Consider the following 144,179-nt stretch of genomic DNA (forward strand, 5'->3'; position numbering starts at 1 on the left):
CGTCCGCTGAAATACCTGCCCAAACCATCACAGAGCCTCCATTGTAGCTGTACCTTTCACTTACAGTACAATCTGCAAATCGTTCTCCACGACGACGATAAACTCGTTCTCGTCCATCTGGAGAATAGAGACAAAAACGAGATTCATCGCTAAAGAGTGCTTTGCCCCAGTCTGCGTAATTCCAGTCTCTATGCGCAACTGCAAAATTGAGTCGAGCTACGCGATGACGACCTGTAAGAAAAGGTACAGCCGCTGGCCTGCGCGAAAACAGATTTTGTTCCGCTAATCTTCTCCGAACGGTGTCAACGGATACATTGCAATTGTGGACATCCCTTAAATTGTTTCGAATTTGAACAGCTGTTCGATGTCTGTCTCTTAATGAATTTAAAACAATAAATCGGTCATCGTTTTCATTGGTACGTCGAGGGCGCCCAGAACCAGGCCTCCTCTTGAAAGAATTGGTGTCTAAGTACCTGGCATAAGCACGTTGCACAGTTGACACTGACAGATCAAGTGCCTCAGCAACGTATCTTCGACTTCTGCCATCTTCAATTAAAGCAACAACTTGAGCAGCTTTTTCTGGAGTTATCGTTGCCATAATCGAGAAGTAATTTCGAGAAGAAGTAATTAATTATGGTTTCAATAGATGAAGTCGCAAGGAGCAACGCGTCTAGAGAGCTAGCAAATCAATCGCATAACTTGTACTATAGTCTTTCAATGTACCTGGCATAAGCACGTCTCAAACGGAAAAAACATTGGAAATCACATCTTTCAAGAGGAGGCCTGGTTCTGGGCGCCCTCGACGTACCAATGAAAACGATGACCGATTTATTGTTTTAAATTCATTAAGAGACAGACATCGAACAGCTGTTCAAATTCGAAACAATTTAAGGGATGTCCACAATTGCAATGTATCCGTTGACACCGTTCGGAGAAGATTAGCGGAACAAAATCTGTTTTCGCGCAGGCCAGCGGCTGTACCTTTTCTTACAGGTCGTCATCGCGTAGCTCGACTCAATTTTGCAGTTGCGCATAGAGACTGGAATTACGCAGACTGGGGCAAAGCACTCTTTAGCGATGAATCTCGTTTTTGTCTCTATTCTCCAGATGGACGAGAACGAGTTTATCGTCGTCGTGGAGAACGATTTGCAGATTGTACTGTAAGTGAAAGGTACAGCTACAATGGAGGCTCTGTGATGGTTTGGGCAGGTATTTCAACGGACGCTTATACAGATTTGCACTTTTTTGACAGGAACATGAACGCAGATGTATACGTGGAAGACATACTCCTTCCGTATGTTGTTCCGTATGCACCCTTTATCGGAGAGAACTTCTTGTTTATGCAAGACAATGCTCGATCACACACTGCGAGAAGAGTGTTTGATTTCCTCGATGAAGTTGGCATAAATCGACTTGTTTGGCCAGCAAGTAGTCCGGATTTAAATCCCATTGAGCATTTGTGGGACAATCTCGGCAAGAAAGTACGAAATCACGTACCTGCACCTCAGTCACTGCAAGAACTTCAAAGAGTTCTTCAAAATGCATGGGATGCAATTACGCAGGATGAAATAAAAAGACTAATACAGAGTATGCCTGATCGTATGAATGAGGTAATACGCGCACGAGGAGGTCATACCCACTATTAATACACACATGCGTGCGCCCGTACACACACACACACACACACACACACACACACACGCCACAAGGAGGGTTTGGAGTCTTTAAATACTGTAGAGCTGACGAACCACGGGGTCCTTATCCTTGTGGTATACAAACGAGCACACACACACACACACACACACACAAACACACACACACGCCACAAGGAGGGTTTGGAGTCTTTAAATACTGTGGAGCTGACGAACCACGGGGTCCTTATCCTTGTGGTATACAAACGAGCACACACACACACACACACACACGCCACAAGGAGTGTTTGGAGTCTTTAAATACTGTGGAGCTGACGAACCACGGGGTCCTTATCCTTGTGGTATACAAACGAGCACACACACACACACACCTAAATTAAATTGAAATTATGTGCAACCATTTTTTTTCAAAATAGCAGATAAATGAAAGCATACAAAACCGATAAATAAAGGTTCCCGCTTTGCTCCAGTGCGTGGCGTGAATCAGGTATCGCAGCCCAATGGGACGAAATGCATGTGAAAGTGTGGAGTATCACCTTTACAATGCTTTTTTACCGAGCTCGATACGATAATTATTCGCTGAGCTGCAAATTGAAGAAGAAAAAAGAGCGTTTTTAATTAAATTCGGAATAACTCAGCGAAAAATCATCGTATCGAGCTCGGTAAAAAAACATTTTAAAGATAACACTCCACACTTTCACGAGCATTTGGTCTCATTGTGCTGCGTTACCTGATTTACGCCGTGCACCGTCCCAAACTCGATCCTTTAATAATCAATTTTACATCCTTTCACTTCCTTATCCGCCATTTTGAAAACAATGGCTGAGCATAATTGCCACTTAAATATTCTTAAAGTGGACATTACAGCCTTCATTTTGTTTTTTTAAACATATTTTTACCATCATTATTTACCAAGTTATGATCATTTAAAATTTGATGAAATTTTCTCAAATTTTAGGTGTACCGCTTTTTTTGCGGGTGAGTGTATATATTGAAAGTGTCTATGGCTGCGTTCCGATATTCACCGCTAATACTGAAAATCTATAGTGTACGTGACGTAAACCATAGATTTTCAGTACTGGCAGTGAATATCGGAACGCAGCCATAGACACTTTCAATATATATATAAATATATATATATATATATTGAAAGTGTATATAATTTGTAGTAACCCTGTATATATGTATATGTATACAGGGTGATTCTAAATAACTTTATGCTTTTGCAAAAACATAATCTTGACCGAATTCTAAGACGATTTTTCCTTTGGCAAAATTTCGTCCGAAGCTTAGTTTTTGAATTATTAAAGGAAGTAGTTAACGTATGACGGGTCGAATACAAGAAGCAGGCAAGGGTGACGCGATTCACCGTCAGACGCGGGTGCTTACGCGGGGCGCCTGCTGCGATCAGCTGGTCGCTATACACATACATACACACATGCGAACACATACATTCTCTCTCTGTCTGTCTGTCTGTCTCTCTCTTTCTCTCTCTCTCTCCCCCCCTCTCTCGCTCATTCGCTCACTCACCTGTTTTTTTTTTTTTTTTTTTTTTTACAAGAGAGGAGAAAATGCATTTTATGCATACCCACCGGTCGATCCAGTGAGTTATGTGGGACTCGAGTACCAAGTCGAATTACCAACTCGGTACTCCCTACCCACTAAAAACCCCTCTCTTTTCACGAATTTCCTTTGACACACTGTCCCTCTGACTTCCCGAGATCTGTTTTCACATAACGTCAAAAAGTAGTTATTATTACCTTGTTCGATGACTTTTGATGTATTGCTGTAATTGCTTGAAGGAGAAATGAATTTTCCGATAGATCGTACGTTCTCAAATTTAACGTAGATATCACGTTGCAAAAGACAAGAAATCCACACTAAATTATCAACTGAAAGTTTTTCTCCTTTCATGAACTGTATTCTTGTATAAACTTTAACGTAATCACATTTATTTACTCACTCGATGAGACGAGAAATTTACTAATGACTCTCACTAATCACTATTAATCACTGTCGAATAATAACTGTTGGCGATTAAAAATCACTCGATGAAAGAAACACGCGCGGACACGTTACTACACGACGCGACGACGCGACAATGCGACGATAATTACTCGGCGACTGCAAGCAGTTTTTTGTCATGGTAGGTTGCGGTAGGTTAAGGTACTACTGGCGCAATCAAACGCAATCATGTGTTCGATTGAAGAATGCGGTAAACATAATAAACATTTAACATATTAATATTATTATTATCATGAATGTGTGTGATATCCATACATCGTATATCTATTTAAAAATTAATTAGAATAAATAAGTGTTTTTAAAATATTTATTACTTTATATAAAATATTAATATTAAATATTTATTTAAGATAATAGTAAAAGTAATAAATATTTTAAAAACACTTATTTAATCTAATTAATTTTTAAATAGATATCATACGATGTATGGATATCACACACATTCATGATAATAATAATATTAATATGTTAAATGTTTATTATGTTTACCGTATTCTTCAATCGAACACATGATCGCGTTCGATAGCGCCAGTAGTACATTAACCTACCGCAACCTACCATGACAAAAAACTGCTTGCAGTCGCCGAATAATTACCGTCGCATTGTCGCGTCGTCGCGTCGTGTAGTAACGTGTCCGCGCGTGTTTCTTTCGTCGAGTGATTTTTAATCGCCAACAGTTATTATTCGACAGTGATTAATAGTGATTAGTGATAGAGTCATTAGTAAATTTCTCGTCTCATCGAGTGAGTAAATAAATGTGATTACGTTAAAGTTTATAAAAGAATACAGTTCATGAAAGAAGAAAAACTTTCAGTTAATAATTTAGTGTGGATTTCTTGTCTTTTGCAACGTGATATCTACGTTAAATTTGAGAACGTACGATCTATCGGAAAATTCATTTCTCCTTCAAGCAATTACAGCAATACATCAAAAGTCATCGAACAAGGTAATAATAACTATTTTTTGACGTTATGTGAAAACAGATCTCGGGAAGTCAGAGGGACAGTGTGTCAAAGGAAATTCGTGAAAAGAGAGGGGTTTTTAGTGGGTAGGGAGTACCGAGTTGGTAATTCGACTTGGTACTCGAGTCCCACATAACTCACCGGACCGACCGGTGAGTATGCATAAAATGCATTTTCCCCTCGTAAAAAAAAAAAAAAAAAAAACCACGGGTAAGTGAGCGAATGAGAGAGAGAGAGAGAGAGAGTGAGAGAGAATGTATGTATTCACATGTATGTCCGTGCATAGTATAGCGACCAGCTGATCGCCGAAGGCGCCCCGCGTGAGCGCCCGCGTCTGACGGTGAATCACGCCACCCTTGCCTGCCTCTTGTATTCGACCCGTCATACGTTAACTATTTCCTTTAATAATTCAAAAACTATGCTTTGCACGAAATTTTGCCAAAGGAAAAATCGTCTTAGAATTCGGTCAAGATTATGTTTTTGCAAAAACATAAAGTTATTCAGAATCACCCTGTATACATATTTCACATGTTACGTATTTAACGCGGCACGTTTTTCATTTATTATAATGTTCTACGAAGTCTTCCGAGTCTTAATCTCCACTGTTCTCTATCGTTCCATTGATCTTCTTTTAGCCTTCTCTCTTATTTATATTTAGAAGGAATATTTTCTACTATGATATTTTGTACTCCCATAATTTCTCGAATTTTCCCATTGCTTACTTTCTCTATTCTAGATATTCCTGCTGCTCTTCTCCAAAGTCCATTTCCGCTATCTTGAGGATTTTCCAATTTTTGCTTTAATAGCCAAACTTCACTGCTTCAGTGTGTAATTATATTGAACAATAATTATATAATTCGTGTTTTTATTGAAAATACATTAAAATATGGATGTCTTTGAAATAAGTCAAGAACAGTTATGTGTTTGGCTATGGAGCGATCCGTATAAACAGAAATGCAAGATAAATATTCTTATGGATAAAATCGAACACGAATTTAATTTCACTGAAATCCAGTTGGCACAAATAAAACAAAAATTAAATACTTCCTTTTTACCAGTATTTACTAGATACTGGAATAATTCGAATAGATTGCAGCGTGCGTTTAAAAAAAGATATACTTATTTTACGGAACAAATGTTCAAAGTTCAATTCAAAACTGTGACTCCTACCCGTTCTTCCATTCAATTACCTCCTACCCAAAGTTCTACGCGTCGAGGCCGGCCAAGGTCAACTTATGAAAATCGTTCTGTTAGAACAAAATGAAGACGCGTACAGGAGCTTAGATGCAATTATGATCAAGAAGCATTAGCCAAGGCGGTTTTGTTTAAAATCGACGAATCCAGAGAGAAACATACAATTGACGAAGAACGTAACTTTTTAAATACAGTCTTAGCGATGTACATGGATTTGGGAATGTCAAAGGCAAAATATGAAAATCTCCGTTCATACAATTTCCTCCTATTCAAAGACAAAAACTATCCTCCGTATGAAAAATTGAGATGTCTAAAGAAAGATTGTTATCCTGACAATGTTACAATAACGGAACATGGTGCAAGTGTGCATTTACAATCTCTACTTAACCATTCATAGAATTATATCTTCATTAGAACCTTCCCGATTAAATAATATTAATGGAAAAAAATTTATTTTAAATGGCAAGTGGGACATGGATGGAGCCTCTGGGCAACAAACGATTAAGCAAAGATGGAGTGTGGATGTAAATAATCAATCTCGCATTAATGAAAATAATACTATAAATTCATTAGAAGAATTATCCAAAACAGAAGTCGAGCTCATGGAAGATGATGAAAAAGAGTCGGATAGAACAGTCTTCATAATTTCATTTATGCCACTGAAAATTATTTCGGAAGATAATGATATTTTATGGATAAACGAGCGGCCTTCATCCATACGATATTGCCGGCCAATAAAATTCGAATTTACTAAAGAAACGCCTTCAAAAACCTTACAGGAATATAATTTTTATACAGAGGAAATTCGCAAATTGGTTCCAACTATAATAACAAAAGATGAGATATCGTTCACAGTTTCGCATGATATTAAATGTACAATGATTGATGGAAAAGTTTGCAATGTACTTACAGATCAAAAATCATCTGCATCTTGTAATATTTATGGTGCTAAACCAAATCAAATAAATGATTTGAATCTTGTAATGTCTCTAAAGGAAAATAAAGAAAATTATAAATTCGGCTTATCCACATTGCATTGCTGGATAAGATTTATGGAGTGCATTCTACACAATGCATATAATATGGATTTTAAAAAGAGTTATACTTCGGGACAGAACAAAGTACTGAAACAAAACAAAAAGAAGAAAATTCAACGTGAATTAAAATTACACTTATCTATTAGTGTAGATTTCGTAAGACAAGGGTATGGAACCATTAACGATGGCAACACAGCTACGACGATTCTTCGAAGAACCAGAAAAAGTAGCCAAAATACTCCAAATTGATGCTAATTTAATTCGAAAATTCGGTATTATACTGCAAATCCTTTCATGTGGCTTGAAAGTTGATCTAGATAAATTTGAAAAATATGCCATCGAAACTGCAAAATTATTTATACAGCATTATAGCTGGTACAAAATGCCTCCTGCAATACACAAAGTACTGATACATGGCAGAAAAATAATGGAAGAACTTTCTATTCCCATTGGTCACTTATCCGAAGAAGCTCAAGAAGCTAGCAACAAAATTTTTAAAAATGCACGAGCACATAATAGCCGATTTTGTTCTCGTGTAGCTAATAATGAAGATACACTGCATTTTCTGCTGTTTTTTTCGGATCCACTTATTAGCGCAATAAGATTAAAGAAGGATAAAAAAGTGAAAGAATTAACGCAAGAAGCAAAACAATTATTAAAGAATAGTATTTATGGTGAGGAAATTTTATTTCATTTAAATTTTTAAATTCATGGACAAATTGTAGAGCAAAAAAAACACATGTTTAAAATGATAAATTATATCAGGAAAATAAAAGAAATATTAAAACATTAAGAAAAAATATTTAAAAAATAATTCAAAAATAATACTTACATTTTTTTGTAGAGTTGATTTGTAATATTATATTAACATATAAAATTCAATATTTTCTGTTCACATTTACACATCTTTAATTTTTTTGTTACCACACATTTGCCCCCCCTCCCCCAAATTGAATGCTCCTGAAATGATACATTATTTATTAATCCATAATTCAAATATTCTATTTTTACTTATATATCCTATAATCTTCAAATTTTAAAGAGATCCGTTGATTTTTAAAGATTTGGCAGATTTTTGACCGCAATTTCCCGATTTCTCCCACTGTGTGCCGGAGACAAGCGAGAAAGTTTTGCTCGCAATGTGGTCGGGACGGAGTCCTGACGAAGGACTGCCATTCGCAGACGGGAAAAGCCTCCGGGGCCGGGGAAAACGCGGCCGCGAACACAACCCCGAGCCCCACATAACTTTTACACCGCATAACTTTTACACCGCGACCACACATAGAAATATACATTCAGGGACGGAAATACAATGCTAGATGGTGGATCAGAGATTTCACTGATCAACCGTCATACGTCGGAAATCTTGACCTCGAAGGAGTTCGAGGCCAGAGAGGAAAGGGGAGCAGTTTGTCTAGCCAACGGATCCACGGGCGAAACACACGGGTACATAGAACTCCCAATACGTAGACAATCGGACGATAAAACACAACTTTGTAATCCTCCCACATATGGAGGACAAAATAATTATCGGGATCGACCTACAATATCGATTACGCTTAGGGATTCCTCCCCCGCCAAGATACATTAAAAATGGCTACCGAAATGCAATGCGACCGAGGGGTTGGCCGTGCAAACCCCGAACGAGAAAGATCGATTGCAACAATTTTTAGAAAAAGAACTCCGAAAATTCGAGAATATCCGCGGGCCGATCAGCAAAGTCGAACACAACATCCGACTAAAAGACGGAACGCCGATTAAACAAAGATACCGGCCACGCAATCGGCCATGCAGGCCATAATTAACGAAGAGGTGGACGAAATGCTGAAGCAAGGCGTAATTGAGCCATCGCATAGCCCGTGGAGTTCTCCCATCGTAATAGTAAAAAAGAAAGACGGCAAGCATTGGTTTTGCATTGACTTTCGACGAGTAAACGACGTAACGCACAAAGACGCATACCCACTACCGCAAATTACCGCAACATTAGACAAATTGAGAGAAGCGCGCTATCTATCCACACTCGATTTAAAGAGCGGATACTGGCAAGTTCCGCTCGCGCCAGAAAGCCGACCAATAACCGCATTCACAATCCCGGATAAAGGACTGTACCAATTCATGGTAATGCCGTTCGGACTGCATTCGGCACCGGCCACATTTCAGAGGTTATTAGATGCAGTCCTCGGGCCGGATTTAGAGCCTCACGTCTTTGTCTATTTAGATGACATTATCGTAATTAGTAAAACGTTTCACGAACACCTCGAGCTGCTCACCGAGACCTTCCGTCGCCTCCGAAATGCACAACTACGGCTGAACCCTGAAAAGTGCAAATTTTGCGTTGATAAATTGAAGTATCTGGGGCATATCATCGACAGGGAGGGGATTAGAACAGACCCCGAAAAGGTTAGCGCCATGGCCAACTGGCCTGAACCACGAACAGTCAAACAGATTCGGCAATTTATTGGGATGGCCTCTTGGTACCGGCGATTCATTGCGAGTTTCTCCGAAATCGCCGCGCCGCTTACACGGCTAACAAAAAAGAACGCGCGCTGGACATGGGAGACGGAACAGGCCGAGGCATTCCGTACATTAAAGGCTAAACTGATCTCCGCCCCAGGTTTAGCCTGTCCACACTTTTCAAGGCGTTTCATGCTGCAAACCGATGCAAGCATCTCCGGCCTTGATGCAGTGCTTACGTAGCAATATGAGGACGGCGAACGAGTCATAGCATACGCGAGTCGAACATTAAACGCTGCGGAACGAAACTACACCGCAACCGAACTCGAATGCCTGGCGATCGTCTGGGGAATCCGGCGGATGAAAAGTTATTTGGAGGGCTATGCCTTCACAGTAATAACCGATCATCAGGCCCTTAAATGGCTGCAAAAATTAGAATCGCCGACCGGACGACTCGGACGCTGGGTGTTCGAGTTACAACAATACGAGTTCGACATTAAGTACCGTCGCGGAGTACAGAATCGTGTGGCAGACGCGTTATCACGATACCCCGAAGTCTGCGCAGTCAATCCACGACGCTGCCAGTGGTATGACCGAATTCTGGAAGAGGTACGCCAAGATCCAGCCGCCAGACCGGAGTACAGAATACAGGAAGGGAGACTGTACAGACACATCCTACACATGCTGGACTTCAAGGAGACGAGCAGCGACGCCCAATGGAAACTGTGCGACCCGACACCGGTACGGCAACAAGTCCTGCAAAAATACCACGACGAGCCCACAGACCCGGACATCTCGGCATTGTGAAGACGATAACCAGAATCGCCGAGGGGCACTATTGGCCGGGGATGTTCCAAGACATCACCAAACACGTCCGGAATTGTAAAAACTGCCAGAGCTACAAGGCATCCCAGGAAAGACCGGCGGGAAAACTGCATGCGACCGAAGTGAAACGCCCCTGGCAGCAGATCTGCATCGACCTAATCGGACCAATGCCGAGATCCAAGAAGGGGCACACTTGGCTGCTAGTAATGCAGGATCGATTTTCAAAATGGACAGAGCTGATGCCCTTGCGCCGAGCCACAGCCGACGCCGTCACACAAGCCGTAACAAACAACATAATTTTACGACACGGGAAACTAGAGAGCATTCTCTCAGATAACGGCACCCAGTTACGATCATGACAGCTGGAGCAACGACTAGAGGAGTGCAACATAAAGCACGTGACCACACCAGCATACGCGCCACATTGCAACCCAGTGGAAAGGATCAACCGCTCAATAAAAACAATGGTCAGTCAATACGTCGGGAAAGATCAAAGGACTTGGGATGAAAAATTGAACGCACTCCAGTTCGCGTACAATACGGTTGTACACGACGCCACGGGATTTACGCCAGCTTTCCTGAATTGCGGCCGCGAACTAATTTCGCCAGTGGCCGACAATCCGCCGAACGAGCAACCACCAGCTCTCGAAACGATCCACAGACAGCTGCAAGACGCAAACGAACTGGTTAAGATCCACCTCGCCAGGGCTTTCGAGAAGCAAAAACACTTCTACGACTTGAGGAGGAGAGCCTGGAAACCAAAAATCGACGAGTGGGTGTGGAGAAGAAGTCACCACCTGTCAAAGAAAGCCGATAATTTCAACGCGAAACTCGCGCCAAAATACAGCGAGCCGTACGAGGTTCGTCGGCTAATATCGCCTGTGATCGTGGATCTCCGGAGCAAGCGAGGGAAGTGGCTCCGACACATACACATCCAGGATTTAAAAGCGGCTAAAAACGACACAGAGGACAAAGAAAACATAAATAACAACACCGACGAAAGCGAGGATGAGGGCCGTTGACTCGAACACCGCAGATCACTTCAAATCGACATGTCGAGTAACGAAGACATCCTAAGAGCAATCAGCGAATACCTCGGCGAGACCACCGATCAAGGAGCGCAAGCCGCTCCTCTGGCTCTGCCACCAGGACCGCAGCAGCCACCGCAGCCGCGGCCGCCACGGGTCGGCACGATAGTGCAGCGATCCGACCGGGTCAATGAGCAGAAACGACGAATGCTCATGTCCCAACCGCCGCCACCACCTGTGCGAAGACTGATTAGACCGTACGAGAAACAGCCACCGCAGAAGACCACAGCCGAACCTCCGAAGGAGGAGATCCTGCGACCGATGCGGCCCATGACCGCGCCGCCTATCAAGGTCGAGGTGGAGCCCGGCCTAATTGTAGAGGTGCCGCATTTCGCGGTACATGTTAGTCGACGCTACAAACCGAGAACGCCCTAGGGACGATGGGATCCTGCAGTTCTCAGGGGACGGAAAACTCCGTTACAAACGAAAATTCGAATAGAGCGTCCGTCCGTCCGTCCATCCAGCCGTCCGACCGGTCATCCGTCCGACCGCCGCTCCGAACATCGACCTTCGAGTACAAGGTGCCTCAAGTTCAGGCAATCTAAAAGGGGGGTGATATAACGATGCACCCCTTGCACCCCCTTAAAAAGCAATCGTTTTCCCGGCAATGCGATCCGCCGGAAGCTGCCGCCCGGCAGAACACCCGCCGGACATAGGCGGGGGCACGGTGCGCCCACATTTTTTAAACAACCGCACATACGGCTTTAAGCCGTTAGGCTAAAATCAGCCGAACACCGCCGACCGTAGCCGATGTGGCCCGAACCACCGACCGGCGAAAGCCCGCGTTCGGCACATCACCCGAGCCCTTCCGAACGGGTTCGACCGCACCGTTTCCGAAAACCCGTTCGGAAGGGGTGATACCGTTGCGCGCCGACGCGGGCAATTAGCCGGTATAAAAAGGCCACATTTCGGCACCTAATCACCCACTTTCCGATTCCGCTCACGCAAGTGAACAGTCCCCGAAAACCTAGACCGCTCCTAGCAAACAGCCAATATTCAAGACAGGAGGTGGAGAGAACTCCTCCTCTACCGAGCGCTCTCGATTCTTGACACGGCTCATTCCATTTAATCACTCTCCGACCGAAAGGAAGAACCAGAGCGAACTCCGGTTCAATCGAGTGATTTCGAATATCGGTCAGAATATCCGACCGCCTAACGCCGGTGCATAAAACCTCGAAGTAAAGAGGAAAGCTACCTCGGACGAGCCGTTCTCGTCGGCACGGCATTTCCGGAAACATCCTGTCTAGAACCGGGAATTAGAAGTACGTTTCTGAGAATAATACGCTCACGATCCGCATAAAAACGGGGCTAGACCGATAGCCCAGACGCGCGACAAAAACGCGACACGCGCTACGTCAAACGGTCATCGACCGCGCACGACTGTAAACACACGCGCTATACGCGCATTCCAACGTGCGAATCCACTTCGAGATATATCGAAGCGCGGTCTAATGGTGCAACTCGCTGCGCTTACACACATATACACACGCCTGCGACCCATTGCGCTCACTCGACACACACACACACACACACACGCACGCACACACTGTAACACGCAATAAACTTGTATTTTCTTTCTATCGATACACGCTCTCGTTATTTCCGCCCGCCTACCGAACTCTAATCCCGACTCCGACTATCCGACGGCAAAACGCGTGGAAGTCGTCCGTGACAAATGTATCAGACGCCATACTGGACAATATTGTAATCAAATATTTAAATATGAGAACAATGTTTATAGATATCAAGGTGTCGATTACAGTTGGGTAGATAAGTGTATCAATGACTGCGAATACACCCCGTGTATAAATATACGTATCCCAACGGGTATAAACCCAACGTACATAGACTTGATACTCTGGGATGATTTTGATCATAATATTAAATACGATGATTTTAGAAAATTGATTGTGGGTAATCATCATAAGTTATTATTACACGTAACACGATATTGTACGCAATGTGTATCTCGTAAATGTAAATGTCCACCCGAAATTACATATAAAATGTATGTAAATAAAGAGAAGCAGCAGGGAGAGAACGCACAGGTAATTTTTGCTAATATAATTGTAAAATCAATTAAAAATATTTAAGTAATTATTTTTGGTGATTTTTGCAGAAGAATGTTTCAGGAGAGATGAGAAATCTGAATAAAGATCAGAATGGAGATCAATATGAAGATTAAAACAGAGGACAAAATGGAAATCAGAATGTAGATCAGCGTGTAAATCAAGATGTAGATTTTGATGAGCTATTCGCATCCCTATAACGGAGTAAAACTTTTAATTTTGTTTTCAATTTTTATATTTTTATATTATCATATTTTATATAATTTATATAATTTTATATAATTTTTTAATATTAAGCACACACACAAACACAATACGTAAAACTCACACGTTTTTAAATAAACTTATATTTTGTATTGGAAGAGGAAAAAATGTATAATTATTTACGCTCCTCTCCCTTGCGCTATCTCTCTCACTTACGCCTAAGTCTCGCGCTATCTTTCTCTCTTACGCCATACGGTCTAATCGCGCTATCCTTCTCACACACCTATGCGCCGTCCTTTTTCAACGCTACACTTACTTCGTCATCCCTCTCTTACCTTTGCGTCGTCCTATGCATCGTCTTGCGTCTCGCACATTCGCACTGTCCTTGTTCCACGCATCGCGCCATCCTTCTCGCACCTTCGCACTGTCTTTCTCACACGCATCGCACCGTCCTTTTCCCACGCGGCCGCATCGTGGGCCCTTGCGGACCCCCTCCACCTCGCGGACCCCTCGTCTATCGGTTCCCCCTCTCCGCGCGTGACGTCACTCACCGCGCGCGCCGGATCCCCTCGCGCTTCACTCCCCCCCTGAGAGGACCTGAGTTAGAACTCTCCCTATATCACTACTTACATATGTTTTAAAACATGCAAATTCTGCGTATCACCTAAATAATAATAAAAAAAATGTAAATAATATTAAAAAAAATACTTTATCTTTATTAAATAATGATAATAGAAATTCACATAAATACACAGTCTGTCCCAGATCCGATGAGACTGGTCTAAAAAAAAATACAAAGCGTTTATTATTTTGATTTTTTATTCTTGTTTATTCAAAATAGTCTCCTTCTGAGTCAATACAGCGCTGGAAACGTTCAACAAATTTTTCGAAACATTTTTTATACTCATCGGCTGGAATGGCCTTTAGTATGGCGGTCGAAGTCTTTTGGATGACCGGGATGGTATCGAAACGATTTCCTTTCATCGCCAATTTCAGTTTGGTGAATAGCCAGAAGTCGCACGCAGCCAAATCAGGTGAATACGGTGGATGATCGATAACAATGATGCCGTTTTTGGTCAAGAATTCACGTACCATGATGGCTTTGTGCGATGGTGCATTATCGTGCAACAAAAACCAACTGCCTGGCTCTCGATATTTCGGTCGAACTCGTCGAATTCTGGTCAGACGGTGAACGCAGAATATTATCTGGGAGTTCTACAACGATTGTGGGCCAGAATTCGACGAGTTCGACCGGAATATCGAAAGCCAGGCAGTTGGTTTTTGTTGCACGATAATGCACCATCGCACAAAGCCATCATGGTACGTGAATTCTTGACCAAAAACGGCATCATTGTTATCGATCATCCACCGTATTCACCTGATTTGGCTGCGTGCGACTTCTGGCTATTCACCAAACTGAAATTGGCGATGAAAGGAAATCGTTTCGATACCATCCCGGTCATCCAAAAGACTTCGACCGCCATACTAAAGGCCATTCCAGCCGAGTGTAAAAAATGTTTCGAAAAATTTGTTGAACGTTTCCAGCGCTGTATTGACTCAGAAGGAGACTGTTTTGAATAAACAAGAATAAAAAATCAAAATAATAAACACTTTGTATTTTTTTTTAGACCAGTCTCATCGGATCTGGGACAGACTGTGTATATACCCCAAAAATATAAATTTCAACAACAATGGCTAGAAATCGAATTATTTAAACCATGGTTATGTAATACTTTATCAGATCATCATGATCATTTTTCAGATCATATATTCATTTTTTTGCTCATTTTGTAATAAATCTATGTCTGGTGGTTTAACCCACATTTATCGTCACGCAGAATTCGAAATACATATAGAAATATCTAAAAAAAAAATAAAACAGAAACAAAGAACATGGACAAAGATATAAACGTAATGGACGACTCACTTTTGTCATTTGAAGAGCGACAAAAATCAGCAGAAATTCGATATGCCGTATTAATTGCTGATAAGAATATTTCGCATCAAACGGCAAAAGATGTTCTTAATTTTTTCAACAAAAGGAAAAGATCCTGAAGTGTTGAAAAATATGAGTATGGGTCGAACAAAATGTAAAAATAAAATTTCAAATGTATTATGTCCAGTTGAGACAGATCGCGTGGTCAACAGCATTCAAAATACTAAATTTTCCATTTTTATTGATGAAACGTCTGATATTTCTAATGAAAAATGGATGACGTTTCTTGTACGGTTTGTTGATCCTGAAACATTAGACATTCGCACGCAATTAATAAAATTAATTAATATTGATGCGAAAAATAGCAGCGCGGAAAAATTATTTAATGCATTAAAATGCGAAATGTGGAAATTAAGTATTCCATTTGGGAATATTGTTGCTTTGTCATGTGACAATGCGTCTGTCATGACAGGTAAACATCTTTCATTCAAAACAAAGTTAGAAGAATTTTGTACAAACCCAATGAACAAAAAGTTCTCTTAAAGCGCTCTTTATGATAACTTTTGAAAGATAAAAGCTGTCTTTCAAGATATCCAAAACGAAGTCTTTTAGCGCAACTAAAAGATGTTGAATGTCCATCCAAAAAGTAGTCTTTCAGAAATCCTAAAGAGCACTTTTGATTTTTATAAGCTCTTTCGGAAGTTGTCTGAAAGTTAACGTTAAGAGAACTAAAAAGAGACCTCTAGGTTGTCTTTTATAGGTTATGATAAGTTTTTTAAATTTTTTTTTTTAAAATCGAATAAAACCGAAAAAATGAAACAGAATTAGAAAAAATTGTATAAAACAATAAAAATGTATTTATTCTGTTCTAAACAATTTGTAAATCCAATTCTGTTCCATCTCTTCCGGTTTTATTTAACTTTTTCATTAATAAATAAACAATATAATACATTAATTTTATAGAATCGTAAATTATTTATTTAATGAAACTTGTAAAATTTATTTATAAAACTTTTTGGCATTTCAAACTTTATAAATATAAAAATAAAACGTTTTATTTTTACTATAATTATATAGAATGTCTTTGTATTAGTTTCATATAGGTTATAAAAAAATTTAAACGAAGTAATTCTAAATCACATTAATACAATCATATTTAGTATAAAATTAAATATGATTAACTAGTAATTAGAGCGTAATAACATACTTTGAAATCAACTTAATAATAATACAGTGAACTAACATATATATATATATATATATATATATATATATATATATATATATATTGACACAAATACAAAATTGCAAATATCTTAAAATTACGTATTACTTAATAAACTAGATTTTTGTACTTTGTAGTTAATAAAGTTAATAAACTAGTTATTTGGTTATCCTTTTTTTAACTTGATTATCCTTGATGATTTAATAATTGTTCTTGTTCATACTCCTTTTGGCGCTGTTCTTCATCCCGTCGAGCTTGTTCCTGTTTAAGCTTTATGCGGTCACCATATTTTTGCAACCAGAGTTGTATCCGCTTTTTCACTACTGCATCAGTAGTAGCATATTTTTTGGTGATGTAAACTAAAAACAAATAAAATTTATATAAATATATTATATATGTATATACAGAATTGAGAAATTACTTTTTAAAAATAAAAAATGTAACCCACCACTTATTATATTAGGGAAATTGTAATTTGAAACCTTGATCTTGCCAGGTTTTCGAATGATCCAAGTACATTTGCCTGCCAATTCATCAGTCATGATTGTCGACAAAATTCTTTTGATAGCTTTGTCGAAAGTATCTCCTCCAACAGCACTCATTTTTGCTTCCTAAAACATAACACATTATTAAAATTTATAAATAAAATTATAATATAAATACTTAAATTATTTTAAATAAATAATTTATTACAAATTGTGATCTCTCATCTTTTGGTGGAGAGGATTTAATAACTTCTGATCGAAGAAAAGCAATTGATCAACTTCATTTATCGGTAACATTTGAAGTTGATCAAATGTTCTTGTTGCTATTTGTTCATTATTTTGTGGATTATTGTTTTCATTATTTTGTTGTGGCCCACTTTTCATTATCAACAATAGTTTATCCACTTTTTTAAGTAGCATTAAGAGTATTTTTCGATAAGGAACTGTAATAAAATAATAAATTAGTTATATTTCTTTAATTGATTTTCATGTTCAATGAGATAAATTATAAATAACAGCTTTATAGTCTTCTTAAACAATCTGTTTGTTAATTTGTCAATAGCAAGTTAATAAGTAGATTGTTCGAAAAGATTATAATAGTTCTTATTTATAAATATTATAATTATAATTTAAGAAATAAGTAATAATTTTTAAATAGTAATAATTTTTAAATTTAATTTTATATATATTATAAACGTATTGTAAAAATTTTATGTTATATAGATTCATATAAAATAAAAAAATTGTAAATTAATATTTCTATTAATAAATATATAAAATTAAATTTACGTAGAATAAAAAATTGATAGAGTTAATAAAATTTACTGACAACAACATTTATTTATATCGTGAGTCAGTTGCTCGACATTCAGCAAGTTCTGAGTTATATTTTGGTGATTATGAGGAGCACGAAACTCTTCATTCTCATTATCTGTAAAATTATCATATTCATTGTTGTTGTTGTCATCTTGCTCATTTTCATCATCAACGTTTTCATCTTCACGTTCACCACATCTATCATTTTCTTCAATGTCCTGTGTACTGTGTTCGTCATCGCTTTGTGAGAAAACATTCTCAGCAGTAGGAAGCTCCTCTATTGGTTCTTAAAGTACAATATCGGCATCAATAGAAAAAATCTTTGAGAATAAATTTCTTAAAAATAAATTCTATCGTTTCGATATTGAGATATGTTTTTACCTGTTTCATTAATCGATACTATATTATTCAGCACTTGCTGTTGATCATCAATAATCGGTAATTGTTGCAAATTCAATCGTTGACCACCAAGAACTAAAGTGGAATAATTTTCTTTTTGGGAATTTTTAACCAAAAAGCCGGATGGTAATTTTTGTACACTGAAAGCTATTTTTAAAAATACAATTAGATGGGACATACACATAGACATATACCTAGCAATAGACCTTACATTAGATGTACACTATACACATTTAATTTGATGTACGCCCTACAATTTTCGGGTTTCATAGATATTTAACATTTATCAACCTTTTGCAGTACTAGAGAGTGATTGTTATCTAAATATTACTTTAAAATGAATAAATGTAAATCATAATTTATTAATTCAATACTCGATTATTATCTAATATCATTTTGACACAGATTTTTTAATACAATAGGAAATATATAAATAAATAACATTTTACAAATTTGTGAATGGTAAGGTAACGGGTCCAGTTTGTAATTGTATACATTTCACATATCAGATTTTAAAAAAACATTGAATTATTGTACAGTCATTCGTATGTGTCCAACCACTAGGCCTGTTACCTTATATAAAAACATTCATATCAATATGACATATCAACAGATTATTTTACGTAGAAATCAAAGATAAAACAAAATTGATTTTTTTTAATTTTAAGGTGTATACAATAAATCCTTATTATTGAAAATTGTTTGCGTCGTCTGACAACAAGAACTTTTAAAAACATTTATTTTACATACCTGTTCCTAGAATTTGTTGATTCGCATGTAGATCTGGTGTATTTGTTTTGTCACTCAATAATCCTCTCCCTTTGTTAAAAGAAGTACTTTCGAGGAATAGTTTTGAACCACACTGCTATCTGGATCATTCATCAATAAATAATTTGATAACACTTTGCTTTTGTCAGCAGGTAGAATTTTTGATGTACCAATTTTTAATTGAGCCTGAGGTAAATGAAGACCTGTTTCTGCAGATGCTACTTTTCCACTATTACCAAGTTCTGCAAGTAAATGTTAAATATTAACTTCTAATAATACATTTTTTAGGTTAGATTGCAATGTTACACTACAATTACATTAGAATAAATATCGATAATCACTTTTATTAAATTTATCAAAACTTACTATTTTTTTTTAAATGTTCTCTTGCACATTCTCTCACATCTTCTACACTTTTTCTTTTTGACATTATTGATAGTTAATTATATGCTCGTACTTTGATTAGTGCAAGATCGCTGTGGTCACAGTTGTCAGTCTTACTAGGTTATATAAAAAAGTGTGGGTAGATAATTTATATTATTTTTGTTTGTTAATTTATATATATCATTATAAATTTTACGAAATTATTAAGATTTAAAATATAAAAAGAATAATTTTTTCTTAAGAAAATTTGTCTACCAACAAAATATTTATATTTATATTATTTATATTTCTCTTTATAAATATATTTTTTAATAATTTATAACGTTTAATGATTTTCTTTAAAATTGAAAAAGATCTCATTAAATAATCAATTAATTTGTAATTGGCGCGTGTGAGTATTGTATCTATTGTATACAGGGTGTCCCATTTTAATGTCCCACCCCAAATAACTTTCTTATTTTTAATTTTAGAAAAAGATGTTTCAGACAAAAGTTGTATGGTTTCAAGGGGGACATAAGGTGGTGTCATTAGTTTGACCTTGAATAGTTACTTGAAGGTCACGTGAAGGCCACTTTCAATTTTTTAAATGAAATCGCCTACTTTTTATTACATATTCTTGCAGTTCATCTCGAGAGCTTTCCAAAACACTATAATTAAGTTAATTTTCATTAAGTACTTTCCAAGTTATGAGGCTTGAAATAATTTCTTAATTTTACATAAACCGTAAAATATCTTGTAAAATATTCTTGTTTCGATTATCTTACCATAATACTTTTATGTACAAAATAATGAGAGAAATCAATTGGTGTAAAGAAAACACATAATTGTTTCGAAAAAAAAATGTAATTGTTAATTGCAAATTACATTTTTTCTTTCGAAACAATTATGTGTTTTCTTTACACCAATTGATTCCTCTCATTATTTTGTACATAAAAGTATTATGGTAAGATAATCGAAAAAAGAATATTTTACAAGATATTTTATGGTTTATGTAAAATTAAGAAATGATTTCAAGTCTCATAACTCGGAAAGTACTTAATGAAAACTAACTTAATTATAGTGTTTTGGAAAGCTCTCGAAATAAGCTACAAGAATATGCAATAGAAAGTAAGGAGTTTCATTTAAAAAATTGAAGGTGACCTTTACGTGACCTTGAAGCAACTATTCAAGGTCAAACTAATGACACCACCTTATGTCCCCCTTGAAACCATACAACTTTTGTCTGAAACATCTTTTTCTAAAATTAAAAATAAGAAAGTTATTTGGGGTGGGACATTAAAATGGGACACCCTGTATAATACATACTTTATTTATGAGACATAATGTGGAATATGTTAATTATTAATAACAAAATTTAAGATTTGCAATGAAGAAGAGGAAAAATATAGAAGTATCCACGCGAGAAGATTCGAAATCCTTTTTTAGAAATAGTTTCAACAGGCCATACTTGAAGTTCATTAGAAAGAGACTTTGCTTTGCATATATTTAATAAACGAGAATCTATTGGATAGTTTTCGATACTAATACAATCAATATACTTATGCCCAAAAATGACTGGTTTTTCATTAGAAAGACAGATATTTCTAATTACAATGACGCTTCCATCTGTGAGATAACAACAATTATTTGGTTTTGCGATTGTCAAAACAAAATTAGAAAATTCAATAGCCCTATGAGGTCTTGTATAGCCTTCAGGGAGTTGTTGGACGATACTTTGTTTTAAAATTGAACGACCTTCAGAAATAGAATGATGTTTGACATTAGTTTTAAGTTGTGATTTCTCATTTATCCTATTCATAATCTGGGTTAAAACATATGATCCTTTCCTGACTAATTTTTTTATAACTTGTAAATGATTTTCAAAATCTATCACACTAAAACCATCTAATGATCCAACTCGCAAAACATCATCAGGAAGATGGATTAAATTATGCACATTATAAACTATATGCTGCTCTCCGTAAAAATTTTTCATATAATCTACATAATAAATCAATAAATCTTTTGCATATTGATTGTTTTTTATGCACTCATTTGCATCATATAGTATACGTAATGCACAATTTAATACATTGAAGTGAAGCATTAATTCATTGGATATGGTACTTTGAAATACAACTGGTGCTATATACAAAATAGCCATTCGCAATTCAGTTGCTTTGAATCTATCTAACTCATTTAAAGTACGTGTTTTTCGTACGAATTCGCATGGTACCCATTCTTTAAAAGAAACGTATTGATCATTTATATTTTTAATTCTTTTCAAAGCATCTACATTGCTATTACCATATAGGTTTAACAAAAGTTTAAGATGTTTCTTTCCTACTCCTTCATCAAGCAAATGCATTGGATCGAGAGGAACTTGATTTGTTAAACTCATTCCAATACCTTCAAGAGGAGATAATAAATTTTTATACTGATTCGGAACATCTATCCTAAAATTATTATCAGTTCTTAAAGGTGAATCATTTTCCAAAAAGACTCGTCTATGTTGTACTGTTTTGCCTACTTGTATACATTTACCACATCTGCTATTATGTGGAGGAAAACACAAAATCTGATTCCTTGCAACCGTATCTGCAGCGAACAATTTAATGAAGACTCTATACCGTTGATTATTAAAAATAAAGCCAGTATTACTTAATTCTAAATACTCCATAATTGTAGGCTCTAAAAATAAATTTACATCTTCTGGTTTACGATTGCCATGAAAAATACCTACTGCAAATGGATTACAAGTAGCATAAGGATAATTCACTATTTTTACAAGAATTGGCCATACTTGATTCGGAGAACTTTTCGAAAGGGGCAAATCATCAATATTTAGGTGTAGAGCGATGTCTTTTGGAATTTTCTTTGGATCAAAACATTTCAACTGATCGAGTAATCCTTTTTTCAAGCCGTAATGGGAATACAAACCTGATCCAACAGAAGAAACTGTAGTTTTTTTTGGAGTATGCAAAAGAGTTCTTGCATCGCTAGGCAGATCATCATGTCCATATTTTTTTAAGCCATGAAGCAAACTAGTAAGAGCATTCTGTCTAATTTGGTATGTTATAGCCCAATGATATAAAAAACCTCTTAAATCTGATTCTTTGTTTGCATTATCTACTCTAAAATCTGGCTCTACATTGTCATTACATAAATCAAAATGTTCTAACTCATCATCTGAGATATCAGAATCAATATACGAAAAATTGCTATCTAAATCATCATTAACATAGTTGAAATCATCATTATTAAAAGAATAGTTATCAAGATCCTCACTATCCTCAGGAATTTGCACATCATTTACAAAACTGGTTCCATTCTCTGAAACTAAATTATTGCAATAATTGCTAGATAACTGAAGATTATCAAAACAAGAGACATGAGATGAATCTGTTTGAGGATCACTATTTGAAGCTACTGCTACTACGATTCTAATACGATATTTAATAATCTATTTTTATTTGCATAAAGTAATTCATTTATACTATTTTCAAAAGCTTTATCAAGACGTCTTTTTTTTTTGCTTATCTGAAAGTTCTAGATATGGTTTCCTCTCCGACATTTTGAAAATAAAGTCTATTACTTAATTAAAACTTTAGGTTTATAACTTTATTAATAAAAACATATGGATAGTTAAATAAATGAATAAATATACTACTAGATAGCTAGATTCTTTGCTGCAATTTTAGAAAATTTTAGAAAAAGATTAGAAAAAAAATTTAATCCTATTTTTTAAGCTTTTCAAAATTTCGTTGCCTTTTTTTTCTATGTGGATAATTACAATCGAATTCACCTGACAATCAGTATACATACGCTTGCTGCTTGTTGACTGAGGTTTTTTGTTCTTGCCTTTTGTACTGGCAGTCCTTTACTGATTTGAACTTCAAACGTCAGCTGCAGATTAATTAAAGTAAATAAATTTATAAAAAATTTTATAAATTATAAAAGAAATTGGTAATATTATAAAAATTAATTAAGTGTACAGGTTATAATGCATCAATATGATTGATACACTATATAATGATGCGTTAATGAATAATTTAGTTAAAAATTAATTATACACTTACCAAAATATTCATAAATTTCATGCACATATAGAGCAATGTTCATAATTTCACAATCGTTATAATGACTCTGAAGCTAATACGCATCCGCACGACGCACACAATAAAAAAGCGCGGGAACTACGTTTATTAACTAACAAAAGTTCTCTAATTGATGTCTTATAAAATTTCTTGAAGATAATTTACAAAAGATGTCTTAGAGAGCACTTTTTAACATATTTAAAAAAGTCATCTTTCAAAGATGCTCTGAAAGTTATCTTTTGCATGCAAAACATAAGAAAGATGTCAATTTGACAGCTTTAAGAAAATCTTAAAGAGCTCTTAAAAAAGATGAGTTCTAAGTCCTCCAAAAAGTCATCTGGCGTTTATTGGGAATTTATTAACATTTCCATGTCCATGCCTCTGTGGCATTGGCTGCACATGCTGCATGTGCTAAAATACCAAAATATTGCGAGGAATTTTTAAAAAAGTTCGCAAATTATGTTAACGGTAGTCCTAAGCGTGCAGCTATTTACCAAGAATTTAGCGAATGTTTTCAGGAAATAAACCGTAAGATTTTAAAATTATCCAATGCACGATGATTATCTTATCATTTATGTGTTGTAAGACTTCTTGAATTTTGGAATACTATGAAGCTTTTTTTAACCGAAATGATCGTAAGTAAAAAATCAAAGGAGAATATTTATTATCAATAATGCAAAATCCTGATCTAAAAGCATATTTGTTATTTTTAAAGTATAGTTTAAATTTTTTTAATTCTTTTAATGCATTTTTTCAAGCTCTGGAAACAAAAATTCATCCGACCTCCTCCCACATACATCCCTATATTTTCTGGAGGCTTGCCCCGGCCCTATTTTAGGGTCCATCCGCCACTGCTGTTTGGTACAGTGGGGATTTTAGTATATACTAGAGGGATCTTGGGGGATGTGGTCACTCTACGGCGTTGTGCTCGTCGGTGCCGTTTCATACAGAAGGCCAGTCGGAAGCCAATATGCACGCGAATACCTCCATCGGCACTTATTTGGTCAACGAGCGACCTTAGGGATCCTCCGGGGCAATCGACATTGCATCCATCGAGTGAGATACCAACATCGCTCTGGAGTCGCATATCACTGTGTTAAAAAGCAGCATTAAATGTGAGGTCTGGATAGTTCAGTGGTCTAGAGCAGTTGCCCGGAAAACGAAAGACTCGGGTTTGATTCCCGATCCAGCCACTTGCGGCTCACATATTTTTCTAGTCTGCGAGTATTGTTTTCTAGCAATTATTCGTTAGGCTGAAAAATGTGTGAATGCTCTCTCCACAGGATATGCGTCGATGCCGTTGCCACGGATGGATTCTGTTGCTCGTTGATCAAATGGGCATATAGACACATCCGACCTCCTCCCACATACATCTCTATCTCTTTTGTTACAACCAAAGTCATTAGAACTTTTAATAATAATTTCTAAAAATTTTTTTAAATCAGAACATACAAAATGTATGTAATAATTTTCAATTTTCTGAAAAAGAAAATAAAAAATCTTTAAATGATATTAATCTAGGAATTGAATGTGAGGAATATTTGGAAGAATTAATGAAAGAAGGACACGCAGACATAATTGGAAATATTCGAGAGAATTGTCTGCAATTCTATGTAACTGCCGCCGAGGAAATTAGTAAAAGATTGCCCATTAAAGATAAATTTTTATCAAAATTAAAGGTTTTTCATTCAACCATAGCATTGTGTAGCATTGATAGAGAAACATCATTTAATGATGTTTCTTTTGTCGCTCAAACCCTCGGTGGTTTTGATGAAAATGCTTTAAAAAAAGAGTAGCATACTTTATATTTAGATTTTACAGTAACAGAAAAAGAACATTTTTCGAAATTAAATTTTGATGAAATGTGGAAAGAAATTTTAAAATGTAAATATCCCAATATGAAGTCTCTTTTGAATGCTGTTAGATCACTTCCAAATTCAAATGCCGATCCAGAAAGAATGTTTTCTTTGCTATCAGATATAAAAACAAAAAAACGAAATAAACTTTCATCCGCATGTATAAATGCTAGTTGCGTATTAAAATCCGCGTTAAAAACAAGAAAAGAAACTGTTCTAGACATGGAGATTAAAACATTTATCTCTCATGTCATCGGATAATTTATATTCTAATATTAAGATTTCAAAGGCTATAAGAGCCAAACGCGGGTGATCGTGCGACAGTTTCACAGAAAAATAATTTTTCTGTGAAACTAATATTTGTGCACTGTTATTTTTTTCGCCTATAACTTCTTTGGGGGGTTAGAGGGGTATTATAAGAATCTCGAATTGAGATTATAAATTTTACTTGGTTTAACCAAGATAAATCCGTGCCCTGTGCACAAATATTAGTTTCACAGAAAAATTATTTTTCTGTGAAACTGTCGCACGATCACCCGCGTTTGGCTCTTATAGTCTTTGATATCTTAATATTTGTACATTTAGAGCCTTACTATCTTCTTAATTAATTTATATTCTACTTGTCCTAAAAAAAAACAGTTTAACATTATATGCTGCTGATGTTCCTAATAGTACTTCATCAACTAATAATATGCTATAATAATGTTCAAAATAAAGTAAATTGTACTTTGTAAGCATTATTATTTTATTTTACAATTTACAAATACATAAAAGTATCATGTCACCAATTGACACCAAACTCGTAAAAAAAGTATATAAAAAGTATCTTGTCACCAGTTGACACCATATTTAAAGAAGATAAATGTATAAAAAGTATTTTGTTACCAGTTGACACCATACTTGCAAAAGATAAGTGTGTAAAAAATATTACTTTTAAAAAACTTTTATAAATGACAAATATTATATAAAATAATATATAATATAAGGTGGTAAGATCCCACACGGAACAAAAACCTCTAATGTATGTCTATTAGACGTCCATCGTGGAGATTCGAAACCTCTATTAGACATCCATGCAACCTCCTATAGACGTCTATTAGAGATCCACAGTTCCGCATTTCTTACTTCCATTCGACATCCATTAGACGTATTCATAGATGCCACATGGACGTCATATAGACATTAATTAGAGGTTATAAAAATGTTTCTGAACGTCATATGGATATCATATAGACATTAATTAGAGCCCCAGATAGCACATAATCGTTTCAAAAACGTTTCACAAATATCTCACAAATTTCTTTGAAATGTTTCATAACCGACTCTTAAAAACGTTTCTGATTGGTTAAAATGTCCATTTCAAAAACGTTAAGAGATACGTTTCTTTTCTGATAAAAAAAGCGTTTAAAAGCCGTTTAAAATAAAATACGTTATCTTCTTTTATTTATTAAACGTTTGCTTTCTCATGAAATTAATAAAATAATGCATTCATACACACTCTGTAATCATATTTCACTAAAAGTATTAGTAATATTGACTGTTTTAATTAATAATATTAGATTATAATTTATTTACTTCGTATGAAATTAAAAATTTTATTTATATTTAGGTGCGTATTGAACATGCATTTCAAATAGATAATGAACGGATCAGTTTCGTTTATTGGCCGGACATTTACTTGTCCGACTTATAAAATCGATTTAATATCTGAAGTTCCTCTATTGAAACTGTATCAGAAATTAGATCGAAGTAATACTTTTAATTTTATCTGTCGCCTTTTGCAAGCTTTATATAATTCTCATGACTAAAACTCAAGTACGAGAAAAAGAGCGCATCATAGCGATAAACGAACGAACTAGCGATTACTGATTTTACAGTGAAATTTTACTTCCACTGACTATAATTATTAGTGAGATATAAGATAAAGTAACAAAAAATAATATTTACCAATACTAGGAAAAATAATTAATAAAAATTATTTATGTTAAGAGAAATGTGTACACATCTATCATACATCCGTAACCGACGTCTAATGGACATCCATGATGAATTTACAAACGACATCTACCGTGGAGATAATATATAATGATTTCTAATAATGATTTCTGATAATGGATTTCTATTAGATATCTATTGAACATCCACCGTGGAGATAGAGATCACATGGAGGTATGGAGGTTTATATCAGGCCCCGGCATATGAAAGCTTCTAGTGTCCACGTCGTGACCGTGTGGCGCTGGCAACATTCATGCCGGTTAATATATATAGCATGTCGAAAAAGATTGCGTTCGCTTTGGACGCTTACGTATTATAAATGACTATAAACGTGTCACTCTATCTTTCTTCCGTATATAACGAACGATAAAGATAGAATTAATGAATTTTTTAAAACTTTTTATGCTATCTGGGCACATAAATAAGAAAAAAATAACAAATATTTTGTTCCATATATGTTCAATGAAATGTAATATAGGATAAAGTAAGAAATAAATTTTTTTATATTAATAATATTGTTTTATTTACGTTTTATAATGTTTAGCCGATTTTTTAACATGAAAATTCATTTTTTTCTGCTCGTGATTAATTTTTTGAGTATATTGACGCATGCGCATACTAACATAATATTCAATTATGTGCGATAGACTAATATCGCCGTGCTCTTTACATGAGAAGGATATATCCTCTACATAAATATTATTTATAATTAAATCGTATATATTGGTACATTTGCAATATTTAGAAAACAAAGTTTCTAAATATTGTATGAAATTATACAATTTCAAATTTGGATGTTTAAAGTGTCCATCTGTTTTTATATTTGCCAATGCAGCTGCAGGAAATAAGAAAAAACTATGTGTTACAGGATTTAACAACGAGTGTTTACATGTAGTACATGTTATCGTGTTTAGAAAGTGATTGCATAAATATCTTGTTGCGCAATAAACAACGCAATCAATAATGTCAGGAGGACAATAATTATAGTCACTAAATACAAAATCGAAATTCCAGTTATTGTTGTTATCAACAACACGGTCCAGTTTTTCCTTAAGTTTTAAAAAGGATGTTTTGTCTATTGAGGAATTTTGATATAACTGTTTTACATCAGGGATAGAAATCAAAGGTTCACATGGTTCATCAGAAAGTGAACAATTTCCATATTGTGGTGGTTTAAGTACAGCAAATGTACTTAGGATTTTATACAATTGAAGGAAGGTGGGAGTTGCGGGATGATCATTTGATCCCGCTGCTTGCCTTATGCTACCAAAGAAACGCTGGAATGCAATTAAGAGACACTAATAAAAAATCTAACTAGAGATCTAACTAGAAATATGGGCCTAAATTCATCGAAAATTAGAATATACATTATAGAACTATGTACATATATACATTTTATACATTATATACTCTATATACACTATATACACTATATACACTATACATTATTTTATTGTAACTATACATTATTATCATACATGAATGAGTATATACATATATATATATATACCCAGTCAGCAAAGTCTGTTCAAACAGATTTTGTCAATTTCTGCTATAAATTTTTGTTGACAGTAAGATTGCAGATTGTATAAAAAATTTGTTATATCAAATAATGATAACAGAATGTCAGCAGAAATGTTACAAAACCTGCTGACATAATTTGATAGCAGAAACTGAACAGGATTTGTTTAAAATTATCATAGCAGATTGATGGCAGAAATCGAGCAAGATCTGCGCAACACAGTTTGATATCAGATTGGTTGCAGAAACCGAGCAGGATCTGCGCAATGAAATTTGATATCAAATTCTCGCAGATATCGAGTAGAGCCTGCTGATATAACTGACGGCAGATTGATGGCAGAAATTGAACAGGATATGTAAGGCGCAATTTGATAGCAAATTGATAACAAAAATCGAGAAGGATCTGCGCACACAATCTCTGATAGCAGATTGACGGCAGAAACGGAACAGAATTTGCATGATTCGATAGTTCCTTCACTTACCGCTACGTGAGCTGTACTTTCTCGTAATCTAATTTCTGTCAGAAATATATAAAGTCGCGAATATGAATAAAAGACTAAAAATATAGTAATTATCATTTTAATTTCTATCACTTTAATTTCTGATATCTGATACAAGCAGATGAGATTCAGAATATTAAATTGATTGGAATCAATATGATAAATGGTAAATTATTCATGTACTGCCTATTTGAGGCATAAAGCAAGAATTTAATTCTAAATAAATTACATCTCCAGTTTTACAAGTTACATTTACTTTTACTTTATTATTAATTTAATTTAATTTAATTTAATTTAATTTAATTTAATTAGTCCTTCGCTATATGAGATATAACTACGATATAACATATATTACATTAACATATATTACGATATAACATATGACATATATGTCATTTTAGAAGAAAATTGTAATTAACTTGCCGATAATATTCTTATTTAGCACTTGTAATAATCAATTTTGTTGCATTTATATAATATATATTAATAAAAGTAAGTGCAAATCTTGTGCAGTTTCTGCTGTCAATTTGCCATCAGGTTGCATGCGCAGATTCTGCTCGGTTTCTGCTGGCAATCTAACATCAAATTGCATCGCGCAGATCCTGCTCGGTTTCTGCCGACAGTTTGTTGATAGGTTATGTTTTACAGACTCTGTCACCAAAACAAAAGCTTAATGCGGACACAGATGGCTATGGTTCTGGTGTGGGATTCTGATCGAATTTGCTGCCAATCTGCTGCCAACCTGCTAACATTTTGCTTACTGGGTATATATATATATATATACAGGGTGATTCAAAATAACCCCTGTGTCCCTGAAATGGCATATTCTTGAATCAATTCTAAGACGATTTTTCCTTCGGCAAAATTTCGTCCGAAACTTAGTTTTTGAATTATTAAAGGAAGTAGTTAACGTATGACGGGTCGAATACAAGAGGCAGGCAAGGGTGGCGCGATTCACCGTCAGACGCGGGTGCTTACGCGGGGCGCCTGCTGCGATCAGCTGATCGCTGTACACATACAGACACACATGCGAACACATACATTCTCTCTCTGTCTGTCTGTCTGTCTCTCTCTCTCTCTCTCTCTCTCTCTCTCTCTCTCTCTCTCTCTCTCTCTCTCTCTCTCTCTCTCTCTCTCTCTCTCTCTCTCTCTCTCTCTCTCTCTCTCTCTCTCTCTCTCTCTCTCACTCACACTCTCTCTCTCTCTCTCTCTCTCTCTCTCTCTCTCATTCGCTCACTCACCTGTATTTTTTTTTTTTTTTTTTTTACGAGAGAGGGGAAAATGCATTTTATGCATACCCACCGGTCGATCCAGTGAGTTATGTGGGACTCGAGTACCAAGTCGAATTACCAACTCGGTACTCCCTACCCACTAAAAACCCCTCTCTTTTCACGAATTTCCTTTAACACACTGTCCCTCTGACTTCCCGAGATCTGTTTTCACATAACGTCAAAAAATAGTTATTATTACCTTGTTCGATGACTTTTGATGTATTGCTGTACTTGCTTGAAGGAGAAATGAATTTTCCGATAGATCGTACGTTCTCAAATTTAACGTAGATATCACGTTGCAAAAGACAAGAAATCCACACTAAATTATTAACTGAAAGTTTTTCTTCTTTCATGAACTGTATTCTTTTATTAAACTTTAACATAATCACATTTATTTACTCACTCGATGAGACGAGAAATTTACTAACGACTCTATCACTAATCACTATTAATCACTGTCGAATAATAATTGATGGCGATTAAAAATCACTCGATGAAAGAAACACGCGCGGACACGTTACTACACGACGCGACGACGCGACAATGTGACGATAATTACGACTCGGCGACTGCAAGCAGTTTTTTGTCATGGTAAGTTGCGGTAGGTTAAGGTACTACTGGCGCTATCGAACGCGATCATGTGTTCGATTGAAGAATGCGGTAAACATAATAAACATTTAACATAATAATAATATTAATATGTTAAATGTTGATTATGTTTACCGCATTCTTCAATCGAACACATGATCGCGTTCGATAGCGCCAGTAATACCTTAACCTACCGCAACCTACCATGACAAAAAACTGCTTGCAGTCGCCGAGTCGTAATTATCGTCGCATTGTCGCGTCGTCGCGTCGTGTAGTAACGTGTCCGCGCGTGTTTCTTTCATCGAGTGATTTTTAATCGCCAACAATTATTATTCGACAGTGATTAATAGTGATTAGTGATAGAGTCGTTAGTAAATTTCTCGTCTCATCGAGTGAGTAAATAAATGTGATTATGTTAAAGTTTAATAAAAGAATACAGTTCATGAAAGAAGAAAAACTTTCAGTTAATAATTTAGTGTGGATTTCTTGTCTTTTGCAACGTGATATCTACGTTAAATTTGAGAACGTACGATCTATCGGAAAATTCATTTCTCCTTCAAGCAATTACAGCAATACATCAAAAGTCATCGAACAAGGTAATAATAACTATTTTTTGACGTTATGTGAAAACAGATCTCGGGGAGTCAGAGGGACAGTGTGTTAAAGGAAATTCCTGAAAAGAGAGGGGTTTTTAGTGGGTAAGGAGTACCGAGTTGGTAATTCGACTTGGTACTCGAGTCCCACATAACTCACTGGATCGACCGATGGGTATGCATAAAATGCATTTTCCCCTCTCTCGTAAAAAAAAAAAAAAAAAAAAAAAAAAAAAACAGGTGAGTGAGCGAATGAGAGAGAGAGAGAGAGAGAGAGAGAGAGAGAGAGAGAGAGAGAGAGAGAGAATGTATGTGTTCGCATGTGTGTCTGTATGTGTATAGCGATCAGCTGATCGCAGCAGGCGCCCCGCGTAAGCACCCGCGTCTGACGGTGAATCGCGCCACCCTTGCCTGCCTCTTGTATTCGACCCGTCATACGTTAACTACTTCCTTTAATAATTCAAAAACTAAGCTTCGGACGAAATTTTGCCGAAGGAAAAATCGTCTTAGAATTGATTCAAGAATATGTCATTTCAGGGACACAGGGGTTATTTTGAATCACCCTGTATATATATATACTTATTCATGTATAAAGTTTGATTTATTCAAACCTCGATTCCGTCCTGATTTAAACACCCTGTTAATACATAAGGAAAGCCAACAGTTGTTGTCAAATATTTTACAATATCAAGTGTTGATTGTATTGTGACTCGGAGGCCTTCTGCAGTCTGCTTTGTTAAAAAATGCTTTTCTGAAATAATAGCATGACTGACGTATTCTTCCCAAGTATTCAATTTTTGGAGAGAATGTTCTAAAAGCTAGCAGAAAAAGGATCATAATAATAGCTATATAAATGACAAAATGCTATTAAGTAATATCAGAGTTGGGAAAGTTACTTTATAAAAGTAATTAGTTACAGTTACAGTTTTTTTAGTAAAAAATGTAATTAGTTACAGTTACAAGTTACCGATTCTGAAAAGTAACGCGTTACAGTTACAGTTACTTAAAAAGTAACGAGTCGTTACTTTGTAGTTACTTCCTTGGAATGGAAATAAAAATGTTAAAATTATTAAAAATGTCAGACTCGTGAATATAAAATTAAAAGTATAAATTGGTATAAGTGGCAATGCGAGTCTAGTGTCGAAATTATTACACCGCTATTTATTGTACAAAAGACAATCATATAAGAAAATACATATAATAAATATACATTTGAGTAAGTTACGAACGTTTCGACCCTATTTTTGGGTCATCTTCAGCGCAAATTTAAACTAAGTAATAATACAAAATTGGAGTCAAGCATACGAGTGCTGTCTAAAAATACGTTTCAGTTGAATGATGCGGTATCTCATTGTTGTTTTGACGATGTCTGCGATTTAAACAAACCCGAATCTGTCAGCAAATAAAATACATCAAACCGAATAACAATTTGAATTGATAAAATAACTTAAATAAATTAGGATAAAAAAGTAGACTAAATAAATAAATAAGAGTTCTAAAATTTTAAAAATTTTAAAAATTAAAAAATTACGGAATTAAAACTGTATAAAGGAACAATAAAAAATTACTTACTTCCAGACATCGAAAACATTGGCAGACAATAAAAGTGAAGAGAGACCGACCATCATCACAACAACAAAAATTATTAACTAGTCCTCGAGACGTAACAAAGCTACTTTATGAAGGAGTCGGAGCGAGTCGATGATAATATATAAATATAAACATGCGCAGAGTCACAAAAATTCAAATGTGGTATAAGAGATCGAAATATTAAATTTTTGATAAATTATTAACAATGTTTGAGTAAATTTCGGGTAAACGTTCGGTATCCGTCTGCAAATTTAAACCATTATTTTGTCTCTTAATAAATAACATTTCGGAAATTAATCTTTTGCTCAAGAAAGGCTTCTGGTCTAAAATTTTTACATCCTCCCTATTTATTTTTAACTATTTATTATCAATGATCGAAAATCGGTCAATAAATAGGTGAAATAGATAAATAAATAAATAAATAGATAAAATAGTTAAATAAATATTTAATATTAATATTTGACATGATAATAGTAAAAGTAATAAATATTTTAAAAACACTTATTTAATCTAATTAATTTTTAAATAGATATCATACGATGTATGGATATCACACACATTCATGATAGTAATAATATTAATATGTTAAATGTTTATTATGTTTACCGCATTCTTCAATCGAACACATGATCGCGTTCGATAGCGCCAGTAGTACCTTAACCTATCGCAACCTACTATGACAAAAAACTGCTTGCAGTCGCCGAGTAATTATTGTCGCATTGTCGCGTCGTCGCGTCGTGTAGTAACGTGTCCGCGCGTGTTTCTTTCATCGAGTGATTTTTAATCGCCAACAGTTATTATTCGACAGTGATTAATAGTGATTAGTGATAGAGTCATTAGTAAATTTCTCGTCTCATCGAGTGAGTAAATAAATGTGATTACGTTAAAGTTTATAAAAGAATACAGTTCATGAAAGAAGAAAAACTTTCAGTTAATAATTTAGTGTGGATTTCTTGTCTTTTGCAACGTGATATCTACGTTAAATTTGAGAACGTACGATCTATCGGAAAATTCATTTCTCCTTCAAGCAATTACAGCAATACATCAAAAGTCATCGAACAAGGTAATGATAATTATTTTTTGACGTTATGTGAAAACAGATCTCGGGAAGTCAGAGGGACAGTGTGTCAAAGGAAATTCGTGAAAAGAGAGGGGTTTTTAGTGGGTAGGGAGTACCGAGTTGGTAATTCGACTTGGTACTCGAGTCCCACATAACTCACTGGATCGACCGGTGGGTATGCATAAAATGCATTTTCCCCTCTCTCGTAAAAAAAAAAAAAAATTACAGGTGAGTGAGCGAATGAGAGAGAGAGACAGAGAGTGAGAGAGAGAGAGACGGAGAGAGACAGAGAAAGAGAGAGAGAGAGAGAGACGGAGAGAGACAGACAGACAGACCGAGAGAGACAGACAGACAGACAGAGAGAGACAGACAGGCAGACAGGCAGACAGACAGACAGACAGACAGAGAGAGAATGTATGTGTTCGCATGTGTGTCTGTATGTGTATAGCGACCAGCTGATCGCAGCAGGCGCCCCGCGTAAGCACCCGCGTCTGACGGTGAATCGCGCCACCCTTGCCTGCCTCTTGTATTCGACCTGTCATACGTTAACTACTTCCTTTAATAATTCAAAAACTACGCTTCAAATTAAATTTTGGTAAAGGAAAAATTGTCTTAGAATGGTGTCAGGAACACGTCATTTTATAGACGGATCGTTTTTCGGGATCGCCCTGTATAAAGTAACTATTAAAGTAATTATTAAATTAGTTACTAGTTACCGAAAATATGTAATTGAGTTAAGTTACAGTTACAAATTGAAAAAAAGGAACGAGTTAAGTTAGAGTTACCGAAAAAAAGTAACTATAACTGTAACTTCGTTACAAGTAACGAGTTACTTCCCAACCCTGAGTAATATTTACAAATTAAACTTACTTTGTAATCCTTATTTTCACATATCACTCCTTCAAAAGATTTATTTCTATTTAACGCATCAAATAAATCATTAAGCCATTCGCAAAAATTTGCTGTACTTTCAGAATAAAATTTTTTCTTTTTAATGCTGCTTGCCATTCTTTTACACTATTCTCATTGTTAGGCACATTAAAAAAATGAACTTTCTCTTTATTCGAGTCATAACCAGAGGTACAACGGGCAATACAACGTGGCATGACTGAACAAAAGTATTTTTCTTCTTATATTTATCACACTAGAATCACATCAATCACATTGATCACGTTTATGGGCTCGTTCCCACTGAGCGCGTCACGCGTCGCGTCAACCAGCGTGAGCCAATCAAAACATCCCATTGTAATAACACGGAAAACATGTTATTACAATGGGATGTTTTGATTGGCTCATGCTGGTTGACGCGACGCGTGACGCGCTCAGTGGGAACGAGCCCTATCACGTTATTGGAATCGCACCTTTCTAACCTATAAATAGGCATATATGTCCATAGACATATAACAATAGACTGCGCGTTCCGTGAGAGGAGCTGAAGCAGAAACTAAAAAGAGAGAGCAATAGCGTAAGTCGTTGTGTCTTTCTCTAACACGCGAGTTGGTGGGGATGTAAAGAGAGGGAGAACTGGGGAAACGTTCTAACCTATGGTGACGGTTCGTGATGTAGAAAAATGGTTAACGCTGCATAGGTTCAGCTCAGTGTCAACACATAATTACATAATTATTGAATTACATAAAACATTCCGGATTATGCAAGTGTAAAGTGATTATTTTTACTTTTTTCCCCTCATCGCCTGCTATGCGTCTCCTCTCCGTACTCCTCCCCACTCTCTATGGTGTGCGAGAGAGAGAGCACGACTTACGGACTATCTCTGTCCTTCAGTTTGTGCTTCAGCTCTTCTCACGGAACGCGCAGTCTATTATTATATGTCTATGTATATGTCTATGTCGTATGTCGCGGTGGCGCGGTCGCGTACAATATCGCTATATATATATGTATACAGGTATGAATGACGCTAACGCCATCTGGTGGTTCACGGTCATTAAGCGGCCTCGAATAAGATAGAATGAGTGTCAGGGGGCTGGTTCATATGGACCTCCAATGGATGTCATGTTCCGTGTGGGTATATGGCTTCAGGCGAAGGTCCACCTTAAAATACCTAACGCGCCATTGGTGGTACCTCATGGGTGGTGTGGAAAATCGCCATTTATTATATTTTAAAATTATTATATTAAATTGTTATCTTTCCGTTTTTTTTCTCTTTCTCTGTATTAATATTTATACGGACATATAATATAATATACTTAATATAAAAAGGCTGTACAAAAATATTTAACGCTGTTTCTCATATTAAGAAGCGAGAAACGAACAGCATCGAACGACACTCCTCGCTTTTCGATATCTCGATACGTGCGACAGCATTAAACATTTAAACATTTTTCTTCTCTTACAGCTTTTTATATTAGATATTTTTTATAACTGATAAATATTATATATTTACTAGTTGTAAGACATTAATTGTTAATTGCAAATTACATATTTTTTCTTCGAAACAACTATGTGTTTTCTTTACACCAATTGATTCCTCTCATTATTTTGTACATAAAAGTATTAAGGTAAAATACTATTTAAAAAATTGAAGGTGACCTTCACGTGACCTTCAAACGACTTTTCAAGGTAAAACCATCTTATGGCCCCCTTAAAACCATATAACTTTTGTTTAAAACATTTTCACCGAAACCGCCGGTTTCGAGATATTCAGCTGCATCACTTAAAATGACACTCTGTATACAGGGTGTTCGGAAATTCAATCGACAAATTTTCAGAGATTATCGGGGGCACCATAAGAATCATTTTTTGCAAATGAACCTGGGATCGGAGACGTGTCATTACATCGCTACGGCATACGAAGTGTTCGAAAGAGTCGGAACCTCGAAATATCACAAAAAATAGAAGTTTTACAAAAAATTGTTTCAAACAAAAGTTGTAGAGTGTAAAAAGGTCTATTTACTGGCGCCATGTGTTTGACCTTGGATGGTCACGACAAGGCCACCTTGAATTTTTGAAATGGAACCCTCCACTTTTTATTGCATATTCTTGCTCTTCTCGAGATCTTTTCAAAGCACTAATTTTACCAACTTTAAGTAAGTCGTTTCGAAGTTATTGAAGTTATAAAGTTTTTCCTGATAAGTCGACGACTGTAGCTATCGTATTATTATCCACGAATGAAGGTAGAAGTGGTAAATGATGGTGGATCTACTTTTATACCTGACGGATGCGTATGATATTTTGGGCCATTTTTTATTACAGACATTCGAGCAAATAAAAACCTTCATTTTTTTGTAGACTTGAGTTTGTACTCCAAACAGTACTGTTGTGCACTGTTGTTAAAGCACGTATCCGATTGAAATCATCATCTAGAAAATAAAGTATTTTATTTCTGATTTCTAATATGCAATAAAAAGTGGAGGGTTCCATTTCAAAAATTCAAGGTGGCCTTGTCGTGATTCACGGTTGCCGGTTGCCAGTATAAGCGTTTTGGCATCACTGCTACAAAGTTTAATAATGAAAAGATAGGGATCCAGAAAAAATAGGGATGTATGTGGGAGGAGGTCAGACATGTCTATACGCCCATTTGGTCAACGTATTCTGGAGTGGTCCTAAGTGAAGAACAACAAGGTTTGACCGAATAGATCGACGGTGGACGCAATATTTATTTTACGCCAACTGATCGAAAAATCCAGAACGATAAGCCAATGTTTGCTTTGTGGGCTTGAAGCAGGCATTTGATAGGATAAGGTTAAACGATATAACTGCTATTCTGAAACATAAGAACATTAACACCAAATACATTAACGTAATCAGAGAACTTAACACTAACAACAAAACTGGGATAAAAACAGATTATGGCCTCACAAAGGAAGTACCGATAACTGCAGGCATCAGGCAAGGCGACGTCTGAGTCTGAGTCCTATACTTTTTAATTTAGTTATGAACAAAATCATTCAGTGTTAATGAAATAAGTGACAGATAAAGAATAAGCGGTTACGCCCTAAAAATATTGTGCTATGCGGACAACGTCCTCGTCGCGGAAAAGGAAAGTGACTACAGCAGCTTCTATATAAGTTCAAGACAACTGCGAAAAAATTTAATATGATCATATCTACTGGGAAAATCCAAGCAGGTGATCTCCAAAGAGTCCATTTAATGCAAGCTAGTAATTGATGGCAACATTATCTAACAAGTTATAAAATTGAATTACTTAGGAGTGAAGACATCAAACGGAAGAAATCGCTGAGGAAGTTTAAACACAGGCCAATAGAGCAGCAAGGATTTTTAACTATCTCAGAGACATTATTTGGCGGAATCGATTTATGAGCACGCGAAGTAAGGCCAGGATCTGATCTGTGTTGAGAGCGGTCTTCACCTATGCGGTTAAAAGCAGATAAGAACAGAAACATCGAAGAGAATAATAGAAAGAAAAGAATAATAAGAATAGTGAGAACAACTGAAATGAAAGTATTGAGAACTATCAAAGGCATTTTAGCCCTCAAGGATCAGATTAGAAGCGGGACAATAAGAGAAGAAATTGAGGTTCGGGATATTGTAAGGTGGATGAGATTATGACATCATTGAAGAGATTATGTGGATAGAATGGGCAAAATGGGCAAAAACACAAAGACCAAACAACCCGATTACCGGGAAATCCACCTAAACGCTGGTATGAGAGTTGGACATCGGGATCACAAGAGGCATGACAAAAGCAGGAAGAATAGGATTTATCCTAAAGCAAGAAGAAGAAGAAGAAGAAAGGAAAATTTACTTGAACGTTTCAATCATCAGTTAAAAAGAACGTTGGATTATCTTCAGCAAAATATGTAAAAATATCTCTGTATATAATTCAGACAAAACATCTGGCAACGCTCAAACTTTGAAGCTGAAAATCAAATTCGTTCTTATTTACCCTCATTCTTGTTCTTAATGAACCATTAGTAAGATTTATAAATTTTTGTAATATTACAAATCCATTGCTTCATTAATAAAAATCAATCGACCACAATTTTATATTTTTCTGTTTATAAGAAAATATTATACATCTTAATATATAACAAATAAGTAATAAATGTGTATTATAATATATTTCCCTTATCTTTACATCAAATTTCCTTTAGTCACTAATAGTAATTATCTATATTAGCAATACTGTATCATTGCTCTCTTTCTTTCTCTCTCTCATGACATTTCCATATAATAACTTTCCTGTCTTTTCCTCCTGTTATTATCAAGTTATTATCAGCAATCACAGCTAGGGCGCAAAGCGGCCCTGAAAAGAAAATGTGTATATAATATATATATGTATTAAAACTATTTTATATATTTCATAAGATAAAGGAAATATAGTTAACAAAAAAGAGAATTAATATGTAACATATTATACAAAATTTTCTTACTATAAATAGCAATTTATTAAATCGGTATATAAATATATCATTTTATCTAGAATATTTACCATCATGACATTGTATTTGTGAAACAAATACAGCTCTTTGATGATTCCATATATTAAGACTTCCATCGTTATCGCCTATCAATAGAAACATTCCCATCCAGGCTAAAGTCAATGGTTCGCTTTTTAAGCTGATGGAAAATATCTGTGTATTTGTTCGAACGTCGATTATATTCAATACTTTGTCTTCTGCACACGATATTACACTGCTACACTCTTTATCAAACGTTACCGCATTTATCTTGCATATATGGCCTTTTAACAATAAATATTAATAATATATAACATCACACACATTATTTTCTCTCACTATCAAAAAGTGATCTCTAATAATAAAAATTAAAAATTCACATTATTTACCCAGTCAGCCAAATCTGTTCTAATAGATTTTGCCAAGTGTCTGCTACACATTATTGTCAGCAGAAAGATTGCAGATTAGGCGATTTTTGGCGTCACTGTGGTATATCAACCAAAGTATACCAGATTCTACCAGAACATTTTCGCGCGTTTGGTAGTTTGTGGTAGAGGCGTGGCTAAGTCGTTTTGGTATCTAGCTGGTTGATACCACGCTATACCAAAAATGAAGTAGGGTACAAGATGTTATGTACCAGAATAAGCTCCGCCTCTACCAAAAACAACCTTGGTACATGTATCGCCAAAAATCGCTTATTATAACAAAACCTGTTATATCAAATAATTATAACAGAATGTTAGCAGAAACGTTACAAATCTGCTAATATAATTTGATAGCAAAACACTAGCAGAAACCGAGCAAAATTGGCACAGAATTATCATAGCAGATTGCAGCAGAAATAGAGCAGGATCTGCGCGTTGCAATTTGATGTCAGATTGCCGCTAAATATCGAGCAGGATTTGCGCACACTCTAATAGCAAATTGACGACAGAAACAGGATTTGCATGATTCAATAGTTCCATCGCTTATATGAGCCACTATATGAGCTGTACTTTCTCGCAATCTAATTTTTGTTAAAAATATATATAAAGTCGTGATTAATAAAAGATCAAAAATATAGTAATTATCATTTTAATTTCTATCACTTTAATTTCTGATATCTGATACAAGCAGATGAGATTCAGAATATTAAACTGATTGGAATCAATTTGAAAAATGAGAAATTATTTAATTACTGTCTATTTGAGGCATAAAGCAAGAATTTAATTCTAAATAAATTATATCTTAAGCTTTATAAGTAAAATTTACTTTTATCATTTGTTTTATTATTAATTTAATTAAATTGAACTAATCCTTCTAAAATATAACTACGATAAAACATATATTACATTATATGTCATATTAGAAGACAATTGTAATTAACCGATAACTCGCCGATAATATTCTTATTTAATACCTGTAATAAGTAATTTTGTTGCATTTATATAACATTAATATAAGTAAACGCAAATTTTGTTCGATTTCTGTTGTCAATTTGCAATCAGATTGCGTGCGCAGATCCTGCTCGGTTTCTGTCACTCTGTTGTCAGATTATGTTTTACAAACTCTGTAAAACATAATGACTCTCGCCAAAACATAAGCTTAATGCGGATACAGATGACTATGGTTCTGGTGTGGGATTCTGATCGAATTTGCTGCCAACCTGCTGACATTTTGCTTACTGGATATTTGTTTTATTTATTTACGCAATTAAATATTTATTTTTGCATCATTGATAAACTCTTTTTTTAAATTGCGTTTTATGAGTTGTAAATATAAGCAAAATGTATGCCTATGAGTGATTGAATGGGCAAATTATGCATTTGCATAATTAACTTGTATAATATTTTGCAAGTTTCTCATTATTGCGATTTCTATATTATAACTACTTAACAAATTATGTTTATTGTATATATTATAATATCATACAATACATACATATATATACATACACATATACAGGGTGTAACTGAAAAAGCGCCCACGGAGCAAATAGCGTTATTCCTGATTAAAAATCGAGTCGAAAAATCCTGAACCATTTTTTTCTATAATGCTTAATAAAGCGGTAATTATTGAGTAAACTTGCGCCAATAAGCACCGACTTTTAGACGGGCGCACGTCAGTGAGCCGCGCGCCTGGTAGTGTGCGTGAGCGCTCCGCCGCTACGGCGCTATATCATGCCGCTATAGTGCAATATTTTTATGCGTCTTTATAATGCGAAAAACTTTATTTTGCATTAAAAATCATATTTCTTTCGTTAAAAGCGTTTCCTTAAAGAAAATTTCGACAAGGAGGCTAAAGGTCGGTGCTTATTGGCGCAACTTTACTCAATAATTACCGCTTTATTAAGCATTATAGAAAAAAATGGTTCAGGACTTTTCAACTCGATTTTTAATCAGGAAAAACGCTATTTGTTCCGTGGGCACTTTTTCAGTTACACCCTGTATACACATATTGTATATACAGGATGTTTCTAAATCTGTCAAAGATTATAAGGGCGTATTCTAGGGATCAAAATAAGAAAAAAAGTTCTTATAAACATGGGTCCAAAAATGCTTTCTCTCCGAGTTACAACCCTCTAAAATTGATGGAAAAAATCGCAAAATGTATTGTAACTCGGAGATTTTTTCGCAAAACGTTGAAATTTTGTACAGCGTAATAATTAATAGTGATCTTCATTTTTATGTGGTTTTGACAATTTGGTCCGATTTTGAGGGGGAAATATGGGGAGACATTTTAGGCATTTTGGGACCCATGTTTATAAGAACTTCTTTTCTTATTTTGATTCCCAGAATACGCCCTTAAAATCTCTGACATAGGTTTAGTATGTATACAGGGTGTCCCATTTAAGCTGATAATGCGAAATATCTCAAAAACGAAGCGTTGAAGAAAGAAATGTTTTAAACAAAAGTTAATTGACTTTAAGGGTGCCATAAGATGGTGTCATTGGTTTGACCTTGAAAAGTCGTTTGAAGGTCACGTGAAGGTCACCTTCAATTTTTTAAATAGAACCCCCTATTTTTTATTACTTATTCTTGTAGCTTATCTCGAGAGCTTTCCAAAACACTATAATACAGTATTTCTTCATTGAGTACTTTTCGAGTTAAGAGGCTTGAAATAATTTCTTAATTTTACATAAACCATATAATATCTAGTAAAATATTCATTTTTCGATTATCTTACCTTAATACCTTTATGTACAAAATAATGAGAGGAATCAATTGGTATAAAGAAAAAACATAGATGTTTTTAAAAAAAAATATGTAATTGTTAATTGCATATACAGGGTGTCCGATTCCTGAGTGACCAAACGAAAAGTAGTGGTAGATTGGATCAAATTGAGAAGAAAAGTTCTCTACTATTTTGCAAAATTCGCAATAATTATTAAGAAATAAGCAAAAATGTTTCGGCGCATGAGAAGCGGTAGATCGCTCGCAGTGTCCGATTAATGAGTGATCAAACGAAAAGTGGTGGTAGATTGGGTCAAACTGGAAAGACAAGTCCTCTATCATTTTGCAAAATTCGCAATAATTATTAAGTTATAGGCAAAAATGTCTCAGCGCATGAGAAGCGATCTGTCTACCGCTTCTTATACTCTGAGACATTTTTGCCTATAACTTAATAATTATTGCGAATTTTGCAAAATGGTAGAGGACTTTTCTTCTCAGTTTGACCCAATCTACTACTACTTTTCGTTTGGTCACTCAGGAATCGGACACCCTGTATACAGGGTGTATGTGAAATGATGTACTAAACTTTAGGAGCGTATTCTAAAGGTCAAAATAAGACTTTTTTTTCTTATGAACATGGGTCCGCAAATGAACCCCTCTCCGAGCTAAAATTCGAAAATGTGTGAAATTGACCAAACACCCGCAACGCAAATTTATTTATCTCTCAAGAGAAGGTGATAGATAATGTCAAAACCAAGGTTAAATAATAAGGCAATCCATAAATTTTTTCTGAAATACAGCCAATTTTCAATTTTTTCCCCAAACTTTAGGGGCCTCTAGCTCGGAGGGGGGTTCATTTGCGGACCCATGTTCATAGGAAGAAAAAGTCTTATTTTGACCTCTAGAATACGCTCCTAAAGTTTAGTGCATCATTTTAGATACACCCTGTATACAGGGTGTCCCATTTTAAATAACGACTTCCAATATCTCCCGAATAATACGTTTTACAGAAAAATGTTTCAGACAAAAGTTGTATGGTTTCGAGGGTGCCATAAGATGGTACCATTGGTTTGACCTTGAAGAGTCATTTGAAGGTCACGTGAAGATCACTTCAATTTTTTTAAATGGAACACCCTATATATTTTTGCACATTCTTGTAGCTCATCTCGAGAGCTTTCCAAAACACTATAATTAAGTTAGTTTTCATTAAGTACTTTTCGAGTTATGAGGCTTGAAATAATTTCTTAATTTTACATAAACCGTAAAATATCTTGTAAAATTTTCATTTTTCGATTATCTTACCTTAATACTTTTATGTACAAAATAATGAGAGGAATCAATTGGTGTAAAGAAAACACATAATTGTTTCGAAAAAAAAAATGTAATTGTTAATTGCAAATTACATTTTTTCTTTCGAAACAATTATGTGTTTTCTTTACACCAATTGATTCCTCTCATTATTTTGTACATAAAAGTATTAAGGTAAGATAATCGAAAAATGAATATTTTACAAGATATTTTACGGTTTATGTAAAATTAAGAAATTATTTCAAGCCTCATAACTCGGAAAGTACTTAATGAAAACTAATTTAATTATAGTATTTTGGAAAGCTCTCGAGATGAGCTACAAGAATGTGCAAAAATATATAGGGTGTTCCATTTAAAAAAATTGAAGTGACCTTCACGTGACCTTCAAATGACTCTTCAAGGTCAAACCAAAGGTACCATCTTATGGCCCCCTCGAAACCATACAACTTTTGTCTGAAACATTTTTCTATAAAACGTATTATTCGGAGATATTTGAGGTCGTTATTCAAATGGGACACCTTGTATACGCAATTAACAATTACATATTTTTTTTAAAAAACAACTATGTTTTTTCTTTATACCAATTGATTCCTCTCATTATTTTGTAAAGGTATTAAGGTAAGATAATCGAAAAATGAATATATTACTAAATATTTTATGGTTGTGTAAAATTAAGAGATTATTTCAAGCCTCATAACTAAAAAAGTACTTAATGGAAAAATACTTCATTATAGTGTTTTGAAAAGCTCTCGCTCTTAAGCTATGAGAATATGGAATAAAAAATAGAGTGTTCCATTTACAAATTTCAAAGTGATCTTGCCCTGACCTTGATAACGCCACTCAAGGTCAAACCAATGGTACCTCATGTCCCCCTTCAAGCCATACAACTTATGTGTAAAACATTTTTCGATTTAACGCAGTGTCTGAAATATTTGAGTGGATCCTTTAAAATGGGACACTCTGTATATGTACATGTACATATATAGAATGTTTGTTGTAACGAGTACCAAAAAAAAAACACACAAGTAGATCTCGCTAAACTGAACTAAAAGTCTTATACTATTTTACAGACAATCACGTAAAATTTCGAGATATTAAAAAAGATCGGCCAATTCGTGCAAGCAACGAGTGGAGAGAGAGTGTGGAAGAATTCTCCAAACATGATGGTAACCTGCTCCACTTATCGCTTCGTCGCGCACCTAGAATCAGATTATAGTGGGCGTAGGTCTCATCGCTGCGCGCTTATACTCGCACGAATTGTGGCCAATCTTTTTTAATTAATATCTCGAAATTTCACGTGATTGTTTACATAATGGTATGGGACTTTTTAATTCGATTTAACCAGATCTTATGGTTTTTTTTGGCACTCGTTAGCTCAGATACCCTGTATATATGTACACAAGAAATATATAAGATATAAAAAGGTAAAGAGATATATTTACCTTTAATAGTAGCTTGTAAATTGTAACTATCCATATCCCACAAATATAACTCGCCCTCTTCTGTACCAGATACCAACATAGTATCATCTCTGCAATTAGCATGAAACAATTTATTCAATTTATAAACGTATAACAAGATGCAGAAACTGAATAGAAAAATAAAAACAAACACACACACACACAAAGAAAAAGTGATACAGTAGAATAGACAAAAATTGTGAAATTTTAAATGCTTACAACACAGCTGATAATAATATTGAGATGCTTCAAAAACTAAAATGATATTTGTATTTGAGAAAAATTTAATGTTTTATGATTATGAGGGATGATTAATTTTTCATAGCGGATAGTGAGAACTTGCAAAATTGATTAATAAAAAGTCCAGTTTTCTGAATTGCACGGAATGAATCAGTTGATGCTCAATGGGATAAAAAAAATCAAATTCTTCCTTTTAAAATGCGCTCTTACAAAATTCGATACGATCATTTTCGCGGAATTATATCAATCTAAAAAAAGATTTTATATGGCGGTAAATTGTGATTTAAAATATGTCTGCCATTATCAATTCGCCGCTGTAATTTTAATCAAGCTATATCGCAATGATATTACATCTATGCATGCATTTGAAATTACATCTATGCATGCATTTGAAATTACATCTATGCATGCGTGCGTGCATGCAACATATATATATACGACAGGGATGAAGACTTTATAATTCATCATATCTACAATATTTATTGACTCCAAATTCTCCCTGCCATTTATTTGTATTTTAATAATGTATGTTAATACTTTTGCAGCCTTGAATTACCTCTTCTATACGTGGAGGCATACTTGTGATTAGGACTCTTATTTTTTTTTAGTCTATCTCTTTGACAAATTCATGGAATAATATTAAAATTTTCTCAAAATACAAATTTTAAGCTTTATTTTCGTTTTTAAATCACTTCTATATCATAATTATTAGCTGCGTTATAAGCATTTAAAGTTTCCAATCTTTTCGATTATTCTACTGTCACTGTGTGTGTGTGTGTGTGTTGTGTGCGCGTGCGTGCGTGCGTGCGTGCGTGCGTGCGTGTGTGTGTGGTATAATTATATACAGGGTGTGTCATTTTAAGTTACTCACCCCAATAACTTTCTTATTTTTGATTGTAGAAACAAATGTTACAAACAAAAGTTGTGTGACCTTAATGTGACCTTCAATTCTCCACGGTCAAACTAATGGCATCATCTTATGTCCTCCTTCGAGTCAAACAACTTTTGTCTGAAACATTTGTTTCTACAATCAAAAATAAGAAAGTTATTGGGATAGGTAACTTAAAATGACTCACCCTGTGTACACACACGCGCGCGCGTGCGAATCTGTCGAAAGCTGCCAATTTGCTGCCAATTTACCGACATTTTGCTTACTGGATACGTATATTAGTAGAAATTCAAACTTTATTTAGAAGTGTAGAAAAGTGTAGAAATTACTTTTATTATTATTATATTTAGTAATGTAGAAAATGTAAATATACAGGGTTTTCGGAAATTCAACTGACAAATTTTCGGAGATTGTCGAGGGCATCATAAAAATTTTGCAAATGAATCTAGAGGTGGAAACGTATCATTACATCGGTACGGAGTATTTGAAAAAGATCGGAAGATCTCGAAATATCTCAAAAAATATAAGTTTTACAAAAAATTGTTTCAGACAAAAGTTGTAGTGTAAAAAGATTCATTTACAGACCTTGGATAGCATTGTTAAGGTCAGGTCAAAATCACCCTAATTTTTTTAAATAAAATCCCCTATTTTTATAACATATTCTTATAGCCCTTCTCAAGACTTTTTATTCACTTTATTTTATCCACTTTAAGTAAGCCGTTTCGAAGTTATTAAGTTTTTCCTGGTAATAGTCGATGACTGTAACTCGTTTATACAAAAATCATGGGGAACGAAACCTTCGAGCACCTGTTCTGACACCGAGATACCTTCCTGCATGCTCATACAGGGCCTTTATTGGCTGGATCAATCGTCGATTTAAAAAATTCAAGATGATCTTGATCTGACCTTGGCGACGTCATTCAAGGTTAAACTCATAAGGCTAGTATAAATGAATCTTTTTACATCCTACAACTCTTGTCTGAAATAATTTTTTATAAAACATATTTTTTGAGATATTTCGAGGTCCCAACCTTTTTCGAACATCCCGTATGCCGTAGCGATGTAGTGACACATTCCCGACCCTAGATACATTTGCAAAAAATAATTCTAATGGTGCTCTTGACAATCTCTAAAAATTTGTCGGTTGAATATCCAAATACTCTTTATATTAGTTTCCTCTTTTATTATCCTATGATATTATAAGCAACAATTTACCTCGATATACTAATACAAGTTACTTTGGAATCATGATCTAATTGCGCGATAAAGCACTCTAAGGGTTTAATTTTCGATCCTGAAGTATATTCGTGCCAAACTTTTGCAGTACAATCCCACGATCCAGATATAATCACTTGATGCGTAGGACTCCAAGCCAAACATGAGACTGCATCTTCATGTCCTTGAAGGACATCAATTACCCTGCCAAACTCGATATCGTAAAATATTCTGAAACAAAACCTATCATTAACATTTCCTAGAATATAAGGAAGCTTTTATATGTACAATTATATAGAAAATATTATATAGAAAATATGTCTCTAAACTCATATCCCTAGTAGCACAAAACATTGGCAAAATATTGGTATACCTTGGCTCAATATTGGTTATATTGGAAATGTCTTGGCCAATATTTCCCAATGTAAAACTAATATTGGTTGTTAACAAAAGGCAAGTGTTCTGCCAATATTGCACTGCCCATGATGACCAATATTGGCTACTAAATAAATATAAATGTGTTGCCAATATGGTTGCATCCATTATAATACCAACATTGGTTATAAAGTAAATGTAAATGTGTGCCAATATTGCATGTTCACACATTATATGTGAGCTTCGCGCGTCGCCACTAGGTGGCGAAAAGGAAAACACCTAACCCGAGAATGGGACTCCATCTAAAGCAGTATATAAGGCAGTGGCACAGGTCCCACGAGTCACGACTTATCAGTCAAAGAGTGCGGACTATTATAGCCGCACCTCCTCTAGCTTTTGCAAGGAGCTCCAGAGCTCCATAAATTAACCACAGACGGTTAATTTTTTTTTTGATGACGAATTCCATCATATTAGAAACTGATCTATATGTAAAAATAAAATCCAATGTAAAAATATTTGGGTATGTATAATTAGCCAATCTTGGTTAAAAAATGAAAATAATATATTCGTCCAATATTACAATTCAATATATTGCTCAAAATGAAATCGTGTCTACTTTGCAATATTGGACCAACATGGGAAATATTGGATATATATTGTTAGCCAATATTGCTGCAATAAAGTGTGCTACTAGGGATGTTACAAAACGTATTATACATATTTATGAAAATTCAAAGACAGAATCTATATAAAGCTATATTTATATAATTGTGCACCAAATTTGATGATTATTGTGACATTTACAAGGTATTGTCCCACGATCCTACTACAAGAATGTTACGTTGTGACAGTGTATAATATGAGATGCAAGATGATAATGACAATAAAGATAAAGAAACGCTATGTGTCAGTTTTCTCTCGTTTGCATTGTACAATTTAAGCATTCCATCCTGTCCTACTGATATGATTTCATTGCTTGTTGTATTTTTTGGTATAATATTAGTAACACAGTCTTTGTGCGCTTGAAATGCTACCAATTCTACAAAATTAATTGATTTTTCTTTTCCATATGCATTTTCTGAAAAAAATTGAAACTAATATTTAATATAAATCATATATATATATATATATGTGTGTGTGTGTGTGTGTGTGTGTGTGTGTGTACACACACACACGCGCACGCACGCACGCACGTACACGCACACGCACACACACACAGTGTGCGCGCGTCGCGTGCGCGTGTGTGTAAAAAAGAAATATATAAGACACAATACCTGAAGCCAATGTTTCTGGCAAAGTCAATAATGTTTTATGTAATAAATTTGGAGCTGATGCTAAACGTTTAGGATGAGGTAAAGTAAAAATTTGCTTTGGTATTTGACCAAACTCCATAATTTGCACTTCGAGTCCATGTCTATCATTTATATCTCGTACGGTGTCTAAATCTACTGCTCCTTCATAGCATAAATGGAAGAATACTGCAATTAAAGCAAATATATTTTGTAAATATCTTTTATAAGAAATCCGCCGCCTTCTGTTTCTGTTTATACAGGATGTCCCAGACCATCTGTACACCCCTTTTAAAATGAAAATAAATGGCTTTTATCAAAAATCGCGAAAAATTTTTAAGTAAATCGAGTACGCTCTATCAAATGGTGATATTTTCAACTTTTGATTACGACCGGAAATACGCCATCCGGATCGGAAGTTGAAATTTTTTAGGGGAACATAGTACTTTTTATTACAGATTCGAATTATACGTGAAAAAATAAGAAACTTTTGTATCAAACGTTTTTTCTAAAAGTGCCTCTGTCAATCTTAAAATTGACCTTGAAAATTCATCACAGTTACTTTCAAGATTAATTTTAAGATTTACTTAAAAATTGTTCGCGATTTTTGATAAAAGCCATTTATTTTCATTTTAAAAGGGGTGTATGGATGGTCTGAGACACCCTGTATATTTTAATATTTTATATGTTTAGTTATATTTTAATTTTTATTGTAATTAATATACAGAGCGTCTCATTTTAATTGTCTATCTCGAATATCTTTTAAATGGCGCATTTTCATGAAAAATATTTCAGACAAAAGTAGGGATATAAGATTTGGAGGGGAAAAAAAGATAAGGATTAGTTTGACATCAGGTGTAAATGTTAAGGTCATGTGAAGGTTTAAATTAAAAGTTGACATAATTTAAAGTATCTTTAAAAAATATCTTTAAATTATTCAATTTTTTGCTATGCTATTTATATAACTTTTTATGTGAAAATTAAATATTGTGAGAAATTGATTTATATGAACAAATTAGGGTAGTTTCATTTAAAAAAACAAGGTTAACTTCCACATGGCTTTAGCACTTACACCTAAGATCAAACTAATATCCCTGTCTTTTCCTCCTCTAAATTCTAATTTTTGTCATTTTTTACGAAAATGTGTCATTTAAGAGATATTAGGTAGGCAATTAAAATGGGACATCTTGTATATTCTCTATGAATATATCCGGTAAGCAAAATGCATGCAATTTGTCAATAGATTGGCGACAGATTTCCACAAAAGTTGCTAGCAGATTGACATCCGTTATGTTCGTAATAGGCTCACGATGCTATCAAAACCTGCTCACAGAATCTAACAGCAGATTGTCAGCGAAAACTGAGCAAGATCTGCAGCTTCTGGTCATTCATATAAATATGTAATATAAATGCAATAAAATTGATTATTACAGATGCTAAATAAAACTATTATCGAATTTAATTACAATTTTCTTCTAATATAACATATAATATGTATAATATATGTTATATCGTAGTTATACATAGTGAAGGACTAGTTCAATTTAATTAAATTAATAAAATAAATAAAATAAATAAATAAAATAAATAAAATAAATGGTGAAAGTAATTAAATTTAACTTATAAAACTTGAGATATAATTTATTTAGAATTAAATTCTTCCTTTATGCTTCAAATAGACAGTAAATGAATAATTTTCTATTTATCCTATTGATTCCAATCAGATTAATATTCTGAATCTCATCTGCTTGTATCAGATATCAGAAATTAAAGTGATAGAAATAGTTACTATATTTTTGATCTTTTATTAATAATCGCGACTTTATATATATTTCTGACAGAAATTTGATTGCAAGAAAGTGCATCACATAGCGGTAAGCGAAGGAACTATCGAATCAAATGCAGATTGTTGCCAATTTGCTATCAAATCACGCATGCAAACCCTGTTCCACTGCCGTCAATCTGCAGTCAAATTACGCACACGCAGATCCTGCTTGGTTTCTGCTGCCAATCTGCATCAGATTCTGTGAGCAGGCACTGCTCGATTTTTGACATTAATTTGTCAACTTAATCGATAATAATAGCTTCAGTATTAAATTTGTAGCCTTTTTGCTAACATTAGTTGATAATAGACACTTAGAATGATTTGCTTTCTACAGACTTTGCTATCTGGGTACATATTCACTTTTCCCCTTTTTCCTCTCACTTTCTTTCTTTCTTTCCCTTTTTCCTCCTCTCCCTTCTTTTTATTCCCTCTCTCCCTGTTTCTCTTTTCTCTCTACATTTCCTGCTCCTTCTTTCCTTCTTCTCCCTTTCTCCACACATGTCTATACGCACAAGCTCATACATAAAGATGTATACAATTTAAATAAAGATATACAGGGTCTTCAAAAAGTCCCGGAACGTTAAAATATCTCTAAAACGATCAACTATAATGAAAAATATGTAAGGAACAAAGTTGTAGGACTAAATAAAATGTACCTAATGATGATAAGAATTTGACCTTGGATGAAGTACTCAAGGTCATATGAAGGTCAAGTTGATTTTTTTAAATGGAACCCCATTTTTTATTGCATATTCTTATAGCTTATTTCAAGAGCTTTCCAAAACACTATAATTAAGTATTTTTTCGTTAGGTACACCTCGAGTTATGAGGCTTGAAATCATTTCTTAATTTTACGTAAACCGTAAAATATCTTGTAAAATATTCATTTTTCGATTACCTTACCTTAATACTTTTATGTACAAAATAATGAGAGGAATCAATTGGTGTAAAGAAAACACAGTTATTTTTAAGAAAAAAATATGTAATTTGCAATTAACAATTACATATTTTTTCTTAAAAATAACTGTGTTTTCTTTACACCAATTGATTCCTCTCATTATTTTGTACATAAAAGTATTAAGGTAAGGTAATCGAAAAATGAATATTTTACAAGATATTTTACGGTTTACGTAAAATTAAGAAATGATTTCAAGCCTCATAACTCGAGGTGTACCTAACGAAAAAATACTTAATTATAGTGTTTTGGAAAGTTCTTGAAATAAGCTATAAGAATATGCAATAAAAAATGGGGTTCCATTTAAAAAAATCAACTTGACCTTCATATGACCTTGAGTACTTCATCCAAGGTCAAATTCTTATCATCATTAGGTACATTTTATTTAGTCCTACAACTTTGTTCCTCACATATTTTTTATTATAGTTGATCGTTTTCGAGATATTTTAGCGTTCTGGGACTTTTTGAAGACCCTGTATATAGAATTTTTACCATTGTCAGCCTTTTCAGCTTCGATTCCTCTTTGTTTATATCCAAAAATTAAATCAATCCAATGATGAAGATTTTGAGAAACATAATCGCTTTCCAAGGCATTTCTTAATTGTTGTACAAAATCGGATGGTCCTAAAATCAATTAATAAACTATTAAATTCTGTTTGAATATTAAATTATACATGTATCTCTCATAATATGTATTTTGCGGAAGAACAAATTTTTTATTATTATATTACTCTTTCTATTTCATTACTTCGAGAAATATTTGTTAAAATACAAATAATGATAAAATAATAATATTTGTTAAGCTGGAAAATATTGTTTATATAACTTATTATTATATAATTTGAGATTTATATGAATAATAATGTGTGATTACATAGGCCTGCAAAGGTCAGTTACAAAAAGCAGAGTAGGTGAGAATCTGATAGATTTTTTGACGCTGATAATGAATCTGACCGCAGAATTTCCCAGCACGTCAAGTTTTCAAGTAATATATATACAGGGTGAGCCATTTTAATTAACGCACGCAATTATTTCGGAAACAAAGCATTTTAGAGAAAAATGTTTCAGACAAAAGTTTTATGGTTTCGAGGGGGCCATAAGATGGTATCATTGGTTTGACCTTGAAGAGTTATTTGAAGGTCACATGAAGGTCACCTTCAATTTCTTAAATGGAACCTACTATTTGTCATTGCATATTCTTGTAGCTTATCTCGAGAGCTTTCCAAAACATTGTAATTAAGTACCTTTTCGTTAAGTACTTTTTGAGTTATGAGGCTTGAAATAATTTCTTAATTTTACATAAACCGTAAAATATCTTGTAAAATATTCATTTTTCGATTATCTTATCTTAATACTTTTATGTACAAAATAATGAAAGGAATCAATTGGTGTAAAGAAAACACATAGTTGTTTTTAAGAAAAAATATGGAATTGTTAATTGCAAATTATATATTTTTTCTTCAAAACAACTATGTGTTTTCTTTACACCAGTTGATTCCTCTCATTATTTTGTACGTAAAAGTATTAAGGTAAGATAATCGAAAAATGAATATTTTACAAGATATTTTACGGTTTATGTAAAATTAAGAAATTATTTCAAGCCTCATAACTCAAAAAGTACTTAACGAAAAGGTACTTAATTATAGTGTTTTGGAAAGCTCTCGAGATAAGCTACAAGAATATGCAATGACAAATAGTAGGTTCCATTTAAGAAATTGAAGGTGACCTTCATGTGACCTTCAAATAACTCTTCAAGGTCAAACCAATGATACCATCTTATGGCCCCCTCGAAACCATAAAACTTTTGTCTGAAACATTTTTCTCTAAAATGCTTTGTTTCCGAAATAATTGCGTGCGTTAATTAAAATGGCTCACCCTGTATATAGTTAAACAGTCCAAAAATGGCAATTTTGGCCAATTTCATGAATTTATTATGGAAGAACCAAATTTTTTGAAATATTTCTGCCAATGGCATCATATAATACTAGTCTTCACCTTTCAAATCCATTTTTGATTGCCGCTGCACGATTTTTTTTCACTGAGATATACAAGTATGAAGTTATAAGAAAATTTACGTTAAAGAAAATTTACATAGACATCAGTATGGCAGATCCATCATCTTGAAATTTAAAAAAGCTTACATATATCAGGTTGGGTTGTCCAAAAAAATATTGTAAAGATATATCTAATACAGTTGTTACACACATTTTGATAAATTTTTCTAAATATTTTATACCTTTTTATTGTAATTCTGTTCGCCATATTGGATGCGCCATTTTTAATATCAAAAAATGACAGACGGCGTTCAAAAATTTATGTTTTTATCCAAATTTTGATTCTTAATAACACAGAGAAGTAATACGTTCAATTGGAATGGCTTATTGGACAACTACCCATATGGAAAATAATGGGTATTAGATATCCACTAGATATCCTTCATAGGCACTAAAGATATCCATGAATATACGAAAAACAGTTATTAGAGATGCTGAGATGTCCAAATGTTTGCAATTCGAAGTTTCATAGATATCTATAGGATATGTAAACCAATATCCTGTAAATATCCGTACAACATTCAGTAGATATTTATATAGATACATTTATTATTAATATAAATACATTTACTATTATGTATTGATATTTATTTCTGCATGGATATTTATTCTATCTTCTGTGACACATACAGGGTGACCCATTTTAACTTAGGCAGCCAAATAACTCGAAAAATAAGCAAGATAGAGAAAAATGTTTTAGACAAAAGTTGTATGGTTTCGAGGGGGCCATAAGATGGTATCATTGGTTTGACCTTGAAGAGTCATTTGAAGGTCACGTGAAGGTCACTTCAATTTTTTTAAATGGAACATCCTATATATTTTTGTACATTCTTGTAGCTCATCTCGAGAGCTTTCCAAAACACTATAATTAAGTATTTTTTCGTTAGGTACACCTCGAGTTATGAGGCTTGAAATCATTTCTTAATTTTACGTAAACCGTAAAATATCTTGTAAAATATTCATTTTTCGATTACCTTACCTTAATAGTTTTATGTACAAAATAATGAGAGGAATCAATTGGTGTAAAGAAAACACATAGTTGTTTCGAAGAAAAAATATGTAATTTGCAATTAACAATTCCATATTTTTTCTTAAAAACAACTATGTGTTTTCTTTACACCAATTGATTCCTCTCATTATTTTGTACATAAAAGTATTAAGGTAAGATAATCGAAAAATGAATATTTTACAAGATATTTTACGGTTTATGTAAAATTAAGAAATTATTTCAAGCATCATAACTCAAAAAGTACTTAACGGAAAGGTACTTAATTATAGTGTTTTGGAAAGCTCTCGAAATAAGCTACAAGAATGTACAAAAATATATAGGATATTCCATTTAAAAAAATTGAAGTGACCTTCACGTGACCTTCAAATGACTCTTCAAGGTCAAACCAATGATACCATCTTATGGCCCCCTCGAAACCATACAACTTTTGTCTGAAACATTTTTCTCTATCTTGCTTATTTTTCGAGTTATTTGGCTGCCTAAGTTAAAATGGGTCACCCTGTATATGATATATTCGTCATCAAAAAAAATTAACCATCTGCGGTTAATTTTTGGAGCTCTAGGGCTCCTCTCACAAAAGATAGAAAAGATACAGCTATAACAGTCTTCGAGCTAATGCGCTCTTTAACCGATAAGCCGTGACTCGCCGGACCTGTGCCGCGGCCTTATACGCTGTCTTAGATGGATCCCACTTTCGGGTTAGGCGTTTTCCTTTTTGCCACCTAGCAGCGAAGCGTGAAACTCGTAGAAATATATGAATATCCATTGGATATCTTTAGTAGCTACTTAGGTAAATATACACTCACAATAAAAAAAAACGGGCTACTAAATTTTAGCAAAATCTTTTAACATTTTTTTAATGGCAAAATCAGCAAAAAATTACCATATTTATATGAAATAAAGCTCAAATTAAACAGTCCTCTTAAAAACTAAAAAAATCAAATTTGAATTACAAAAAATGTTTTACAAAATGACGAAGATAGACGCTGAAGATACGCTAGTAGCACAAAACATTGGCAAAATATTGGTATACCTTGGCTCAATATATGTTATATTGGAAGGTTATATTGGAAATGTCTTGGCCAATATTTCCCAATGTAAAACTAATATTGATTGTTAACAAAATGCAAGTGTTCTGCCAATATTGCAGTGCCCATGATGACCAATATTGGCTACTAAATAAATATAAATGTGTTGCCAATATGGTTGCATTCATTATAATACCAATATTAGTTATAAAGTAAATGTAAATGTGTGCCAATATTGCACGTTCACACATTATATGTGAGCTTCGCGCGTCGCCACTAGATGGCGAAAAGGAAAACACCTAACCCGAGAGTGGGACTCCATCTAAAGCAGTATATTAAGGCCGCGGCACAGATCCCACGAGTCACGACTTATCAGTCAAAGAGTGCGGACTATTATAGCCGCACTTCCTCTAGCTTTTGCGAGGAGCTCCAAAGTTCCATAAATTAACCACAGACGGTTAATTTTTTTTTTGATAGCGAATTCCATCATATATTAGAAACTGATCTATATCCAATGTAAAAATATTTGGGTATGTATAATTAGTCAATCTTGGTTAAAGATGAAAATAATATATTCGTCCAATATTAGAATTCAATATTGGCTCAAAATGAAATCCCGTCTACTTTGCAATATTAGACCAACATGGGAAATATTGGATATATATATTGTTAGCCAATATTGCTGCAATAAAGTGTGCTACTAGGGTAGACTTTGAGAAATAGAAAACAAATTTTTTTAAACTGCTGCATTGCTCAGGAAAATCGGCTCCCTGGTGAAAAAATATTTTTAAGCTTATTTATTTCTTAACAAATCCATATTTTAATAAATTTTCTACGACCTTTTTTGATAAAGTTATACCATTTGAAGAAAATGTTACAAAATGAAACGTTCCTTGTAAAATCTGCAATTCAAAAACAAATTATCATGGAAGACTTTTTCAAAAAAGAAATTAAACTCGATCCAAGATGCTTCGCATAGAGATAGACGATCAGATTTATCTTTCCTCAAAACGATATAACTTTATCAAAAAAGATCGTAGAAAATTGATTAAAACATGAATTTATTAGGAAATAAATGAGCTTTTAAAAACCCATACATTTTTGTACCAGGATACAAAAATTTTTGTAAAATTTTTGTACCAGTTAAAAAAAATTTGTTTCTCATTTCTCAAAGTCTATCTTCAACGTTCGTCATTTTAATATTTTATAAAATATTTCCGTCATTTTAATATTTTATGTAAAATATTTTATTTAATATTTTTTGTAAAATATTTTTTGTAACTCAAATTTGTTTTTTCTTTTTAAAAGAAATGTTCAAGCTTTAATTTGAGTTTTGTTTCATCTTAATACGATGATTTTTCGCTGATTTATTATTATTGAAAGATGTTAAAAAATCATGCTAAAATTTAGTGGCCCGTATTTTTTGTGTGAATGTAAATTTATGTAGATAACATGTGTATATCTAGTAGATATTTCTGGTAGTTAGTGGATATAGATATGTGGATGTTATATATACATCTACTAGTTATCTATAGAGATGATATGGACCTCATATAAACATTTAGACTTTTATTAGATATCTATTAGACGAATTTTTCTGTGTGGGTATGTATGACCAGTTTTATAACTTGTATATCTCAGCGAAAAAAAATCGTGCGGCAGTAATCGAAAATGGATTTGAAAGGTGATGGCTAATACTACACAATGCCATTGACAGAAATATTTCAAACAATTAGGTTCCCTCATAATAAATTCATGAAATTTGCCGAAATAGTCATTTTTAAACTAATTAACCATAAATTATTCAAAAACCTGACGTGCTAGAGAAATTGTGCGGTCAGATTTATTTTCAGCGTCAAAAAATTTATCAGATTCACCTACTCTGCTTTTTTATAACTAATCAAACTTAAAATTTCGCAGGCCTGTATTCTTTATCATTGTGATTGAAACTGTATAAAATTAGAAATAATCATTTCTCACCTTTTGCCCAAGGAGGAATTTGTACATCACCTATCTTTGTACCATCGTGCCGATAACCAAAGTCGATACCATAATTATTTGTTAGAAAGTCACCGGCATTGCTCGTGTCATAAAACTCCGGTATCAATTCTTTAAAGTCAGACATGTTCACCAAAACATTTTTCCACACGTCGGCTATACTGTTAGGTGTTTTTGTTGATAAAAGTGAAACATAAAATCGTTTCTGCGCATTTGACAAAGTAATTATGTGACACTCTTACATTTCTTAAAAAGTTTTTTATAATGTTTTGCCTTTCCTTACGAAATAAAAATGTGTATTTTTTAAATATAAATTATAATTTTCTATAGCCATAAATTCCTTTCACATTGCATCATTATTGTATATATTGTATATATTGTAAAATTAGTATCCAAGGGTTAAAAAAAGGTTTGACATATACCTGTTAAACATTCTATCTGGATGATCGAATCTTCCATTTTGTAGACAGAGCATATACTGAGGGTATTTCCGTACTAAATAAAATAGTACAAAACCTGGTGCACTGTAATGAGAACCATATAAGAATTTTGGATCAGACATTTCCAAATATCGTTCCTGCAAAATGCAAAAATAGAAAATTAAAAAAGGAATACTCGCTTTGCACTTCAATAACATACTTCATTAAAACAGTAATGAGAATCGAAACATGAAATAATATAAAAAATGTTCATATTTATATGCATAAAGTTTACTTTAGCTCGAGAAACATTTAAAAATTATATACAGAAAAATTTGGAATATTCTATATATGATGAATACACATATACACATGTACGTGCGCACACATACACACGCACACGCACACGAGTATCCCCAATTTAAACGTTAAACTTTGTGAGCATGTAAAAGATCGATAAACTAATTGTAAGTAAAAAAGTCATTTCGAGATTTGCTCGTTTTTGCTCCATTTTGAAAATCGCAAAAAAAGAAACAAAAAAGTTTTTGTTTTCTTATTTATTTACACTTATTTATTCATGTTATCATCTATTTAATGAAGATACTGTTCAAAATGCTAATCTCTTGCAGCAATGAAGAATTACATCTAGCATTGACCACTCTAATTGCAGCTAAACATTGTTCTGATATTTGGTGCACTATAGTTACGATTCAATCTCTCAGTTGATCTCTTGAATTGATTGATCGACATCCGGCATGACACCTATGGATTTCTTCGTGTGGAAAATCTTAAAGAAAGTTTATTCAATGCTAATTAACTCAAGAGACCGAATCGTAACTGCAATTAGAGTGCTCAATGCTAGATGTAATGTTTGTATTGCTGCAAGAAGCCCAGCATTTGAACAGTATTTTCATTAAATAGATGATAACATGAATAATAAATGTAAATAAGTGAAAAAACGAAAGCTTTTTTGTTTCTCTTTTGCGGTTTTTTTTCAAAATGGAGCAAAAACGAACAAATCTCGAAAGAGCTTTTTTCTTAGTTTATCATTCCTTTATACATGAAGTTTTGACGTTTAAATTAGAGACACCCTGCATATGCAGCTCTCGAGATAAATTACAAGAATATGTAATAAGAAATAAGGATTTCCATTTAAAAAATTCAAGGTGACCTTCATGTAACCTTGGCAATGCCACTTATGGTCATGCTGATAAAACTAGTAAATAGATATTTTAGAGCCCTACAACTTTTGTATTTAACATTTTTCTCTAAAATGAAATCTGCAAGTTATTTAAGGGGTTCCATACTTTTTGTACACCCTGTGTGTGTGTGTGTGTGTATACAGGGTGTACCAGAATTTGTAGATACGGAATGCACAGCATGATAGTTCCTGCCACAAGAAACAACTTTTTCCTTTGGTAAAATTGCATCTGAATATTACTTTATTAATGAGAGCAACTTTAAGCTAACAAATAAGCGAGATTACGCATGAATCAGGGGCGGCGCGCGCACAGCTTGCGCAGCTTTAAGCATATACGTTATTTTATTATTTTGCTAAAGATTTTACAAGAACTATGTATAATAACTAAATATCGTTATTTTTAAAACAATTTACTTAATGAAAAAACATTTTCCATTTGATATCATCGAAGCAATGACTGAAAGTAAGATAAGTAGATTAAACAACATGTGAATAATTTTGATCCAAAGTTTCAACACTCTCAGAATTTTCTTGACCCTAAAAAGGATCAATTAAATGTTTTAAAACATATGTTCGAAATGCAAACTCTATATTTATATACACATATTCGCTCTACAGATAAGATTTTTTTGTATACATTGGACCATTTCTGGTGTGACAACTACTATTGCACAATGAAACTGTTCTTTTAAATCTAATATGTATGGATCGAAATTATTCACATGTTATCTAATCTACTTATTTTACTTTTAGTCATTGCTTCAGTGATATCAAATGGAAAATGTTCCTTCATTGACTAAATTGTTTTGAAAATAGCGATATTTAGTTATCATGCATAGTTCTTGTAAAACCTTTAGCAAAATAATAGAATAGCGTATATGCTCAAACGCTACGCAAGATGTGCGCACGCCACCCCTGATTCATGCGTAATCTAAAGCGCTGATTTGTTAGCTTAAAGTTGCTCTCATTAAAAAAGTAATATTCAGAAGCAATTTTGTCAAAGGAAAAAGTTGTTTTTTTGACACGAACTATCACGCTGTGCATTCCGTATCGGCGAATTTTGATACACTGTATATATACAGGGTGTCCCAGATCACCCGTACACCCCTTTTAAAAAGAAAATAAATGGCTTTTATAAAAAATCGCGAACAATTTTTAAGTAAATCGGGTACGCTCTATCAAATGGTGATATTTTCAACTTTTGATTCCGACCGGAAATACGCCATCCAAATCGGAAGTTGAATTTTTTTAGGGGAACATGGTACTTTTTATTACAGATTCGAATTGTACGTGAAAAAATAAGAAACTTTTGTATCAAACGTTTTTTCTGAAAGTGCCTCTGTCAATCTTAAAATTGACCTTGAAAGTAACTGTGATGAAATAATGAACTTCAATCCTTAGGCGATGATGAGATTCTTCGAGCAACCAATTCTTTCCAAAATAGAATAAATGCTTGCATCGCAGCGAACGGTGCTCACTTTGAATATTTCGTTTGAATATATACCTCACTCACTCAGAAATATGTGTGCGGACGTTCATAAGGTACCGTACATTCAAGCACACACACATCCTTGTCATTAGTTGCGCCATAGGAACATTTGAAGTTCATTATTTCATCACAGTTACTTTCAAGATCAATTTTAAGATTGACAGAAGCACTTTCAGAAAAAACGTTTGATACAAAAGTTTCTTATTTTTTCACGTACAATTCGAATCTGTAATAAAAAGTACCATATTCCCCTAAAAAAATTCAACTTCCGATCCGGATGACGTATTTCCGGTCGGAATCAAAAGTTGAAAATATCACCATTTGATAGAGCGTACCCGATTTACTTAAAAATTGTTCGCGATTTTTTATAAAAGCCATTTATTTTCATTATAAAAGGGATGTACGGGTGATCTGGGTCACCCTGTATATTCAGGATGTCCTAGCTATCGTGTGCCAAAAGAAAACCATAAGTAGATCTCGCTAAACTAAACTAAAAAATCTTATACTATTTTGCAAACTACGTAAAATTTCGAGATATTAGTTAAAAAAGGTCGGCTAATTCGCGTAATTAGGCGCGCGGCGAAGCAGTCGGCGAAGCTCACTCACAACGTAACGCTGAAATACCGCGCGCCGCCATCATATTTTGCAGAGCGCTTCACCCGCCGCTTTACCGCACGCCTAGTATTAAATTACAGTGGGACGGCTTTTCTCGCCGCTCGCTTTTACTTACACAAATTTTAATATCTCGAAATTTTACGTGGTTGTTTGCAAAATGGTATAAGACTTTGTAGTTCAGTTATCGAGATTTATTTGCAGTTTTTCTTTAACACACGATAGCTGGAACAATCTGTATATACAAGGTGTCCCATTTTAAAGTAGCCACTAGAATATTCCTTCAGGAAAGCATTTTAGGAAAAAATGTTTCAGACAAAAATTGTAGGGTTTTAAAAATTCTATTGAATGATCATATCTATTTAGCCTTGAATGAATGGGTCATATGAAGTTAAACTTTATTTTCTTAAATGGAAGTCCCTATTTTTCATTGCATATTTTTGTAGCTTATCTCGAGAACTTCCCAAAACACTATAATAAAGTATTTGTTTGTTAAAGACTTTTCAAGTTATGAGGCTTGAAATAATTTCTTAATTTTACATAAATATCATAAAATATCTAGTAAAATATTATATAATTGTTAATTGCAAAATTACATATTTTTTCTTAAAAACAACTATGTGATTTTTTTACCAATTGATTCCTCACATTATTTTGTACAGAAAAGTAATGAAATAAGATAATCGAAAAATATATGAATATTTTACTAGATATTTTATGGTTATGTGAAATTAAGAAATTATTTCAAGCCTCATAATTCGAAAAGTACTTAACAAAAAAAATACTTTATTATAGTAATTTGGAAAGCTCTCGAAACTTTTATCTGAAACATTTTTTTCCAAAAATACTTTCCTGAAGAGGAACTATTCTAGTGGAAACTTTAAAATGGGACACCCTGTATATATGTGTACACATATACATATATGTATACATATATATGTATATTATACACGCACACGCACGCACGCACGCACGCACGCACGCACGCACGCACACACATACACACACACACACACACACACACACACATAGGGTGTCCCATTTTAAAAAACGCACCTCGATAATTTTTCAACGAAGCATTTTCAGCAAAAATGTTTCAGACAAAAGTTGTATGGTATGTAGGGGGACATAAGATGGTGTCATTAATTTGACCCTTTGAATAGTTACTTGAAGGTCACGCGAAGGTCACCTTCAATTTTTTAAATAGAATCGCCCATTTTTTATTACATATTCTTGTAGCTTATCTCCAGAGCTTTCCAAAACACTATAATTAAGTTAGTTTTCATTAAGTACTTTCCGAGTTATAAGGCTTGAAATTATTTCTTAATTTTACATAAACCGTAAAATATCTTGTAAAATATTCATTTTTCGATTATCTTACTTTAATACTTTTATGTACAAAATAATGAGAGAAATCAATTGGTGTATAGAAAACACATAGTTGTTTCGAAGGAAAAATATGTAATTTGCAATTAACAATTACATATTTTTTCTTAAAAAAACTGTGTTTTCTTTACACCAATTGATTCCTCTCATTATTTTGTACATAAAAGTATTAAAGTAAGATAATCGAAAAATGAATATTTTACAAGATATTTTACGGTTTACGTAAAATTAAGAAATGATTTCAAGCCTTATAACTCGGAAAGTACTTACTGAAAACTAACTTAATTATAGTGTTTTGGAAAGCTCTGGAGATAAGCTACAAGAATATGTAATAAAAAATGGGCGATTCTATTTAAAAAATTGAAGACCTGTTGAATTGTGACCTTCACGTGACCTTCAAGTAACTATTCAAGGTCAAATTAATGACACCATCTTATGTCCCCCTTCAAAACGATACAACTTTTGTCTGAAACATTTTTGTTGAAAATGCTTCATTGAAGAATTATCGAGGTGCGTTTTTTAAAATGGGACACCCTATATAGACAGGGTGATTCAGGACCTCTGCAACAAACTGTGAGAGACGAAGGAAGGACCATTTTTGTCAAACAACCCATGTTTTCTGACGCGTCGTTTAGGTGCTACGCGACCGCGAAGGTCTTACAAGTATAGGCACGGAAGTATCTCCCTCCGATTTTGATAAGCTTTTAATAAGTTGTTTTCTAGACAAAAATAAGGGATACGTATTTTTTTTGTACGTGCCCATACGCGTGTCTAGAGGGTAAAACACCTCTTTGAAAAAAATTGGTTTTTCCTTTTGAGATGAATATTTCAGAAATTATAAGAGATAGAAAAAAATTTTCAAATTAAAAGTTAAACGATTTCAAGAGTACTTTACAACAATAACAAAAAAAAATTTTGAAAAATTATTTTAAAAAATTAAAAAAATAAAAAAATTTTTTTGTTATTGTTGTAAAGTACTCTTGAAGCCATTTAACTTTTAATTTGAAAATTTTTTTCTATCTCTTATAGTTTCTGAAATATTTATCTCGAAAGAAAAAAATCGATTTTTTTCAAAGGGGTGTTTTACCCCCTAGATACGCGTATGGGCAGGTATAAAAAAAAATACGTGTCCCTTATTTTTGTCTAGAAAATAACATTAAAAACTCATCAAAATCGGAGGAGGACACTTCCGTGCCTATATTTAAGACCTTCGCGGTCTTTAGCACCTAAACGACGCGTCAGAGAACATGGGTTATTTGACAAAAAATGGTCCTTTCTACAAGACCTATCGTCTCTCACAGTTTGTTGCAGAGGTCCTGAATCACCCTGTATATATTCTTATATATTAAATAAATATATTATACATATCTAATATAAAAAAAATTTGATATAAAACACATATACTTTTAATCTCTCTAAACGAGAAGGATTTAATGCACCAATAGGTTTTGAAAGATCTCTATAAACGTTAGTATCATTTAAATCTAATGTCGTAGAAGTGTAGTCTTGTATAATCCATGGAAATACTGGATACTGTGTCAAATCGTGAAATGTTCTATCAGCCAAACTGAAACATTGTAAAAAAATTGATTATATAATATACTCTTTAAATAATTTAGTATTTCTCTTTATCATATTGTTAATAATCAATTTAAAAAATCTTATAATTACCTGTTTACATATAAAATGTAATCATAATTCGATATATATCCATTTTGCCATCTCATTGTAATTTGATTTTGAGGTATAGTCTCCAGAGAAACCATCGATTGTTTAAATAAATTTTCATACAACTTATCTCTACCATCTTGACTTTGAAATGACAAAAATAAATGTTCAATTTTATTATCAGCTTGTCGCACCCATTTAATTTCAAGACCCTGCAAACAATATTACATTAATATTGCTATTCTTTATAATAAAAATTTTATTAAAGCATTATACGTATGTATGTATGCGCGCGCGCGCGCGTGCGTTGGTGTATGTAACTTGTCCAGGGAGAGAAAAATCCACAGTTTCCGCTCAGACGAGCAAAATGGGAAGAAAGTGACACTACTATTAGTTTTTTTAAGCATTCCATAAGGAGAAACTTGCGCGAAAATAGACGAGTTTTTATCAAATCCATGTTTGCATGTCTCGCTGAACAGAGTTTTAAACACACACGCACACTCATACGCATACGCACACAGGCACGCATATAAATATACATATATGATAGCAGAGTATTAGATTATGAAATATTTACCACTTGTCGCAATAGAAATCTTCTTCTTATAATATTTTGTATATCTTTCAATTGAATCTTAAGGACAGGATGCTGAAATATAAACAGTGTTATAATTAATATGACATATATTTCTTCTTTTCATGTCGTATGAAAAAGAAAAAGAGAGATCCTATTAAAAAACCATTTATAGCATAATAAAAAATGATAATTACCTGATCCATATTATTATACGGTTGAAAATAAATTCTCGAAGTAGTCAATAATACTCTGCCTGGATTTACCACAAGTGGTAATACTTTGTTTGCTTGTGTCTCTAAAACTACTTGTTCGTATAAATCTTCGAGCCACGATGTGTCAAAAGATATTCGTGATTGTCTGGAGTGTACAATAGCCATAATCTTCAAAATTAAAAGCATTATCTTATGAGAAAACCTTAATATTATATCCATATTAACCCATTTGCATCATTAGCGTATATATACGCGCATTTTTCCTGGTCACTATCACCGGAGCGTATATATACGCGCAATTGTTTTGGTCATTTTTACCAAAGTGCATTGTTTTCTTAGATGACATTATGAGTTGGCGTGAATAGTTTAGAGTTATTTGTACCAAATAAAGTAGTATAATATAGTATAAAGTAACTATAACTATTAAAGATAGTGCTGTTCAATGTCTTCAAATAAAAGTTAGTAGAAAAAATCATTGAAAAATATATTTAAAAAATAAAAATACTACAAAAAAACGAAAAGTTACATCATGTCCATCATTACCGTCAAGATTTACTAGTCAACATTTTCCAATTCAGATTGAAACAACTTCATTGAGGAAAGCTCAAAAGCGTTATGTAGTTTGTTTATCACAAAAAAAGAGAAGAGAAACAATTTATCAGCGGTAACTGCCAAGTAGCTATATGCATTGACCATTTCAAATACTATCATACAATACAAAACAATTAGTATGGATTGTTCTCGTCAATATCAACATTTGTAGTTATATGTACATAATAATTTCGTTGAGACTCCTTTCATCTTACATAATTATTTTTTTAATTCTTTCATCCTTTTATTACAGAGCAGGATTCTTATCATGAAGTCGACATATGACACATGACACATGATTCTTATTATGAAGTGATCGATACATATATCAACTTCTTTCTCCATTTTATCTTTCACAAATCACTGGAAAATTAAGTTTTTAATACTTTTTGCAATGTTTCTAAATCTAATTTAATAAAAAAAATTTGGTGATAAGGGACTATTTTTCATTTTTTCGTATGATGCAAATAGGTTAATAAGCCTTAAATATGAATGAAAGGATCTAAAAGTTAATCATTAACCTAAATTACCATAGCATTTTGTTCTGCGGTTGCTAAACTTGCTGCTCTATGTAATTGTAAGATATGTGGAAGGCAATCTTCTATTTTTGCATAATTGAAACAGAAGTGAAATATAGTATTTTGATGTATAAATTTGTATGGTGCTAATATGTTTTTTTCCAACATTTCCACATGTTGTTTACTTTCCACTGACAGCATATCTCTAAGTAAATTCAAATATACATAAATAAATATACAATTGTAATAATAATGCCAAAGTACATAATAGTGCAAGAGAGACAGATAAAAGCTAAAATATTTAAAAAACTACATTTCAGCCTATATATTTCCTACTCTATACATTTTTTCTTTGCCTTCTGCGTTTCTGGCTGTATTCAATATGCACTTGCTCTACCCTGCTATATCATTGCTCGATGTACATTGTTCCACAAATATAGTCTCTTTGAGTTGAATCTTGATTAATGGCTGGTTAATATCTTTATTTACAAATACCAAAGATTTAGAGCATAGCTTCAATCTCCCTTCCATCCAGTTTTTATTTTCAGAAAATTTAGCATCTAGCTTTTTCATCTGAACACTATAATCTTCAAAAAATATTTCCCCTGGTTCCAAAAGAAGCATTGTAAATCTGTAAACATTGTAACTGATATTCAACTTACTGTAGTAATATATTGCAGTATACAATATTTTAATAAAATTCACTATTGGAAAAAGAACATGCATAATATTGTCAAAATTTGTATATTCTGTTAAAATATAAAAATAGACTATTCCCAGATAGCCAAGCTTGATATGACATATTCAGCAAACAAATGCATCGCATGTATTATTATATATTTGCAGTATACTTGCTGACATCGAAATAGAATGCATTACGAATGCAGCTATATATCTGCTTCTACATGCAATCAATTAACGAAGCAAATGGTCTGCAATATTGGTATATTACGTTGTCTACAACATGTCAGCAATATGCTGACACGTTGCAATTAATTTGTTGTTATTAGCACATGAATTCATGTGAGTTCAACGTAACAGACATAATGCTGTCTTACCTTGTCTCTAGTTTGTTAAAATTAGTTGCTTCAACAATTATTGGCAATATGACAGCAACCTCATTGCATTTGGCTATCTGGGTTTAAACAAGAACTCGAATATTTAAACTATTATATAAAAAACAAAACAAGAGCAATAGCTTGTTTGAACAAAATATGGTTTGTATGTTTATAAAATATGAAAACAATGCAAATTTAAAAAAAAATTGATTTCTCTAAAATACGAAACATTTATATATTCATATTTGTAGTATTATTTTGAGACTAAAACTTCTAAAAAATTTGATCTAATAGATATTTTTTATACAATAATAATGTGCATGTTAGTCTGTGAAGATAAATATTGTCACATACATATTGAATACATACATATTTTACCCCAAATTTCGATGAAAGTATACATATTCGAAGTCTTGTGATATGTAAATCAATTTTCATATTATAAATAGAAAAATATAATTAAGATTAAGCATATTTTAGAAAATATAGAATGTAATCCGTATCATTTAAAAAAATATTTGATACGTTTATATTCTGAATGGAAATAAAAAAATGTTCGTAGTAGCTTATTCGTAAAAATTCTAACCATAAAAAATAACACTTTAAATAGCTCTTAATATAAAAAATTCAAGTTTTTTTTCATTAAATATGTTGTTTCGCACAAGAAAAGTATAGTTTAACTAATTAATTTAAGTATAGTTTAACAAAGTTGGAAGTACAAAACAACAATTATATCTTCTCTAGAAACTCATTAAAAAAGTTCTACATACCTCTCTTTCTCCATTATTATTGTATAATTCATATATTAAATTCTATAATTGCAAAATATAAAACTATTGGACTTGATGTTTTTATAAGCAAAATTTTTACAATTATACAATTGTATATAAGTGAATACACAGACTTCTAACACTAGACTGCTAACAGATACAGGCGGACATGATGCACAGGTGTGCACTAGAGTTCCTCTAGTAAGGGCCTATCCAGACAAACTTGCATAAGACATAAGCATATGCATAATCATAACCATAATAAAAGCTTATCCAGACAAACTTGCATAAGCATAATGTATAGAGAAATCGACCAATCATAAAGCTGCGTTCCGAAATTCATTGTCAATATTGGCAATTGGCAATGAATTTCGGAACACAATCGCCGGTGTTATTATACTATAGTTTATTACCTCTCTCCCTCTACAGCGGGCGCTCGCCTATCTATCGCGATGCTCAGTCCAGCGTATATGTCGATGGAGGTGATAATACATATTTTATTGTTAACTTATATTTTAATTAGAAAACGTCGTTTTTCAAAAAAAAGTAAATATAAAAGAAGATGGTGGGTGCGTCCTATTAATAATATGAGAAGATACCAAGGAGATTTTGCGCATCTTTTTCAGGAATTAAAAGATCATACAAATGAGGAAAATTTTTGACAAGATCTATTAAAATTGTATCAGTATCGGCTTCATTATATTCATATTCATATTCTTGAGTAAGATCATTTACTTTTTCTGATTCCATCTTCTGACTCCAGTATTTATAGTATTTTTTTTTCTTCTGGAATATTGTTGAACCCTGTAAATATATTTTACAATTATTTTTGTATTGATCGCATACTTTTTCTTAGGCATTTAAATTGGCATTTCTAACTGTACTTTTTATTATTATATTCTCCTAATAAATCGATTATAGAAAAGTATAAATATATAATCAATAATAATGTACGTATAATGTATGTAATAATGTAAAAATATGTAATCAACAATGTGTTTGCAATTAGTGAATTTAATACGACAATCACTATATTTATTTATAATTGTATGCATAGAAAGATTGTATAATATATTAAAAAATTGTAAGAATATATCAAATTTATAAAAATTTATAACAAATTCTAATATTGTAAATATAATGTAATATTGTAAATTGTGATAAAATTAAATATATATTAGCTATAAAAATGTATATCATATCTTATAATTATACAGAAATATTTTTTAATTATTTATTCGTTTTTTATTTTTAGGAATCTTACCTGCACAATGGAATAACTTGGTGAGCGAAAACTGAGTACCCGGCATTGAACTATAGAACTAACTGGAACGAGCGCTGCCTTTATTATTGCCCGGTGACCTCGAGCCGAGGGAGACAGTATCTATTTGGTATTGCCGTCTCTCTTTTTCATGTATTACCTTAGCTAAAAATATACGTCTGCGCATTAAAGTTGTGTACAGAATTTTTTCACCAAAAATTTAGCAAAATAGAGCATTATTTTATTTCGTTTATTGTCGTCATTATATTTCCTTAAATAATCCATTTCATTACAATAATATTTTTTATATATTCATTGTTCGAACATATACTGACTAAGGTATGGACACAGATAGTACGTCATGAAACTATAGGAGAAATATACTATAGCATGTTAGTGTAACAGAGACAGCGATTCCAAATAGCGATGGCCTTCGTCGCACAGGCAGGCTCGGCTCGTAACAAAGGAGCGCTCATTCCAGTTAGTTCTATAGTTCAATGGTACCCGGTGGTCAGAGACTATCAGACTGGTTTAATCATAGATTATAATAAGTATATAAATTACTGGATGATATTCTAGAACAATGTCACAGTAATGTCCTATAAAATGGCATTAGCTCTTGCATATACATATGAATAAAATTTCAACGATATGAAATCTAGTGACTTTACTTTTGCTTGTGCATATGTTACATTTATGTTGATTTATGTTTCATCACGATTTTTCTATAAAAGACGTGATTGGCTTAGCTCACTATGCATACGCCATGCAAGCTTTCTGGATACACAAAATTTTTCGACATTATGTATATATTTTATGCTATAGTATAGTATTCCTTAAATGAGACATGTGATTGGTCCATTTTCTTATGCATATGCTTATGCACTTATGCAAGTTTGTCTGGATAGGCCCTTAGGGCCTATCCAAACAAACTTGCATAAGACATAAGCATATGCATAATCATAACCATAATAAAAGCTTATCCAGACAAACTTGCATAAGCATAATATATGAGAAATCGACCAATCATAAAGCTGCGTTCCGAAATTCATTGTCAATATTGGCAATTGGCAATGAATTTCGGGACACAATCGCCGGTGTTATTATACTATAGTTTATTACCAAAGAATAAAATATTTGCCTCGTTTCGCGACAGACTTCTATAATACAACAGGTAAATACATCAGTAGAGACTAATTCAGTATTAATTATTATATATCAATTTTACAGTTTAAGATTACAATTTAATTTTACATTTTAAGATTGACGTGGACGCATATTCTTCACAAAGACGCAATTCAAGACACATTTACCGACAAATTTTTTGCAATTTTTAATGTTGTAGAAAATTTAATGCATTATTTTCTTTTTTTAGAAAAAACAAGAAAAATAACTTTTAACTTGAAAGATAAAAGGAAGAAGAATTAATTAAGCAAGAAGCAATAAGAGTTGCTGCATCAAGCGGAGGAACACAGCTAAGAAACAAAAAGAAAATAGGAAGAAGAGAGAAAAAAGCGAGAAGAGCTTAAAAAGCAGAAAGGAAAATTGAAGAAGGAGGAAAAGAAGAGCAAGAAATGGCAGAAGAAGAAGAAGAGATAGTGGAAGAAGAGATACTTAGGTATGTTGATATGGAATTACGTAAAGCTAACAAAAAAGCTGAAAAATGAATTAAACACATTTGAGTGAAACTTATATTTGTAAATTTTACAGGATACAAGCGGAAATACGACGACAAATGGAAGCGGAAGAACAGACGCGTTGCACGGAATAATGGCGAACATTACTATTACTACTATTATTATACACAATTACAAAGAATAACTTAAAATATGAGGTGATAATACACATTTTATTTTTAAGCTATATTTTAGTTAGAAAACGTCGTTTTTTAAAAAAAGGTAAACATAAAAGAAGATGGTGGGTGCGTCCTATTAATAATATGAGAAGATACCAAGGAGATTTTGCGCATCTTTTTCAAGAATTAAAATATGATAAAGATATGTTTTTTCGTTATACTCGTATGGACGAGGATACATTTAACTTATTGTTAGATAAAATAGGAAAACACTTAGAAAAATGTAAAAATAAAAAACAAAAAAAAATGTAAAAATATTATTTGTTGTTAACTATTTGGCCGCAATAAATTCTTACTACCCGGTTGTCAGAGAATATCAGACTGGTTTAATCATAGATTATAATAAGTATATAGATTACCGGGTGATATTCTAGAACAATGTCACAGTAATGTCCTATAAAATGGCATTAGCTTTTGCATATACATATGCATAAAATTTCAATGATATGAAATCTAGTGACTTTACTTTTGCTTGTGCATATGTTATATTTATGTTGATTTATGTTTCATCACGATTTTTCTATAAAAGACGTGATTGGCTTAGCTCACTATACACAAAATTTTTCGACATTATGTATATATTTTATGCTATAGTATAGTATCCCCATAGACCTTACAGATATGGACTGGCAATACGTATCAGACTGTGTCCGGAGGAGGTTAGAGAGAGAAACATACTTTTTGGTACTTCTCTTTCTACAAGTGTCCGTACAAGTGTGCGGACACTTGTAGAAAGAGAAGTACTAAAAAGTATGTTTCTCTCTCTAACCTCCTCCGGACACTGCTTCTCTACAGAAACTATAGGCAATTGCCAGTCCATATCTGTAAGGTCTATGAGTATCCCTTATACATAGATATAGGAATATAGAGATGGAGCGTCAGCTTAATACTTGGACAAGGGGGGGGAAGCCACTGCGGGAGGGACGACGAGGAAAACATATGCCACGTTTTTATTGGACGAGACATTTTTATGTTAGAAACATTTCTGAATTTTCTTTAAATATTATTGAATATATAGCAGGGTATGTGGTAAAGCAATTAAGCCAAACATTGCATTGCGCAGAATGCGTTAATGTTTTATTAGATAAGGAATGCAAAATGAATAGTCTTATATATATAAAAAATCGTGGAGCCCTAATTACACCATCAGAAGATGTTATTAAAATCTGTAGAAAATGTGAAACAATTATAAGACACGCTCTTCATGCCAACAAAAATATGTTAGAAAAGAAGTTTTATGAGACTTATCTTACCAATAATGTACTAGAATCATTTTTAAATATTAATTTATTTGAGCAATTAAAGGAACATACAAACGATCAATCACCGTTAGAAAATCATATTGTTCATTTAATACGAACTATTATACAAAAATATTTAAAAGTAAGATTACATTATATAGCATTAAATTCCACAAATAAAAGTAACAATAAGCGTCAAGTATTTAATAAAATGGTATTATTTCAAGGTATGTAAACGTGCGATAAATATATAATATAATTATTATATAATTGATATTATGAATATGATAGGAAAATTTGTTAATACATATTTTTCTATAATAAATTATACTTGTGTATAAAATCATATGAATAATTTATTTCACTTAGACAATCTATACTATTAACCTCTTCGCTTTTTATACTATTAACCTCTTCGCGGATTTTGTACATATACTGACGTACACTACGACGCATGCGCAGAATAACGTCCAATAAAAACGTGGCATATGTTTTCCTCGTCGTCCCTCCCGCAGTGGCTTCCCCCTCTTGTCCAAGTATTAAGCTGACGCTCCATCTCTATATTCCTATATCTATGCCCTTATATGAGACATGTGATTGGTCCATTTTCTTATGCATATGCTTATGCACTTATGCAAGTTTGTCTGGATCATAGACATAGTAAGTATAGACCGAGCATCCATTGTATAAGCGTTAAGTATACGAAAAGAGAGACAAAAGATATAAGATGTGTTTCTTTCTCTTTTCAATGTCGGAGAAGTGGGGAGCACTTCTCCTCATCTCCTCGCGCCGGTTCGTTTCCCCTATTGCGCTATAAAATACATAACCAAACATTGTGTGATGGTTTTTATAAGCAGTGAACATTAATCTTAAAATATTTAAAATGGTTAATGCGTGTTGTGTCTGCGGGAAAGAAACAAATCCAAACGAAAATCGTACATTTCATTGGTAAATTTTTCATAATGAGTATATAAAAAATTGTATGCATATAAATTATTAAGAACACATTAAAATTAAAATATTTCAAAAATATTTTCTTAAAAATACTAACTAAAAATATATTTTTTAGCTTTACGAAAAATGCAGACCTTAAACAAATTAAAAAAATCAAGTCATAATTTGCCTAAATAATAATCATTATTTATTGACCTTGAAACAGAGTTAATTTATTATTACGCATTCTTAGCCTATTAACATTATTTTGAAATTGTTCACTTTCATAATGTAAACGTACTTCTAAAAACTTTTTTAAAATTAACTTAATAACTTGGCGGCGATGATCAAATAACGGAGATTGATCTAACATATGAGAATCATCAACAAAAATTTTAGTTGGCATAAAACGAAAACATTGACAAATTAAATATTCTATAATATTTTTCTTTGAAAATAAAATACTTCTATTATGCCTCAAAATTTTCTCAGCCACTTCACATATATTAATTACATCGCTTGAAGCTTCAATTAGGCCTCTTCGATTTTGGAGGTCAACATTTGTCATATGATTCTTCCGCAGTAGAAGTTTGCTTACATCCTCTGAATATGTATTTTTATTTCGCAACTTATCACAGCATGTTTGACAAGATAATTTACGCTCTATATTTCTTATAACAAATCCTGCAACGTATTTGATAATATCTCTCGCGTATTCAGAGGGATTATAATTGCTTGACATGAAATAATCATGATCGAGAAGTACATTTTGGAATAAATTATCACTGTCGGCATCGATGTTTTCATTTTTTGTACATTTATCACCTGTCTCGGAATAATTTTCAGATAACGATAGTAGTGTTGTGTCATCTTTAGGCACACAATTAGCACTAAGAGGTACCGATACTTTCGCTAACTGTAAAATCTTCCTATACGAAGCTTTAAATAGCCTTACGCTAGGATTATTATTCCAGCCTCCCATTCGTCTTATTAGTGCAAAAAACGTTTCAACGTGATCCTGTGACAGTTTATAAGTCAAGAAAAAAGTTATTTTGTCTTCGGATAATAGCTGCTCAGCTAAAGTAATAACGTTTTGCAAACAAATTGTAAAGCCTATAAAACCAGTCCTCACATTTGTTTGTAAAATAGGTACATCATTTATTTTTAAATTAGCAATATATTTTATATAATTTTCTACTTTACTCTTTAAAATATTTATATTTGTTTTGGTAATTGCACATTTTAATTCAGTTTTATTATATAAATTCCGGGAATTCAATAAATCAAAAATATCATTAAAAGTTTTACAAAATTTTGCTGTAGCAGAAGCCCCTTTGAAATTAAATTCTGAGTCTGTTTTTATCAGTTTCCTATCAACTTCTGCATGAAGTAATGCATCACTAACGCTATTACTTAAAACCTGAGCAGCTAGATTCACTTTCATTTTTTCGTTATGAAAATGAATGTGACGACGACGAATCTTTACTGCAGGATGCAACCCTTCAAATTCTATAAGTCTGATCAATTTTACAATAAAATTCCAATTTATAAAATTACCTTCTCCATCACGAATAATACCAGATTTTGCAAAATTATTTCGAACAAGTTTTAACATATGACACGGGTCATAAAAAATATATACTGGTTTTTGTGTACAGGGATGTTCAAAATACGACTTTATATTTTTTCTATCATGTTGTTTTAAGCAAGCTCCTAATTTTTCACACATTGTAATATTCGCAGGAGCACCGTCAAACGTAACACTTCGAACGTCTATCTCGTTTTCATGAAGATAACGTAAAATTTCGCTTAATATAGTCACTTTCTCTTCAGCCATTAAAGATGCGATAAGGTAATATGCAATAGGAATTTTAAAATTTCCATTTATATTGACAAGCATGAAAACAAGAGCTTGACTAGCTTCAGTTTGACTAGTGACTCCGTTGCCTAAATCGACAAAGCCTAAAACTCCTCCATTCACAAATCCTATTTTTTTTCTGATACTCATTTCGTCAAAGAATAAATTAAAAATCAATTCTTTATTTCTTTTTTTGGCTTGGTTGATTTGATTACGAATTTCTTGTATCGCCTGCTCACAAATGCCTGGTTCATTATTTAAATTTCTCATCCATCTCCGGAGACTAGTTTCGTGAGGTAAGCATTTTAAAAATGATGATCTAACGTACTTATACGCAGCTGGAGAATGGAAGTGCAGGGTAACCGCAAATGTTTTTAATTTTTGTGTATAATTTACATTTCGCTTCTTCATAATCATTTTTCTAATAACTTCTTCTACATGCGGAGGCACTATATCCTATAAATTATAGATAAAAATGAATTTTTGTTATAGAAATAAACATTAGGTTAAAAAATCAAACAATAAATATAAACTTTTGCACATATTGTGCAAAATCAATATATTTTCTAAATATTTTGATAATAATTCTACAAAGACTTTACAAAATTATCATTTTTGAAAAATGATTAAATAAAAGCAATTGAAAAAATATATATATATATATATATTTTTTAAATAAAAGCAATTTTAAAAAATATTTAAATTTTTAAACTTAAATCTGTTTACATAAACAATTGTTTGTTCATATATAAACAGGTATATGTTTTCATAATAGGAAACATACACTTGTTTATATTTACACAATTATTTGCCCTTATAGTTGATTGCTCTGTTAAATATAAAACAGGAATAGATAGAGCATCGTACATCATGATTAGTATAAAATAATAGAGAAAGCAAAAACTATTAAAACATCAAAGTTTTTCCAACCTTGAAGGTCGTTTATTGTTGAGTGAAGTTTGCTGACTCCATAGTTGGATCTGTCTTTATAAAAAAAATCTTTTATAAAAAAAAGTATTTTTATCTTTGTTAATCTTATTTTTATCTTTAATGAATAAAATATTTTTTAGCATTATTACTTACTTTTATAGCATCTATACTACTATTTGTTAATAAGCGCTTATTTCCCAGAGATTTCAATAAGCTTTCTAAATTGCAAATTTTTTTTCTAAAACGTTGGCATGTTTCCATAAGATATTTATTTTTCTTCCTACTATATATTGTTGACCTGACAAATGTATTCCACGCCTCATCAGATGTAAAGTTGCTTCTTGTTAAAGTTGCAACTTTATTATTTGGAAGATTCAAATAAATTTTTTTATGTGGCACATTTTCATTACAGATATCCATTTGCCTATAATTAAAAAATTTCTTGAATAAAATTAAATTGACATATGTAATCACTACTTACAAATACGTACACATTACTAATTTTCCTCTTTCTAATAACAGTATTCGTGTTTTGATTTAAACAGTTTTCGTCTTCATAATCATTTATCTGCTCATTTATTTCCCTGTCTGTTAAACTGTTTCTAAAAAAAAGTATAAGATTTAATATTAAATGTATAAATAACTCCATTAATTCTAAATAATGATAAATTGATATTTACCTATTCTCCTTATTAGGTATTGCAATTGAAAGTAGACGTTTCCTTTTTGTAATGTCATGATTAAAATCATTTTTAGAAAAATGATCACTACAAATACGAGCAGATGAATAACTGACAATTTTACCAATTGCTCCAAACCATTTCTGTTTAAGGTCTGCATTTTTCGGAAAGCTAAAAAATATATTTTTAGTTAGTATTTTTAAGAAAATATTTTTGAAATATTTTAATTTGAATATGTTCTTAATAATTTATATGCATACAATTTTTTATATACTCATTAAGAAAAATTTACCAATGAAATGTACGATTTTCGTTTGGATTTGCTTCTTTCCCGCAGACACAACACGTATTAACCATTTTAAATATTTTGAGATTAATGTTCACTGCTTATAAAAACCATCACACAATGTTTGGTTATGTATTTTATAGCGCAATAGGGGAAACGAACCAGCGCGAGGAGATGAGGAGAAGTGCTCCCCACTTCTCCGACATTGAAAAGAGAAAGAAACACATCTTATATCTTTTGTCTCTCTTTTCGTATACTTAACGCTTATACAATGGATGCTCGGTCTATACTTACTATGTCTATGGTCTGGATAGACCATTAGGGCCATCACACACAAAATTGCATAGCTGCATATGCATAGCATAAGACCATATGAACCAATGAACATCGAGTATTAAATCGCCATATTGACTTACATAACATAATATTCGATGCTCATTGGTCCATATGGTCTTATGTTATGCATATGCAGCTATGCAATTTTGTGTGTGATGGCCTTTAACGTTACTCCTGCTGAGGAAAAGGAATAGACTTACAAATCCGGCTTTAAGAAGACGTAAACGCTACGAGAGTTATAACAATCGTATTGCCAACCTGAATAATCAAGTATCAACAAGTGACGAGTACTAGTATACAAAAACTGCCAATAAGTTAAAGTAAAGAGGAATAGTGATAAAATAAATCCTTGCGTGTAAACAGAGAGAAGCCTGAGAGTAGAGGTCTAAATATCAGAGAGGCGCCAACTCGTGCCTCCTTCTGATTGGTGGTGAGCTATCCGTTCTTAAGATGGCGGCTACGGTGACAAAGTGGGAGTAAACCTAGGGAATACTAAGGTAAACTAACCTGCGATTTACATGGACTAATACTGTGTGGCGCCCCTCCATCTGGACAAAATACAGATGAATGGGTTTACGAACGCACTAGCGCCATCACATACCTCGCCCCGATCCACCAAAGACATAGAGGCACTCACTCTAGTGTGTCTCGTCGTCCGAAGCGGACGTAAGTTACCAAAGACTGAAACCATAGTTGTAAATTCCTTTGTTGTAAAATATATTTTTATAAAGACAAACTGAATGTATCAATCCACCCGGCATCGAACGACAGTTAATAGGAGGTCTTTAATAACCTGACTCCCTATAGTGGTAACCACCGACGTGAGATATATTTTTTTTTTCCCGCCTCGCATCACGTGGCGAACGAAGACACGTGGCGATATTTAGGCAAGAGGTATGCCGATTGAACATTCGCCAACAAGACTAGTCAAAGGAAGCAACACCGAGCACACGACGTCCGTCGAGGAAAAACCATTCGACAACCCTTATCCGAAAGCTATGAATAACGACGGAGAGGGATCAAAAAGCGCAAACATCGACGCAGTCCAGGCAGTGCGCTTACCACCATTTTGGAAAGACAATCCGGCATTATGGTTCGCACAAGCCGAAGCAGCTTTTGCAATACACCGAATAACAAGTGACGAATCAAAATTTCGTTACATAGTACTCAATGCTGATCAACCCGTTCTTCCCTTCGTGGCGGATTTGATAACTAACCCACCTGAGCAAGACAAATATCAAACCTTGAAAGATCGCATATGCTCGATTCTGGGAGAGACAAGTGCAACGAAGATCAGAAGACTTTTAGGCTCACATGAACTAGGAGACGAGAAACCCTCCATCTTCCTACAACGTCTACGGAATTTGGCAGCAGGTCAGGTAACGGATGAAATTCTAAAATCTATATTTATGGAACAACTCCCAGAAAGTGTGCGTACCATCCTGGCAATTAGCGAAGTTCAAGATTTAGCAAAGCTAGCGGCCCAGGCAGATAAGGTGATAGAAATAACCAGACCAGCAGCGACAGCAATCCAGACTATCACCGAAAAACAGACAGACGCAGACAACCAGATCCTGCAGGAGATTGCGGAACTGAGGAAACAAGTCAAGAAATTCTCCGTAAGAGATAAATATAGGCGACGCAGTAGATCGCGAGGACATTCCAGCGGCCGAGAACGAGCAGACAACCGCGAACGTTCACATCACCGTCAAGACCGCGAAGGTAACGCCGAGTACTGCTATTATCACAACAGATTCGGCGACAAAGCGTTTAGATGCGCACAACCTTGCACATTTAATAAGCCGAAGGCGGTGGAAAACTAAACCCGCCGTCGCGAGTACAGGCGGTCGTCGACGGAGAGAAATAATAAACGCCTGGCAATAACCGACAAGAAGAATGGCATTACGTACCTTATAGATACGGGAGCAGACATCTCAGTAATTCCGAAGAGGATGATGAGAGGAAAGCTCACACCCGTAGATTTTCAACTGTTCGCAGCAAACAACACAATCATAAATACTTACGGCAGCAGCTCACGAGTAGTGGATTTAGGACTACAACGCTCATTTAGATGGCAGTTCATCATAGCTGATGTCCGACAGCCGATCATAGGCGCAGACTTCCTGGCGCACCACGGGATTCTACCGGATCTAAAGAACAGAAGACTGGTCGACGAACAGACTCTACTGAGTACCAAGGCAAGGATAACCACAGGGAAACAGCCCACCGTTGCCACAATAGACAAAGGATGCAAAGTCAAGGAACTCTTACGCAGGTACATCGAAATCACACGTCCTACAGCGCTCAAGAAGACCGTACACAATGTGAGACATCACATTGTGACCAAGGGACCACCATTGGCAGAAAGACCACGCAGACTGCCCCCAGAAAAGTACGCAGCCGCGAAACGAGAGTTCGAGACGATGTTGGCACAAGGAATATGTCGCCCCTCTTCATCACAATGGGCAAGTCCGTTACACCTAGTACGTAAAAGCAACGGAGAATGGAGACCGTGCGGAGATTTTCGTAAATTGTTTCGAACAGTGTGACGATCATGGATAAGTATCCTCTACCTCACATACAGGACTTTACATACCACTTAGCTGGATGCACCGTTTTCTCCAAAATAGATCTTGTGAAAGCATACTTTCAGATTCCAGTAGCGGAAGAAGATTGCCATAAAACTGCAATAACTACACCATTCGGATTGTATGAATTTTACAGAATGCCATTTGGTTTGCGAAACGCAACGCAAACTTTCCAAAGATTTATTGACGCAGTTCTAAGAGGACTCGACTTTTGTCACGGCTATATCGACGATCTGTTGGTAGCATCAAGAGACGAAGAGGAACACCGAAGACATCTCGAGCAAATATTTCAACGTTTAAAGGAGCACGGATTATCTATCAACGTGACAAAAAGCGAATTTGCGGAAAAAGAGGTCGAATATCTCGGATACACAGTTAACAAAGAAGGAATACGTCCGACGAACGATAGAGTAAAAGCCATCGTTGATTTCAAGAAGCCGAACAATATAAAAGAGCTTAGGAGATATCTTGGGATCATCAACTTCTATCACAGATTCATCAAAAATGCAGCAGCCATTCTAGCTCCATTAAACGGATACCTGACAGGAGCGAAGAAACGCGACAAGCGGCCAATAGAGTGGACTACACAAGCAGAGGAAGCCTTTCATGAAAGTAAAAGACGTTTAGCAGAGACTACCCTACTGGTTCATCCACGAGGAAACGCCAAACTATTTCTCAGAACAGACGCTTCCAACGTAGCCATGGGAGCGGTATTGGAGCAGTATCAAGAGGGAGAATACAAGCCATTAGGATTCTTCTCTAAGAAGTTATCTGAGGCACAACAAAACTATAGCACATACGACAGAGAACTCCTAGCAATTTATTCCGCATTAAAATTCTTTCAACACATGGCAGAAGGACGAAACGTAGTTGTGTTAACGGACCACAAACCACTACAATACGCGTTCTCACAAGCTTCTAATAAAGCCTCTGAACGGCAAAGGAGACAATTAGACTTTATAAGTCAGATTACTACTAATATTGTCCATATTGCAGGGCATGAAATCCAGGTAGCGGATGCACTGTCACGAGTAGAAGCAGTCAACCTACCAGTTATCGTCACAACAGACGAACTTTACGAGGAACAGCAGAAAGACGAGGAACTCAGAGCTCTACTGGAGACTGAGACATCACTCTCACTAAGGCCACTACGGTTAGACGGAGGAGACAAAACCATATACTGCAGTGTCGACAAGGAAATTCGAATATACATACCGAGAGTATTACGGAAGCAAATTTTCGACAACATACATAATCTGTCACATCCAAGTGGAAGGACAACAAAGAAAACAATCGCACAAAGATTCGTTTGGCCAGGTATGCAGAAAGATATTGTTAACTGGGCCAAGACATGCTTACCGTGTCAGAGAGCGAAAGTCCACAGACACAATCACAGAATTCCAGAGCGAATTCCAGTCCCGGACGATAGGTTCCAACACGTACACCTAGACATCGTAGGACCGCTACCCAACTCTAAAGGAATGAGGTACTGTTTAACCATGATCGACAGGACAAGATGACCGGAAGCTACACCAATAGCGGACACATCAGGACACTGTAACAAACGCATTTTTTAATACATGGATCGCACGATTCGGAGCACCATACATGATTACAACCGACAGAGGAGCGCAGTTCGAGTCAGCAATATTTGAAGCGATGGTCAAGCTAATAGGAAGTCGGAGAATCCGAACGACAGCGTATCACCCGCAGGCAAATGGGATGATCGAGCGATGGCACCGATCGCTCAAGGCAGCAATCATGTGTCACGGCACCACGGATTGGACTAATGTACTTCCTATGGTACTTTTAGGATTGCGAAACAATTACAAGGACGACATTAAGACATCCGCAGCAGAGATGGTCTACGGAAAAACACTACAGGTACCCGGCGAATATTTCGCAGCCGAGGAGCCCACTGGATGCCCGGACATGTTCCTGCAGAAACTACGCGAGCGAATGCGGCGAGTAGGCCCGAAGCCCACAGCGCATCACATCAAACAAAAGGCCTTTGTTCACAAGGAGTTGGAGGACTGTACACATGTCTTCGTCAGGGTCGATCGAGCGACCAGATCCCTAGAACAACCATATGAAGGACCTTTTCCCATAATCAAAAAACTGACTGATTTTTTGTACAGGATCAACTACAAGAACCGACCGACTGAGATCAACATTGACAGATTGAAGCCGGCGTTCATTGAAAGGGCTAGGGAGAACCAACAACTATCCGAGGATAATTCCCTTCCAGAACCTTCGCCAGCTGAGACAGAGAAAGGATGTCTTGCACGAAAAATTAGATTCGCGACTCCATGAACGGAGTCACTAAGGGGGGAGTGATTGTGGCGTCCCTCCATCTGGACAAAATACAGATGAATGGGTTTACGAACGCACTAGCGCCATCACATACCTCGCCCCGATCCACCAAAGACATAGAGGTACTCACTCTAGTGTGTCTCGTCGTCCGAAGCGGACGTAAGTTACCAAAGACTGAAACCATAGTTGTAAATTCCTCTGTTGTAAAATATATTTTTATAAAGACAAACTGAATGTATCAATCCACCCGGCATCGAACGACAGTTAATAGGAAGTCTATAATAACCTGACTCCCTATAACTGAAACACCGTCACTACCACTATAACATCACGTGCGTGTAGGATCTAAGATGGCGGCGCGGCGGCATGGTGGGGGTAGTTTGGCGTCTCTCTGATATTTAGACCTCTACCTGAGAGGGGCCATGCCGTCATTTTTCATGTGACGGTTTCACATATTTGTAAGAAATAAACGTTCGCGTATACATAAGACTCGAGACATAACGCACAGTATTGTGCGTTACCTAAGACAAAGACATAAGACATAAAACATAGTCTTAAAATTATAAGGCAGCCATTCTGCTCAGGACCTAACAAGAACGAGCGAGACAATAATAGGAGCAAGCGAGACAGTAATAGGAGCGAACGAGACAGTAATAGGAGCGAGCGAGACAGTAATAGAAGCGAGCGAGAGCAAAATAATATCGCGCAAGAAAAATCCGATTCTTGAGCTCGAGGCTCGAGTCCTCGTTGCTCGTGCTATCTCTATCTCGTTTGCTCTTATTGTTATTTCACTCGTCCTTCTCGCTTCCTCATGTAATAGACGGAGAGCTGGCTACATAAAAATGTCCTTCATCAGGTACACGAAGTATTTATACCTAAAAAGGATCCATTAGTGTAGCTAAGCACTGAGTCACCAGTCTGCCAGGGCGGTCCCGGGGCTTAAGGGGGGGGCGGGCGGTTAAAGGCGACAAATTTATAGGCGAAAAATATCATAAGGTACAAGGATGAAAGTTCCGCGAAAATCTATTATTTATTGCGTTAATACATGAAAAAATGCTGGCAGACTGTTTCCTAGAGGCGAAAGAGCCGACAGACCGCTTCAAAGTGGCGTAAAATTTCAGGAAAAAAAAATCATAAGGTACACGAATAGAAGTTCTTTGTAGTAGTAGTTTATAACTTTAAAAAGCTGTATGCAAAATGGCAGACTGATAACTGGGGGATAAAATCAAGGCAGACGGTTACAAAGATCGCGCTGTAGCTTCAGCATTCTTAGCGACCGCTCGCCGCTCTTAACTTTTAAGTATAAAATAGTAACTGAAAACGATAAGATACATACATGAAACTCTTTCTGTTTTATAACTTTAGAATAAAATAAGTAGGCCAAGGCAGATTGATGTTAACACAGTGGCAGACTGCGATGACACATAAGAAGCGCACGTAACGAATGTGACCGCTTGAATTATAAACGTATTCACACACTCGGCTTTAAAGTTTCATTATTTATATTTATGTTATTATTTTATTAATGTTATTATTTATACACATTAGTGTAAAATATCAGTATTTAAAGTGCAATAATACTATAAAAAAGTATATCATGAAATTAATAAAAATGAGATTAATTTAATACATTTGTATGTCGTTATTTTTGTTGTTTTAATTTCAATTTTTATTTAATCAATCAGTTGAGCGCCATCGTGCGAGCGTGTACAAAAATTTTACTTTGGAAAGTGGAGAGTAGAATGTGGAAGTAAATAAAATTCGGAGAGCAGGTATAGGGAACCCTCTTTATAGCTTAGATAAGCCTAGAAGCAGATGTTCTTTTGTTAGAAACAAGTAGGGGCTACACAAGGTCGTTTCCAGAGGAGCGTTTAGTGTAGTGCGCAACTTTACAGAGATCGGACGTTGAACTGTGCAGAATTGTGATGACGATTAGACCACGTCTTCATTTTTGAATAAATCGTGTGTTTTTACTTCTACAATTACATCGAATTAGTGAAGTATATGCAATATGAGTTCCGTGAAAAAGTGCGTTTTTTGTTGTGGTGATGCAGATTCGAAAATAATACTTTTTAAACAAGACACTTTAAAAAAATGTATAGACATTTCAAAAGTTCGTGTGGCTTATAAATTCAAATACAAGGAGATTGTTTTACCAGCTACACCAGATGAAATCAGTGGATACCATGTAATCTGTTATTGATAAAACATAATAGTTTTGGTAGAGAAAGAGCTTGGAGAGAGTCAGGTTCAACACAGTAAAAGCAAAGTCGTTTTTCAATATAGCGTTTCTTTATTCTAATGGACGTTTGCACGTGGTGCTCTATATGCGTGGTACACTTCGACTGGACGACTCTGCTCGTCGACTACCTCTACGCCTGAACGAACCCGAATAATCCTCGGCTTGACTCGGTTACTCGGATGAGCGCGCCTGTACAGTCTTATCAGTAGTTTGTTTTGACGTACAGTCTTGACAAGTAAAATGCGATTAACTACATATCTTCAACACTACCGCCGTTTGAGCGTTTCGCTTGTGTTGATCCCACGTTTAGCTTGTCGCACATTTTTCTAAACTGATCCCGAGGCACAGCCTTGGTGAATATATCCGCGCGCTGTTCTTCGGATGGAACATATTGCACGGCTACGATTTTATCATTCGCCTTTTTTCGAACGAAGTGATAATGAATGTCAATGTGCTTTGTTCTTTTGTGATATACAGGATTTTTGACTAGCTGTATAGCACTTTGATTGTCGACGAACAAGGTCGTCTCTTTTGCACATGGACATCCAATATTCTCCAGAAGTTTTCGTAGCCAAACGAGCTCGCGTGTTGCCGTTGATACAGATACACATTCTGCCTCTGTCGTACTTAGAGTCACTAATTTTTGTCTTTGCGAAGACCATGTGACCGCTCCATTCGCCAGGCAGAAAACGTAGCCCGTTGTTGACCTTCTGGTCTCGATATCACCCGCGTAATCGGCATCCGAAAAGCCGATCAATCCTGGTTCGCTACCGCCGCTTTTGTACTCGATACCGTGATCGATTGTACCGCATAGATACGCGTAAATTCTTTTTACCGCACGCCAATGCTCGTGATTATGATTGCTTAAGTATTTGCTAACCGAATTTACCGCGTAGGCAATGTCCGGTCGCGATACAGTCGCCAGAAACACGAGTGATCCTACTGCCTCCCGGTAAGGCACATCTTTCGATTTTTCCTCGCCTACCTCGCACGGAGATAATACTACATGTGGATCCGCCGGCACGCTTAAAGCCTTCGCGTCGGTCATCCGAAACTTTTCGATTATTTTCCGAGTGTAGGCGCTCTGATGAATGATCAAAGATCTCTTTTTTTTGTCCCGTGATATTTGCACACCGACGAACGTTCCGGAATCGCCGACTGTTATCTTAAAAGTATCGCTTAGTCTCTTAACAATAAGCTCTAGCGTCTCTTTGGTATTTGCTGCGATCAGCCCGTCATCTACAAATAACGCTAAATAAACTATTTCAGTCTCTAATTCTCCGACAAAAATGCACTTGTCGGCCTCGCACTCTTTGAATTTAAATTCGTTTAAGAAATTCATGAACCTCCGGTTCCAACATCTCGGAGCCTGTTTCAGACCATACAGTGATCTCTCGAGCTTGCACACCACACGTCCTGCGTCTGCTCCCACGTTGAGTCCCTCAGGAACCTCCATGAAGATCGTCTCGTCCAGTTTTCCATAGAGGAAGGCAGTCTGCACATCGAACTGCATCAATTCGAGGTCTTTTGTTGCAACCATCGCCAGAAATACTCGCAGCGAATCGTATCTGATCACTGGAGCAAACGTTTCGGTGTAATCGATGCCCTCGCGTTGCAAGAATCCTCTTGCACACAGGCGAGCCTTGAATTGATGTTTCTTTTTCGCTGCGTCCGTCTTCACTCGAAAAACCCACTTGGAATCGATTAATTTCATACCTGGAGTCTTCGACACAAGCGACCACGTGTGGTTTTTCTCGTGTGCCTTGAGTTCTTCTTTTATAGCATCTGCCCACTGCGCGGCTTCTGTACTATTTGTTGCTTCCTGATACGTGTTGGGAATTATATATTCAGCTACATTCGCGTTGAACCTGTACTTGTACGGAGTTTTGATACCTTTTCGATCTCGAAGTGCACGATTTGGAGTACCCTGAGCGTTCGCCGCTCCTCCTGCGGTCTCGACCGCTCCTCCTGCATCTTCAGCCGCTCTCTCAGCAGCTTCATCCCTCGGTTCTTCGTCGTCGTTACTAGGTTCTTCCTCTGCTTCTTCCTCGCTGCTGCTCTGGACCTCTATTATTTGTTCTTCTTCTCGTTCCTCTTTACGTCCTGGAAGGCTGATCTCGTTTTCGTCTTCTTCTTCGTGCGGTGCCATTTTTGTCGACACTTTGCCAATTCGCTCGTTGAAAACAACATTCCTCGCTTCACTAACCTTTTTTGTCACGGGATCGTACAGACGATAGTTCGAAGAGTTTTCTTTGTATCCGACAAAGATCACCTTCTTCGCGCGAGCATCGAGTTTTTGCGTGAATTGTTTTGGGATATGTACGAATGCTTCTGATCCGAATATTCTCAAATGTCTTAAATCCGGAGGCTTACCCACCCACATCTCGTAAGGTGTTACATCATTTGTTGACCACACGGTTCTGTTTAAGACGTAGATCGCACAGCTCACTGCTTCAGCCCAAAGATTCAGGGGCAAACTCTTTGCATGTATCATCGTACGCGCGCTTTCAACTATTGTACGGTTGTCCCGCTCAGCCTTCCCGTTTTGCTCCGGGGTGTAAGGTGCAGTTGTTTCACGAGTGATTCCGCGCGACGCGAGATAATTGTCCATTTCTTTATTACAAAATTCGCGGCCGTTGTCCGATCTCAGGATTTTCATTGCGCGCCCGAATTTATTTGAAATCATTTTCTCAAACACTTGAAACTTTTCAAACACCTGCGATTTTGATTTTAGGAAGTATACGTGCCGATACCCGCTCGCGTCGTTTTTGAATGTCAAAAAGTATCGCGATCCACCGGGAGAGTTTACCGATATCGGCCCACATACATCTGTGTGTATGACTTCGCCGGGCTTCGTCGACACCTTCTTTAAATTTCTTTTAAACGGCAGCTTATGTGATTTCCCGAGTTGGCACGGTTCACAGAAAACATCTGTTTTATCGGTCAGCGACATTCCGGTAACCAGACCCTTTTTTGCTAGTTGACATATCGCGCGTTTACCCACATGTCCTAACCGTTCATGCCACACGTTTAGATTCGTCGACGCAACGTTCGCCTCTTCAACACTCCCCGGTTTCGCTACTTTAAACAGCATGCGACAGACGTCGTTGCCTTGTTTTCTTCCGGACGCGACGACATTGTTATTATCGCGCACTACTTCGACGTATTCTTCGCGAAAACGTACTTCAAAACCGATATTTGTGCACACGCCTACCGAGAATAAATTTTTGCGCAGCTTTGGAACGTATAGCACATTTTCGATGCGCGCATCGCGCCACACACCGTCAATCAACTTTTTAATATGCACTGTTCCTTCTCCTACGATATCGCAGATTTGATTATCGCCAAGTGAGATAGTTCCACCACATTTATTCACTCGGTAGTCGGTCAGCCATTCCCGTCGGAAAGTCAGATGTCGCGACGCGCCACTATCAATCAGCCACACTTCGCTTTGTTTTGCGGACATTAGCTGTCGAATTTGATTGGACGTGGATTCCACTTGGCGCTTCGGAACACGCTTCTCACTGGTCTCCACCACGAACGCGCAGTCGCGAGACGACTCGCCGCCATCTTTCTTCCGGCGCGCGTTTTTACATTCCCTCGCGAAATGTCCCATCTCGTGGAACTTGTAGCACTCGATGTCCTTTTTAGGTTTACGCGGTTTATTGTTTTTATCACGTACCTTTTTCGTTGCGGCCAACGCAGTCGCTGCGTCGTCATCCGCACTGAGTCGTTGATCTTCCCTGATGAGTCTCTCTTGCAGGTTATCCAGCGTTTGCCGCGCCGGATCGACACTATCCCATGCGATTTGTAACGTACTAAACCGTGAGGTTAGACTCGCTAAAATCTTTGCCATGATTGTTGCATCAGAAACCTCCTCGCCGACGTCCTTGAACTGATCCGCCATGTTCGTAATTCTTGCCACGTGTTGCACTGCCGTGTCTCCCTCACTCATGCGATACGCGTGGAACTTTTGGAGTAGTCCTAGTTTGTTCGTCACGGACTTTTGCTCGTGTATGAGATACAATTTGTCCCACATTTCTTTAGCGGTTTCACACGACAGAACATACACTTGTTGCGACTCTTCCATTGCCGATAGCATGATAAATCTGGCAGTCGCATTGTCTTTAACGAACTTCTTCCTTGCGACGGCATGCGCTGCTCCGTCTGCCGGCATCGTGGTCGTGCCATCGACCACGTCGAGAACATCATTCATCAAAAATAATGCGTTAATCTGAGCTTTCCAGCCTTGAAAGTTCGTTCCGTCAAAGTTCTTAATCCCTTTTGCTGAGATTCCCACGGACATCACGGATGCAAATCTTTTGCACATCCGCACCCGATACCGCAACCACGTGTCACTCCGAAAACCGCCGACTTCCGGTTTTGTATCTCGCGAAACCTTTCGAACCTCTCTCCGATTCTACCACAACTATTGCACAGGAATGGCGACTGGGCCCATAACCTGATAAAACATAATAGTTTTGGTAGAGAAAGAGCTTGGAGAGAGTCAGGTTCAACACAGTAAAAGCAAAGTCGTTTTTCAATATAGCGTTTCTTTATTCTAATGGACGTTTGCACGTGGTGCTCTATACGCGTGGTACACTTCAACTGGACGACTCTGCTCGTCGACTACCTCTACGCCCGAACGAACCCGAATAATCCTCGGCTTGACTCGGTTACTCGGATGAGCGCGCCTGTACAGTCTTATCAGTAGTTTGTTTTGACGTACAGTCTTGACAAATAAAATGCGATTAACTACATATCTTCAACAGTTATAGGACATTCACGGCTGTTAGACAAAAATATATCGACGAATATAATGTTTCACTGAAATCCGAACAGTCTGCAAATACTACGTCGGAGTCGGAGACGCTGTCAGGTATCCATGGTAAATATGCAATATTTGTTATAATTTTTTTGTTATGATTTAAACGCATTTATATCCTAAACGTGACAAAATAAATTCACTGTATTGTTGTTAATACAAATATAAATTTCCTTATCAATAAAAACTCTTTTAAAATCGCTGAGCGAAGCCCGATTTCTTGTATTTTAAAGCATAGAATAGATAATGATAAACAATAAAAATGGTTCATTAATTTTTGTAGACACAGATCAATCGACGGCAACTGAATTACCTGAAGATCAATCGACAGAACATAGACCGTGTACAAGTTCAGCAGATAATACTTTTTTTATATATCGTCTAGTATTCGCATAATATTATTTAATATTGAAATTTTAATTCTTCTTAAAAAAATGATAACTTTTATAAAATGATAACTTTTTTCTGTAGTGTATCGTGTAATTTTCAAAACCTTTTTATAAAAACAAATTAATAAGAAACAATACTTTTTTACAGGAAAAAATGAAGTGCAATCTCCACTTCAGGAATCAGAAATAAAAGAAAAAAATATATTTACTTGTTTCTTTTGTAATCAATCGCGAAAAAAGCAACAAGGAAAAGTACTTCCTTTAGTCCAATCCGCAAATGATATATTAATAGAAAAAATTGTAACAAATGCAACTGCTTTGAACGATACTGCCACGTTAGATAAAATTACAGATTTAGGAACGAATCGCGTTATTTATTATCATAATAATTGTAAACTGACTTATTTTAAAAAAAATATTACAGCTCAGAATCCTAAACAGTCCGACTGGTATATCGCGAGAGAAGTTCATGATTTAGTAAATAATGAACTTTTTGTTTTAATTGCAGATAACGCTATTAAAAATAAACAATGCTATTCATTAAAGTTTCTCGTGGAATACTCAAAAAATGCATTGTATAATTTATATTCTGAACAATATGAAACTTTTGAATCGAGTATAACAAGTAATTATTTATTAGAAAAATTAAAAAAAAGATTTGGCGATGAATTACAAGTAATAACTATGCACAATAAAAAAATTATAGCTCCACGAGAAGGAAGCGTTATATCTGAAGAGACTTTTAGTCAATTTGAGGAGTCCGAAATATTGGAACGTGCGTCATTTATTTTAAGAAAAAAAATATTGTCTATTAAAAGAAAGCCTTTACCTGCAACAATTACAGCTTTAGACCTGATTAAGGGAGAATGCGAAATTCCTGAAGATATTTTGCAATTTGTACGCTCATTAATTTGCGGTAATGATTCCAGGACTGTGAAAAGCTGTGATTGTGCACGTAAAGTAGAGTCGATATCACAAGATTTAGTTTACGTTATCCATCATGGAAAAATTAAAACGTCGAAACAAATTACACTCGGAATCACTATGAAAAGCATTACAAGTAGTCGTAAGGTGTTAGATATACTTAATAAGTACGGCCAGTATTGTAGTTATAACATGATTGAAGAATTAAAAACAGAAGCGACGTTTTCAACTTTAAGTAAATCGATTATCTGTCCCGAAGATGTTCAATTATCTCCGTATTATTGTACGGGTGTCGCATTTGACAATTATGATCGATTCGTAGAAACTTGTAGCGGCAAAAATATATTGCATGACACTGTAGGAATAATTTATCAAAATGTACGATCAAATGTTTCCGATGCACGCGAACCCGAAATAGAAATTGTTAATGCACCTCCGGCAAAAAGGAGAAGAACTTTGGACGTTATATCTACGGAATTAATTTCTTATTCAAAAAAACCCAAACTTATTGAAAATTTACTACCTCTTGATAGCGAATTACGTATTATTAATGATATTAATTATAATTTTTTTCAACAGTTAGATGTAATATGGGTTATATCACACTTTTTAAAAATCGCAAATACGCCTATGTGGGTCGGGTTCAATAGTAAAATTATGGAAGATCAGTCAGTTAAACAAAAAGTGTCTTATTTAACTCCGATTAATGAATCGCCTACAAATGTTAATGTCGTGTATGAAACAATGCGACAAAGCCAAAAAATAGCTGAAGAGTGTACACAAGAGTACATACAAGTTACGTACGATTTAGCTATCGCTAAAGTAGCTTATCAAATACAATCAACCGAAAAACCGAAGTTCAATAATCTTTTTATTCACCTTGGCAGTTTTCATATAATGATGGCGTATTTCAAAGCTGTTGGTAAATTTATTGATGAATGCGGGTTAACATACATAATGGTTGAATGTGGATTATTGGCTGCCGGTTCGGTTAATGGATTTGTAAGCGGTAAACATTTTAATCGTTGCAAGCGTTTACATCCGTTAGTAGTTCTAGGATTGCGATCGTTACTATTTGGAGATTTTTTACATAAACAAGCAAAAACCATCGAAGTCGATTTGGTCGAGGTTCTTAAACAATTTCAGTCAAATAAATTGTTAAATTTTAAAATTGAAAATAGAACACTGAACAATTTGTTAAGGGACTTTTTAAATTACGAAAGCCAAACTTTAAATGGAGACTTTGGTAAAACTGCACAATTTTATGCAATGTACATTTCCTTCGTTAATTATTATCTAATGTTTACACGAAGCATACGTGTAGGAGATTTCGAACTTTTTAAAAAAGTAATTCCAAAAATGGTAAATTTATTTTTTATATTTAACCAGGGAAATTATTCTCGATGGCTTTTAAAATATCATAATTTATTAAAAGTTCATTTAACTCATCCAGGCCTAGAGAATGATTTCAAAAATGGATACTTCGGCGTGAAAAGGACCGACAAACCATTCTCAAGAACGCCTGTCGACTTAACATTAGAACAGACAATTAATGTCGATGCTTCGAGACGATTAACTGGTATAACGCATTTTACCAACTCAATTTCAGCGCGTCAAAGATAGTCCAAAAGCCACAGCATTCGATCAACGGTGGTATCGCATACGTATGATATAACTGGTTTAAAAAAAGCGCAGGATATCACAGGAGATTTAGAAAAACACCAAATTCAGAAAGATTCTATTCAATTACAAAATTTTATAAGTATGCTAAAACAAAATATAAACCCTTTTAACAGTGTAGATACTCAGAGCGATCTTTTATACAATATTGCTACGGGCCGAGCAGCGTCGCAAGAAGTATGTGATTTTTTATTAAATGTTGAGAGAAACGGCCATCAGTTAAGAGAAACATTCATTTCCGAGTGTGCTGCTTCAGCAAACAGATTTGAATTAACAATAAAACAAAATAAAATACTAAATTTTGCTAATTCAGCTGAAAAAAAAATAAATAACAAAGTTCAAGAAGTGCGATTACAGCGTGATTTATTTGGTCGCATGTTAGCAATTTAAATTAATGAAAATACAGATATCGAAAAAATTCTCACTTATCCTTTAACGCCTGTTCCAATGTCTATGTGTCACTTGGATGGATCGATATTTAAAACAGATAAGTCCGTTTTATTAAAAGCATTAGAAAAGAATGTTCAAAGCAAAGCCCCGACATACACAGACGTTTGCTTAATAGATGGGTTCTTTCTCGTGCATTGTATAAAAGATTTGCCGAAAACTTTCGGAAGCGTTTAAAAAAAAATACTTCAAATGGTGACCAATAACAAAGCTCATGAAATACATGTAATTTTTAATAGGTATTGGTCACCTTCTATAAAAGATTACGAAAGATCTCTTCGAGGCGGTATCTCTGCTGATCGTAATTATGTGATTTCGGAACCAGATCAAACACGACCGACAGATTTCGTAAAAGAGTTGAAAAATAGTAAATTCAAAGAAGCTCTAGTGAATTTTTTGATTGTGCATTGGCAAAGTAATGAAATAGTACCATTTTTAAGCAATAAAAAAATTTTACTTAACTTTGATCAATGTTATCAATATGAAGTTGAAAATGAGTGCGTTTTATTTTCAGTCAATGATAATTATACAATAAAATCTCACGAAGAGGCTGATACAAAAATTGTTTATCATGCATGTAATATTGAGCCAACAGCTAACATTATAATCAAATGCTCCGACACAGATATTCTTATTATAATGTTAGCAAATATGAATCGCGTACAAAATGGTAATAAAATTTGGATACAAACGGGGATTTGGAACAAACAGCGCATTATTGATGTCTCAACATTGTATGAAGAATTAGGTGATTTGTTTTGTAAATCTTTGGCAGGATTTCACGCGTTGACTGGATGTGATTTCAATCCGGCATTATTTCGTAAAGGAAAACAACGACCTTTGCAATTATTAACAAAATCTGAACAATTTCAGAAAGCGTTCGATGAAATAGGTTCCGAAAATTGCGACATAGTGAATGTATTTCCAATTCTGGAAAAATTTATTTGTAATTTGTATAATTTTAAATCTCTCGATTCCGTTAATAGCGTTCGATTTGCATTATTTTTAAAAACCTACAAATGTAATAATTTAGATGAACCATTTGAGAAAAAGAAAATTCAGAATTTTGATGCTTCGTCTTTACCTCCTTGTCACGAAGAATTCAAACAGCATTTATTCAGAGCAATGTATATTGCTACAATATGGAGAAATGCATACAAAAAAATACCGACATCTTTAATACCAGAGGATTATGAATGGATAAAATTAGATAATAAATATCAATTTAAATGGTTTGAGGGACAGCAGTTGCCAAGCACTGTAAAAGATGTTGTGATTGATGCGGAAACAACTGAAGGTAAAAGCCTTTCTACATACATGATATGATGTAGTTTTACATTTTAATACATAATATCTATATATATATTGTTCAAATTGTATTTCAGGTGACGGTATAGAAATCGATTTGGAGGAAGAAACCGATTCCGACAGCGAGGAGGACCTGCAATACGATGAGTCCAGTGCTGGCGAAATCGAAAAAGAGCTGCGTGATTAATTTTTTTTATTTATAAAAATATAATTAAAATAAAAATATATTAAATTAAACTTATTTTTATTAACTTATTTTGAAAGGCCAAAAGAGATTCATGCATGTACCTTATTATTTTCAGTTACTATTTTATACTTAAAAGTTAAGAGCGGCGAGCGGTCGCTAAGAATGCTGAAGCTACAGCGCGACCTTTGTAACCGTCTGCCTTGATTTTATCCCCCAGTAATCAGTCTGCCATTTTGCATACAGCTTTTTAAAGTTATAAACTACTACTACAAAAAACTTCTATTCGTGTACCTTATGATTTTTTTTTCCTGAAATTTTACGCTACTTTGAAGCGGTCTGTCGGCTCTTTCCTCTTGCCTCTAGGAAACAGTCTGCCAGCATTTTTTCATGTATTAACGCAATAAATAATAGATTTTCGCGGAACTTTCATCCTTGTACCTTATGATATTTTTCGCCTATAAATTTGTCATCTTTGACCGCCCGCCCTCGCCTTAAGCCCCGGGACCGCCCTGGCAGACTGGTGACTCAGTGCTTAGCTACACTAATGGATCCTTTTCAGGTATAAATACTTCGCGTACCTGATGAAGGTACATTTTTATGTAGCCAGCTCTTAGTCTATAACTCTCGCATCGTTTTTATACATACATACGTACATACATACGTACATACCATACACACACACACACACACACACACACACACACACACACACACACACACACACACACACACTCACTCACACACACACACATATATATATATATATATATATATATATATATATATATATATATATTACATACTATTAACTGTGCGTAATCTCTTTTGTTTTAATACATATTATGAATTCGAATAATTGATCATATGAGAAAAAAAATTATTTCACACTGAAAATGTTTATCATAAAATTTTGCGAGACGTCTTTATATGTGCGTGACGACACACATATATGTATAAAGATGGCTCGCAAAATTTTATGATAAATAAATATTTTTAGTGTGAAATAGTTTTTTCTCATATGATCAATTATTCGAATTCATAATATGTATTAAAACAAAAGACATTACGCGCAGTTAATAATATGTAATAAAACAATTAATAAACCCATAATATGTTCTCATACTTTTGATCCACAATTATGGATCTAGTCCGGACACGCACCAATCGATGGTTTTACCATGGCATCGAAAAGTGGATCTGGCTATGTAGTTCCGTCGGCTCTAAAATGGATCTACGGGGCGCCACTGCGCGGCTTAGTGAAACCGTCACACGAAAAATAACGGCATGGCCCCTCTTAGGCTTCTCTCTGGTGTAAACATGTAACGAACATCACTTTTAGGGAGTTATAACTACGATTGTTACTATACCAGATTAACGTTGTCGTGTAAACGTACTCACTGTGTGCACGAAAGTGTCTAGGGATATTGTAATTGGAAAGCACCCACTGTGTCTGACACTGTGCCACACAGTAGGCTTGTTCGCGTCGCATGCTCCAATGTACACCAGAGAACACTTGGATCACAGGTAAAATGGCGGTTAGAGCAGATGAGTTTATGTGCACCAACGCTTGGTGACACGAACGGACTTGAGGCATTTCCCCTTCCTTTTTTGCTTCCAACCAATCGTACATTACAATCGGCCATCCATCAATTCATATTTTATATATTACGCATGCGCGCACGTTTGCCCCAACTGCACCACCTTCGAAGGTGAGGCAAATGGAGCATCCTAATTGCTCCATAGAGTATGTTCTATCGCGACGCGAACACCTAGTCGTCATATTAGTTCCGGTGACGCGAACGTATTGGAGCGCATTGAAGTGAGTAGGAGTATGTTGGGGCATGCGACGCGAACAAACCTAGTGTCGCCTGTGTGGCGACACTAGGTTTGTTCGCGTCGCATGCCCCAACATACTCCTACTCACTTCAATGCGCTCCAATACGTTCGCGTCACCGGAACTAATATGACGACTAGGTGTTCGCGTCGCGATAGCTAATATACAGGGTGTCCTTGCTGGAAAGCACCCTAATAACACTTTTCAAGATATATACACATATAGTTACATTTTATATATTATGTATACAGGGTGTCCCTGAATGGTCTGTACAAACTTTGTGAATAAGTTCCAGGGACCTAAACAAGCAGAAAATGTCCCATAAACATGGGGTCCGAAACGCTTGCTTCTGGAGTTACGACGGTTCGAAGTTCTCCTGCAATAGCTGGAGAAATTATCACGTCAAATCGCATAGGTGTTACAAAACTGTGTTTATTTATTTCCTCGGTTTTGCCACGGACATAACAGGACAGTACACTTGCTATAGCAAATGCTCGAAATGGCCTCCGTTAGATTCCAAGGAAGCCTGCGTACGTCGCCGCATTGTCTGGCGAACCGTCCATTTCCACCGGCACGGCCATACACCAGATGGATATCTGCCAGTTCATCAAATGAATAATTTGATTCATTCATGTTTTTAAACACAGTTTTGTAACACCTATGCCATTTGACGTGATAATTTCTCCAACTATTGCAGGAAAACTTCGAACCGTCGTAACTCCAGAAGCAAGCGTTTCCGACCCCATGTTTATGGGACATTTTCTGCTTGTTTAGGTCCCTGGAACTTATTCACAAAGTTTGTACAGACCATTCAGGGACACCCTGTATATTAGCTATATTGTATTATTGTAAATACAAATTATATATATGTATATATATATATATATATATATATAATTTATATTTACAATAATACAATCCAAATTAATAAAATAATATAAAAAAAATACTCAAAGAATTCAAAGGAGCACCTGTGTATATATTTGTACATAAAAAACATTAAATAATAAACTTCTGTTAATATTTATTATAATTATTTTATTGAACACATAAAATGCGAACTGCGAAGAGTAACATGGTGTAGAAAGGTGGCAGTAAGGTGTAGAATTCAGTACATAGGCGGAGGACAATAAAACTTCTATCCACATTCCATTTGGTTATTATGTCCGACGTCTATGGGTTACCGTAGTACATAGGTTTCGGGTACACGAATGATTGAAAGTATATAAAGAAGTTAGCAGTCTAGGGTATAGTATATGTCTATGGTTGCAATAGATATTTCATTCTCCTCACCCTTTGGACTTCACCCCCGCAGCAATATGCTCTGTCCTGGGCAGCGATCATGTAATTTTTCCCCTAGGGCGGAAAGGCGAAAAGTGAAAAGTTTCACGTGAACTCATGATCATGTAACTCGACAAAACGTGGAAATGTGAAACTTTTCTCGTGAACTTTTTCGCCATCAAATTTGCTGGCGGAAAAGTGAAAATCTAGTAACTTTGTAATATATATCTATTGTGTTACTACTGTGAGATACAAGAAACGGTTATATTTGTAAAGGTATGGTGTTTACAAATAAATCATCAATGAATCATTTTCGCGGTTTACAAATCTAGTAATATTAATAATTTTGTAATCTATAGGTTTTAGTCTCCGCCTTTGGTAATTTCACTTTTCACGGATTTAACTATATAATCGCACAGTGATTCGTGAAAAAGTTCACGTGAAATCATTGAGTGAAAAGTGAAAAGTGAAAAATTCCGCTCAAAATTACATGATCGATGGCCAGTATTTCTTATGTCCATGGTTAGTAAGGAAATCAACCAATCAGAATTCTTACGTTTTCTTACGTTTTAATATGGCTGCCTTACTACTCAATCGTGATTGGTCGATTTCCTTATTGACTACGTTTTACTGCTTACGTTTTTTTGTGTGCCATGGCCTTTAAGGCTTTCGCACATGAAATTCCATAAGCACGTAAGACATAAGCGTAAGGAAATCGACCAATCACGGTCGAGTTTTGACCCCTTGGAGGGGCTAATACTTGTTACGTTTACGTCTTACGTGCTTATGGAATTTCATGTGTGATGGCCATTAAGAAGATAACTTCTAATGAGACATTCGATTAAGGGCCCTGGCACACAAAAATACGTAAGCAGTAAGACGTGAATAGTAAAAAAATCAACAAATCGGAACTCTTACGTATTAATATGGCTGCCTTAATATGGCTGTTCAATCGTGATTGGTCAATTTGCTTACTGACTACATTTCACTGCTTACGTATTTTTGTGTGCCAAGGCCCTAACGTAAATTAACCTGAATACACTGAATTATATATAAACTGGAATGGGAACTGCCATTGTAAATACATAAGCAGAGAGGGAGCCTGAGATAGATAGATCTTCAGGGCAGTGTGTCGCTCATACGCATATACGCACATGCGCACATCTTGGACAGTACAAGCAAATCTAAAAGGACGAAATGAGACACCATGCCCTGAAGATTGTTCTCTCTCGGCTCGCGAAAAACTCATAAGGGGGTCAATTGTGTATTACATTATTAAGTGAAAATTACAAAAGTGACCAAATTTACTAGATGTTGACTAATGAAATTATAAATATTCTAGTACATTTGCTCACTTTTGTAATTTTCACCAAGTTGTGTGATACACAATTGACCCCCAGTTCTCATTTCAGTTTATATAGTTCAGTATAGTATAATTCAGTGCCTGAATATTGGTTTCTACCAACTATTTGCTCAGGTTTAAACGTATATAAACTGAGTTCATATTGAAACGGTCAATTTTGGCCGTTTAGAAATAGTTAAACTACGGTTAAGAAATATAACTAGCATTTACTATAATTTCAAACATGACATATAACCTTATATTGTCATCTTTGGATTACGAAAATATAAAATTAAATAGAAGAGAAAGAGAACATCCCACATAGCATACCCACATAGAAATTGGCATCCAGTGGATGTCCATTAAACCTCCATAGCTCCATAGAACATCTATCTCCATGGTGGAAGTCAGATAGACGTCTATTAGAGATCTATTAAACCGCCATAGCTCTTTGGGATGTTTACATCCACGGTGGAAATCAGACAGACGTTCATCGAACATCTATATATCCTACCTTCATAATAAATATCTTCTACAAATCTCTTATAGATGTCCATTAGACAATTATTATGGATGCCCACACGGAACATGACATCCATTGGAGGTCCATATAACCTCCATACCTCCATGCGACCTCTATCTCCACGGTGGATGTTCAATGGATCTCTAATAGAAATCCATATTATCTCCATGGTAGATGTCGTTTGTAAATCCATCATGGATGTCCATTAGACGTCGGTTATGGATGTATGATAGATGTGTACACATTTTTCTTAACATAAAGTAAAAATGTAATTTCTAAGTATTCTTTAAAATTCTCACCTAGTATTTTGAGAATATATTGAAAATTTGTAGTATTCCATATTTTATTTTTAGCATTTTAAAAATTTTTACACAAAATTTAAATTTTTATTAAAAACTTTTAATAAATTCTAAATATCTCTATAATTAACAAAATTTTAATACTAAAAAGATTTTCTTTGATGCTAAAATTTTTTTACATAATTTATAATATATGTTAATTATTATATTAGAAAATAGAAAACCTTTAATTTTTTAATTAAAAGTAAAGATAGCTAAATTTATTATACATAATTGTATTTCGTAAAATTATGGTAGCTCTTGTTAATATAATTATTTTCTTGTTAATATAATTATTTAAAAAAAAAATTGTTATAGTTTCACAGACTATAATCCGGACATAATTAAAATATTAAACGTTAGCATAAAATATTATTGCTAAATGCGATATCGAGCATTCACCTCATTAAGTCCAAGAACCACCAGCGAATACGCCAATAAACGCGGAAGTGCAACGAAGGATTTCGACACCAAATCATCTTCGCTTGCACTTCAATTTGACCGCACCATGACCCCGGGTCATGTTACTAAGCGGTCCCCCTCTCAAAAAACCTCGTCAAACAAGAGTTTAAATACGAACCACCGGAGGAGCACGGGACAGTCGAAACACAAGTGTAATCAGTGTTAAGCGCGAACCGATAACGCGTTATAAGAAAATTGTTTTAAAGATTACTATCAAAGACGAAGGACAAGGCGGAAAGACTCAACTAAATCAGCGCAGAAATAAGAAAGGCTCCTCTACAAATTAATGTATATTCTGAAGATTAGAATACAAGGTATTATTAGAACAAAAAATATTTTAAATCATTGAAGCAGCCGACACCCCGGCTCCTGATCCTCGGCGGCCTGAGATATTTTATATCTTCCGACTGCTCTCCACATCCCGTGCCGCTTCCGGGCACAACAAAATAAATAAAATACATTAAACAATTTTTAAACAAATTATGTTTTTTATTAATTATTTTTCCTAATATTTGTAAATATCTTTTATTACTTTATCTTATATCTCACTAATAATTATAATGGAAGTAAAATTTCACTGTAAAATCAGTAATCGCGCTAGTTCGTTCGTTTACCGCTATGGTGCGCTCTTTTTCTCGTACTTGAGATTTAGTCATGAGAATTATATAAAGCTTGCAAAAGGCGACAGATAAAATTAAAAGTATTACTTCGATCTAATTTCTGATACAGTTTCAATAGAGGAACTTCAGATATTAAATCGATTTTATAAGTCGGACAAGTAAATGTCCGGCCAATAAACGAAAATGATCCGTTCATTATCTACTTAAGATGCATGTTCAATACGCACCTAAATATAAATAAAATTTTTAATTTTATACGAAGTAAATAAATTATAATCTAATATTATTGATTAAAACAGTCAATATTACTAATACATTTCATGAAATATTACAGAGTGTGTATGAATGCATTATTTTATTAATTTCATGAAAAAGTAAACGTTTAACGAATAAAAGAAGAAAATGTATTTTATTTTAAACGGCTTTTAAACGCTTTTTTTTATCAGAAAAGAAACGTATCTCTTAACGTTTTTGAAATGGACATTTTAACCAATCAGAAACGTTTTCAAGAGTCGATTATGAAACGTTTTAAAGAAATTTGTGAGATATTTGTAAAAAGTTTTTGAAACGAATATGTGCTACCTGAGGTTCTAATTAATGTCTATATGATGTCCATATGACGTTCAGAAACGAATTTTTATAATCTCTAGTTAATGTCTATATGACGTCCATGTGGCATTTATGAATACGTCTAATGGATGTCGGATGGAAGTAAGAAATGTGGAACTGTGGATCTCTAATAGATGTCTATAGAAGGTTGCATGGACGTCTAATAGAGGTTTCGAATCTCTATGATGGACGTCTAATGGACATCCATTAGAGGTTTTTGTTCCGTGTGGGTGTATAACAGATTTACACATAAATAAATAATATTTAAGTAGATAATTAATATTATCAAGATTAATATTTGTTTTATCATTAATGAAAATTTAAAAAAATTATGAATCCCTAACAGCACATGATATCATTCGAATATTCTATACTCATACTGTAAATATACGTTACAGATGTAATATACTGAGAATAATCCTATAACATCTCTTGTTATATATTATTTTTCATATATTCTCAGAACATACTTTGCATATCTCCTATTAGTATATTCTTTCTCGTATATTTTCAGGATATTCTATAATATTGCATGTGTTTCCTCATTTTGCCGCTACGCGCGCCACCAAACTCGTACTTAATTTTCGGTGAAATAGATATAAAGGTGTACTAACATGAGTTCCAAAGTTTTTTCTTTTTTCTTTTTAATCAGTTTAATTTATAATAAACTGACTTAATTTAAAATTTTTCATTTGTTTAGTAGTTTAGTTGTTCTGGATTCCTTGTTGGAATTCAAAATATTAAAAAGATTATTTGAAATTAAAATGAGAAATAGTGTGTGCGTTACGCACACATCCATTTATTAAAAGTATTTCTATTACATATATGAATTATACTACAAGATATTCTCAGTATTTACTATTAACTAAAATAGGCGGACATTAGAGCATTCTTAGTATATACCCCTGATGAAAATTAAACGCTTCTCGAAGTGTCAAAGAAGCGTAAACGAACAGAATAAACGCTTCTTAGAAGCTTCATTGACTTCCCATTAATTCTTCGCGATTTTAAATCTTCGTGCATATTTCTCGAACGCTCCATAAAGTGTATACGAAGCATTCCGTTACGCTTCCCTTACGCTTTTATGTTTTCCTTTACGTTTCCCAAACGCTCCATAAAATGTGAACGAAGCACTCCGATACGCTTCCCACATACTTCAATGATTGACATTTAGAAACTCTTCATTTACACTTCCTAAACGCTCCATAAAATGTGAACGAAGCACTGCAATACGCTTCCCGTACATTCAATGATTGACATTTTAGAAACTCTTCATTTACACTCCCTAACCGCTCCATAAAATGTGAACGAAGCACTCCAATACGCTTTCTATACACTTCAATAATTGATTGACTTAGAAACTCTTCATCCACATTTCTTCAACGCTTAAACACTGCACAAAACATGTATGAAATACTTTCCATACACTTTAACAATTTAAAGAAATATTTTTAAGGACGTCAAAGTTTCGCGCGAGCACGCAAGGATCTGTTAGTTCGTTCGTTTACCGCTACGCGACGTGCGATGCGCTATCTTTCTCGTATTTAAGTTTAGTTATGAGAATTATATAAAGTTTACAAAGAGTAACAAATAAGATTACCCACACGGAGCAAAAACCTCTAATGGATGTCCACTAGACGTCTACCATGGAGATTCGAGACCTCCATTAGATGTCCATGAAACGTCCCGTAAGCATCTACTAGACATCCACAGTTCCGCATTTCATACCTCCATTCGACATCCATTAGACGTATTCATAGATGTCATATGTACGTTATATGGAGTAATTATAGATATTGAATGAAGCGTTCATGGATGTCATATGTACGTTATATGGAGTAATTATAGATATTTTGTGGAGCTCTTATGGATGTCAGAAATACGTTATATGGAGTAATTATAGATATTTTGTCGAGCTTTCATGGATGTCATATGTACGTTATATGGAGTAACAAATAGATAATGAACGGATCATTTTCGTTTATTGGCCGGACATTTACTTGTCTGACTTATAAAATCGATTTAATATCTGAAGTTCCTCTATTGAAACTGTATCAGAAATTAGATCGAAGTAATACTTTTAATTTTATCTGTCGCCTTTTGCAAGCTTTATATAATTCTCATGATTAAAACTCAAGTACAAGTAAAATAACGCACCATAGCGGTAAACGAACGAACTAGCGCGATTACTGATTTTACAGTGAAATTTTACTTCCACTGACTATAATTATTAGTCAGATATAAGATAAAGTAAAAAAAAATAATATTTACCAATACTAGGAAAAATAATTAATAAAAATTATTTATGTTAAGAGAAATGTGTACACATCTATCATCCATAACCGACGTCTAATGGACATCCATGATGAATTTACAAACGACATCTACCGTGGAAATAATATGGATTTCTATTAGAGATCCATTGAGCATCCACCGTGGAGATAGAGGTCACATGGAGGTATGGAGCTTATATGGACCTCCAATGGATGTCATGTTCCGTGTAGGTAAAGATATACTTCAATTTAATTTCTGATCTCGATGCAGGAGCTTCAGATATTAAATTGATTTTATAAGTCGGACAAGTAAATGTCTGGCGAATAAACGAAAATAATCCGTTTATTACCTATTTAAAATGTAAAGTGCAATATTAACAGTACAGTATAAATATAGTAGAGTATAAACATTTCATTCGTATTCGCCAATAAGTTTGATGACATTTCATTTACGTTCTTTAAAAATTATATTAAATATTTCCCCTGGCGAAAATAATTATCGGAGCGTAAGTCAAACGTAAGGAAAGAGTAACAGAAGTGTAAACGAAGCTTCTAGGAGGCGTAAATTGAAACAACGAAACGTAAACGAAGTATTAACGCTTCATTTACGTTTCGTTGTTTCAATTTACGCCTCCTAGAAGCTTCGTTTACACGTCGTCTACAATGGCGGTAGGATTAATGGATTAAAGCTGTAACACGTCGTTAGACATCGAAGTAAGCTGGTGTTCCGGTAGTAGGGCGTAGAGTAAGGCTGTAAGCGAAATGGTTCAAATTCATTTCCTACGGTCTACTCCTTTACTCTCAACCAATGAGAGATTGGCAGTAAATAAAGACATTTGATCTAGCGGTGCATCAGTATAGATAATTTTATAGCGCGATATAAACACATGATATAAACACAATGTCAGACACGGAATCTCTTTTTGAAGACTTTAACGAAGATGTTATTAGTGACAGAGAACTAATTGCCATGGTCCGAGCTAACCGGTTTTTGTACGATAAAACCGAAAAGTTGTATGCCAATGGAAATGTGAAAACCGAAGCATGGGTACAGATCGGTGCGAGTCTCACTCACCCACTAGAGGATAAATTTAGTTTGGTTATTTTGAAATGTTTTATAGCGATTTATTGTTAAAATGTAATCTCTGAATGATAATAAATTGTTGATGAACGTGTTTGGCATAATGTAGGAAGTTAGGTTAGGTAATAACTTTTAGGTTATAACTTTAATCACTGTAAAAAGAAAATATAATAAAATTTGTATTTTACTAGAATAAAACGTAATCTACTTGTTAGGTTCTGCTGCTGAGAAAAAATTTTATACCCTGAGGCAACGCTTTGGGAAAGAGCGGAGGAAAGTTGTGCAATCTATGTTGAGGTCTGGAGCTGGAGCGGATCAGTCCACATACACACCAACGTGGCTGCTATACAAAGATCTCACATTCTTGGAGGACATCATCAAACCTAGAAAGTAAGTGTTGTGCTCTAATAAGAAGTTCTGCATGACGAATGCCGATACATAATGAATTGTAATGTGATCGCAGAACCTCATCCAACTACAAATCCAAAGTTTCTGCAAATAGTCAAATGTCAATACTTCGTACATCTTCTTCGTCTACGTCTATGCCTTCTGATGGTCAAGTGATAACACTTCGCACAATTTCTCCCTTCTCTTCAGCATCTGCAAATTCAGACATGTTTAGTCAGAATTCAAACTTGCTTACAAATTTTACAGGTGAGGAGGTTAAAGGATCCATTGCCGAGTCTTTGTAACATAATCTGAAGTATTCTCTGTTACATTTTCAGGTACTGATGAAAGTTCTACAGATGTGTCTGAAGGCCACTTTTCATCGTCTTCTGCAACACCATCTCCTGCAACACCATCTCCAGTAACACCAACTTCTGCAACATCTTCCTCAGTTATCTCGGGGGTTGGAAGCAATAATACAGTTGCACAGGTGCAAAGAGCTATGTCCAACATTAGTACCAAGCGGAAAGTGCCTCCATCTGATTCCTTTGCAATCAAGAAACGGCAGGAAGCAGATGCAGTCAATAAGTCTTTAATCGAGCAGAGCAAGGGATTGACGGAGCTTGCAGCAAAGATTGGTCAAGCAATTATAGCTTCACCTTCACCACAAAATACTCCATCAGTGATTAATAATGTATCTTCTGGTACTCAGGCCATGCTGAGTACCATAGGATTCGCACTAAGTGCAATATCTGAACATGCTCAACTTGAATGCGTCATTGGTATATTGCAATATATCAATGATTTTTCTAAAAAGAGTGAATAAATTCAGTGAGGCATAAGTGATTAGCATTTAGATGGTCTGTGATTTTTATTAATAACTTTTGAGTTTACTTGCTATAATTTCGTAAGTGATAATTCTAATTATTATGATTTTTTTTCGAAAACCAAAGAAATATTTTATTTATATGTACACGGTTTTGTTATTATTACTATAAGAAATAACTTAAAAATAACATGAAAATACTCGTATTTTTTAGAAACAAAAATATTTTATTTTTGAGTTGCTATAATTTCGTAAGTGATAATTCTAATTATTATTTTTTTTCGAAAACCAAAGAAATATTTTATTTATATGTACACGGTTTTGTTATTATTACTATAAGAAATAACTATAAAAAATAACATGAAAATACTCGTATTTTTTAGAAACAAAAATATTTTATTGTAAAAATGTTTTATTACAAAAATATAAAGTTTAATTATAATATAAAATAAATTATATTAATATCATATTACACGCAATATACTTTTTCTTATAAACATATATGGAATTATATAAGCACATGTGGCACAACTAAAATAGAATCTGGTTATCACGCGCCTATGACTACTTTGTAAATAATATTACTTATAAAATCATGACATTTATAAAAATAATTATTACGAAACCATAACTTAGAATTTAATGATTTTTTCAATGCTTGAGAATGCTGACGTTATATGGACGTCATATATAGTTATATCAGAAATTTAACGCAATTATATATGTGCATATACAATCGTGCTAAATTTTGAATATAATTATATGATGATATATGATCTTATGTACATTTTTTTCGGATTATCACAACTATGCGTTAATTACTTGACCTTGGAAAGCTCTCACATATTGCCAAGGTGCCTGAGCTTCTCCAATTGAAGACACAAAATACTGTTTCAGATAATTGCGCATACCTTCCGACACAGAGCCACCTCGATTAGCTCCAGTCCCACCCAACTCTTTGAAAAATTGACCAGAGCCAATAGTCCTCCACCGACCGTCATGAATAAGTCCATTTTCATCCTCAACATCGAGCCAATCAGGAGGGCAATATTGAGAAACAGATTCATCATTGCCATTATTAGAGCTCATAATAAAATTATGGAGACAAACAAGAGCTTTAAAAATCTCTTCTACATTTGCAACGGAAAAACATAATCGTTTATGCAAAATATGCCAACGTGATACTAATATTCCAAATGTGTTTTCTATGCAGAGGCGTGCCTTAGTAAGTCGGTAGTTGAAAACACGCTGCTCGTCTGTTAATCGATTGCGTCTTGCATAGGGGCGCATGAGATACGTAGTAAGGGGAAAGGCCTCATCAGCCACAATCACATGCGGAAAAGGGATATCTCTCCCTGGCAAAGGTATTGGTAGTGGAAGATCAACATCACCAGAAGCGAGATCTGCAGCCAATTCAGAATTTCTCCACACACCACCATCACTGATCGAACCTGTAAATTACATTAAGTACACTTTATTGCTCACGTTACTATTAATTTGTTTTCTGTCAGTTATTACAAGAAAGGATTACTATTACTCACCAAATTGTCCAATGTCTACCCATGTAAATTTATAATTTGCATCACAGAGTGCTAACAGCACTATACTGAAATATTTCTTATAATTATAGTACTGTGAGCCAGAGCATGGAGGCTTCTCGATTGCCATGTGTCTGCCATCAAGAGCACCAATACAGTTTGGAAATTGCCACTTTAACATGTATTCTTCACTTATTTTTCTCCAGGCATCAGCATCTAGTGTGGGAAGCACAATAGGTTGCAGGGCAAGCCATATAGCACGACAAACTTCTGGTACTATTTTGCAGACCGTAGATTTTCCAACTCTGAATTCCAGATGCTTTGTTCGCACGCTCTTCTTGAGCAAGATACCTACACCAAAAAAAGATATTGATTAATATCAGATAGAGAATGTATAAATTTTTTTTAAATGCAGATTTCTCCTTACGTCAAGACCAAGCCTAAACGAAGCCTGGGTGAAAGAGGAGTCCGGTTGCTACGCTTTTCCAGATATGGACGCACTAAATTAAGCAAGAATTCAAATTGCTCCGGCCACATGCGAGTATATCCGAAAAATTCTTCGTGATCATTAATAATTAGCTCATGAAATAGGTTAAGATTGAAACCCTGGTCTCGTCTGCGTTTGTTCACGGATCGTATCCACCACCTCCGATCGATAGACTTCTTTGTATGAATGCATCTTTGTAAAATCAGAAACTTGCTGCATAACAGCATAAATAATATAACAAGTTCTATTTTTCCCAAATCCATGACTTAATTTCACAAATGACGTACCAACAATGCTATTAAACATTTGTCAACACTGATTGGCTTATAATTCTTACTATACGCTATTGTAGACACTCGAACGTAAGAAGGGCTTAATCCTACAACCTATGTCTTATGCCTACTCCCTAAATTCATTACTTTACTGCCATTGTAGACGACGCTTTACACTTCTGTTACTCTTTCCTTACATTCGACTTACGCTCCGATATTTATTTTCGCCAGGGTTATTCATGTTTGTCGGAGAGTTCGATAACGTTTCGTTTACGTTCCTTAAGAAGTTTGATGACGCTCCGTTTACATTTGAAAGATATTTCGTTCACGCTTGTCGGAGAGTTTGATGACGCTTCATTAACGCTTTTCTAACACTTAATAGCCGCTTTCTTTACGCGTTCCGATATTTCAATTTACGCTTTTTAATAGCTTCGTTTACGCTTCCGTCACTTTTCCGTTACATTAGATTTACTCTCCAATTCATGCTTTGTTAACGCTCGGTTTATATTTTATTTGCGCCAGGGTACTACTGACAATACTAAACTTTCGCCCTACAATATAAATATCACTTGTTTGTTTTTCCACTATATTTAAAACTCTTATAATTGTCTTATCATCTAACATGAGAATATTATTATGAACGTCATCACAATTAAAATAATAAGCGTTATTTTGCAATATCTTATATTGTATTACGATTTTTGGTGGAAATGCAGGTACAAGAGGTCCATAATGATGTTCATATTTCACTTCATATGTAGGAACTGGTAATTGCTTTTGAAACATTACAAACTGCTGTTCACCGTATCTTCGTGCCAATTGTTGCAAAGGATTTTCAGGTTTTCTAATTAGTTTCTTCAGACTTTCCAAAAAATTTTCGAATTGAAAGGCACTAAAGTTATCCAATATTCCATTTCTTCTTACTTCATTACTTAAATGAATTAAATTGTGCACGTTGTGCGAGACAAATTGTTTGCCATACAGAACTTGAAAACCTTTTACGAAGTAGATCAGCAATTCTTCAGCGTACTTAATATTTTCGTTGTTTTCAATTAATGTTGAAGTTATTAGTATTGAGATAGCAATATGTAGTGTTAGAAAATGTTCATATATTTCTTGCTTCAAAATGGATTTTAAAACAATAGGTCCTGTATACAAAAAAAATTGTCGGAATTCAGTGGCCTTCCATTTATAATTTAATATATAAATAAAATAAATTTAAATTGTACATAATTATATAAATTAATCGTATAAATTACTTTAGGTCTTTATTAATATAATTATCAAAGCTTTTATTAGAAAGAAAACTAATGAACTGATAAAAAAATGATAAACGTCCAATAAAAATCAAATATATACTTCTAATGGACCTCTCTTAGACGCCTTTAATTGACGATTAACTGACGTTGCGTGGATCATTAATAGAGGGCTTACGGAGCCTCGATAAACGATTAATAGATGTTCCGTGGATCATTAATAGAAGGTTCGCAGAGACTTGATGGATGATTAACGGACGTTGCGTGGATCATTAATAGAGGATTCGGGAAATCTCGATGGACGGTTAATCGACGCTCCGTGGACCATTAATAAACCATTAATATCGCGTCTTCAGAGAGTATATTTCGCGCCTATATAGAGTACACATCGCGACTTGATTTAAATTACATTAAACTTATACAATAAACGAAACGTTCAAATTGTAGATAAAATAAATTCGAAGTTATTCATTTAACACGAAGTATCAATTATTTATCTCCCGAGATCACCCACTTATACATAATCTATACACAAGATATAAAAATAGATTTCTTGTGCAACTATTTGAATAGATATCTAATGGACGTCCATTAGAGGTTTTCGTTCTATGTGGGTAAGATCTCTATAAGATATCCTAATTTGATCCAAATGACCCAAACAGCACAATATATCCTCAGGATGATCCTAAATATATCTTAAATATCCTCGGGATATACGCGGGATTTATTCAGAATATGATATAAGGCCAAACAGCTCAGGATATTTTTTGGATCTCTTAACCCATACAGCACAGAAGTTTGCATCAACATTGCTGCAATGTTGTTGCAAACTTCTGTGCTGTATGGGTTAAGAGATGTTACAACATTGCACATTGCTGTGTAATGCTGCAGAAATATTGCAGAGATATTATTTTGTAATATTACTTTGGCAATATTGCAGCAATATTTTAACATAATGAAAATGTATAACATATGCTTCTTTACTTGCCGCTACGTGGCGACACCAAACTTAATTAACTCGTATTCGAATTTTCGTCTAAAGTGGATATATAAGGTCTACAAAGGACTAATGCAGTAATTATATTTCTTGTCTTGAGTCAGTTTAATTTCTGATAAATTGACTTGATTTATTTAATATTCTGAATTCTAATAAGGGATCTAGATTATTAAACAAATCTAGATTAATAACAAATAATTCATTTAATAATCTGGATCTCTTGTTGCGATTCGGAATATTAAACCAATTTTTCTTCACTGAATGGATAAATGAGAAATAGTTCATTTATTGCACGTATTAAAATATTCTGATGTCGAGGGTATGCAAAATAATTGTATGTATATACACTGCCGTCGAAAAATTTCCGGACAATATCTATACCTAAACTTAAAGTCTTCTCGCGTCTTCTTGAGGCTTTTCGCGTCAGTTTGTCTTCAGTAGTTTTGACCTTATGGTATACCCATATTGTTTATACAACATACACGAAGTTCGACCTATCTATGCGCCGTTGCCGCGTGCCACTAGTGATCCATTGTTATTATTTCGAACTCACAATCAGCTTAGCGTCACCGGCGGAATTTTGCTTAACCACTCTGTAGTGTAATTCTTGTACTCAACTTCGCAATATCGTGCATTCACATTGATAAGAGGTCAAACTAGTAAGTATTTTAACTGCTATTGTCATTTTACTGAGTTCAAACCGAATATTTAAAAGAAGACTATCACAGTATTTTTCGTTCTTTTTTTCAAAGATAATGGGTCGAGGGTCTACACTAAGCGTAGAAAAACGTGCAGCAGTTACTGCACTTCATAACGATGGTCGCAACGTACGTTATATTGCGAAAAAACTGAATATACCGCGGTCTACCGTAAGCGATGCTATTACTCGCTTCCAAAGAACTGGCTATAATAAGGACAAGGCTCACACTGGGAGGCCTCGAGTTACTTCCAAATCAGAGGATCAGTCCCTAGTCTTAATGTCAAAGAGGAATAAGAAGCTTACCGCACCAAAAATCCAATCGCGGTTCAATGAAAGTCATGAACATCAGATATCAGTAACTACTGTCAAGGATCGTTTGCACAGAGCCGGCCTTTGGGGCAGAGTTTCCACTAGAAAACCGTTCCTCCGGCGTAAGAACAGGGCGAAAAGACTTCAGTGGGCTCAAAATCACAAAGACTGGACCATCGAAGACTGGAAACAAGTCTTGTGGACCGAATCGAAGTTCGAGGTTTTTGGTCAAAAACGAAGAAAGTATGTCCGTCGCGCGTCTTCGGAAAAAATGCACCCAGACTGCATAACTCCTGCAGTTAAACACGGTGGAGGATCCGTGATGGTGTGGGGATGTTTCAGTTATACAGGCGTGGGAGATCTCCACAGAATCAAGGGAACACTTGAGCAAAAAGGCTACCACTCGATTCTGAGTAGGTATTGTATCTCGACTGGCAAACGTTTAATTGGTCGTGGGTTTGTCGTGCAGCAAGACAATGACCCGAAACATACTTCGAAATTATGTTCCAACTATCTGCAAAGTAAAGAGGAAAGCGGAGCGCTTAAAATGATGGTGTGGCCCCCTCAATCTCCGGATCTTAATCCCATAGAACTTCTGTGAGATTAACTCGATCGCCGAGTCCGAAGGGTCTGTCTCACCTCACAAGAGCACCTTTGGGAGATCCTCCAGAAAGCATGGAGTGAAATACCGAATTCTGTTTTGGAAAACCTTGTAGAAAGGATGCCACGATTGGTGAAAAAGGTGCTGTCAACCAAGGGAGGTTGGTTCGATGAAAAGAAAGTGTGAATTCTAAACTAAGAATTGATTTTGATTCGTAAGATTTTCAGTTTTTGTTACTTCTAATTGTCAACTAAATAAAATTTATCAATATTTTTCTTAATAAAAGTGTTTTATTAAGAATTTTCCCGAATTATACCCCTGTTCGGAAATATTTCGACGGGAGTGTATATTATTGAGATAAATATTTAATAAGAAACATTTATAGAAAAAAAATTAATTATTAATAAATTTATTAATAAAAAACACTAATAGATATTTTTTTAAAGGCGTGAAATTTTTTTAAAGGGAAATGTTTTTTTCCTATCTTTCTTAAACATTTTTTAAATATTTTCAAAGTTTATTTATTAAATTTAAAACGGTCTGCATTTGTAGCAAAACGCATTTTAATATTACAAATACATTGCACCGTAACATTACTACAATCTTACATTGCAATATTCCTAAAAGTGGACATTTTAACGTTGCTGCAATCCCACAGCAATAGTGCAGCAACATTTTGCAGTGAATTTGCAATGTTGCAATATTGCGGTGAAAGATTGCTGCAATGTGTATACAATCTTTGTGTGCTGTATGGGAAGGGAGTCCTGCGGAACTGTAAGAGATATTTTAAGGATATCCTTTTGTGTTTCTTATCTAGACAGCACAAGACGTCTTCAGGATCATAATCCAAACAGCTCAGGATGTTTCTTGGATCTCTTAAGGGAGCCCTGCGTGGCTATAAGAGATATTTTAAGCTTATCTTTTTGTGTTCCTCATTACATTCCAAATTAGTTCAGAAAATATATGATTGATAAACCGAAAAAATTGTATTCTTGAAATGTATACTTTATATATAAGTCCTCTTAATAAATATTCTTAATGAGTAGTGATAGTAGGAGAGTTCTAACTCAGGTCCTCTCAGGGGGGGTGAGGCACGAGGGGAACCGCGGCGCGGGGGGGAGTGACGTCACACGCCGGGAAGAGGGAACTGCGGCGCGCGGTGAGTGATGTCACGCGCGGGGAAAGGGGATCCGCGGCGCGACCGATGGACGAGGAGTCCACGAGGAGAAGGGGGATCCGCGGAAAGAGAACGATGCTAAGGTGTGAGAAGGATAACGCTACATGTGGGAAAAGGATAGCGCTAAGAGTGTGAAGAGGACAGTGCGACAAGGATGACATCAACGTGCGACAAGGATGGCGTCAACGTGGGACAAGGACGACGCATTGTAAGATGACGCATAGGTGGGGGAGAAGGACGACGCAAAGGTAAGTGAGTGATAGCGACGAGCATATGAAAGAGGGAGAACGATAGCGCGAGAACAACGCGTGCGAGAGAGAAAACGGTAGCGCGTACGAAAGAGAGAATGATAATATCGTGAGAATAATGACGAGTGTGATAGAGACAACGATAAAGACTTATAACTAGCACGAGAGAGACAGCGCAAGGGATGGGAGCGCAAGGGAAAGGTGTGTAAATAAATACATTATTTCAATCAAAATATACAATATACATTTATTAAAGTGTAAATACATTTTGTGTCATAGCGCGTGCGAGAGAAAGAGATAGCGCGAAAGAACAATGACGCGTGCCGAAGATAGTGAGACTTATGATTAACGCGCGAGAGAGAGAGAGCGCAACGAAGATATCGCGAGACTTACAACTAGCGCGCGAGAGAGAGATGCCAAAGGATGGGAGCGCAAGGAAAGGCGTATAAATAAATATGTTTCTTTTTACAATTAAATTAAATTACAATTAAAAATATAAACTTAAATTTAAACAGGCCATAAGAGCTAAACGCGGATGATAGTGCGTAAGTTCAACGAGAAAATAAGTTTTTCGTTGAAACTTATTTGTGTGCACAGGGCACAAATTTTCTTGGTACGATACCAAGCAAATTTAAATAATTCTCAATTCGAGAATTTATTTAATTATTATCCCTCTTTCCCCCCTGTAATGTTGTAGGCGAGAAAAATATCGGGCCGAAACTCGCTGAATCGGGAATCGAACCCGAGTCTTTCGCTTGCCGGGCGACTGCTCTTACCACTGAGCTATTCAGACCCTTCAACTCGATACTTCTCGGTCGCCTACAATTATATATTAAATTGAAGAATAACGCCATCTTCCGCCGGCGTGAATTTTAAATAACTATAAGAAATTAGGCTCTGTGTATTAAAACATAAACTTAAATTTAAACAGGCCATAAGAGCTAAACGCGGATGATAGTGCGTAAGTTCAACGAGAAAATAAGTTTTTCGTTGAAACTTATTTGTGTGCACAGGGCACAAATTTTCTTGGTACGATACCAAGCAAATTTAAATAATTCTCAATTCGAGAATTTATTTAATTATTATCCCTCTTTCCCCCCTGTAATGTTGTAGGCGAGAAAAATATCGGGCCGAAAGTCGCTGAATCGGGAATCGAACCCGAGTCTTTCGCTTGCCGGGCGACTGCTCTTACCACTGAGCTATTCAGACCCTTCAACTCGATGCTTCTCGGTCGCCTACAATTATATATTAAATTGAAGAATAACGCCATCTTCCGCCGGCGTGAATTTTAAATAACTATAAGAAATTAGGCTCTGTGTATTAAAACATAAACTTAAATTTAAACAGGCCATAAGAGCTAAACGCGGATGATAGTGCGTAAGTTCAACGAGAAAATAAGTTTTTCGTTGAAACTTATTTGTGTGCACAGGGCACAAATTTTCTTGGTACGATACCAAGCAAATTTAAATAATTCTCAATTCGAGAATTTATTTAATTATTATCCCTCTTTCCCCCCTGTAATGTTGTAGGCGAGAAAAATATCGGGCCGAAAGTCGCTGAATCGGGAATCGAAAGACTCGGGTTCGATTCCCGATTCAGCGACTTTCGGCCCGATATTTTTCTCGCCTACAACATTACAGGGGGGAAAGAGGGATAATAATTAAATAAATTCTCGAATTGAGAATTATTTAAATTTGCTTGGTATCGTACCAAGAAAATTTGTGCCCTGTGCACACAAATAAGTTTCAACGAAAAACTTATTTTCTCGTTGAACTTACGCACTATCATCCGCGTTTAGCTCTTATGGCCTGTTTAAATTTAAGTTTATGTTTTAATACACAGAGCCTAATTTCTTATAGTTATTTAAAATTCACGCCGGCGGAAGATGGCGTTATTCTTCAATTTAATATATAATTGTAGGCGACCGAGAAGTATCGAGTTGAAGGGTCTGAATAGCTCAGTGGTAAGAGCAGTCGCCCGGCAAGCGAAAGACTCGGGTTCGATTCCCGATTCAGCGAGTTTCGGCCCGATATTTTTCTCGCCTACAACATTACAGGGGGGAAAGAGGGATAATAATTAAATAAATTCTCGAATTGAGAATTATTTAAATTTGCTTGGTATCGTACCAAGAAAATTTGTGCCCTGTGCACACAAATAAGTTTCAACGAAAAACTTATTTTCTCGTTGAACTTACGCACTATCATCCGCGTTTAGCTCTTATGGCCTGTTTAAATTTAAGTTTATGTTATAATACACAGAGCCTAATTTCTTATAGTTATTTAAAAATATAAATTTATTAAAAATGTGTGTTAATAATAAATACATTTGTTGTGTGCGTGTGTGTCTAATAATAAAATAATAAGAATAATAGTAATAATAATATATAAGAGGGGGGGAAGCACCGGGCTAAGGGGAGGCCGCTCCTGGAAGGCTAAGAGGTCGATGTGCCGGGCTGAGGGGGGCCGCTTCTGGAACAGAAAAAGACATACATTTGAATAGTTTTTTAATAATTTATTTTAGAACTTTTGATGTATTATAAATTGAAAGTTACTTACAATACTTACCATGGCATTTTCCATTCATCTTTATACAATACGCACAATTTATATTTTGATACAGGTTTGGATTCACATATCTGTTTATCCTCTCGTCGGCCATTCATATCATCGCGTAAACTCTAAAATCAAACATAATAATTTTAAGTGTTTTAAATTTATTACACTTCGACAAAAATATTTTACCTTCAACGTTTCCAATTTCAGCCGTAGTATATTCTCATGCTTATCTTCTCCCAGTTTTTCAAAATCTTCTATTAATTCGAGATTTTCACGCAGTTTGTTTCCAATACATTTTACTTTAGAATGATTAGGTTCTATATTGAAACATTTACATCCATGATATTTTACAAATTCTCGCGCACATATTTCTCGAGCTAGGAGAAATGTCCTCAACGAATTTGTGCGAGGTTTTTCCAAGCCGAGCTCTTGATGTCTTATAAACTGAACAATTGAAGTTTCCAGATTCTTCTTTGAAAGTTGTTCCCGCTCTATTCGAAATAATTCTTCATCTTGACTAATCCGATAACGGAAATCAGGTTCCCCATCGGATGATTCCTCCTCCATTTCTCTCTCCTCTCTCGCTCTCTCTCTCTCTCCATCTCATCCATTTCTCTCTCCTTTCTCTCTCTCCATTTCTCTTTCCTCTCTCTCTCTCCATCCAATAATCATCATCATCCGTATCGTCATCGATGATAATAACGTCTTCTTCAGCCATTATACGTGATCAGCGAAACACAAGACCAACGAAACACAGAAGAACGAAAGAAATAATATTCTAATGTCGCAGGCTCCTCTTCATTATATATCTTTTAATCTTTTGTCTCATTCTAACTAGAGCATCACGTCTCATCTACCTCAGCATTTCTCTACATCTTTGGCGGAGCGTGTTAAGAAAAGTATCAACTATTCTTATTCGTATGGAAGGAAAGAATTAAAATCACAGATGGAATAAAAATAATTATTTATTGCAAGCATCGTAAAGAATATTATTTACAGCGCATGTTAGTAATTCACAATCAATTAATGATTCGCTGTTAAAGACATCACTCTCGCGTATCCTTTTTACAGCATCGCATACAGTAGTAATATTGTTACGTTGTAATACAGTTTCAAATTGTTTAAATTTTTCATTTACGAGATAGGTATTCTCGCATAACCAATTGTGCATATAATCGATACAATTTTCAAAATTAAATGTAATAATGTTTGTAGTTTCATATACAAAGAATTGTCACATAATGTGAGTTTTACAATTTTTGATTGATGCAAAATATGCATTTCGATCGTTAGATCTCTAATCCTTAATGGGAGAGCAGTCGATTGTAGAAAACAGTCAATGTCTGCTTGTTTCTGTATCAACAAATTCCACGTTGAAAAAGGCAACACTATTTGATTGCCTCGATTATCACCGAGAATCAGCTCCACGTACGATACAGCTCCAACACTCATTCCAATGTCCAAATATTTATACGACGTCGGGGTTAGAGCGTATCTTCTTCCAAGTATGCGAGCCGCACGGCGAAGCTGAATGCTATAAAAATATATATAAATTAGACCAATATTTAAGAAAATTTTAATAAATAACAAAATTTTTAAATCTTTTTTCTTACATGTCGCATTTTTGCTTCTTACACGGTGGAGTTTCGCCGTTTCGAATCGGAACGTAAAAATTCATGTTGATTTCTTCAGTGAACATTTCACACGCGCGATTGATGTAATACTAATTGTATTATGTAATACTAATCGAATTATTATTAATTCAAATAGTATCGCAAATTGTGATGTAGAGGGGATTATTGCTGACGCAACATTTTAATTTCCTCTAAAATTTTGTCGCGCCGATGTATGGCTGCGATGATATCATCATCCCCAGAACAAAGATTTAGCTGAATATAACAAAAATTTTCAAGCGCCGACGTACGGCTGCTCCCGATGAGATCAATTATACGTGACAAAAACGCGAAAAAAATAATCGCCAAGGTGAAAACGCGCATCACCGCTAGACAAAGATTTAGCTGAATGCGCTAAAATCAAGCGCCGATGTACGGCTGCTCCTGATGCAATCACGTTAGATTTTTCAAATGTACATGACAAAACGGGAAATTATCAAGGTTAAATTGCACACGCTATTTCGGGGAATTATTTTAAGATGAAATCATTCTAGAATGTTCAATGATAAAACAATGCAGGAGAATATAAATCATGATAAAGAGACACACCCCACCAGTATTTTCGTTAAAGTACATCAGAACAGTCATTGGAAAACGCTTAACGCAAGTCTGTTACAATATGGGGGAACAAAGTTTGCGAGAGCAATCCACTTTGGTGAATTCGCTGGAAGACTACATTGTGTGGGAGCAACGATGCGATACGTATATCGAGTCGGTGGAAGAGCAAAGTCGAATCAAACGACCGCGATTATCGATCGGAAATCGACAATCGCTGATTGCTCGGATCGCACGCCTCGAAGGTCTGAAAAATTCTTTACGCGGACGTTTCGTACATGCAGGTGCCGGATGTAGCGCGCATCAAAATGGACTAGTGTGGCGCGAGATTGATACGGCGTTCGAGAGTCGTATATTTACTGGTGCGGTGATAAACTATAATCACATCGAACCTCGTCAATTTCTCGAGGACGCCAAAGACATTGTGTTAGAACATGTGAAGAACATTATGGAGAAACATTATAATGTGAAAGTGAACACTATATTTAACGGTGAATTCGTGACCGGAGATAAACGTGCCAACAAAAGTATCAATACGAGAAACTATGAACTCTTTCGCACGTCCGATTTACGCGAGTGGTACGAACGGTGCGTCATCGAGTCCATCCTAGCGTCGCTGGAAGAGTTTCAGGAACGCGACAGCGACTGGGCACTGTCGCGAATATTAAATTTGACTGTAAATATAAATAAGTATAATCCTATGCGCGCGGGATGTCACATTAAATTGCCGCGGGAGATTATGATGAAAAGAGCGGTGATTAACGTGCAATCAAAGGACAATGCGTGTTTCGCGTGGGCAGTGGTCGCCGCCCTATACCCCGCAGAAAGAAACGCGGAACGGGAATCCACGTATCCGCATTACGCGACAGTGCTGAATCTCCGGGACATTGAGTTTCCAGTGACTGTGAATCAGATTAAAAAATTTGAACTTGCCAATGACGTTTCGATCAATGTGTACAGCATCGAAAGCGAGGGCATTGTTCCGATACGTCTTACGGAGCAAAAGCGGGATAAGCATGTGAATCTGCTATACATGGAAGACGGCAACAACGTCGGACATTTCGCTTGGATCAAGAACTTATCCCGGCTCGTGAGCTCGCAACTGAGCAAACACAACGGTCAAAGATATATCTGTGATCGGTACGTATAATTTATACAATTTATATAATTATAAGTTATATAACAAATTTTCCAAATCATAATTAAAAATTTTTTTTTCTTTTATAGATGCTTACACTACTTTAGCTCGGACGACAAGTTGCAGTCGCATACGGTCGACTGCGGAAAGATGAATGACTGCGCTATCCGGTTACCGAGCGATAAGGTCAAGTGGCTTGAGTTTAACAACGTTAATCGGAAGGAGCGGCTTCCATTCGTCGTGTACGCCGACTTGGAATGCGTTCTGGCCAAGACGGATGAAGAACTGCGAAATTTGTGCCAGCATCACCAAGTATTTAGTATAGCTTATTATGTACATTGTTCGTTCGACGAATCGTTATCGGCATATCATTCGCGTCGCAGTGCCGATTGTATAGCATGGTTCGCTGAAGATCTTAAAAATTTAGCAATTCGCGTTAAGAATATTTTAACAACCAATGTCTCCATGGTAGATTTGACGTCTGAAGAGTGGGAAAAATTCCATAGCGCCACTCAATGTCATATATGCGAAGAACCATTCGCGCAAGACGATACACGCGTACGCGATCATTGCCATCTGACCGGGCGGTACAGAGGTCCCGCGCATTCAAATTGTAATTTAAATTATAAAGAATCTTTTTGTATTCCGATAGTGTTTCATAATTTATCCGGTTACGATTCACACTTTATTATCGAGGAAATAGCCACAGCGTTCGAAAGGAGAATCGAGTTACTTCCGATAACGAAAGAAAAATATATATCGTTTACTAAAAATGTTAAAATTACAGAAGATAAATCGAGAAATCACGTAAAATTACGTTTTATCGATTCCTTTAAATTTCTCGCATCGAGTCTCGACAAATTGGCATCATTTTCAGATAAAGATAAACTCAAAATTTTTAAATCGGAATTTCAAAATTTATCAACAGAAAATTTCAATTTATCAACACGGAAAGGTGTCTTTCCGTACGAATACATCGATTTCGTTGACAAGTTGCAAGATATGTATTTACCACCGCGTGAATCATTTTACAGTTCCTTGACCGGTGAAACTGTATCCGAGACCGATTACGCGCACGCCGAGAACATCTGGATGCGATTCTCCATTCGGACGCTAGGCGAATATAGCGACTTGTACCTCAAAATTGATGTCTTGTTATTAGCCGATATTTTTGAAAACTTTCGCGATAAATGTATCGAAAGTTACGGACTCGACCCCGCGTATTACTATACTCTCCCCGGATACACGTGGGACGCCATGTTGAAACATACCAAGATCACGTTCGAGCTGCTTACAGATATCGACATGGTTATGTTTATCGAACGTGGTATACGCGGTGGTCTGAGTCAATGTTCCAACAGATACGCTCGTGCTAATAACAAGTACATGGAGTCGTACGATCCATCGAAACCATCGTCATACTTGATGTATTTCGATGTAAATAACTTGTACGGATGGGCAATGTGTCAGCTGTTGCCCTATGCCGATTTTCGATGGGTCGACGACGTGTCCAATTTTGATGTATCATCGATCGCGCTAGGCTATCTATCGATTCGCCTACAGACTCTATCCTCGAAGTCGATCTCGAGTACTCGCAACATCTTCACGATGCGCACACTGACCTACCGTTTTGCCCGACACGCGACAAACCACCTGGCAAGCGAGAGCTCAAGCTGCTCGCAACGTTATACGATAAGAAGCGTTATGTGATACACTACCGCAATCTGCAGCAGTGTACGCGTCACGGTCTTTGCGTTACAAAAATACATCGAATTTTACAGTTTTCGCAATCTCCCTGGCTTCGAAATTACATAGAACTAAATACACATTTCAGAACACTAGCTAAAAACGATTTCGAAAAAAATTTATACAAATTGATGAACAATGCGGTATTTGGCAAAACGATGGAAAATGTGCGGAATCGTGTAGATGTTACGTGCTCATAACGCACTGGGACGGGCGGTATGGCGCAGAGGCAATGATCGCAAAGCCAAATTTCCACAGCAGAAGCGTCTTTTCAGAAAACTTAATAGCTGTGGAATTGCGTAAACTCGAGGTGAAATTCTACAAACCAATTTACGTGGGTATGTGTATACTCGACATATCCAAGACATGTTTGTACGAGTTTCATCACGAGTATATGGCGCCAATGTATCGCGACAAATGTCGGGTAATGTACACTGATACAGACAGTCTCATATATCACATTGAGTGCGAAGACGTGTACGAGAATATGAAGCGCGATGTCAGCAGATTCGACACGAGCGATTATGCGGTGGACAATGTGTACGGTATGCCGCTTGTAAATAAAAAGGTACCGGGTCTAATGAAGAACGAAAACAACGGTGCCATAATGACCGAATTTGTCGGGCTCAGAGCAAAAATGTACGCGTTACGAGTCGATGGTAAGAAAGACACGAAGAAGGTTAAAGGCGTCAAGAGCAACGTTGTCGCGAGAACGATAACGTTTGACGATTACACGCGGTGTTTGAAAGAAGAAGTTGAAATGACGCGTCAGCAGTCGTGTATACGATCTAAACTGCACCAAGTATACACGATCTGCGAGACGAAAATTGCTCTGAGTCCGTACGACGACAAACGGTATATCGTACCCGAAACCACCGATACGTTACCGTGGGGACATTATAGGATACCTTTGTAAATAAATGTATATTTTGTTTATTATTGTATATATTTTGTACATAACCATGTAAATATTTTGTATATTTTTATATTTTATATTTTTATATTTTATATTTTATACATATTTTAAATGTATTTTTATATTTTATATATTTTAATAAATGTTTACAATACATTATTTTTATGTATCTAAGAGTTGTGTGATTTATCCATTTCCAACCATTTTACGTATACGTCATCACCCTTTTCCCGCAAAATTTTTTCCACGAGATATACGTCGGGATTAGCGACGCGTTGTAACTCGTATTCGTAGAATCCTCCAGCGACGGGATTTCCGCGCGAATCTTCGAGTATGAATGTCGCGGAATTAGTTTTCTACACCTCGACAATCTTAAACATTTCGATCGTACAATTTGGTGTGAAACCTTTTTCAAAGATGATGTTGTATTTACTCACGCGTACCGAATCACCTACTTTGAATCATATATTTTTTTTGGAATGATATTGAATGACTGTCGAACGGCTATCGAACGACATTGAACGATTATCGAACGACCATTGAACGGCTATCGAACAGCATTGAACGGCTATCAAGCGACTATCAACGCAAAACTATATTCAATTATCTATTAAATATTTAAAATGTTTTATCATGTACCGCAATGTAATAGTACCGAAATGTAATATCTAACGTTTACGTAAAATGTTTAGGAATGGATAAATCGTTCTTCTCTTGGAGATATATAAAAATTATGTATTGTATACGAAAACATCACACTATCGGTATGAGACTTGTCGATGTCACTCCCGCAATCGCAGATAAACTTTTAAATATGTTTTACGAAGTAAATAATACGGTAAAAAAAAATGTATCCTATAATGTCCCCACGGTAACGTATCGGTGGTTTCGGGTACGATATACCGTTTGTCGTCGTACGGACTCAGAGCAATTTTCGTCTCGCAGATCGTGTATACTTGGTGCAGTTTAGATCGTATACACGACTGCTGACGCGTCATTTCAACTTCTTCTTTCAAACACCGCGTGTAATCGTCAAACGTTATCGTTCTCGCGACAACGTTGCTCTTGACGCCTTTAACCTTCTTCGTGTCTTTCTTACCATCGACTCGTAACGCGTACATTTTTGCTCTGAGCCCGACAAATTCGGTCATTATGGCACCGTTGTTTTCGTTCTTCATTAGACCCGGTACCTTTTTATTTACAAGCGGCATACCGTACACATTGTCCACCGCATAATCGCTCGTGTCGAATCTGCTGACATCGCGCTTCATATTCTCGTACACGTCTTCGCACTCAATGTGATATATGAGACTGTCTGTATCAGTGTACATTACCCGACATTTGTCGCGATACATTGGCGCCATATACTCGTGATGAAACTCGTACAAACATGTCTTGGATATGTCGAGTATACACATACCCACGTAAATTGGTTTGTAGAATTTCACCTCGAGTTTACGCAATTCCACAGCTATTAAGTTTTCTGAAAAGACGTTTCTGCTGTGGAAATTTGGCTTTGCGATCATTGCCTCTGCGCCATACCGCCCGTCCCAGTGCGTTATGAGCACGTAACATCTACACGATTCCGCACATTTTCCATCGTTTTGCCAAATACCGCATTGTTCATCAATTTGTATAAATTTTTTTCGAAATCGTTTTTAGCTAGTGTTCTGAAATGTGTATTTAGTTCTATGTAATTTCGAAGCCAGGGAGATTGCGAAAACTGTAAAATTCGATGTATTTTTGTAACGCAAAGACCGTGACGCGTACACTGCTGCAGATTGCGGTAGTGTATCACATAACGCTTCTTATCGTATAACGTTGCGAGCAGCTTGAGCTCTCGCTTGCCAGGTGGTTTGTCGCGTGTCGGGCAAAACGGTAGGTCAGTGTGCGCATCGTGAAGATGTTGCGAGTACTCGAGATCGACTTCGAGGATAGAGTCTGTAGGCGAATCGATAGATAGCCTAGCGCGATCGATGATACATCAAAATTGGACACGTCGTCGACCCATCGAAAATCGGCATAGGGCAACAGCTGACACATTGCCCATCCGTACAAGTTATTTACATCGAAATACATCAAGTATGACGATGGTTTCGATGGATCGTACGACTCCATGTACTTGTTATTAGCACGAGCGTATCTGTTGGAACATTGACTCAGACCACCGCGTATACCACGTTCGATAAACATAACCATGTCGATATCTGTAAGCAGCTCGAACGTGATCTTGGTATGTTTCAACATGGCGTCCCACGTGTATCCGGGGAGAGTATAGTAATACGCGGGGTCGAGTCCGTAACTTTCGATACATTTATCGCGAAAGTTTTCAAAAATATCGGCTAATAACAAGACATCAATTTTGAGGTACAAGTCGCTATATTCGCCTAGCGTCCGAATGGAGAATCGCATCCAGATGTTCTCGGCGTGCGCGTAATCGGTCTCGGATACAGTTTCACCGGTCAAGGAACTGTAAAATGATTCACGCGGTGGTAAATACATATCTTGCAACTTGTCAACGAAATCGATGTATTCGTACGGAAAGACACCTTTCCGTGTTGATAAATTGAAATTTTCTGTTGATAAATTTTGAAATTCCGATTTAAAAATTTTGAGTTTATCTTTATCTGAAAATGATGCCAATTTGTCGAGACTCGATGCGAGAAATTTAAAGGAATCGATAAAACGTAATTTTACGTGATTTCTCGATTTATCTTCTGTAATTTTAACATTTTTAGTAAACGATATATATTTTTCTTTCGTTATCGGAAGTAACTCGATTCTCCTTTCGAACGCTGTGGCTATTTCCTCGATAATAAAGTGTGAATCGTAACCGGATAAATTATGAAACACTATCGGAATACAAAAAGATTCTTTATAATTTAAATTACAATTTGAATGCGCGGGACCTCTGTACCGCCCGGTCAGATGGCAATGATCGCGTACGCGTGTATCGTCTTGCGCGAATGGTTCTTCGCATATATGACATTGAGTGGCGCTATGGAATTTTTCCCACTCTTCAGACGTCAAATCTACCATGGAGACATTGGTTGTTAAAATATTCTTAACGCGAATTGCTAAATTTTTAAGATCTTCAGCGAACCATGCTATACAATCGGCACTGCGACGCGAATGATATGCCGATAACGATTCGTCGAACGAACAATGTACATAATAAGCTATACTAAATACTTGGTGATGCTGGCACAAATTTCGCAGTTCTTCATCCGTCTTGGCCAGAACGCATTCCAAGTCGGCGTACACGACGAATGGAAGCCGCTCCTTCCGATTAACGTTGTTAAACTCAAGCCACTTGACCTTATCGCTCGGTAACCGGATAGCGCAGTCATTCATCTTTCCGCAGTCGACCGTATGCGACTGCAACTTGTCGTCCGAGCTAAAGTAGTGTAGGCATCTATAAAAGAAAAAAAAATTTTTAATTATGATTTGGAAAATTTGTTATATAACTTATAATTATATAAATTGTATAAATTATACGTACCGATCACAGATATATCTTTGACCGTTGTGTTTGCTCAGTTGCGAGCTCACGAGCCGGGATAAGTTCTTGATCCAAGCGAAATGTCCGACGTTGTTGCCGTCTTCCACGTATAGCAGATTCACATGCTTATCCCGCTTTTGCTCCGTAAGACGTATCGGAACAATGCCCTCGCTTTCGATGCTGTACACATTGATCGAAACGTCATTGGCAAGTTCAAATTTTTTAATCTGATTCACAGTCACTGGAAACTCAATGTCCCGGAGATTCAGCACTGTCGCGTAATGTGGATACGTGGATTCCCGTTCCGCGTTCCTTTCTGCGGGGTATAGGGCGGCGACCACTGCCCACGCGAAACACGCATTGTCCTTTGATTGCACGTTAATCACCGCTCTTTTCATCATAATCTCCCGCGGCAATTTAATGTGACATCCCGCGCGCATAGGATTATACTTATTTATATTTACAGTCAAATTTAATATTCGCGACAGTGCCCAGTCGCTGTCGCGTTCCTGAAACTCTTCCAGCGACGTTAGGATGGACTCGATGACGCACCGTTCGTACCACTCGCGTAAATCGGACGTGCGAAAGAGTTCATAGTTTCTCGTATTGATACTTTTGTTGGCACGTTTATCTCCGGTCACGAATTCACCGTTAAATATAGTGTTCACTTTCACATTATAATGTTTCTCCATAATGTTCTTCACATGTTCTAACACAATGTCTTTGGCGTCCTCGAGAAATTGACGAGGTTCGATGTGATTATAGTTTATCACCGCACCAGTCAATATACGACTCTCGAACGCCGTATCAATCTCGCGCCACACTAGTCCATTTTGATGCGCGCTACATCCGGCACCTGCATGTACGAAACGTCCGCGTAAAGAATTTTTCAGACCTTCGAGGCGCGCGATCCGAGCAATCAGCGATTGTCGATTTCCGATCGATAATCGCGGTCGTTTGATTCGACTTTGCTCTTCCACCGACTCGATATACGTATCGCATCGTTGCTCCCACACAATGTAGTCTTCCAGCGAATTCACCAAAGTGGATTGCTCTCGCAAACTTTGTTCCCCCATATTGTAACAGACTTGCGTTAAGCGTTTTCCAATGACTGTTCTGATGTACTTTAACGAAAATACTGGTGGGGAGTGTCTCTTTATCATGATTTATATTCTCCTGCATTGTTTTATCATCGAACATTCTAGAATGATTTCATCTTAAAATAATTCCCCGGAATAGCGTGTGCAATTTAACCTTGATAATTTCCCGTTTTGTCATGTACATTTGAAAAATCTGACGTGATTGCATCAGGAACAGCCGTAAATCGGCGCTTGATTTTAGCGCATTCAGCTAAATCTTTGTCTAGCGGTGATGCGCGTTTTCACCTTGGCGATTATTTTTTTCGCGTTTTTGTCACGTATAATTGATCTCATCGGGAGCAGCCGTACGTCGGCGCTTGAAAATTTTTGTTATATTCAGCTAAATCTTTGTTCTGGGGATGATGATATCATCGCAGCCATACATCGGCGCGACAAAATTTTAGAGGAAATTAAAATGTTGCGTCAGCAATAATCCCCTCTACATCACAATTTGCGATACTATTTGAATTAATAATAATTCGATTAGTATTACATAATACAATTAGTATTACATCAATCGCGCGTGTGAAATGTTCACTGAAGAAATCAACATGAATTTTTACGTTCCGATTCGAAACGGCGAAACTCCACCGTGTAAGAAGCAAAAATGCGACATGTAAGAAAAAAGATTTAAAAATTTTGTTATTTATTAAAATTTTCTTAAATATTGGTCTAATTTATATATATTTTTATAGCATTCAGCTTTGCCGTGCGGCTCGCATACTTCGAAGAAGATACGCTCTAACCCCGACGTCGTATAAATATTTGGACATTGGAATGAGTGTTGGAGTTGTATCGTACGTGGAGCTGATTCTCGGTGATAATCGAGGCAATCAAATAGTGTTGCCTTTTTCAACGTGGAATTTGTTGATACAGAAACAAGCAGACATTGACTGTTTTCTACAATCGACTGCTCTCCCATTAAGGATTGGAGATCTAACGATCGAAATGCATATTTTGCATCAATCAAAAATTGTAAAACTCACATTATGTGACAATTCTTTGTATATGAAACTACAAACACTATTACATTTAATTTTGAAAATTGTATCGATTATATGCACAATTGGTCATGCGAGAATACCTATCTCGTAAATGAAAAATCTAAACAATTTGAAACTGTATTACAACGTAACAATATTACTACTGTATGCGATGCTGTAAAAACGATACGCGAGAGTGATGTCTTTAACAGCGAATCATTAATTGATTGTGAATTACTAACATGCGCTGTAAATGATATTCTTTACGATGCTTGCAATAAATAATTATTTTTATTCCATCTGTGATTTTAATTCTTTCCTTCCATACGAATAAGAATAGTTGATACTTTTCTTAACACGCTCCGCCAAAGATGTAGAGAAATGCTGAGGTAGATGAGACGTGATGCTCTAGTTAGAATGAGACAAAAGATTAAAAGATATATAATGAAGAGGAGCCTGCGACATTAGAATATTATTTCTTTCGTTCTTCTGTGTTTCGTTGGTCTTGTGTTTCGCTGATCACGTATAATGGCTGAAGAAGACGTTATTATCATCGATGACGATACGGATGATGATGATTATTGGATGGAGAGAGAGAGAGGAGAGAGAAATGGAGAGAGAGAAAGGAGAGAGAAATGGATGAGATGGAGAGAGAGAGAGAGCGAGAGAGGAGAGAGAAATGGAGGAGGAATCATCCGATGGGGAACCTGATTTCCGTTTTCGGATTAGTCAAGATGAAGAATTATTTCGAATAGAGCGAGAACAACTTTCAAAGAAGAATCTGGAAACTTCAATCGTTCAGTTTATAAGACATCAAGAGCTCGGCTTGGAAAAACCTCGCACAAATTCGTTGAGGACATTTCTCCTAGCTCGAGAAATATGTGCGCGAGAATTTGTAAAATATCATGGATGTAAATGTTTCAATATAGAACCTAATCATTCTAAAGTAAAATGTATTGGAATCAAACTGCGTGAAAATCTCGAATTAGTAGAAGATTTTGATAAACTGGGAGAAGATGAGCATGAGAATATACTACGGCTGAAATTGGAAACGTTGAAGGTACAATATTTTTGTCGATATGTAATAAATGTAAAACACTTAAAATTATTATGTTTGATTTTAGAGTTTACGCGATGATATGAATGGCCGAGAGGATAAACAGATATGTGAATCCAAACCTGTATCAAAATATAAATTGTGCGTATTGTATAAAGATGAATGGAAAATGCCATGGTAAGTATTGTAAGTAACTTTCAATTTATAATACATCAAAAGTTCTAAAATAAATTATTAAAAAACTATTCAAATGTATGTCTTTTTCTGTTCCAGAAGCGGCCCCCCTCAGCCCGGCACATCGACCTCTTAGTCTTCCAGGAGCGGCCTCCCCTTAGCCCGGCGCTTCCCCCCCTCTTATATATTATTATTACTATTATTCTTATTATTTTATTATTAGACACACACACACACAACAAATGTATTTATTATTAACACACATTTTTAATAAATTTATATTTTTAATTGTAAAAAGAAACATATTTATTTATACGCCTTTCCTTGCGCTAGTTGTAAGTCTCGCGATATCTTCGTTGCGCTCTCTCTCTCGCGCGTTAATCATAAGTCTCACTATCTTCGGCACGCGTCATTGTTCTTTCGCGCTATCTCTTTCTCTCGCCCTTAGATAGAATAAGTATAGTAATCTCTCTCGCACGCGCTATGACACAAAATGTATTTACACTTTAATAAATGTATATTGTATATTTTGATTGAAATAATGTATTTATTTACACACCTTTCCCTTGCGCTCCCATCCCTTGCGCTGTCTCTCTCGTGCTAGTTATAAGTCTTTATCGTTGTCTCTATCACACTCGTCATTATTCTCACGATATTATCGTTCTCTCTTTCGTACGCGCTATCGTTCTCTCTCGCACGCGTTGTTCTCGCGCTATCGTTCTCTCTCTTTCATATGCTCGTCGCTATCACTCACTTACCTTTGCGTCGTCCTTCTCCCCCACCTATGCGTCATCTTACAATGCGTCGTCCTTATCCCACGTTGACGCCATCCTTGTCGCACTGTCCTCTTCACACACTTAGCGCTATCCTTTTCCCACATGTAGCGTTATTCTTCTCACACCTTAGCACCGTTCTCTTTCCGCGGATCCCCCTTCTCCTCGCGGACCCCTAATCCATCGGTCGCGCCGCGGATCCCCCTTTCCCGCGCGGACCCCCTCGTCCATCGGTCGCGCCGCGGATCCCCCTTCACCGCGCGTGACATCACTCACCTCGCGCCGCAGTTCCCTCTTCCCCGCGTGTGACGTCACTCCCCCCCGCGCCGCGGTTCCCCTCGTGCCTCACCCTCCCTGAGTGGACCTGAATTAGAACTCTCTTACTATCACTACTTTAATGAATATGAATATATTTTTAATGAATAAGAATATATTCTTAATTTGCGATTTCTGCGCCGCAACTCGATTTCCGCGTGTGCGACATGCGTGCAGTGCAATGGCACATGTTTCTTCATTTGCCGTTATGCGGCCACACCACTCTTAACTTTTCTCATATTCAATATTTATATTATAATATAAAATGTATATAAAGGACTTGTATTAACGTAAGATCTAAAGTGTATTTTTTTTCTCTTAACAGTGGTGCGAAAAAGAGAACGCTGCTCACACAGAGGTTCTCTGATTGTGTGCATTTGAGCCGCATCCTCTTTCTGACATCACTGTTTATCAGTTTAATTTTAAACTGGATTTAAAATAATTTATTTATTATAATAATCTGGATTCCTTGTTGGGATTCAAAATATTAAACAGATTATTTGAATTTAGACGGAAAAAAACTTTTAGACCAATAATTAAATTTATTTGATTTCAAAATTTATTAAATCTAAAGAAACATTTTTCTTTGTATGTTAAGAATATCTAATAAGAATATCTCTTTAGAAGATTTTCTCCAAACAGCACACGGACGTCTTTTGGATCTCCTAAGGACGTCCTGCATGGATATAGGAGATATCCTGAGGATATCTGTTTGTAATCCTCGTACATTCTGAGGATGTCCTGAAGAATAGTAAATGAGCGCCTCACATAAAGCCCCGATATATCCTCAAGAGATTCTATTTCAAAGTCCTAAAGATATTTGCAGGATGTCCATAGGAAATCTTATAACTCTTGAAACGTCTACAATACATTCTAAATTGGTTATATATCGTTGGGGTTTATATGCTATTTTATATGCTATTACTTTATATGCTATTTTCAGGATTAATTTAGGTTATATCCATATTTTTTCCCATATTTTATATCGCGTTGCTTGATTTGGCAGTTTATATGCCGAATATATGTTTGTACCCAAACAGCACCAAGTCGACTGTTAGTTGATTGTCAGTCGGCAGAAAAAGTCTAAAGTCGACTTCAAAGTCAGATTGAATGTCAACTTAAAGTCGACTAACAGTCGACACAACTCGATTATAGTCGACTGTCAGTCAGCTAATAAGTCGACTTAGAAGTCAACTTTATGGCGATTATAAGTCAATTTTCAATCAATTTTTAGTCAATTTAATGTCATATCCATTAACTAGGGTGAACTGCCCAGTAGATAGACGATTAAGGAAATTCCCGTCTGTTACAGAGGCGTAATCGAACTAAAATCATTTTTTTGTTTAATATCTTGAAACAGTGTATAGAGAAATAGGTGAAAAATACAATAGAGGTCAGTTTAAACGATATAAAATAATTTGAAATTGATTAAAAAATAGAAATGTGAATAAATCCGGAAAATCCTAGTAAATAGACGATTTGGCCAGTAGATAGACGATGTCCGACCAGTAGATAGACGATGCTTTTAGATACCCCAGCGATTATAATAATTTCATATATTATTGATTCGTATTGAATGAAATGAAACAAGAAGCGAGTTAAAGATGAAAATTAATATTTTCATTCATACTTTTGAAGACAAATTTAGAGGTTCTTCGGATTGAATGTTTAAATCAATGTTTTGCAAAGGATTTCTCTTCTCATTACATTTTGCTTTTCTTTCTTTCAGTCTCAATTTTTCTTCTCTCGCTTTGGCTTTTTCTTGCTTCTTTCTCAGCATTTCTTCTTTCTTTTTGGCAGCTTCAATTTTTTTAAAATCTCTCTCTTCTCTCAACTTCTTTTTCTTAATCTCGTCTTCTTCCTTTTTTATTTTTCGTTTTAAAATTCTCTCTTGGGCTTCAGCTTCTTTTCTGTCTTTCTCAAGTTTTTTCTGAAGCTGGATTTCTCTCCATTTTTCAGATGTGAGTACACATGGTAAGGGTTCACAATTTTTTTTATTCTTCTTGTTCGGTACACTTGATGGCCAAAATAAATGCTTTTTCCAAATGTCCGATTCATTATTGGATGGAATAGAATTCAAATTCTTGACTTCACTTGTACTAGGATGAGCTGTTATTTCCAAGTTACTAGAGCATTCTGGAAAACATAAAAATATCCTATAGAACCGTTTAGGTATAATAAGAAAAAATCATCTAGGTATACTAAAACATTTCAGATCATAACAAGAGTCGTCTATCTACTGGTTTGAGGTTAGGAATTCGATACCCCATGAATAGACGATGAGTATGTAAATACTTTAAACATATAACTGTTTTTTCTTGCATAAATTTAAGCTTTAGTTATTTACAAATACAGTGATATATAACATACCTTACTTCTCGAAAGTTCAATTGCATATTATTGGATGAAAACTAGCACAGCGAACTTCTTGCTCTTACTAGCAGACACAGATTGACGCACTACACGAAAACGTCGACCTTTGAGATTTTTTTTGCTGGGAAATACGAATTTAGAAAAAAAAAGTTGGCATGAAAAATAAACTAAAAGATCAGTAGACTATCTATTAGAATAATACTCAGATGGTTGAAAAAAAATAAGTAATATATAATAATCGTTTTATCGGAAAATCGTCTATCTACTGGTCAGCGTCTATTTACTGGGCTGTTCACCCTACTAAATTTTTATTTCAATGTCATTTCTCAAAAATTTGATCGATTTAATGTTCTGTATATAGATACATATATGATGGAATTTAGAAAAAATTAACTGTCTGCGGTTAATTACATGGAGCTCTGGAGCTCCTTGCAAAAGCTAGAGGAGATGCGACTATAATAGCACTCTTTGACCGATAAGCTGTGATTCGTGGAACTTGTGTCGCGGCCACGGTCTTACATACAGGTCTGGAAACTCCGGTGGTGGGGGAGGTCTCACTTAGTGTGTCCGTTTTTTGGGAGTTCACGGCTTGCCTGCTAGGTTCGCTGCGATCTAGAAGTCGCTTTTAGACGTATGTTAGAGAGAGAACGACTACTGCTGTCTATCTCTGTCTCTCTCGCTCGTATTGCGACTTCTAGTCGAAAAACGGACACACTAAGTGAGACCTCCCCCACCACTAAAAAAGGCCTGAGTTTCCAGACCTGTATGTAAAGCCGACGGCACACGGTACGATTTTTCGTACTGGATTTGATAAGATTTAGTAAAATACTAAAAATGCACCAATCAGAATGCAGCATTTCTAATATTTTACTAAATCTTATCAAATCCAGTACGAAAAATTGTACCGTGTGCCGTAGGCTTAAGACCGTGGTCGCGGCCTAGCTTATATTACTGTCTTATGGCGCTTTCGATTTATCGGGTTTGACCCGACCCGGGGTAGTTTATTAGACGTTATTGACCAATCACAGCCATTTTTCTGAAGAATGTATGGTACCATTCTTCAGAAGAATGGCTGTGATTGGTCAATAACGTCTAGTAAACTACCCCGGGTCGGGTCAAACCCGATAAATCGAAAACGCCATTAGATGAATTCCACTTTTGGGTTAAGCGTTTTCCTTTTCGCCACCTAGCGGCGAGGCGTGAAGCTCGTAGAAGTATATGAATATTTCTATTTATCCATTGGATATCTTTGGTAGTTACTTGGTGAATATACACTCACACACAAAAAAAACAGGCCACAATAATAAACGTCGACTTAAAAAGACGACTTCAAGTTAACTAAAAAATGTCGACTATCAGTCGGCAAATAGCCATTCGTACTGTATGGGTATATGCAACGCATATATAATTTTTAAAATTTCTTCTTAAATAATCCTGAAAATATATACTGGATATAATCTAAATTAATCCTTCAAATAGCATATATATAGTATCAATTACATATTTTCTGAACTAATTTGGGATACAATAATCTTAAAATATCTCTTACAGTTCCGGCTCCCTTAAGAGATTTAAAAAATATTCTGAGCTGTTTGGCTTTATACCATGTCCTGAATAAATCCCGCGTATACCCAAGGATATTTAGGATATATTATTCAGGATTATCCTGAGGATATCTTGTGCTGTTTGGGCGTACTTTTCGAGACGCGTAGATTACGAAGACCAATCGCAAATCTTCTTACAATAAGTTCTCTTTATTGTTTATTAATAATAAAAATAATTATTCTATTATTAATTACGTATATGTTCTGTAACAATTTAAAATATTTGTGTTTTGAAACGTAATTACAATAAAGAGAACCTAGATAGATAGACTGCCACATTACATTTGTGACGTGCACGTTCCTGAGCGCTCCTTAATTACGAGCGGCGCGAGCGGTAGGAGGGGAACAGTAGGCGTAATTAAGCTAAGGGCCAGCGCACAAACATTGCCGTAGCGCTTTACGCCACCTTACGTAAGAACCTTATGTTACATGACACGTAATGCGTCGTCTACAATGAGATTTTAAGGAGACTTAAGGCGTAAGATTTAAGAAATTGACCAATCACAGTCGAGTATTCTCTTAATACTCGACTGTAATTGGTCAATTTCTTAAATCTTACGCCTTAAGTCTCCTTAAAATCTCATTGTAGACGACGCATAAGGCGTAAGACTTAAGAAATTAACCAATCACAGTCGAGTATTCTCTTCATACTTGACTGTGATTGGTCAAGAAACGATCATTATTAAAGCATTTTTTTAAAATGCATTATCAGACATTTTCAAAACTTTTAGACCATCCTGTGTAACATTCATTATAATGTAAAAAAGCTATTTTTAAAGTAAAGATTAATTGTATCTTCATTGCAATTATCGAAAAAAAGGACTATTATCAAAAGACGCTATTATGTTACACTTTTTCATTAAAATCCATTGCTTTATATTTCATTTTTCTTCTCTTAAACTCTACAACAGGGTTAATACATAATTTCAGTAGACAAACAAATAACAGTATTTGCTCTTGTTTGCATACTTGGATTACACACATGTGTGCGCGTGTGTGTATATGAATGTATGTGCATGTATGTATGTAGAATAATTATATACTCTACCTGTTGATCTTTAATTTTTGTTGATTGCATGCTCCTTACATGCTTACATTTTTACAGTAAAAACTGATTAAAATGTCTTGTTTTTCACTCATATTTCCCTACAAAATTATTGTAGATAATAAGTTATTTTCATATCTGCGCATGCTCCAAAATTATTATTCAAATTACAAATACTGTATGCGCGACTGCATTGTAACACATTGTTAATAGCAATGATATTTTAATGACACTTATATTAATTGGTATAAAAACAAATGAATATTCATACGGAGCTAGCAATATAAGCAATTTCTCGTCTAGCGTAATTTTTTAAATCAATTATTTGGCAGTTAAGTTTCAGTGTTGTTTGTATTGTCCTCTTTCACTTCCAAGATTCTCGGACCATACAGAAGAACGTATGCACAATGCCAATCACCACCTCCGCTGAGTTTTAAAACTTCCTCGGTAGTAACAGCTGTAACAACATCATCATCGCATTTCATCCATGTATCACCCTTTTGACAAATCCATGCAACATAATGACCACTACTGCTAGAGCGTCCTCTGTGCGTCAGAACCGCTTGTAATTTATAGTAACCGCTATTATTTGATCCCAAATCTGCAATATTATAAATGAATATATGGATATATACAAATATATGAACATGGTACAAAATTTTTGTAGAATGTATGAATGAATCTCAAATCACATTTCTTTTCATACTCTTACCATTCTTAAACCAGAATGGTTCTTGCTTTATTGTTTTTTTTATACTATCTCCTTCATCTCTAACTTTTACATTACAAGATTCGTCTACCAAAGTATCTTCATATTCTTTAAATTTCTCACGCATTGGTATGAGTTTATTTTGAAGTTCAGGGCTACATAATTCAAAAGCATCAAATTCCAAGGGAAATTTAACATCTTTCAAAATCTTTGCATTAATCGCTTCTTTTTCCTTATAATAAAATCGTACAAACTGTATAGTTAAATATGCTGGTAACCTGCTAATTTTTGACTGAAAAAGTACAAATACATATATACTTTCAAAATATACATACATACATACATACATACATACATACATACATACATACATACATACATACATACGTACGTACGTACATACGTACATACATACGTACATACATACGTACATACATACGTACATACATACGTACATACATACGTACATACATACGTACATACATACGTACATACATACGTACATACATACGTACATACATACGTACATACATACGTACATACATACGTACATACATACGTACATACATACGTACATACATACGTACATACATACATACATACATACATACATACATACATACACATATACATACATACATACATATATATATATATATATATATATATATATATATATATATATATATATATATATATATATATATATATATATATATGAGATTGAACTTTAATTTAAAATATTTCTTGAGATGAGCAAATTAAGATATATATATATATATATCTTAATTTGCATATCTCAAGAAATATTTTAAATTAAAGTTCAATCTCAATCTTCGAATGAATATTTTTATATATATTTAAACATTTAAAAATTATTTTCATCTATAATGATTGGTTAAATTTATATCAACAATTAATCAGTTTATGTATCTTATCTTTCAAAAATTCTATTATTTTATTTTTAAATAATCTCCTTTTTTGCTTTATTATAATATGAATAGCTTTTTCTCATATAAATATCATGCACATAACTTTGAGATTACTATATGGATATATATAATATAAATATACCGTTTTTGTATAAACAGCATTTCTTCCAAGCGTTGGCGACATTTTTGTAATTTGCTCCTGCATTTTGTTCCTGAGTCCAAAATACATGTGCTTGACATCAGTTGAAATAAAACAACTTAATTGTAAGAATTCTTCTTTTCCAATAGTGGCTGGTTCGTCCTCGGATTCAATGCACTTTAATTCATAATCAAATATACCTCCAAAATATTGTTCAATAAATGAACGTGGTTTAGAAGCTTCGGAATCATCTTCCGATATATTTGTGTTGTTCTATTACAAATACAAAGCTTTTGATAATTTATTTTATAGATAAATTGTTTATGTGAGTAATACTGTGTTGTTCTATTACAAATACAAAGCTTTTGATAATTTATTTTATAGATAAATTGTTTATGTGAGTAATACGCAAGCATATGTGTATATAAGAAATAAATTTTAAAAAAGTTGCACATATTGTACATCATCAATAACCTTTGCAGGTAACTTCTGCTGCAACATCCTAATCAGTTCCGTCCAACATTCATTCGCATCTTGCTGTTGAAATACGCCTTGTTCGGTTTTTTCTGCAAATCTTGGGAAAGCTAAATGCAGCATTTGAACCAGAACAAGAGGTGCCCTGGATGTTCCTTTGTCCATATTATCATATAGATCCCTTAATGCCGCAGTTATACTTTGCGCGGGTAATGATAAACTCGCGGCTGTCGCCCAGCCGCCTGGGAAAATCTTTAAAGCTTCTCGTAATTCTGGCACAGTTTTTAAACACTGCACTGTCGCATTCAGATAGCAAGTGTTACCAAGATTATGTAAACCAGCTGGTAGCTCTAAAGCTGTGGCTAATTCAGCTTCATTCATATCTTCCAAAAATATTGGTTTCTCTATTGGTTCTGTAGGTACATCTTCTTCTTTAGAACCCATCATAAGTACTGTGACACCCTAATATAATAAAAAATGAATTAAAAATCTTATGTATAATAAGATTTAGGTCACAATTAGAACAATTATATATATATATATATATATATATATATATATATATATATATACTCTTTTTTTATTACATCTTTAAGCTTCAAATTGCCCCAATTATCATCTTTGAGTGTCATTCCTTTGAGCATAACTTTTTGTCTTTCTGGTTGAACCCCAGTCAAAGCGAAGAGTTGTGCCTTAAACAACATTGGTTCCTCTTCGGTATTAACTTCCACATTGGAAAAGAGTTCTTTGCCCCATTTCACTTTAACTGAAACATATCAAAAATCCATAAAAAAATATGCTATGTTAAACACAAATTTGAAAAATGTATTTGTATTATACATATATATATATATATATATATATATATATATATATATATATGTATATATATATATATATATATGTATATATCTTATATGCGCTAAGCACAAATATAAACATTTTGTACAATAAATGTAAATTATAAATAAATAATGTGTATTTATGTATAAATAATAAAAATGTTATATAAAAATAAATAAAGTAAACCGATGATTACTTCAAGTTTAAGTTTAAAATTTAGGCTCTCAGATTATCTTGGCAAACATAAATATTTTTGATTACATTAACAATAAATTTTAGAACTAGACGTAGATTTCTTCTTTTAAGTAAGTAGACATATGCTAAAGAAATTGTATAACTAAAAAATTTACAACAAATTCTTTCTCTACGTTTTTGTCTATTAAATAAAATTTGATATTATACACTTTTAGGTTAGATATTATGATAGTTAAATACACACCTGTGTATTGAGGCATGTTTATTCTTCGTAATACACTACAGTCTATAAATATGTTACTGTATATATAAATATCAAATTAATATCAAATTATTTTAATAATAATAATTACAAGTAACCATAAAATGCTAAGTCAGACTCGCGACACTTGTTATGAATTTTTAGGCCGGGTCTACAATAGGCAATTTAAGCCTCAAGGTGCCATTTCATACATCGCTCTATCGCTCGATTTTAGCGACATAATGACGTCACGTAGTCGCCAGCGACGGGTTTCTGTAGTTGGATTTTTCCAACTACAAGCGACATTCACGAGCGATAATTTTGAAATTTTAAGACTCAAGGTTATTCGTATTAAGTTAGCCGGAAATTTTTCAGCCAACCAAAAATCTCCTTATGGAATCGTTTGTATTTCGTATGAAGATGTTTGAAGTGTGATTAAAAACGTTTGTGAGTAATTAGAATAATTATAAAAAATTAATCATTTTTACAGTATGTAGTTAGCCAACATAACTAAATATTAAAAATTCTCCTTATGAATTGTTTGTATTTCGTATGAAGAGTTTTGAAGTATAATTAAAAAGGTTTGTGAGTCATTCGTTTAATTTTAATTAAATTTTTTTATATTGTGAAGTTAGCCGGAAGCTATATAAAATGGACGCCGTCCTGTGATTGGTCGATTTGCTTATGGTAAATACTAAAATTTTCTCATGTGTACTAATTTTAAGTGTAAGCAAAACGAGCAAATTTATCTCTTTTGTAACTTTTAATCCATGACTAATTTATTATTAATTCCGCATAATCGCATAATATATCATGGATCGTGGATAAGCGTAGATAATTGAAATATGTTTTTCTACCAATAAATAAGTAAATCTTTTATAATTGTTTTATAATGTAGTCATCATTCAGAAAATGATCACAATTTGTGATTATGTATTTAATTGTTATTTTATATTCGCTTTCAAATAATAAACTATATAATAATAAAATTTATATAAAAAGATGGTAATATATATAATCCAATTAATTATAATTGACAAAATAATTTCTTGTGAAAAAATAAAAGTAAAAAATATAGAAGAATTTTTTTTATAGCTTGTATAAAAAATCAGTTTTATGCTAAGTATATTATAATTTTCTGGACTGTAGTAATATTTAATATATAATTTTTGCTATATAAATATATATTTCTTCTTAATTGACAATAATTAACAAAGTAATCAATAATAATCAATAATAATTAACAAAAAAAATGATAACATAAAAGAATATGCTAAAAATGTGCGCTTATATATATTTGAAAATACAAAAGAAGATTTACTTCCGATAAGGCATGGGCAATTTTCAAGTTTTCAGATGCAAAAATAATAAAATCTACAGAGATATCTATTTTTGCTCTTACAACATCAGCAATGGATTCATATTGATATATGCCATCTCCTCTCTCTCGCATTTTGATGTAAGCCTTCCGATATTCTGTGACATAACTCAGCCGATCTTACTATCTGTAGAAATAGATTTTATATCAGAAATATATATTTATATAGCAAAAATTATATATTAAATATTACTACAGTCCAGAAAATTATAATATACTTAGCATAAAACTGATTTTTTATACAAGCTATAAAAAAAATTCTTCTATATTTTTTACTTTTATTTTTTCACAAGAAATTATTTTGTCAATTATAATTAATTGGATTACATATATTACCATCTTTTTATATAAATTTTATTATTATATAGTTTATTATTTGAAAGCGAATATAAAATAACAATTAAATACATAATCACAAATTGTGATCATTTTCTGAATGACTACATTATAAAACAATTATAAAAGATTTACTTATTTATTGGTAGAAAAACATATTTCAATTATCTACGCTTATCCACGATCCATGATATATTATGCGATTATGCGGAATTAATAATAAATTAGTCATGGATTAAAAGTTACAAAAGAGATAAATTTGCTCGTTTTGCTTACACTTAAAGTCAGTACACATGAGAAAATTTTAGTATTTACCATAAGCAAATCGACCAATCACAGGACGGCGTCCATTTTATATAGCTTCCGGCTAACTTCACAATATAAAAAAATTTAATTAAAATTAAACGAATGACTCACAAACCTTTTTAATTATACTTCAAAACTCTTCATACGAAATACAAACGATTCATAAGGAGAATTTTTAATATTTAGTTATGTTGGCTAACTACATACTGTAAAAATGATTAATTTTTTATAATTATTCTAATTATTCACAAACGTTTTTAATCACACTTCAAACATCTTCATACGAAATACAAACGATTCCATAAGGAGATTTTTGGTTGGCTGAAAAATTTCCGGCTAACTTAATACGAATCTCAAGGTTACGTTCCAAAACGTAAGTAACCGAAGGAAATTTTACTCGATGGCCGATTTGAACCAATCAGAAAGGCTTGAAAGAGTTTCGGAACGGCGATTCGAGTAAAATTTCTTCAGTTACTTACGTTTTGAAACGTAGCCCAAATGGATAATCAAAGAGTAAGTATATAATTTTGTAATAAATATTAAATATATATAATAATAATATTTTATAATGTAATTTTATACATAATAAAAATGTAAATATAAATCTGCTGATATATAAGGTTATGTTAAAAATCTTTTGTGTAATGGCAAGAGAACATTAAAATAAACGAAATATTTTTATTTATAGAATATGTCATGTGAAACTGTATTTGTAATGAGGATGAAGTACCGATGCATACATGTCTAGAAGGCTATTCCAATTTTATTACGGATGAAAATTTGTGTTTTTATCCTGTATTAGGTAGAATGTTTGTATTTATAAATTTTATATTAGTTAATTACAAAAATAATCTGTTTTATAATGTTTTTAGATGATGGAGTAACCCAAACATTTTTTTTTGTATCGTTTCTTTTTTTCTTCTAAATAATAAAGAACTGCCGCTACTGCTAATTTTTTCTTTATATTATTCTGCTTTATAATATTTTCATTTATAATTTTTGTGCACTCAATCATCCAATTATAATATTTTCTTGCTTGTAACATTTTGTTTATATTTATTTTATACTGTGCGTGTCTCAACGGAACTTTTCTTTCTAAATCGCTGCTGGAGCCCTTTTCATGCTCAATAGCTAGTCGCTAGCGACGATCTAGTTACGTGACTTTTTTATCGCTCAAAACGAGCGATGAGCGACACATGAAAAGGTACCTTTAAAGCCCTTTGCACAATGCTAGGCAACAGGCAATAAGAACAGAAATAGTATCTATTCTCTGCTCCTATTGGCGAATATTTTCTGTTCCGCGTATTTATTGGTGAATAGTTTCTATTCCTTATTTCTATTGCCTGTTGCCTAGCATTGTGCAAGGGGCTTAAAGGTACCTTTTCATGTGTCGCTCATCGCTCGTTTTGAGCGATAAAAAAGTCACGTAACTAGATTGTCGCTAGCGACTAGCTACAGAGAGAAACCTGAGAGTCACTGGCCTCCAGAAGCAAATTTCTCGACGCTTGACGTGCCGAGAAAGTGGACGTGAACTATGTACGTTACGCTCGGTAACAATACATGGTTCGTGTCCATACTATGGTTCATATCCGAACTAAATAAGATGGACAGAGTCAGACAAAGACGGACAATCAATCGCTCTGGCTTTGTCTCACCAACGCATGAGCAAACCACGCGGCGAGCTAATAGCGATTTGTCTTCCCCGTCTCGTTTTTAACTTATTGATATTTCGAAAAGGATAAGAAATATCGGAAAAAGGATAGGAAATATCGGAAAAAAAAGTTTCACATATATATTTAAAATTTTATATATTTTACTCAAAAATTGTATTTAGGAGACGTGTTTTATTGTGTACATGTTTTTTATTTCTCATAATAAAATATCTTTATGTCATCACTTTTGCCTTCGCCTGCACCTCTACCCCAGCCTCTACCTCTTCCTCTACCTCTACCTCTACCTCTTCCTCTTCTTCTTCCTCTATCTCTCCATCCCCTTCTATCCCTCCATCTTCCTCTTTGGACAAAAATATTGCTAATTACAGTTTGCAACTGTTCTGTTTGCAACAAAAAAATAAATATATTATGTAATAAATATTATATTTAAAAAAATAAATATATGTGTATAATCAATATTATATTACCGTAATATAATATTAATATGATAAATATTATATTAACTCTAAGGCGAATTCTGAAATATCCGCGTGCAAGACGTTAAATATGACATATACATGACAGATAAAAACAATATGCTTTCTTAAATATATATGAAAATGAGACAAAAAATCAGGCAAGATAAAGCAAAACATTCCGCGATTCCTTTTATTAACACTGTCAGTCGCACACGGATAACATGCGATATATGCGGCCATCAAAATGTTAATTA

General features: G+C 34.9%; 10 protein-coding genes, 2 long non-coding RNA genes, 1 other non-coding gene and 1 pseudogene across 24 annotated transcripts; 6 read left to right on the forward strand and 8 right to left on the reverse strand.

Annotated features, from left to right (window-relative positions):
* The first annotated feature begins 14,426 nt into the window (after positions 1–14,426).
* LOC145963218 (uncharacterized) lies at positions 14,427–15,209 on the forward strand. The gene is made up of 3 exons (XM_083084938.1): positions 14,427–14,544; positions 14,592–15,017; positions 15,139–15,209. The coding sequence occupies exons 1-3, from the start codon at positions 14,427–14,429 to the stop codon at positions 15,207–15,209; spliced, it is 615 nt and encodes a 204-aa protein (XP_082941064.1).
* A 1,543-nt stretch (positions 15,210–16,752) lies between these two features.
* Positions 16,753–18,561, reverse strand: LOC145963219 (uncharacterized). The gene is made up of 5 exons (XM_083084940.1): positions 18,354–18,561; positions 17,986–18,258; positions 17,365–17,599; positions 17,120–17,282; positions 16,753–17,030 (listed from the first exon to the last, which is right to left on the reverse strand). Exons 1-4 carry the CDS (start codon positions 18,559–18,561, stop codon positions 17,270–17,272), a joined length of 729 nt encoding a protein of 242 aa, XP_082941066.1. The 3' UTR covers positions 16,753–17,030; positions 17,120–17,269.
* LOC145962494 (uncharacterized) lies at positions 18,403–19,633 on the reverse strand. Its single transcript, XR_014435863.1, has 3 exons — positions 19,506–19,633; positions 19,122–19,381; positions 18,403–18,518 (listed from the first exon to the last, which is right to left on the reverse strand). It is a non-coding gene; the product is annotated as an uncharacterized LOC145962494 (long non-coding RNA).
* Positions 19,634–20,603: 970 nt separating this feature from the next.
* On the reverse strand, positions 20,604–23,602 carry LOC145963220 (uncharacterized). Its single transcript, XM_083084941.1, has 3 exons — positions 23,582–23,602; positions 23,308–23,408; positions 20,604–22,945 (listed from the first exon to the last, which is right to left on the reverse strand). Exons 1-3 carry the CDS (start codon positions 23,600–23,602, stop codon positions 20,878–20,880), a joined length of 2,190 nt encoding a protein of 729 aa, XP_082941067.1. The 3' UTR covers positions 20,604–20,877.
* Positions 23,603–34,351: 10,749 nt separating this feature from the next.
* On the forward strand, positions 34,352–72,670 carry LOC145962496 (uncharacterized). Of its 4 annotated transcripts, none has more exons than XR_014435864.1 (4): positions 34,352–34,576; positions 70,505–70,533; positions 71,886–72,128; positions 72,221–72,670. It is a non-coding gene; the product is annotated as an uncharacterized LOC145962496 (long non-coding RNA). The 4 variants fall into 4 exon arrangements; XR_014435865.1 differs by lacking the exon at positions 34,352–34,576 and adding an exon at positions 69,669–69,970; XR_014435867.1 differs by lacking the exon at positions 34,352–34,576 and adding an exon at positions 69,693–69,731.
* LOC145962495 (protein FAN) lies at positions 39,506–69,523 on the reverse strand. Of its 6 annotated transcripts, none has more exons than XM_083083570.1 (16): positions 69,250–69,523; positions 67,819–68,052; positions 67,434–67,626; positions 66,295–66,480; positions 66,101–66,172; positions 65,527–65,735; positions 65,260–65,422; positions 59,171–59,325; positions 58,731–58,909; positions 53,152–53,283; positions 49,865–50,068; positions 49,395–49,668; positions 48,216–48,446; positions 45,854–45,942; positions 39,984–40,235; positions 39,506–39,797 (listed from the first exon to the last, which is right to left on the reverse strand). In XM_083083570.1, the coding sequence occupies exons 1-16, from the start codon at positions 69,279–69,281 to the stop codon at positions 39,682–39,684; spliced, it is 2,721 nt and encodes a 906-aa protein (XP_082939696.1). In that variant the 5' UTR covers positions 69,282–69,523; the 3' UTR covers positions 39,506–39,681. The 6 variants fall into 6 exon arrangements, with proteins under 6 accessions (XP_082939696.1, XP_082939698.1, XP_082939699.1 ...); XM_083083572.1 differs by lacking the exon at positions 69,250–69,523 and adding an exon at positions 68,480–68,696; XM_083083573.1 differs by lacking the exon at positions 69,250–69,523 and having other exon boundaries at positions 67,778–67,918.
* Positions 72,671–77,131: 4,461 nt separating the features above from the next.
* LOC145963108 (uncharacterized) lies at positions 77,132–78,597 on the reverse strand. Of its 3 annotated transcripts, none has more exons than XR_014436077.1 (5): positions 78,268–78,597; positions 78,008–78,178; positions 77,819–77,929; positions 77,481–77,751; positions 77,132–77,381 (listed from the first exon to the last, which is right to left on the reverse strand). XR_014436077.1 is itself a non-coding variant. In XM_083084772.1 (5 exons), exons 1-5 carry the CDS (start codon positions 78,362–78,364, stop codon positions 77,340–77,342), a joined length of 660 nt encoding a protein of 219 aa, XP_082940898.1. In that variant the 5' UTR covers positions 78,365–78,597; the 3' UTR covers positions 77,132–77,339. The 3 variants fall into 3 exon arrangements, 2 of the variants coding, with proteins under 2 accessions (XP_082940898.1, XP_082940897.1); XM_083084772.1 differs by having other exon boundaries at positions 78,300–78,597; XM_083084771.1 differs by having other exon boundaries at positions 77,132–77,396; positions 78,300–78,597.
* Positions 78,598–79,153: 556 nt separating this feature from the next.
* Positions 79,154–80,480, forward strand: LOC145963000 (uncharacterized). 2 transcript variants are annotated; one of them, XM_083084557.1, is made up of 2 exons: positions 79,154–79,722; positions 79,794–80,480. In XM_083084557.1, exons 1-2 carry the CDS (start codon positions 79,526–79,528, stop codon positions 79,804–79,806), a joined length of 210 nt encoding a protein of 69 aa, XP_082940683.1. In that variant the 5' UTR covers positions 79,154–79,525; the 3' UTR covers positions 79,807–80,480. The 2 variants fall into 2 exon arrangements, with proteins under 2 accessions (XP_082940683.1, XP_082940682.1); XM_083084556.1 differs by having other exon boundaries at positions 79,155–79,722.
* An 11,550-nt stretch (positions 80,481–92,030) lies between these two features.
* On the forward strand, positions 92,031–95,233 carry LOC145963159 (uncharacterized; annotated as a pseudogene).
* A 9,673-nt stretch (positions 95,234–104,906) lies between these two features.
* On the forward strand, positions 104,907–107,108 carry LOC145963160 (uncharacterized). Its single transcript, XM_083084851.1, has 5 exons — positions 104,907–105,045; positions 105,723–105,872; positions 106,111–106,285; positions 106,359–106,549; positions 106,621–107,108. The coding sequence occupies exons 1-5, from the start codon at positions 104,907–104,909 to the stop codon at positions 107,106–107,108; spliced, it is 1,143 nt and encodes a 380-aa protein (XP_082940977.1).
* Positions 107,109–115,828: 8,720 nt separating this feature from the next.
* Positions 115,829–115,902, reverse strand: Trnaa-ggc (transfer RNA alanine (anticodon GGC)). Its single transcript has one exon. It is a non-coding gene; the product is annotated as a tRNA-Ala (tRNA).
* A 3,638-nt stretch (positions 115,903–119,540) lies between these two features.
* On the forward strand, positions 119,541–124,950 carry LOC145963161 (uncharacterized). Its single transcript, XM_083084852.1, has 3 exons — positions 119,541–120,616; positions 120,704–120,926; positions 124,939–124,950. Exons 1-3 carry the CDS (start codon positions 119,541–119,543, stop codon positions 124,948–124,950), a joined length of 1,311 nt encoding a protein of 436 aa, XP_082940978.1.
* A 1,420-nt stretch (positions 124,951–126,370) lies between these two features.
* On the reverse strand, positions 126,371–127,854 carry LOC145963162 (uncharacterized). The gene is made up of 3 exons (XM_083084853.1): positions 126,779–127,854; positions 126,469–126,691; positions 126,371–126,397 (listed from the first exon to the last, which is right to left on the reverse strand). Exons 1-3 carry the CDS (start codon positions 127,852–127,854, stop codon positions 126,371–126,373), a joined length of 1,326 nt encoding a protein of 441 aa, XP_082940979.1.
* An 8,524-nt stretch (positions 127,855–136,378) lies between these two features.
* On the reverse strand, positions 136,379–139,958 carry Usp14 (ubiquitin specific protease 14). The gene is made up of 6 exons (XM_083084486.1): positions 139,778–139,958; positions 139,083–139,261; positions 138,496–138,957; positions 138,025–138,294; positions 136,954–137,242; positions 136,379–136,842 (listed from the first exon to the last, which is right to left on the reverse strand). Exons 1-6 carry the CDS (start codon positions 139,791–139,793, stop codon positions 136,574–136,576), a joined length of 1,485 nt encoding a protein of 494 aa, XP_082940612.1. The 5' UTR covers positions 139,794–139,958; the 3' UTR covers positions 136,379–136,573.
* Positions 139,959–144,179: the final 4,221 nt, after the last annotated feature.

This window comes from Camponotus vicinus, unplaced genomic scaffold (assembly GCF_025532165.1).
Source record: "Camponotus vicinus isolate PSW18456_S1 unplaced genomic scaffold, iyCamVici1.0 SCAF_12, whole genome shotgun sequence".
Taxonomy (NCBI): domain Eukaryota; kingdom Metazoa; phylum Arthropoda; class Insecta; order Hymenoptera; family Formicidae; genus Camponotus; species Camponotus vicinus.

Coding starts and splice junctions, on each gene's coding strand:
- LOC145963160 (XM_083084851.1), top strand. CDS start 104,907: ATGAATTTACAAACGACATCTACCGTGGAAATAATATGGATTTCTATT. Junction 105,873..106,110: donor CGAAGCATGGGTACAGATCG/GTGCGAGTCTCA, acceptor TCTACTTGTTAG/GTTCTGCTGCTGAGAAAAAA. Junction 106,550..106,620: donor CTTGCTTACAAATTTTACAG/GTGAGGAGGTTA, acceptor TTACATTTTCAG/GTACTGATGAAAGTTCTACA.
- LOC145963219 (XM_083084940.1), bottom strand. CDS start 18,561: ATGTCTATGTGTATGTCCCATCTAATTGTATTTTTAAAAATAGCTTTC. Junction 18,259..18,353: donor AGTATCGATTAATGAAACAG/GTAAAAACATAT, acceptor TTGTACTTTAAG/AACCAATAGAGGAGCTTCCT. Junction 17,600..17,985: donor CGATATAAATAAATGTTGTT/GTCAGTAAATTT, acceptor ATTTTATTACAG/TTCCTTATCGAAAAATACTC.
- LOC145962495 (XM_083083570.1), bottom strand. CDS start 69,281: ATGAATTATACAATAATAATGGAGAAAGAGAG. Junction 66,173..66,294: donor CGTATAATAATATGGATCAG/GTAATTATCATT, acceptor TTTATATTTCAG/CATCCTGTCCTTAAGATTCA. Junction 48,447..49,394: donor GGATCGTGGGACAATACCTT/GTAAATGTCACA, acceptor GTTTTGTTTCAG/AATATTTTACGATATCGAGT.
- LOC145963000 (XM_083084556.1), top strand. CDS start 80,039: ATGGAACAACTCCCAGAAAGTGTGCGTACCATCCTGGCAATTAGCGAA.
- LOC145963162 (XM_083084853.1), bottom strand. CDS start 127,854: ATGGGGGAACAAAGTTTGCGAGAGCAATCCACTTTGGTGAATTCGCTG. Junction 126,692..126,778: donor CAAAGATATATCTGTGATCG/GTACGTATAATT, acceptor TTTCTTTTATAG/ATGCCTACACTACTTTAGCT. Junction 126,398..126,468: donor ATTTGTGCCAGCATCACCAA/GTATTTAGTATA, acceptor TTCGCGTCGCAG/TGCCGATTGTATAGCATGGT.
- LOC145963108 (XM_083084771.1), bottom strand. CDS start 78,364: ATGGTTAATACGTGTTGTGTCTGCGGGAAAGAAGCAAATCCAAACGAA. Junction 77,752..77,818: donor AAGAGGAAAATTAGTAATGT/GTACGTATTTGT, acceptor TTTTAATTATAG/GCAAATGGATATCTGTAATG. Junction 77,397..77,480: donor GTAGTATAGATGCTATAAAA/GTAAGTAATAAT, acceptor TTTTTATAAAAG/ATTTTTTTTATAAAGACAGA.
- LOC145963161 (XM_083084852.1), top strand. CDS start 119,541: ATGGGGGAACAAAGTTTGCGAGAGCAATCCACTTTGGTGAATTCGCTG. Junction 120,617..120,703: donor CAAAGATATATCTGTGATCG/GTACGTATAATT, acceptor TTTCTTTTATAG/ATGCTTACACTACTTTAGCT.
- LOC145963218 (XM_083084938.1), top strand. CDS start 14,427: ATGGCCTTTAGTATGGCGGTCGAAGTCTTTTGGATGACCGGGATGGTA. Junction 14,545..14,591: donor GTCGCACGCAGCCAAATCAG/GTGAATACGGTG, acceptor TTTTTGGTCAAG/AATTCACGTACCATGATGGC. Junction 15,018..15,138: donor AAAGGCCATTCCAGCCGAGT/GTAAAAAATGTT, acceptor ATTTTTTTTTAG/ACCAGTCTCATCGGATCTGG.
- LOC145963220 (XM_083084941.1), bottom strand. CDS start 23,602: ATGAAATTTATGAATATTTTG. Junction 23,409..23,581: donor TGAAATTTATGAATATTTTG/GTAAGTGTATAA, acceptor ATTAATCTGCAG/CTGACGTTTGAAGTTCAAAT. Junction 22,946..23,307: donor GTATGTATACTGATTGTCAG/GTGAATTCGATT, acceptor ATATCGTATTAG/AATCGTAGTAGCAGTAGCTT.
- Usp14 (XM_083084486.1), bottom strand. Junction 138,295..138,495: donor AGCAGAAGTTACCTGCAAAG/GTTATTGATGAT, acceptor TATTTGTAATAG/AACAACACAAATATATCGGA. Junction 136,843..136,953: donor ACCATTCTGGTTTAAGAATG/GTAAGAGTATGA, acceptor ATAATATTGCAG/ATTTGGGATCAAATAATAGC.